Source organism: Tiliqua scincoides, chromosome 3 (assembly GCF_035046505.1).
Source record: "Tiliqua scincoides isolate rTilSci1 chromosome 3, rTilSci1.hap2, whole genome shotgun sequence".
NCBI lineage: Eukaryota > Metazoa > Chordata > Lepidosauria > Squamata > Scincidae > Tiliqua > Tiliqua scincoides.
The window spans coordinates 232,462,075-232,606,227 of record NC_089823.1 but is presented as its reverse complement, the minus strand read 5'-3'; the positions used below and the strand labels follow the sequence as shown (position 1 = coordinate 232,606,227).

General features: G+C 46.6%; 1 protein-coding gene, 5 non-coding genes and 1 pseudogene across 6 annotated transcripts in view; 5 read left to right on the top strand and 2 right to left on the bottom strand.

Annotated features, from left to right (window-relative positions):
* The window catches only part of LOC136646750 (5S ribosomal RNA), a 119-nt gene extending 29 nt beyond the window's left edge, over positions 1-90 (bottom strand). The window contains exon 1 of the ribosomal RNA XR_010794208.1: positions 1-90. This exon is cut by the window's left edge and continues 29 nt beyond it. This is a non-coding gene — a ribosomal RNA (5S ribosomal RNA).
* Positions 91-464: 374 nt separating this feature from the next.
* On the top strand, positions 465-583 carry LOC136646944 (5S ribosomal RNA). Its single transcript, XR_010794223.1, has one exon. It is a non-coding gene; the product is annotated as a 5S ribosomal RNA (ribosomal RNA).
* Positions 584-1,116: 533 nt separating this feature from the next.
* On the top strand, positions 1,117-1,235 carry LOC136646633 (5S ribosomal RNA). Its single transcript, XR_010794207.1, has one exon. It is a non-coding gene; the product is annotated as a 5S ribosomal RNA (ribosomal RNA).
* Positions 1,236-33,294: 32,059 nt separating this feature from the next.
* Positions 33,295-33,403, top strand: LOC136647250 (5S ribosomal RNA; annotated as a pseudogene).
* A 711-nt stretch (positions 33,404-34,114) lies between these two features.
* LOC136646919 (5S ribosomal RNA) lies at positions 34,115-34,233 on the bottom strand. Its single transcript, XR_010794221.1, has one exon. It is a non-coding gene; the product is annotated as a 5S ribosomal RNA (ribosomal RNA).
* A 374-nt stretch (positions 34,234-34,607) lies between these two features.
* Positions 34,608-34,726, top strand: LOC136646932 (5S ribosomal RNA). Its single transcript, XR_010794222.1, has one exon. It is a non-coding gene; the product is annotated as a 5S ribosomal RNA (ribosomal RNA).
* Positions 34,727-41,823: 7,097 nt separating this feature from the next.
* Positions 41,824-115,916, top strand: LOC136645321 (guanine nucleotide exchange factor DBS-like). Its single transcript, XM_066621555.1, has 10 exons — positions 41,824-41,856; positions 47,943-47,993; positions 49,304-49,396; positions 52,340-52,432; positions 75,409-75,534; positions 76,044-76,265; positions 77,741-77,833; positions 78,835-78,946; positions 114,697-114,815; positions 115,797-115,916. The coding sequence occupies exons 1-10, from the start codon at positions 41,824-41,826 to the stop codon at positions 115,914-115,916; spliced, it is 1,062 nt and encodes a 353-aa protein (XP_066477652.1).
* The last annotated feature ends 28,237 nt before the right edge of the window (positions 115,917-144,153 follow it).

Below are 144,153 nucleotides of genomic sequence, written 5' to 3'. Positions count from 1 at the left end.
TCTCCCATCCAAGTACTAACCAGGCCTGACCCTGCTTAGCTTCCGAGATCAGACGAGATCGGGCGCGTTCAGGGTAGTATGGCCGTAGACACTGAACAGCCTTCGTGTGGCCGTGCCATTTCTGACTTGAAGCAGGGCTCCCAGCCCACCCCGCCCCGCCTGCCTTGCCCCGCACTGACACACACAAGCACCTTTCCCACCCAGGCACCCGCTTCCACTGCTAGCTGACGCACACGCCGCTGCGCTCTCCCTGCCCCTCCCACCGCTCCCTGCAAAACGCTGCTGCCCGCACCTTCCTCCTGGACGGCGTCCCGCAGCTCACCGCCTTCTCCTGCCAAACCCCTCTGCTGACAAACACCCCGACTGCGGGCCCTCCTGTGGCTGCCCACCGTGGCCACAACGCCTCACACACACCCCCTGGCCCCACAGCCCGCTTAAAGGAAGAAGCGGCAGCACCACACAGCGTCTACGGCCATACTACCCTGAACGCGCCCGATTTCGTCTGATCTCGGAAGCTAAGCAGGGTCAGGCCTGGTTAGTACTTGGATGGGAGACCGCCTGGGAATACCGGGTGCTGTAGGCTTTTGCTTCTTTTGCCTGCCCCACGCATTCATCCAATCACATCACAAAAGCGGTTATATTTTCTGAGGTAGCTTGGGAGGTTAAATTTGTCACAGCAGCTGCTTGTGTCTTAGAGTGTCCTAACCTATGATATCTTGGTGTGTTACGGAAATTGCTCTGCAGGGACAAAAAAACTCTGCAGAGAATTATTAAGATTATTAAGAATTATTAATAATCTGCAGAGATTATTAAGATGCGTGGGGCAGGCAAAAGAAGCAAAAGTCGGGGTGTTTGTCAGCAGAGGGGTTTGGCAGGAGAAGGCGGTGAGCTGCGGGACGCCGTCCAGGAGGAAGGTGCGGGCAGCAGCGTTTTGCAGGGAGCGGTGGGAGGGGCAGGGAGAGCGCAGCGGCGTGTGCGTCAGCTAGCAGTGGAAGCGGGTGCCTGGGTGGGAAAGGTGCTTGTGTGTGTCAGTGCGGGGCAAGGCAGGCGGGGCGGGGTGGGCTGGGAGCCCTGCTTCAAGTCAGAAATGGCACGGCCACACGAAGGCTGTTCAGTGTCTACGGCCATACTACCCTGAACGCGCCCGATCTCGTCTGATCTCGGAAGCTAAGCAGGGTCAGGCCTGGTTAGTACTTGGATGGGAGACCGCCTGGGAATACCGGGTGCTGTAGGCTTTTGCTTCTTTGGGGCGCTCCCTCCCACACTTCCCACCAAACGCCTTCTCCCCCCAGGGCACAGCCGGCCCGCGTCCTGCTTCGGTTCTTCTTTTCACTATTCCCCTTCTGTCCTCATGAGTCCGCCCGCTGACAGATACTCTTTCAGGGACAAAACGGGGGACTGCTCAGGGGCGGTGCTGGCCTTAGGGCAACTCGGCAGCTGCCCAGGGCGCAGACCTCACAGGGGTGCAGACCTGACCATTCAAGGGCCCTGTTTTAGACACCTTACTTTTTACCATCCCAAACAAGACAACTGCCTCTCCTACAGGTCCAGCCTTGTCACACTCGGATCTTTTATGCACGTGTTTGACTCAACGTGAGTTCCCACTGCCAATGAGAAGGAATGTGCTCATTCTTCAGAAGGGGAAAGACGCATCCCTTTAACATCACAGCTTAAAAACTGCTTTTCTTCCTGTTGTAGAAGACAGTCATGGAAGGAGTTACAGGTATAGCCTAATTATCCATGGATATTTCTATCTCAACCTGATGAGAATGGCCCTTTAAGTTAAAGGAAAACAGTCCTTTAACAATAGCCTCATTCACCTGAGAGTGGGCAGCTGGCTGACAGTCAGTCAGTCATTCTCCCTCCAGGCACTTAAAAGGGCTTCACTCCCAGGCAAGCGACCCCTCCCTTCCCCTGAGCAGGTGAAAGAAAGATAATTACTCTGGCTCAGAGTGAAGCCTTTCTAAGCGCCTGGGGAGAGACTGATTGATGGACTGTCTGCCTAATGACTCTGTCTCACATCACAAAGCTCAGCAAGGCTGTTTTTAAATCACCTGTAAAGGGACATTGTTCTTGAAATGGATTGCCTTTAATGTGAATTTTGCCATCCAGGTGAGTTCTGAGAATGGGACCCTTGCAGATGATGAGACTCAGCCTGCATCTGTTTCCTGGCACAGAAATACCACAGTTGTGCTAGAGCGCAATACCATAGTCTTTCGAGACTGAAGGTTGCCAACTATGGCTATGCAAGGGCATTAATGATTAAAGAGTAAAAGAAACTAAATGAACATAACTGTCTTTCTTATATATGTCCATGTTTTACTATTGTTTTATAGTGGCCTGCCTGGAGTGCCCTGAGCGGGGTAGAAAGGAGGGGTATGAATTCTAAGTAGCCGCTTTGGGCACCACCTGGGGGATGAGTACAGGACAGGAGAGAAATATCCAAGGTTATTTGCATCCTATAACCCAGCGCTTCTCAAACTCTGCGGGAGTGGCCAGGGCCCTGGGGATCGCGTCGCTAAGGAGGGCAAGGGGAGTGTAATGTAAGAAGGTGATACGGGAGGCCAAGCGAGACTATGAGGAACGCATGGCCAGCAACATTAAGGGGAATAATAAAAGCTTCTTCAAATATGTTAGAAGCAGGAAACCCGCCAGAGAAGCGGTTGGCCCTCTGGATGGTGAGGGAGGGAAAGGGGAGAGAAAAGGAGACTTAGAGATGGCAGAGAAATTAAATGAGTTCTTTGCATCTGTCTTCACGGCAGAAGACCTCGGGCAGATACCGCTGCCCGAACGGCCCCTCCTGACCGAGGAGTTAAGTCAGATAGAGGTTAAAAGAGAAGATGTTTCAGACCTCATTGATAAATTAAAGATCAATAAGTCACCGGGCCCTGATGGCATCCACCCAAGAGTGATTAAGGAATTGAAGAATGAAGTTGCAGATCTCTTGACTAAGGTATGCAACTTGTCCCTCAAAACGGCCACGGTGCCAGAAGATTGGAGGATAGCAAATGTCACGCCTATTTTTAAAAAGGGAAAGAGGGGGGACCCGGGAAACTATAGGCCGGTCAGCCTAACATCCATACCGGGTAAGATGGTGGAATGCCTCATCAAAGATAGGATCTCAAAACACATAGATGAACAGGCCTTGCTGAGGGAGAGTCAGCATGGCTTCTGTAAGGGTAAGTCTTGCCTCACGAACCTTATAGAATTCTTTGAAAAGGTCAATAGGCATGAGGATTTGGGAGAACCCGTGGACATTATACATCTGGACTTTCAGAAGGCGTTTGACACGGTCCCTCACCAAAGGCTACTGAAAAAACTCCACAGTCAGGGAATTAGAGGACAGGTCCTCTCGTGGATTGAGAACTGGTTGGAGGCCAGGAAGCAGAGAGTGGGTGTCAATGGGCAATTTTCACAATGGAGAGAGGTGAAAAGCGGTGTGCCCCAAGGATCTGTCCTGGGACCGGTGCTTTTCAACCTCTTCATAAATGACCTGGAGACAGGGTTGAGCAGTGAGGTGGCTAAGTTTGCAGACGACACCAAACTTTTCCGAGTGGTAAAGACCAGAAGTGATTGTGAGGAGCTCCAGAAGGATCTCTCCAGACTGGCAGAATGGGCAGCAAAATGGCAGATGCGTTTCAATGTCAGTAAGTGTAAAGTCATGCACATTGGGGCAAAAAATCAAAACTTTAGATATAGGCTGATGGGTTCTGAGCTGTCTGTGACAGATAAGCACTATAAATGCTCTTCTGGGAAACAGTGAACTCTGTTTCCACTATTTCTTCTCACCATCCAGATTTCCCTTGTCTGAACAGAGGAGCAAAACCCAACCCAAAGAATCTTGATGAGCTGAACTGTGGGAAGGCCGTGCACTTCTTTTGTAATGGATGAGGTATACTGTGAGCAGGAAAAAGCAAGATTCTAAGCAGGAACAAGTGTCAAGATCAGTGGTTCCTAAACTGTGGGTCAGAACTCACTGGTGGGTCGTGACCTGATTTTTGGTGGGTCCCCAAAGGGCGATGAAAAGATCAGTTAACAAATTGCCTCAAGCCCCAAGGCTATTCAAAAATCAGATACTGTAGCTGCTAATTACCCTGGAAAAAGCTCGGGTCCTGCAGTTTGCAAGATAGCTGCTAACGGCCCTGCGAGGAGTTGAGCTCCTGAAGTTTGCAAGCTTGTGTAAATATAGGGAGAAAATTATTAGAGAGTCTTTTTTCTGGTTATTATTACTTATAAATAAATCAATTAAATAAAATATTTCTTTCTAGTTCTTTTTTTAAAGGCTGGTAAACCTAGCTGGGTCCCAGTGTTGTTTAAAAAGTGGGTCCCAGTGGTAAAAAGTTTGGGAACCACTGGTCAAGATCATGTTGTGTGGTGCAGGCCGTATCATGTCACAGTATTGTGGGTATGAAACTCTATAAAATGTTGGACTGGCATCTAGGATGGAGTGTCACTGTTCGAAGAAGGTCTAAGCTACACCCCTCTCCCCCTGCCCCCTGCACACACAGCAGAAAGGTAGTAGAGTGTTTAATCATGAAACAGGAGTGTAAGCTTAGTGGCTACAGCAAATAGCAGAGAAGACTTTTTTGAATCTATTGTTAAGCATTATGGACTGTAGAACATGAGTTAATGTGTTTTCTGCATTACGTAATATGGGGAAAAGCCTGTGACAAGAGGGGTAAGAGAAATTGGAATGGTTAAGTTCTAAGATAAAAATTTCTTGCCTTTTGCTGAGTGATTGTTGAAAACACCTGGCTCAACTACCCTCAGGAGAGAAGGCTAGAACCTTCTGGCCCCTGGCCAAATGTGGGCATGGACTTCCTATGTACACAAGAGAGAGGCTCAGCCTTGAATTGGGTCAGTCTGCCTTCAGTCCAGGATCCTCGGACCCTCACACACCCAGGCAAGGGAGATCCATACTGTGCCCTTCTAACTACTGCACAGGCTTTCAACTCCAATAAGGGACTAGGGTTGTTAGACACTGATCTTCAACCCCGGATGTCTTGAGGCTGTTGATTATTTGCTTTCCATAACTGTTTTTCTTTTCTCTTGCAAAAAAATCCTTGCTGTGTTCTTTAAAATCTTGTTTGAGTGTGTGTCACCAAGGCCCACCCCGGTTGGCCAGGAGTTCCCTGGGAGCAGGGGTCTCCTCTGGAGTCAGGGCCTACTCAGGAGTAAGCCCCAAGTGTCAGCAGGAATGGAGGCCCGTGCAGGACACCTACATGGGAGTAGGGACAGGGAACAGCTGGGAGCAGGAAGACACGTGGGCAGGAAGGGTGGGGCTAGGCCAACCTGAGGTAAGCCTCATAAGGAAGCTGGAGAGGGAGGAGAGAGGTTACTCCTCTCCGGAGGGGTGGAAGGCCAGAGGGAAAGGGTGACCCCGGCCAAGGGGAAAGGAGAGAGGCCTCCATAGGGAGGGGGCTGTGGTCAGCTCTAGAGAGAGGAGGCTGGGGCAGAGACCTCTCTGACCCAGGGCCTGCCCAGACCCAGAGGGCATACCCTGGAGAGACGTGGTTGTCGAGACGGGCGCTCGACACCAACTACAACCCAGGGGGACTAACTGACAAGGGAGCCAGCACCAAGGTACCATGGGTCCTCTCAAGGCCAGCCAGCCTGACCCCGGCCAGCCGGGGCGGTGACCTCCAGAACGCGGGGCAGGGCTGAGGGACTTGGGCCGGGAGGCCTGGACTACAATCTCCAAAGAGTCGGAAGGACCGGGGCCTGAGCTGCTCCAACGACAATGACACCAGTCAGCCTAGACTGAGGTGGGCCGTGAAGTAGCGAGCCACATGAATGTAATGAGGTTATTATTATTATTATTTTATTAATTTATACCCCGCCTTTTTGCCCAATGGGCACACAAGGCGGCTTACAACATTTTAAAAATACAACATTAAAAACAATCATTAAAAACAATTTACAATAATTAAAAAATCTAAAAACAAACGAACCCCGTGGATTTTCATATAAAAAGCAAGAACGCCAGCCTGTCAACAATTAAAAGCTTTTTGAAATAGAAAGGTCTTCAGTCACGCCAAAACGTTAGCAACGAGGGAGCAGTTCTCAGTTCTAAGGGGAGGGTATTCCACAGTTCGGGGGCCACCCCTTCCCTCTTCCTGGCCGCCACCCCTCTCACATCTCTTAGTGGCGGCACAGTCAAAAGGGCCCCCCCAGATGATCTAAGAGCACGGGCAGGATTGTAGGGAAGGAGGCGGTCCCTCAAATACCCCGGACCTGAGCCGTAAAGGGCTTTAAAAGTCAAAACTAGCACCTTGAATTGGGCCCGGAACAGAACCGGCAGCCAGTGTAGCCGCCGGAGCAACGGCTCGACAGAGTCAAACCGACGTGCCCCAGCAACCACACGAGCAGCCGCGTTCTGTACTAGTTGTAATTTCCGGACCGTCTTCAAAGGCAGCCCCACGTAGAGCGCATTGCAATAATCTAATCTAGATGTCACTAGGGCATGGGTTACTGTGGCCAGGCCCGCGCAGCTCAGGTACGGTCGCAGCTGGCAAATCAGCCGAAGCTGAGCAAAGGCTCCCCTGGCCACCGCTGCCACCTGGGACTCCAGGTGGAGCTGTGGATCCAGGAGAACCCCCAAGCTGCGGACCTGCTCCTTCAGAGGGAGTGCAACCCCATTCAGGGCAGGACGATAGTCCAGCACCCGAGCTGTGGATTTCCGAACGAAGAGCACCTCTGCCTTATCCGGATTTAATTTCAGCTTGTTCGCCCACATCCAGCCCCTAACCGCCTCCAGACAGCGATCCAGGACCCCAACCACCTCCTCAGAATCAGGGGGAAAGGAGAGATAAAGCTGGGTGTCATCAGCATACTGATGGCAACCCACTCCAAACCCCCAGATGACCTCTCCCAGCGGCTTCATGTAGATGTTAAAAAGCATGGGGGATAAGATGGAACCCTGCGGCACCCCAAACCTAAGAGGTCGGGGTGCCGAACAGGCATCCCCCAGCACCACCTTCTGGGATCTGTCAACCAGGAAGGAGTGGAACCACTTCAAAACAGTGCCTCCAAGCCCCAACCCGGCCAGCCAGCCCAGGACACCATGGTCGATGGTGTCGAAAGCCGCCGAGAGGTCCAGCAGGACTAACAGGGTTGCACTCCCCCTGTCCATCCCCTGGCGAAGGTCATCCACCAAGGCGACCAAGGCAGTCTCCATCCCGAACCCCGGCCTGAAGCCAGATTGGAATGGGTCCAGATGATCCGTTTCCTCCAGTACCCTCTGAAGCTGGGACGCCACCATCTGCTCAATCACCTTGTCCAGGAATGGGATATTCGAGACCGGCCGAAAGTTATTTAAATTAGTGGGATCCAGGGAGGGCTTCTTCAGGAGGGGGCGAACCATCGCCTGCTTCAAGGCAGGCGGGAGCACCCCCTCCCACAGAGATGAGTTCACCACCCTCCCTGTCCACTCGGCCAGCCCTTCCCAGGCAGCCCTAATTAACCATGCTGGGCACGGGTCGAGCGGGCAAGCAGCAGGTTGACTCAATTAAACCGTCTGTGTAAAGCTACCATACCTGCTTCCCATCCATTAATTCACTGCCGACCACCGCGCCTCGACCGGGTAAGCCCCTCGCGCTCGGTACTGACCCCAGGGCAGGGGCCTCCTCCCGCCATGGACATTATAGTGTGTTTCCTCCAAACCTCCAAATCATCCACTAAAATTGAGTGTTGGGAAAGTTAGGACAGACAAAAGAAAATATTTCTTTACTCAGCGCGTGGTTGGTCTGTGGAACTCCTTGCCACAGGATGTGGTGATGGCATCTGGCCTAGATGACTTTAAAAGGGGATTGGACAACTTTCTGGAGGAAAAGTCCATCACGGGTTACAAGCCATGATGTGTATGTGCGACCTTCTAATTTTAGAAATGGGCTATGTCAGAATGCCAGATGCAAGGGAGGGCAGCAGGATGAGGTCTCTTGTTATCTGGTGTGCTCCCTGGGGTATTTGGTGGGCCGCTGTGAGATGCAGGAAGCTGGACTAGATGGGCCTATGGCCTGATCCAGTGGGGCTGTTCTTATGTTTGTGGCTAGACCTGGCTCATCAATACAAAGAGTCTAGCACATGAATCCTAGATTGGGCGCAAGCCCCAGATTTATAGCCAAGCCATGAATGAAATCCCCACAATGTCACTGACTGTGGGACATGAACCTGCTCTCATTTAGAGAAGGCCTTTATCACTTTTCCAACATCACAAACTAATGTTAATGTCAGCAACAACTAGGTGTCAGCATTGCCTTATAAATGTGAAAGCTCAACTAAAACACTCTCCAGTGGTGCTGGTTTTCAGTCATTTGGACTGAGCTTTAACCATGATTACTGCAATATACCACAAGAGGATTTCTGAATGGCCAATGGCAGCTCCAGGTTTAGCTCATCATAAATTAACCAGTTATACTGCAAACAGGAAGCATGGGGTGGAATATATGATGCTTTCACAGTTGAACCAATGGAGTGCTGGTGGTGGTGTTGCTTCTCTATCATTAGCTGTGAGTGGAATTTTTGTGCAGTTCCACAAAATATTTGATATAAGCAGCGGCTTTCCCCATGGCAAAAATTCTATAATGTCTACACACAAGTAACTTCCACTCAGTAAGGGTTCTTAGCATGAAATATTTTTGTTTGCAAGTTCAGTCCATTCTGTTGCTTCTGCTAATATTGACTGGGCCTGGATTAATGAGCAACAGCCCCCTGAATAACCCCATGGGATATCACCAGAATTTGCACATATATGCAGACATACCGCAAATGGCGAACAATGACCACATTAACAAGTAGGAAACCATGCATAAAATGTAAAGGCATCTTCAGGCCAGCATCTGGGTCTGGGGAGAAGGTGGTCTTTGCAGGCAGGGATGGAGCAGCCTGTTCTTGTTTTTATTCTAAGGAGAATAAATCAGGAATGTGCAGTGTGTGGGAAGGCAGGTGAGGCGAAACCTCCCTACTGGAGTCCTTCAAAAAGCAGCACCACCGCCATGTGAGGCGCACAAGTACTCACAACCCATGCATAGCACTGGTTTTCAAAGGACTCAGGTAGGGAGTCTCTGCCTCACCACATGTCCACTTCCACATGAAAGCATGTTTAATCATGCTTTCAACTTTCACTGTTTAGAAGCTGTGGGGAACCCTGAAAGCGCTCCGCAGGGCTCCCCACACCCCTGGACCCTGGGAGCACGTAAGGTTAGTTGAAAAATAGCCCCCCCTTCCCCCACAGGAGTGTGATCCTGAAGATCGCTTTGCTGTCCCCGAGTAAATCTCCCAGTTTGAGAAACACTGTTCTAGAACATTCTGCCTGATGCAGCCCAGAATGAATGTCTTGATTCCCTCTTGAAGAGCATAGAAAAAGTATGAATGAGCATGAATCGCAAAACGAAATTATCACAGAGGGAGTCACTACATAATACAATGAGAAGTTATGATATTTAGGAATCTGCAGATAAGCCTTTTCTCCCCCCCCCCCCATGGCAGCCTCTGGGAAATCAGAATTTCTTAGTTGGAAGAGGGGTGGGTGGAATCCAGCCAGCCAATGACCCATAGGAGGTGCAAGAGCTACAAACCCATGATTCCTTAGTCCCAAGACAAAAACTTTTTTGTGGTTCAGTGGATACAGTTTTCACTTTTACACCAGAGAGGTTCAGCTTCCTGGGTAGGGTGAGGGTGGGTGGTGGGAGGCCCTGGGGCAGGCAGGGAGTGGACTAGGATCTGGCAGTTATGCTGGATCCCAACCCCCGTTCCCAGGAAGTACGGAGCAGCTTGAAGCCGCTGCCTCTCCTCTCCTCAGGAGGTGGTGCAAGTCCAAAGACAACCATTGGGGCCAGGGCGCCTTAGCCAGGGGTAAGGGGAAAAGTTTCTGATGTTTCAGGCAGTGAGCACTGCAGTGGCATGTTGACGTTGTTTAGGGAGGGACTCCCCACCATTCACCAAAATGACGGAGAGGAAACGAAGGCTTTTCTCAAGGTTAAAGAAGAAAACCTGCACCTCCACTCATAACACTGAATTAGGGTGCAATCCTATCCAGCGCAGGATAGGGGCCAGAATCAGTTCATGTGCAGAGATTGTAATGCAGGGAGGTGAGTCCACATCGTGAACCATGACCTGTGTTTTCTTCAGGCTGATCGTCAGTCCAAAATCTTGGCAGGCCTTGCTAAAACAATCCATGAGCTGCTGGAGATCTTTGGCAGAGTGGGTATTGACAGCTGCATCGTCAGCAAAGAGAAAGTCACACAGACATTTCAGCTGGACTTTGGATTTTGCTCTCAGTCTGGAGAGGTTGAAGAGCTTTCCGTCTGATCTGGTCCGGAGATAGATGCCTTCTGTTGCAGTTCCAAAGGCATGCTTCAGCAGGACAGCGAAGAGAATCCCAAACAAGGTTGGCGCAAGAACACAGCCCTGCTTCACTCCATTTTGGATGTCAAAGGGGTCTGATGCGGAGCCATCAAAGACAACAGTGCCTTTCATGTCCTTGTTGAAAGATCTGATGATGCTGAGGAGCCTGGGTGGACATCCAGTCTTGGGGAGAATTTTGAAGAGGCCGTCCCTGCTGACCAGGTCGAAAGCCTTTGTGAGATCTATGAAGGCTATAAAGAGTGACTGTCATTGTTCCCTGCATTTCTCCTGCAATTGTCTAAGGGAGAATACCATATCAGTGGTGGACCTGTTGGCTTGGAATCTGCACTGCGATTCTGGATAGACGCTCTCTGTAAGTACCTGGAGCCTCTTTAGTGCAACTCGGGAAAGCAGCTTTCCTACAACGCTAAGGAGAGAGATGCCTCTTGTTATCATGTGAGCTCCCAAAGGCATTTGGTGGGCCACTATGAGATACAGGAAGCTAGACTGGATGGGCCTTTGGCCTGAATCAGGGGGGCTCTTCAAATGTTCTTATATTCATCACCCAGTGGGTTGTATCCAAAGAAGGTCATGGCTATGAACCATTCAGTAAGTTAATCATTTGACCGTAACCACAAGTAACTTTGTTTGGAAACAACCCACTGTAATTTGCAATGTGTTGACCACCACATAGGGTGCATTCGTTGAAAACATGATTAGGACCACCCTGATTAGCATGTGTATCTTCATGCACTGACTGTCACCAATGCACATTGTTTTTCCATGTGCTGTTGTAATCATAATTCTAATCACAGACACATACTTGTTGCACATGGCTGTCCTACCCACTCACCTAACAAAGCTTGGATGCTCTCATATCTGTTCCCCTGGTGTCCTCTCTCACTGCATCTTCCACTAGATTTTGAATAGGTGCATACCTATATCTTTGAGAAGATAAAGGTACTTACAGGATCTGAGCTGTACTCTCACTCTTGCCAGCTACCATGTCCAACAGCACAAGAGGTTTCTTTGAGTCGATATTTCACCAGCAGATTTGTGCCAGGGCCTGCCTGGAGAAAATATGATGTAAAATGAAGCAACACATTTTTGGAAGAACAAATTTCTGAATGATGTGTTATGGGGCATTTCACATTATTATTTTTTTTCAAATGAGGCCTGTTTCCCCACCATAACAACAGAATAGGGCCCAACCAGGAATTTTTCTGTGTTAGAAGCACATGAAAAAAATGTGCAAGACACACTCAAAGGTTTTGGCACTCAGCATTTTCATGGTTTTCTTATTCAGGCAGCCTGGGTGGCGATTTAACTTGTCTGTACAGGATCTTATTTTGGGCACCAGTTAAATTGTATAGCCACACTACGCACACTACGCACTACGCATAACCATGTCCTTGGGCTATGGGGTACAGGCTACAACATCTCTTAGGGGCAGTAGATGTTCTGCACAACTGGTTGGTAATAGGAGAACTGGGTGGGAGTAAAATAGTTTAAGGTTAATCCAGGGGAGACTGGAGTTGCTGTGGTCTGAGCAGGGCCTAGGAGGGGGGGGGGCAAAGCGGGTAATTTTTACTCGGGCCCAGGGTCAAAAGTGGGGCCCAGGAGCCAAAGGAGGGGGCCCAGAAATTTCCTGGGATCCTACATTTTCCTACCCATTCAGACTTGTTGCCTGCAAGGGATGCTGGGAGCACTACCACAAGTGTGGGGCTGCAGCTACAAGCCATATATGCTGGGCCAAGGAATGCATACATGACACTCCTTAACACCATGTCAAAGCTGGGAGGAAACTGACCTCTTTGGAAGCAGCTCTTTGGCTTGTGGATCTGCTTGCCATGAAGGAGTTCCTCCACCCTGTTTTGCCCTCCCGCCCCCATTCTGCTTGCCCGCCACCACCCTCCCCATCTCTGTTTCACCCTCCCCCTTTGCAAAGGGGCCCAAAAGAAACTTTGTACCCCCTGACAAAATTCCTCTCATAGGCCCTGGGTCTGGGAGCTTGGCTGACTTAGGAAGAGATGCCTCTGCAGTTGGCACAGCTTGCCCTGGCTGCCCGCCTCCTTCCAAGCCCAATTCCAAGTGCCTTAATGGCTTGGGACCTGGGTACTTCAAGGCTCACCTTGTTCCATAGACACTGAGAAACGCTGTTCTAGAATGTGCAGAACCCCATCTAGAACTGGCAGTCTGCCTTTTGTAGTCAGCCTCGCATTTCTCTGGAAATCTGAACTGCAGGTGGACAAACTTAGAGTTGTAATGGTGTAGCTTTAAAAAAATCAGATGTTTGCATAAATTCAAGGATATTGGCACTGTGGACAGGGTGTGACAAGAGTCCATATCGTTCTCCTGCCCACGTTCTGTTTTAGCTTGATTTTGAACAGGCTGCTCCATCCCTGCCAGCAAAGATCACCTTCTCTCTGGGGAGAAGGTGGTTCTCTCTTTGCTTGGAGAACTCTTTGCTCAACTATGGAACTCTTCATTCTGTTAGTTCTCAGCTTCTGCTGTTGCCGAGCCGGAGCCCTTGAAGGCCAAGAGATAGACTGTGATGACCCCAAAGTCTTCAGTGCTGTGGATGTAGCTCTGCAGGCGTATAATGACAGAAAGGACGGCAAACAGTTCGCTCTCGTTCAGGTCCTTGAAGCCAGAGAAACAGTAAGTAAACTTTGAATCTGCTTAGTGACTATTTCTAGTGCTTTAGTAATACACACTGCAGAGCACTCAGATTGGATGTGCCGACAATGTTCATCAGAAGAAATCAGTTTTTCACCTACTTCTTCCAAATATGTGATCTGCCTGAAATGATATTATCCTGTACAAAGGACCACAGTCACGTGGCACCTTAAGGACTAAGCAGAGGCAAAGCTTCCTGAGGTGGGGCCGGGGGTACTGTGCTCCCGGGTGGCACTTCGATCAACTGTGGAGCTTGACTTGCCTGCCAAGAGAATCTGCGTCCCCTGGCAGCCGCTCTCAGAGAGATGAGCACTACCCTGAGTGGCTGCCTGCTTCCTCCGCTTTTTCTTTCCAAGTGAAGAAGTGGGTGGCCACTCAGAGCAGCGTGCGACCAGAAATAATTGTGGTGCTGTCATCATGACACCACAATTACTTCCAGGTTAGGGGGTGGCATTTGAAGGGGCAGCCCCTGGCGCCACAAGAGCCAGGTAAGGGCACAATCCTAACCTGGTCTGCTCAGAAGTAAGTCCTATTTAGTTCAATGGGGCTTCCTCTCAGTAAAGTGCGGTTAGGATTGCAGCCTGAGTCCCTGATCCTGATAGGGATGGTGGAGGAGAGGAGCTTGTAGAGAATCCCAGGACTCTTGAGAGTTGGGCAGCAGAGCAAGCGGGAGCCTCACTAGAAGCTGCCTCTGTTGGGCTACTAAGCATAATATAATGTAGCACATATAATTTTAACGGACAATGGCTTCATGGGGTGGAACTCCTGTGTTAGAGGTGGGATATGACCCCAAGCCTCCAAAGTCTATTTCATCATCAGATGTTAGTTACTTAAGCTTGTGCACCACAAGCTCTTCCAAGGTGGTTCACAATAAAATCACAGCAATAATAAATGAAATACTTACAACAAACAAACATTAAGAATAAACTAGCAGTTTAATTAAAATTATTACAAACTGGAAAAAAAAACTTCTGGGATCTCACCTGTCATCCAAAGATGGCTGGAAGGAGTAGGTTTTTTTTACAGCACATCTGAAAGTACACAATTTGGGGGGGGGGGAGGTTTCACAGTGTGTATTCTTGTCTGATCTCACAGGGAGGGCATTCCAGGGGGTTGGTGCTGCTATTAAGCAGGCCTTGCTACTTGTGGAGGCTGCCAAACTTCAAAGAGGTCAGACACCTGAGCCTGTGCAGTATTTGTTCCTTGTCTATGGAACAAGGTGAGCCTTGAAGTACCCAGGTTCCAAGCCATTTAGGCACTTAGAATCGGGCTTGGAAGGAGGTGGGCAGCCAGGGCAAGTGGTGCCAACTGGATAGACATTTCTTCCTAAGTCAGCCAAGCTCTCAGCCCAAGCAACTCCAGACTCCCCTGGATTAACCTTAAACTATTTTACTCCCACCCAGTTCTCCTATTACCAACCAGTTGTGCAGAATATCTACTGCCCCCAAGAGATGTTGTAGCCTGTACCCCATAGCCCAAGGACATGGTTATGCGTTGTGCGTAGTGTGCGTAGTGTGGCTCTACTATTTAACTGGTGCCCCAAATAAGATCCTATACAAAAACATTAAACAGCCACCCAGACTGCCTGAATAAGAAAACCATCAAAATGCTGAGTGCCCAAACCTTTGAGTGTGCCCTGCACATTTTTTTCATGTGCTTCTAACACAGAAAAATTCCTGGCTGGGCCCTATTCTGTTGTTATGGTAGGGAACAGGACTCATTTGAAAAAAAAAAAAAGTGAAATGCTTCATAATACATCATTCAGAAATTGTTCTTCCTTCCAAAAATGTGTTGCTTCATTTTACATCATATTTTCTCCAGGCAGGCCCTGGCACAAATCTGCTGGTGAAATATCGACTCAAAGAAACCTCTTGTGCTGTCGGACGTGGTAGCTGACAAGAGTGCGAGTACAGCTCAGACCCTGTAAGTACCTTTATCTTCTCATTAAAACAGATGTATGTATGTACCTATGCAAATTCTGGTGGCAGATGCATCGAGAGAGGGCACCAGGGGAACAGATATGAGAGCATCCAAGCTTTGTTAGGTGAGTGGGCCGGACAGCCACATACAACAAGTCTGTGTCTGTGATTAGAGATATGATTACAACAGAATGGCACATAGAAAACAATGTGCATTAGTGCCAGTCATACCCATGTGAGTATGCACATGCTAATCAGGGTGGTCCTAATCATGTTTGCAATGAATGCACCCTGTGTGGTTGTCAACACATTGCAAATTATAGTGGGTTGTTTCCAAACAAAGTTACTTGTGGTTATGGTCAAATGATTAACTTATTGAATGGTCCTTAGCCATGACCTTCTTTGGATACAACCCACTGAGTGATGAATATAAGAACATCTGAAGAGCCCCCCTGGATCAGGCCAAAGGCCTATCTAGTCCAGCTTTCTATATCTCACAGTGGCCCACCAGATGTCTTTGGGAGCTCACAAGATAGCAAGAGTCCTGCATTCTTAGTATGGACACTTCAAGTTTTTAAGCATTAGTTTTATGGGCTTGTGTTCTTTTGAATGTTTGCTGGTTCTTCTGCTCTTGGCTTTTAATTGAATCTTAGATTATATACTTTTTTAGGAATTGTTAATACGTATATTTTTATATTGTATATTATGTTTTTATGGATTTTTTGCAAGTCGCTTGGGAGATCAAGTGGGAGATAATAAATAAATAAATAAAATCCTGGTGCCCTCCCTTGCATCTGCCATTCTGAAGTAACCTACTTTTAAAATCAGAAGGTTGCACATACCCATTACAACTGCAGATTCTCATCCTCCTGAAGTAGGAGACTGCAATAAGAAGTTCTTACTCCAAAGTACGGCTCCTACAGCACGTTTGTGACCCTCTTGGGATGGTGCAAGGGACTTGCGCCAGCCCAGGGCACTCCTAGGATTGCGCCCTTAGTTACATGAGGAGTTCTCAATACTTAGCAAACCAGGAGCCCTGGACAGCTGTTCCTGGATGCATGTGAGTACAATAAAATAGCAACGAAAAGCAGGGATGGAGAAACCTGCTTCTACACAAAGAGGAGTTAGAAAGCAGAGAACATATACTTGAAAAGGAAGAGGAAATCAGCAAAGAACACAACCTGGACAAGAACCATTAAAAGGGACCAGGTGCAGTATCGCTTCAGAGGATTAGGTGTTGCTCTCTTCTGGTACATGCAACTCAGTGTTGCTATTCCCTGACAACCACAACTTTCAATGCAACGCGGGTGGTGCATGAGACAGACAGTGTAACTAGATTTCAACAAGAGTTAGATAAAAGCCAACGATTGCCTTTTAACATATTGTTTCTTCTTGTAGGACTCGGGCTTCTGTGAAGCCCAAGTTCATAGTACTGGTAGTGCTTCCAGTGTTTCACAGACATGCACCATTCTCCGAAGTATGTAAAGCTTCAGGTGAGCGCTCAGCCAGACAGGATGGCCAAATCATATTGATTAAGGTCACAAAACAAGCCCCAGGAAGAATCAACTGTCATGAGAGCATCATGCCCAAGTTTGCGAGGTGTGAACGGCAGTGTAGCCGGAAGGGGTGCAAAGCACTAGGTTTTGCAGGATGCCTCACCGTACTTAGCATGCAATGCCTCTCGCCTTCGGAGCCATTATGAGTGGTGGGTGCAGAGCTCACCTCTGTTGTGCTCCCCCTGTCCAGAATGCCTTCAGGGGGAGGGGCCGCTTGCACACAAAGTAAGGGGAGTCTCCCCACAGAAAACTGCGTGAATTTAGTATGAACAGGGAAAGGTTCAAACGGAGAGGTGAGTCACTGAGAAATGTTCAGTGAAGATGACACAGAGGCTGGAATGAAAGTGCCTTTACCTTTTAAAAAATGCATTTCATGCACGGTTTCCCACTGGGTAATGTGGTTGATGTTTGCCACCAGCAATACTTCTGCCTGTATGCGGATCCCCAAGTGGTATTCCAGGGGCTTCTTCAAGCGGCAATTGCTCATTGATCCAGGCCAAGGCGGTTTTCGCAGAAGCAAGAAAATGGACTGAGCTTGAAAACAACAAACTTCTCTTTAAATTTGCTAGGGACCCTTCCTGAATGGAAGAAACGGTCTGACTCCACATGAGGCATGTGCCTCATGTGCTTCCTGAAGTGGACAGCATGTGCTTTTCTTTGTTTTTCAGCTCCAGAGAGGGTGTTCACCCCTGTGGCTCCATGTCCAGGCTGTTGGTACCTTATACCCAGTGACAGTAACGAGCTGCTGCCCATTGTGAGACACACCATACGGCAATTTAACAACCAAAGTGAACACCCCTCTTTTTTTGAGGCTGGAGAAATTTCTGATGCCCAAAGTCAGGTTTGTCTGTGATAATAATTATTCATCTCAGTTTCAAGAATCAGATATTTTGGATCTGTTCATGGTCAGGCCTGTAAAAGGCAGGTGTCCTGAGAGGCAGAGAGGGAAAGAAGAAAAGTCACTGCTATCTCTGCCCTACATTTTACATTTAAAAAAAACACTAAACACAACCATGTTGAACAATACTGATTCTTTGTGGCATTACTGAAAGGTATGTCAGGTAAATATTGCTGATGACGGCAGCGCAGTCATATTTACAGCGCAATCCCATACATGTCTACGTAGAACTAAGTCTCACTGAATTCAATGGGGCTTCCACTTAGGTGTGTTTAGGACTGACGCCTTAATCTGGGGCTTTTCTTCTCCCCAGTGTGGTACTTTAGTGAACCAATTACAACCTCTCCTAAACATTTCTTCCAGGTGGTCAGTGGACGGAATTACAAGTTTGTATATTCTATAAAAGAGACTAATTGCTCCAAGGCAGAATTTTCAGATCTGACGCCAGCATGTAAGCCCATCCCTAGAGGTGTAAGTGACTCTCTTTATATATATTGTCTTTGTGGAATATGTAACGATTCAATTTCTGTGCAAATGAGACCCTGTGCAGAAGATACCTAAGTATTGGGATGACTGAACATACTTTAGACAAACGGGACGGGCATACAGGAAATAATTCTGCTCACTCGGAAACAGGGCAGAGAGATGTGGGCTTGTGACCACAAAGTAGTGAGCATCAAATGAGATTTAAATTTGAGAACTTGTAGAATTTGCTGTTCACACACCTGCACTGTGAACCCGAAAAAAAATCCTGTCCATTTGATGAACTCATAAGGGGGTACCAGGCAAGCATAGCGGGAGCCCTGCTGGACCAGGTCCAGGGCCCATCTACTCCAGTTTCCTGTATCTCACAGCAGCCCACTGGATGCCTCAGGGAGCATGCAAGACAAGATACTTGCATACTTGCAGTCTCTTGCAAGAGATACTTGCGCTCAGCCCCCTATGTGCTACATACAGACAAAAATGCTGGAAAAAGTCTGGCAGATGCAGGAGACTAATTTATTGACACCCCCTGTATAAATCCCATGCACTTTGAGTCAAGAACTCCTCAACAGGCTTTGATGTGCAGAGGAGATCTGGGAAGCCAAGGACCTCTGAACCCACAGAGAGGGGTTGGGCTTCACATGTTGATTGTGATTTACTTACTGATGGCTGCAGTGGTCACATTACCTGTTTTTTTTTTCTTGCTTTCTTCCTCTGTAGCGTTTAGGTAACTGCCAAGTCACTGCCTATGTAAGCATTTCAAACACCCTTGTGCATGCTACACAGGACTGCAAACACCAAGGTTTGTGAGACTTGCTTCCTTGATTCAGAAACACTTGGGATTTCGCAACACTGACACACTTACCATACATCTGACTGTTTCATTCTGTGGACATCTCTGGTGCATGTTAGGGACGCAAGAGGCAGGGGGATGAAAAAGAGGCTGACCGAGTTGTCAAAGTCGGGAGAGAGGTTGCCTGGTGGCTCAGTTATAGGTCCTCCTTAAGATGAGGTTACAGGGAAATTTCACAGCCCCTACTTACAAAAGACTCTCCCAGCGGACAGATGTTGGAGTGCCCAAAAGCGCCCCAGACCAATTCCAGGGACTTCATATTTGAATTCCAATGATCCCAAACTTGAGCTATCCAACCAGGGAAAGAAGGAACCCATTTTGAGAGCCCCAGTGAAGGAACTCATGTCTCACCCAAAGCGCTGGAAGGAGAATGGGCAGATCAGGTATACAGGTTCACGTGTACAAAACCTGCAGCTCAACACCCAATAAAAGGGTGGGATTGTGGTGCTCTTTGCATCCTCTGGTCTAACAGGTGCAAAACCCTGGCCCACAGGCCAGATCCTGCATCTGGAAAAAGCTGTCCCATGTAGCACCTGGTTGGTCATTTATAGGTCCTCCTTAAGATGTTCTCATCCTTTGACTTCCGGTGACTAGAGGTCGTCCACCTGTGACCTATCCATCCTTCACTGCAGCCTTGTTTTGTTGAGCCCTGTCTTCCCCCACCTTTGCACCAGCCAGCCACTTCTGTCTCCTGTTGCCGCAGACACCTCGGTGCCCCAAGTTCCCAGGGGCGTGACTGGCTGGAGTACAGTGCCATGAGCATTTTTAACTAAAAGGCAGTTTGGAATGTGTATAATAAAGTATATCTAACAATAGCATGAGACAGAAACGTTTATAGGAAACATTGCTGTAAAAGTTCTTACTGTACCGGACTTACATTCAAGCAAAGAGTCATGCATATGTTATCTGAAGAATGTGACTAAAAGACACATGACATGAAAACAACACGTGAACACAGAGAGGCTGCAGGTCTTGTGATCTGTGATTTTTAAATGTCATATTGCACTTCTACAGATGATTTTCTTCTGCGCTGTGTTGGTTGTCTGCAGCCAGTTCCACTTGATAGCGAGGCTCTGCCAATGGCAGTGAACTCTGCCGTGTGGGAATATAACCAGAAGATCAACGATAGCTTCTATTATAAAATTGAACAGATAACGTCAGCTACATTCCAGGTTTGAACTCTGGTTGCTACTGTTCTTTTAAGTGAGAATCAAATATGTACATATCTCCTCTAGTCAGGGGCAGTTCCAGGTTTCAGGGAGCCCCTTTCCGGTTTGGTTGGTGTTCCGGTCTTGTGCCCAACCCAGGGTGCATCTACTGGAGGCTTTCTCCCCTTTCAGGTAACTCAAGCCAAGAAAAAGATAGCTAGACGAGGGCAAAGAGCACTCAGTTCCTTCACAACCAATATAATTGAGTTTGTTAGGGCAGGAGGTCTGCCTGAAGCTATGTGGGAGCAGCTCGTTCATGTCTGGAGGGTCTGGGAATGGAACTCCCACTGACAAAGAGGCTCCACATGAATATAACATGATGGTATTCTTCGAAAAACCAACATTAAAAAATTTTTGACCAGTAGTGGTGTCACCCCCTGTGTGTGTCACCCAGTGTGGCCTGTACCCCCCACACTCTCCTAGTGACACCACTGACAGTCACAATTTTAAAACCCAAAGGGGGAAAGAAGCACCAAAAAGCTAACTCCTCAAGCTTACTCACTCATCCAGATGACCAGAAGCAATATGAAGCTCCCCTCGCCCAGCTCCAGAATTCCTTTATATCATCCACCTCCAGACAAACCTACTGACCAGTCTTTCCCCTCTCACTGATCAATTCTCCCCAGTTGGTACAAGGGGACATTACAGCCTTACAATGAGAGGATCAAGCTGAAGCCTTAAAGGGATTAGTACTTATCTTAGTTATCTTATCTTGCTGGTGGATGTGGCAGCCAGGCTGGCCCATCTGTGAGGCCAACTGAAGTGGTCCCCTCAGGCAGCACATTTGGTGGGCACCCGTCTCTATTAGCATCCTGGCCTCCACTGCTCCTCCTCCTCCTTCCACTCCCTGGGTTGAAAAGGGAGAGGAAGAGGAAGTGCTGAGAGGGGAAGACTGCTGAGCTAGAGTGTTGGAGAGAGGGGGAGCAGAGACTAGAACATCATTGGGTAAAGGGAGCAGCAATTGAAGTGCCACCTCAGACGTAAGAAGGTCACAGTCTGGCCCTGGTGGCAGCAGACATGGATATCTCTTTTTCTCCTGTGTCTGCTGCCAGACTCACCAGCCTGGCTGGTGTCTACAGGTGTATGACTGGGCTCAGCTGTCTGCTAGCCAGGGCAAGCATCAGTATAGTGCAGTGGCCCCAAACATTTGAGCACTGGGACCTACCTCACGCTCTGCCATCTGCGTCTGAGGTGGGTCATGATGCAAATACTCAGTGCTGCCCCCAAAAGCTTTACATGGAATCCCTGGAGGCTACTTCCACGTTGTGCCAGCCGGTGACCTACTTGTTTGGCCTCCACAGGCCTCAGAATGCCTCCTGGATCCGACAGAAAGTTGTAGAAGTAAACGAGAAGTAGCTTCCTGTGGCACCAGGAGTCATTCTGAGGCCCACAGAGGCCAATGGAGTGGGCCGCAGGCAGCACAACCTGGAAGCAGAATCTTCCAGAATCAGAGCCCAATCTTTAGCCGGTCCTGAACACGCCATGCAAGTGGCCCTTCCCCCTCCTCTTCAGAGCCCATAAGCCTTTGTAGTAGAATAGAGGATAAAAACGATCTTCTAAATAGTTGTGTTTTTGTCTGCATTTCAGGTGGTGTCTGGAATAATCTACCGAGTCAACTTCACACTTATCAGAACCAACTGCTCTAAGGACAATTTCCCTGAATTGAACAAAAACTGTTCAGCTGCTGAACCCACTGTAAGTTTCCAGCGGTAGCTCTGAAAATGTCTAATTTTTTATTGTCAGATGAGTTAATATAAATGTGAAATGGAGATTTGCGGAAAGAATATTACAATTCCATGTCAATATTTATACCTTTCCCTTTGAGAAGATCATTCTTGATCCCTATACCTGTTAATATTTTTGAACCCTAAGCTCCTAATTAGAGTTCTGATGGTAATTACAATAAGAGATTTGCAGTATGGTCCTTCATACCATTTTCATATCCCAGAGTGGCCCTTGGGACAAGTGTCTGCCCTCTCCTGCCGAAACCCAAGAACTGTTCCCTTCTGAAGAACCACCGCGGGCACCCTTCTGCCCATAAGTCGATCCCACAGATAAGTCGAGGGCAGCTCTTGAGCCAAAAGTCATGGAATTTTCTATGATCCTTGGTTAAGTCAGGGATTAAACTCAGGGGGGTGTCTGACTATAGTTTTGTCTGATTTTACCCAAGGCCAGATCCTGAAAAATAACCTACCACTAATTGTTATCTAAGAACTGTTGTCTCTAATTTATTAAATACATAGTAAAAGATCATAAGATACATTTTTATTTTTTTTAAATTCTTGTCTTCACCAGCTTTTTGTAAACACTATTAGAGTAAGAGCACTGTAAGCAATGTACCAGTAAAGCGGTGGTTCCCAACCTGGTATTCATGTACTCCCAGGGGCACTCAACAGAACCTTTAGGGGTACTTGAAAAAGAATGGAATAATGGCAGAAAAAGGCAGGTCCTGCTCCAGAATGTCTTGCAAGGCATGAATGGCTTGCAAGGACCAGCAAGGCAGGAAGGAAGGTAGGTAGCTGTGAAAGTCCCACTAATAGCTAGTTTTTGATCATCAATTCATGTATGAACCAGTGATTGAAAACCAGCCACTAAGAAAGCTGAGACATAATAGTGGTCAATCACCCAGAATTTCTCAGCACACTTCTGGTGCAAAACAGTGCAAAGGTAGAGTCTTCTGTTCTTTAAACAGATGAAAAGAGAAAGTATGTGATGAATACATGAAGTCTGAGCTTTCATATTGAGGAAATGAGGGCTTGTATTATTAATTACAAACATTTTGCAAATGGATATGCCAAGGGATATGCAAGTGAAAAAGGATGGGAACCACTTCAGGAGAAGCATGAATCAAATCCACTTTTAAGGTGTCTGGTGTGTTAAGCCAGAAGCGCTACATGCAACGTATAACACACAACTAGGAGTGTGTAATTCAATTGACAGCAGAGAGATGCAGTTGCATATATTTGCAACCCTTTTTACTCAGAAGTAGACCCACTGCTTTCCATTGGAGTTACTGTTAAATAATGGTGCACTGAATTGTAGCCTGGGATTTTAATTCAAATGGAAAGGAGGATCCCATCCTGGTGTTGAAAAAAAAAAAAAAAGACCTCTGCCAAATGCCTGCATTTGCAAAAAGGAACCAGGTTGCAGCAGCATTTGCAAAAGGAAAGGGAGGAGAAGAAAAGGTTAACTTTGGCTGGAATTTCCCAGGAAAGTTACAATAGAAGCAAATGAGCTCTGCATTGCTTCTGATGACCTGCCTGAGCAAGAAAGGAAACTTTTCAGAATTGAAAGGCTCTGATTGACCCTCTGATTGACCCAGAGATAAGGCGAAGTGAGAACTGGAGCTTGATTCTTGGCAAAAATTTTACATAGTATTGGTTACGGTATCTACAGTATTTAGTTGTAACAGTTAATTCAATTAACATTGTTACTTCAATTTATGTATCCTGCTTTAACTTGCTGAATTCACTTGATTCCTCTTCACACACAAACACCCAGCTTCACTCATTCATGAGGGTTGGTCTCAGTTTTGTCCCTGTACAGGCAGGTCAACGCAGAGTTCCTAATGTAATCATTACTTGTGGTATTTTGTGCATATGGTGACTTTGACTGCAAATGACTCTTTGCTTGGTTTTGTCTTGACAACAGAAACTTCTGGACTGCAGGAGCACTATTTACGTGATACCCTGGCAAAATGTAATCAAGCCTAACGTGATGTGCGTGAAAATTATGCAAACGAAGGTACGAACTCTGAATGTCAGTTTAGGGTACGGCTTCTCAAACTGGGGCATCACGATGCTGCCATCCCTGCTCCCCCGCAAGGACTTACTGCAGTCCTCAAACTCCCCTGGGAGTTTGAGAACCGCAGGTTTAGGGATAGAGTTACCGTGTTTACAGTAACTCTATGCACTGTAAAATTCATGCACTGAAAAGCACAGAAATTGTAAATTCAAGTGCCAACTCTGTGCACCCATGTGTTCCCTTGGTCTTCCAGCCCTAAACCTCTTCCCCTGTAAGTGGGAGGGTCCCTAATTCAGTAGTAGCAGAGCAGAGCAGTTGTTCTCCATGCAGAAGGTCTTTGGTTCAATCTGTGTGTCTCCAGGAAGGGATGAGAGATGCTGTCTGAGACACTGGAGAGCCACTGCAGGAAGTATGAACCTAGTCCTAGACAAACCGGTGGTCTGCTTTGGTCAGGGTGACCAGGCACAATGGAGGACAGAGTGCCTATACCCTTAACCATTGCACAGCGAAGGGAATTTGGGCAGATGCAGCTTTTTAAACCCTTCCATGTTGAGCTGCACCTCTATTGTGCCTGGACATCCTGGCTTGTTTTGTATTGTTCCATAATAAGGCTGTTTTGTATTGTTCCAAATGACCCCCACGTCCCCAGGTGATGAAACATTCCCAGGCAGTGCTGATCAGATTTTGGCTTCCTTGGGAGGAGAATTCACTGGCATTGGTTGTCTTTCTAATATTTTATCTACAAATATATGAGCATTGAATGGAGGTAGAGCAGTGCTGCATCCCAGTGCTTCAACCCTGTTGGTCTCCCAACTTCTCCAGTCCAGTCTGTCCCTATCCCTGTTAAGGTGCTTGTTCACCTGTGGGGAAAGGTTCCTCCGAGACAAGTGCACCAGCCCCACTTCCTGCCTGAGATGGGCACGTTTGCCCTGCCAGCCCTTCTTCCTACGTTCAAGTGCTTGTCCGACTGCAGAGTCTCTTCCCAAGATTGCAAGGCAGACACATTCTGAATACGTGGAGGGGGGCTCCATATGTCATAAGCAGGAGGCAGCACTTCCCCTTGCATTCAGCACTCCTTGGGAGAGGATTTATTTCTCCATGAGATAAATGATTTAACAGCATCTCTCTCCGTCTCTGATCAACTCTGCCAGTCCTACTCAGAAGCTTGCAGAAACTCTGCCTATTTTCTCTATGTGTTTTCTCTCTGTGCTTTCATCTAAAAAAGAGAGAACTGCATATGACTCCTTGGTCTCCCTCATCCTACCCTCGGTAGCTGCTTGTAGTTTCTTCTCCCTTTCCCCAACCCTGGGGTCTGCTCCTGACTGTGTTTGCCCCTTCCTCCTCCTCTCCCTCTTTCACTCCACCTGCTCTTTCTTTCACATGGTTTCTTCAGTCTTCTCTTTCTTTCCACCCCTGCCCCCCTGTTCCATCTCCCTCTTTATACCTGGTCCAGAACTCCTTGTGGGCTGGTACCAGTGACTTAGCTAGCTGCAGCACAATCAGAATTTTTGGGATTGACAGTGCCACTGATAACATCACTGTCAGTTGTGGTTGCACTCCATTGCTGCCAACCCCTTTACCAATTGGGGATGCTTGGATCCTTTTATTAAAGAAGCAGAGCATTGGACTGGTGATGAGACAAGCTCTGCATGTAGATAAATTGCTAGATCAGTAGCCCAATAGCTAGATTAATAGCCCAATCCTAACCAACTTTCCTGTGCCTTGAGAAGGCCTCTGTGACTCCTCCCCCTCTTGCAGACTGGATGCTGTGCAACCAGTCAGCATAGCTCTATCGGTACTGGAAAGTTAGTCAGGATTGGGCTATAGAAATGGTTTTATCCTGATTAAAAGAATACACTGTTTAATACACTGTTTTTGTTAAAAATGCACAGAATTGCAATATGCAACTTAAGATAAACGATGTAGGTAACAAATTTAAAAGCATGTATTCTATTGTTCTTATATTGATCCCATGTTTCATGGTTGCACCCTGTGCTCAGGAAGAGAAGCTGGAAGTGTGGGTTTGTGGAGGCTGTGGAACATGTTTACTGCTTACATGGTGTGCAAGAGAGGTGCCTTAATTTACAATTTCCATGTTTTTTGGTGCATGACTGGATTTGTGAAATCATCCCTTTAAACCAGAGCTTCACAAACCAGCCAGGGGAGCCACAGAACCTTCGCACAAAACTCACTGCGCTATACATTGCCCTGTACAGGATTTTAACCCTAACGGGGAGACGTGGTCAGTGGCCCAGTAGATCAAGGAAGCTGCTAGTTGAATAGTCTGAAAACCACTACTTTAAACTGAAGGGTTTTTGTTTGGTTTTTTATCTTAGAACGTATTTGTGTTTTGAAAAGGAAATTCACCAGATTACCCCCAAATTACAAATTAGGGGTGGGGGGTGGATTAGCTTCAATGTGGCTTTTTATGTGCTTGGAAGCACATGTTCACCCATATTCTCTCAGTAATTCTCAGTAATTGACTAATCTGTGACATAGGCTATTTGACTTATTGTCCCCATAATATTTATGCTTCAATATACAGGAGTTCCAGCTTTCTGACAGTTTGTTTTCTGACGATCTGCTCTTTCAGCACACTTCAGTTATACCCAGAACGTATTCATTCAACGCATGTTCCACTATGTCAACCTCTCTCTGTTGTTCTAAAGGCTAAAATTGCCTTATCCTATGTTTATTTGCATATGCTTTGGTGATTCAAACTGTTGTGTGTGTGTGTGTGTGTGTGTGTGTGTGTGTGTGAGAGAGAGAGAGAGAGAGAGAGAGAGAGAGAGAGAGAGAGCATGTGCCAACTTTAGCTCCAGGTCTATTCCCATTCCAGAAGATGTTAATGAGAGTTCATTTTGTCACAGCAGGAATTTGCAGGATGAAAAAGGCATTTGCAATTTGCTAACTCAAAAAGCATTGGGAGCAACATTTGTAAACTGAAAAAGACTGGGTTCCACTTTCCAACCTTTTCTGCTTTTCAATGCTGCTCCAGTCCCTAACATATCAAATGAATGGGGAACACATGTAGTTTGTCCAGAATTAAAAAAACAAAACTGCAATAGTGGTATAATTTAGTTAACTCCTCTTTAGATCCAGAGGAGGAGAAAATGAAGTGAGACGGACTGGCCACTGTTGGGTGGCACTCACAGAGGCCTCCTCAAAGTAAGGGAATGTTTATTCCTTACCTTGGAGCTGCATTGCCATTATGTCCATGCTGGAAAGTGGGTTGGGATTGCACTCTTACAGCCCAATCCTGAGCTGCCTGGAGCTGTGGGACCCAGCGGCTCCACAAAAGGCTTCTGCCGGATCCAGAGCTTCCCGCGCTACCGCGGGAGGTTCCTCGGGAGAAGCGGAAGTTTGTCCCCTTCCCCCGGGTAAGGGAAGCAGCCCCGCAATGGGACTACTCACTTTAGCGGTGACTATTTGGTTGCCACTAAAGTGATGGTGCTCATGTAGGGCGCGCAGCCCTGCCCAAGCGCCCTGGATCCTGCGGAGCTCGGCTCCACGGATCCGCCTCTCCCCCACCCCCGACACACCTCCCCCACGCCCCCAGCCATGCCTCCCCCTTCCCTGGAATGCCTCCCCCATGCCCCCGGGCACGCCCCCATTTCCCGTTCCGTAGCCCGGCAGTCACAGACACCACTGAGCCGCGGAACGCGTGCACCCACCATGTGCGCTGGCTCAGAGCCAGCCTTATGGCACATTTCCGACTGTGCTCCATGCCACAGAGGAGCAGCGCAGACCACAGGATCGGGCTCTCAATCTGTTAGCCAATATAGCTGTAAACATTTTCCCACCTTGATTTATTAACAAGATTATAAGATTCCATATTTGTTGAATCTTTACCTGGTTTTAATATTAGTACAATCATTGATTGTTTCCAAGATGGGAGTATCTCTTCCCCTGCTAATATTTTATTAAATAAAATCTTTAACTTAGGTGTAAGCATTTTTTTTAACGCTTTGGAATACTCTACACCTAATCCATCTATTCCTGGTGTTTTAACTACCTTTAATTTATTTACAGTTTCTTCAATCTCCTCTTCTGTAATATTCTGTCCCATCCTTTCTCTATCCCTATCCAATAACCTCACAGCTATATTCTCCCTTATACAGAACTCTATCTTTACTTAAGAGGTATTATTACTAGTATATAATTTTTTGAAAAGCCTCAATTTTATCTTTCGATCTATTACAGCGTCTCTTGCACAAAAAATTCAAATTTTCCTTTATTTACCCGATTCTGCACTCCAACTCTTTTCATTGCCGATCCTACGCCTCTAACATTCCATGTCATTATCTTCAGCCTTCTAACATTTTTTAAAATCTCTCAGTCTCAGCTTCTCTGTTCCCGATTGTGAATCACATAAACCCAGCTCCCAACCATTCCATAAACTCTAATCAAGCCCCAAACTACCCCAACATACGAACACCATAATACAATTCCCGACACCCAACATTCACCTTTCTTCTCACCCCCCTTCCTGTCACTGAACTTCTCCATTCAGTCCTACGTCTTTCAGCTTTGGGGGGAGGGAGGAATCGGCCTCCACCGTTTGTTGGGCCCCCCCTTTCCTCCTAGTCCTTATAATTTTTACTCATACCTAACCCAGTGTTATTCTACTCCATCTATCCTATATTACCTTTCCTACTTATTACATATTTATATCCATATTTTACTTACCTATCTATCTATTTACCTATCCTCCATCCGTCATATCTATATAACTTCAATATCATTATGGAAAAGATTGTAATATATATAATATCATCTAATATAACAACCTGTAAAGAAAGACTCCTTCGCCCCTACCCTATATCTAGTACGTATTGCATTCTGTGTCAGATCTCATCTCTCTTTGACTGCTTATGTTTCTATATATATAGACATATATATATCTATATATCTACATATACATACATATATACTACACACATACACATACATATATGTACACATACATACACATATAGACATACCCTATACATACCCTTACATATGTATAAAATACAAAAACACACACATATATAATACATCTACTTGTACATACACACATACCTGTATATATAGTTGCTTTTTCCAGTTTTGTTTAACTCTTATAGGTACATTATTCTTATTTATAATTTACATACTATATTGAATCCCACTTTTTTTAACTTTATCATGTGATTTTATCAATACTCCATCCTTAAATATTATTCCCCCGTGTCTTTCTCTTGCTTATACAACCTTTTCCAAATATGCTACCCAGTTATCTCATTAATAATCACCACTTCTCCCAATGGGTCTCGCCTCCAGTTTTTACTCTTTTAATATAGTCATTACCATTATTCTATTCTTTAACGACTCCATACTATTACAATTACTTATATTTTAAAATTCAACTTCCTTTCCTTACATTTTTATTTGTCCTCCCTCTTCCGCAGAGTTCAATATTTCCCCTTCCTCTTCTTCTTATCCTCATTCTGCTTCTCCACTCTTCAGAGGTCATCTGCTTCTGACCCTGAACTAGAACCCATTGATTCATCCTTTTTTTTTTTTTAACTCCTCATCTGTCAAATATCTGAGAGCCCAGTCCTATGTGTGTCTACTCAGAAGTAAGTCCCATTAGAATCAATGGGACTTACTCTCAGGAAAGTGTGGATAGGATTGGGCTGTAAATCCCTTATCCATATGTGGCCCAGTTCACAAGAATGAATACGATTCCACCTACCATTATAATAAGAATACTGGGTGTCACCAGCTATATCTTATACCTTTCTTTTTAATGTATTGACCACTGGAGACATCATTCTTTTCCAGGCAAGAGTTTCAGAGCACAAATAATTATAAACCATTACTGACTCTCCATTTATTTTCAATGCTTCTGGATTAGCCCTAATAGCCTTCATTCATTCCAGCTTCTCTGAGTAGTTAGGAAATCTAATCAAAAAATCTCCAGGAAGTGTTCCTGAGCCCCTCTTCATACCAACACGATGCCACCTTTCAAAATCCCACTTTGTTAGTTCAATTTTGGGGCACAGTCTTCTCATCCATTCCACGACCACATCAATAATTTTTCTTTCTTCCACTGCAGTCTTCTCCTTCACTCCCCGAATCCTCGAATTCATTTTTACTTGAGGCAGTCTTCTAATCAATTGCACAACCACATCCACAACCACAACCACATCAATAATTTTTCTTTTATCCTCTGAAGTCTTCTCCTTCACTCCTTGAAGCCTCACATTCTGTCTTCTGAAGTTGGCTTTAATCATGATTGCTGTAATGCCAAATCTCTGGTCACATGATATTGGTCAAATACTCTCCTTGAATTCATTTTTACTTGACCTTCAATTTCCTGCACTTCTGTTCCAGACTTTTAAGCTGTTCTCTAAGGCAGGGGTCTCCAAACCACAGCCTGGGGGCCAGATGCCGCCCGTAGCAAGCTTCTGTCTGGCCCGCAGCCAGTCTCTTGTCCCCTGACAGCCTCTGGCCCACTTGACTGAACATGACCAGAGCTGTGCTCTGATTGCATCTGGAAGGTGTTCTGAGGGTCAGAAAGGCTGAGTGAATAAGCCCACTCATTCATTTATTCATTCATCTAAGTTCCATCTCTAATTTATTTATCTGAATTTTATATTTAAATTTTTTTCCAGCACTCAGCACTGCATTAGATATTTCATGCAGCCCACTGGCCAAAAATTTTGGAGACCGCTGCTCTAAGGGATGCAAAAATCTTTTTAGTATCTTGTTGCGATATAGTTATTGTCTGATCAACCTTCTGCAGATCACTAGTCCACGGGAGGAAAATCCAACCATAAATTCCACTGGAGCTGCTGCTGGATTCTCTGATCTTCCTTCACCATATGGCACTGTGGAGTCTTCCTGACAGTCCTCAACTTATTGCCAGATCTGCCAGAACCACCTGTTTCCACCTGTCCAGGAAAACTATGGAAACCTCCTCCAGTTCCCACAACACCTGCTGAAGAAATGGTTTCCCCAGCTGTGAAGTCCATCCCCGGGGCGCGGCCCGGAGGAAGAGCCTTGGAGGTTATGTTACCAGAAGTTGGAGCCCAGCCCATGTGACGAGGAACACACTGAGCCACTACTGATGTTCTGCAAGCCCTGTTTAATTGAGTTAGGGCTTTTACATTCATGTAGGGTCCTGTTACAGCACAGGGCTCCACGAAGTATGGTTGTCAGTAAAGTCATTTTAAAGTATGGCCAAATGGCTTCCTGAGTTTTTGTGTCTTCTCAGGCCTCAGAGTTTGGCCTCAATAGGAACTGTGCAGGTGCCGGGTGGCTCCCAACCCCTGTGGGGTCAGGTGTGGGGTGTCACACCTCTTTGCCCAGTCCGCTGGGTTGGTGGCCCAAGATGCATCCCCTTCAGTTCCCGTCACTCTGGCTGTAGTCCACGGGTCCCCCTCCGGCTGATGCCCTACAGATTCCCTGACATTTACCCAGTTCGGAGGGGTCAGTCTGGATGTGCTCCTAGGGTCCCGCTAGGGTTGTAATGGGGTTGTTACTTGCCCTAGTCCGCCTGCCCCAGGTGAGGTTGGGGCGTTCCTTCTCCAGTCCCAATAGGAGGAGTGGCTGGAGGGGAGGAGGTCCTGTCTGGCAGGTTCCCCCACTTCAGGCCAAGGGTTAGGCTGCAGTCCTTCTCGCCCCTCTCCCTTTCCCTTGCCAGGGAGACCAGGGAGATGCGACTTCCTGCCTTGGCTGCCAGGCTTCTTATGAGCCTGGCGCTCTCCCTGCCAAGCTCCGCCCCTTCCGCTGTGTGGCAGGCCCAAGATCTTGCACTTCCCCCATATCCAGCCACTCGCTCCTGCCGCATTATGCAGGTGCGGCTCGGCCGGGAGGCTGCTCCCGTGGCCAGCTCCCCACCCTATGGGCAATTGCGCCATGGCTGTGACTGTGGCCTTGGCCGCTGCTGGCTGCCTCCAGCATCCCCAGCCCTGCCAGCTCCCGCCTTCCTGCTCTGCGGGTTGCCTCCAGCTCCCTTCTGCCCATGGGGTCTTGGGGCTTCTCCCCCCACTGGACTTTCATCCCCTTCCCCTGGGTAAAGTGAGTAGTCCTGCAATGGGGCTACTCAATTCACCACCAACCAAACGGTCAGAGGTGAATCAAGAACGTCAGTGTTGGGCCATGATCCCACCTTCCCGCTCCCCTCCCCTTTCACGCCTCCTCCCCACCCTCCGCCCACCTTCCTATGCCTTCTCACCACCTCTCACCACACCCCCACTTACCTCTCCAGTGCTTGATGGTTCACTTAATTGACAAGTGGCGGAGTTCCAGTGGCTGTTCAGTGGTAGCGGAGCACCAGAAAATGCTAGGCTACCACCAGCATTGTTTTTGTCTTATTTAGGGCGCAATCCTAACCGGCAGTTATGCTGGTATAGGTGGCCATGGAGGATCGCCATAAGGCACGTTTGCACCTCCTTAGGCGGGAGCTGCGTCGGTGCATTGAGATGAGCCAATACGCGGATGGAGGCAGAATCCTCCGCTAAGGCTCCAGCACTGCTGCTTGTGTCGGTGCGAGCACGCCGACATAAGCGGCAAAGGTAGGCATGGGGGGCATATGGAGTTGGCAGGAGGGGGCGTTACTTGGCAGGGGGAGGGTGGGCTTGGGGGCGGCCGCATAGGGAGCTGGGGGCATGGCTGGGACCCGACGGTTATGCCAGATCCCAACCCCTGTCCTCTGGAGGTGGCGCAGGTCCGAGAAGATCCATTGGGGCGTGCAGCCCTTACGCACGGGTAAGGGGAAGAGCTTCCCCTTGCCCGTGGCTGAGCCGCTGCTCACTGCAATCCTGCGTTGGATGCAGCACAAGCCTCCTGGCTTGCCTGCTCCAGCACGGGTTAGGATTGCGCCCTCAGTTAAACTTTTCATTGAAGCTTGAGGTCTCATTGAATTAAGCATTCGTTCATCACGACACCTTTTGCTCCACATAAATACGTTTTAAAAGAATTAGACAACTGCTTTGCGGATGAAAGAGGAGGAGTTTGCAATGGTCCATTTGTACAGAACCTGGAGAGGGCCCTAAAGGAATGGCCCCACCACTCAAACAGTATTGTGCTTGTCTGCAGCCCACAGCCTTTGGCTACCCAGAAATTGTGGGAGAGCTTTTCAAGTGTGAGCCAGCTTTCTGTACCGTATTGTTTTTCCAGAGAAGGCTGAAGCAGTGGCGTCCTTAGGGGTAGTGTTTTGCCCTGGTCCTGCCCCCACCGTGCACAGGCATCCTTTGAGGTCAGAAAGGGCCAGTCCTCAAGGCGGTCTCTCCGCTTGCCAAGGATGGCTCACTTCCACAAAACACCATCCCAGTTCTCTCCGTTCAGCCTGCAAACTTCCACACTCACCCGGCTGTAAACAAGTGCTGGTGCAAGGGGGAGGGAAACACCACTCAAGATGGCCATACTCCCCTCCCACTGCTCCCTGCAAAACGCTGCTACCCGCACCTTCCTTCTGGACGGCGTCCCACAGCTCACCGCCTTCTGCGTCCAAACCCCTCTGCTGACAAACACCCCAACTGCGGGCCCTCCTGTGGCTTCCCACCGTGGCCACAACGCCTCACACACACCCCCTGGCCCCACAGCCCGCTTAAAGGAAGAAGCAGCAGCACCATGCAGTGTCTATGGCCATACTACCCTGAAAGCGCCTGATCTCGGAAGCTACGCAGGGTCAGGCCTGGTTAGTACCTGGATGGGAGACCGCCTGGGAATACCGGGTGCTGTAGGCTTTTGCTTCTTTTGCGCCCCCCCACGCGTCCATCCAATCACATCCATGCCGTCTCCTTGAAAGGCGCCTCTAGTAGTAGTAGTAACCTTATTGTCATTGTGCTACAGCACAACAAAATTTATGCACCTTTGAGATACAAGCATAAATATATACTACAATTCCAACCATCACACTCTACACACTCACCCACACATTCTATACGACATGCATCTTAATATAAAAACAGTATAACAGACCATAATGCCCAGGAGCATGGTAACAACTATGTTGCCTTATTCAACGTATTTATGGCTGTGGGATAAAAACTGTTCAGGAGTCGTGTGGTGTCTGCTCTAATAGTTCTGCATCGTCTGCCGAAGGCAACAGTTCAAAGAACTTATGAGCCGGATGGAAGGGGTCTCTCAGAATACTATGTGACTTCTGCAGACAGCAAGATGTATAGATGTCCTCCAAAGCCGGTAGATGAAGGTTGATGACGTGCTGCGTGATCTTAATAATTCTCTGCAGAGTTTTTTTGTCCCCTGCAGAGCAATTTCCGTAACACACCAAGATATCATAGGTTAGGACACTCTAAGACACAAGCAGCTGCTGTGACAAATTTAACCTCCCAAGCTACCTCAGAAAATATAACCGCTTTTGTGCCTTCCTCAGAAAATATAACCGCTTTTGTGATGTGATTGGATGAATGCGTGGGGCAGGCAAAAGAAGCAAAAGCCTACAGCACCCGGTATTCCCAGGCGGTCTCCCATCCAAGTACTAACCAGGCCTGACCCTGCTTAGCTTCCGAGATCAGACGAGATCAGGCGCGTTCAGGGTAGTATGGCCGTAGACGCTGTGTGGTGCTGCCGCTTCTTCCTTTAAGCGGGCTGTGGGGCCAGGGGGTGTGTGTGAGGCGTTGTGGCCACGGTGGGCAGCCACAGGAGGGCCCGCAGTCGGGGTGTTTGTCAGCAGAGGGGTTTGGCAGGAGAAGGCGGTGAGCTGCGGGATGCCGTCCAGGAGGAAGGTGCGGGTAGCAGCGTTTTGCAGGGAGCGGTGGGAGGGGCAGGGAGAGCGCAGCGGCGTGTGCGTCAGCTAGCAGTGGAAGCGGGTGCCTGGGTGGGAAAGGTGCTTGTGTGTGTCAGTGCGGGGCAAGGCAGGCGGGGCGGGGTGGGCTGGGAGCCCTGCTTCAAGGCAGAAATGGCACGGCCACACGAAGGCTGTTCAGTGTCTACGGCCATACTACCCTGAACGCGCCCGATCTCGTCTGGTCTCGGAAGCTAAGCAGGGTCAGGCCTGGTTAGTACTTGGATGGGAGACCGCCTGGGAATACCGGGTGCTGTAGGCTTTTGCTTCTTTGGGGCGCTCCCTCCCACACTTCCCACCAAACGCCTTCTCCCCCCAGGGCACAGCCGGCCCGCGTCCTGCTTCGGTTCTTCTTTTCACTATGCTCTCCTCAGGAGTCTGCCCGCTCAGGGATACCCTCAGCGAGAAAACCGGGCACTGGTCGGGGCGCTGCTAGCCTTAGGCCATCTCCGCTGCTGCCCAGGCGCAGACCTCCCGGGGTGCGGTGCTGACCGTCCAGGGGCGCAGTTGGAGGCCACGCCTCACTTTTCCCAAGCCATCCAAAACAAGGCAACTGACTCTCTTGGTTTCCTGGCAGAGAAACACCACAGCGGTGCTGTGCAAGAGAATTAATGATTCATTACTTGCTTTTAATTGTCTTTCTTGTATCTATCATTGTCTTTGATTGTTGTCATTGTAAGCCGCCTTCCTTAAGTGCCCTTAGCGGGGTGGAGGGAATTCTATTACTATTACTAAGTAAATAAATAAATAAATAAATAAATAAATAAACAAATAAATAAGTTTGACGTTCACAACAGTTGCCGCTTTGGCCCCATCTGGGGAGCAAAGATAGGACAGAATTAACACAGACAAACAAAGTAAACAAATAAATAAGGCGACATCATCTTCTTTGGTACTGCAGAACCATCATCAAAGATGCTTGTAGAACTAAGCCTTGCAATTCAAAATGGGTTTCTCACTTTCCAGATTTGTGCTTTTCATTTTTTCTTCTGCAGGATGTTTGTTTTGGAAAACTCTCACTGGGAAGTTGGGGGGGGGGGTGTTTGGACCTAGTCAGCCTTGCCTAGGGTGCAAAATAGCCTGGCTCCAGCCCTGGGAACACGCATCAGCAAAGCATTCCCCAACACACCTCAAGCGTCAGCAAGACAGCAGCAGCACTTTGGCAACCTCAGAGGCTCTCCCACCATGATTCCATGAAACTGGTCTCCAGAAGGAAGGAAGGAAGGAAGGAAGGAAGGAAGGAAAAAAGGTCTTTCATTACCATGTCTGCTGGGGCTCTGTGGCCAAGGCTTTGGACAAGCGTGGGGACGCCACAGGAAAGGCCCTGTGCCTGTTGTCTGGTCCTGTCCGGTGGAAGCCAAAATCTGGGAGTAGAAAATGTGTGTCTGATTGGAAAAGGTAACATAGAATGTATGAAGCTAGTAAAACCAATGTGGGGGGGATTTGTAAGGAGAACATATGTAAAGAGGAGTATATGGCTGGAAAGGATTTAATTTCTCCTTCCAGTGTGTCCCCCCCCCATGACAGTTACTGACAGTTCTCTAAATACAGCAGGCAGCCTGAGATCTCATTGGCTGCAGAGGTGGAAGTTCTAAGAGCGCGTCACATAAAACGGCAGAGCGAGCAGTGAGAACGGCTCTTTCTTTCTGCTGGCTGACAGCAAAGGGTGTTAGTCAACTGGGCTGGTGCTCAGGGAGGCCGACCAGGGCGCCAGCCTGCTGTGGGTCAGTCCCACCACATCCACTCCCTCCCTTCCCTTGGACCTTTGGTAACCTGAGGCCACCGGGACAGTCTCTCTTGGGCTCCCGAGGCTGCTCGCCTCCCTCCCATGGCGTGGTCCTGGGCTCCTGTTGTGCTTCCCTTCTGTGGTGCCTCCTCCTAAGATCCTTGTTTTCCTTGGAGAGAACTGTTGTTTGAGTGTCTCTGGATCACCCTGCCAAGCCCGGTCATCCATGAAACAGTTGGAGAAGATGAAGTTCGTTCTCTTGGGCCCCCCATTTGGCTTGCAGGTGAAGCAGGGAGTGAGGCCTGAGGGGTCCATGTGGAAGGCCAGGCAAGTTGGCTTCAGTGGTCCATAGGAGTTCCTGATCCCAGGTGCTGGCCTTAGGTCAACTCGGCAGCTGCCCAGGGCGCAGACCTCACGGGGTGCAGACCTGATCATCCAAGGGCCCTGTTTTAGACACCTTACTTCTTACCATCCCAAACAAGACAACTGCCTCTCCTACAGGTCCAGCCTTGTTATACTTCGATCTTTTATGCACGTGTTTGACTCAACGCGAGTTCCCAGTGCCAATGAGAAGGAATGTGCTGATTCTTCAGAAGGGGAGAGATGCATCCAGAGTGTTGTTGCGCACCAGTGTTTGCTGCATCCTCCTCCTGATTAAAAAAGAAAAACTCCTCCATTGCAGCTCCAGTGTGGACAGCCAAGCACTATAAAGGCTCTTCTGGGAAACAGTGAACTCTGTTTCCACTGTTTCTTCTCACCATCCAGATTTCCCTTGTTTGAACTGAGGAGCAAAACCCAAACCCAAAGAATCTCGATGAGCTGAACTGTGGGAAGGCCGTGCACTTCTTTTGTAATGGATGAGGTATACTGTGAGCAGGAAAAAGCAAGATTCTAAGCAGGAACAAGTGTGAAGATCAGTGGTTCCTAAACTGTGGGTCAGAACTCACTGGTGGGTTGTGACCTGATTTTTGGTGGGTCGCCAAAGGGCGATGAAAAGATCAGTTAACAAATTGCCTCAAGTCCTATTCAAAAATCAGATACTGTAGCTGGTAATTACCCTGGAAAAAGGTCAGCTCCTGCAGTTTGCAAGATAGCTGCTAACTGCCCTGCGAGGAGTTGAGCTCCTGAAGTTTGCAAGCATGTGTGAATATAGGGAGAAAAATATTTGAGAGTCTTTTTTCTGGTTATTATTACTTATAAATAAATCAATTAAATAAAATATTTCCTTCTAGTTCTTTTTTTAAAGGCTGGTAAACCTAGGTGGGTCCCAGTAGACCGTTTTTAAAAAGTGGGTCCCAGTGTTAAAAAGTTTGGGAACCACTGGTCAAGATCATGGTGTGTGGTGCAGGCCGTATCATGTCACAATATTGTGGGTATGAAACTCCACAAAATGTTGGACTGGCATCTAGGATGGAGTGTCACTGTTTAAAGAAGTTACACCCCTCTCCCCCCGCATACACACACAGCAGAAAGGTAGTGAAGATACTAGAGTGTTTAATCATGAAACAGGAGTGTAAGCTTAGTGGCTACAACAAATAGCAGAGAAGACCTTTTGGATCTATTGTTAAGCATTATGGACTGTAGAACACGAGTTAATGTGTTGTCTGCATTACGTAACATGGGGAAAAGCCTGTGACAAGAGGGGTAAGAGAAATTGGAATGGTTAAGTTCTGAGATAAAAATTTCTTGCCTTTTGCTGAGTGATTGTTGGAAACACCTGGCTCAACAACCCTCAGGAGAGAAGGCTAGAACCTTCTGGCCCCTGACCAAATGTGGGCATGGGCTTCCTATGTACACAAGAGAGAGGCTCAGCCTTGAATTGGGTCAGTCTGCCTTCAGTCCAGGATCCTCAGACCATCACACACCCAGGCAAGGGAGATCCATAATGTGCCCTTCTAACTACTGCACAGGCTTTCAACTCCAATAAGGGACTAGGGTTGTTAGACACTGATCTTCAGCCTTGGATGTCACGAGGCTGTTGATTATTTGCTTTCCATAACTGTTTCTCTTTTCTCTTGCAAAAAAATCCTTGCTGTGTTCTTTAAAATCCTGTTTGAGTGTGTTTCCTCCAAACCTCCAAACCATCCACTAAAATTGAGTGTTGGGAGAGTTAGGACAGACAAAGGAAAATACTTCTTTACTCAGCTTGTGGTTGGTCTGTGGAACTCCTTGCCACAGGATGTGGTGATGGCATCTGGCCTAGATGACTTTAAAAGGGGATTGGACAAGTTTCTGGAGGAAAAGTCCACCACGGGTTACAAGCCATGATGTGTATGTGCGACCTTCTGATTTTAGAAATGGGCTATGCCAGAATGCCAGATGCAAGGGAGGGCACCAGGATGAGGTCTCTTGTTATCTGACGTGCTCCCTGGGGCATTTGGTGGGCCATGTGAGATACAGGAAGCTGGACTAGATGGGCCTATGGCTTGATGCAGCAGGGCTGTTCTTATGTTTGTGGCTAGACCTGGCTCATCAATACAAAGAGTTTAGCACATGAATCCTAGATTGGGCGCAAGCCCCAGATTTGGTTAACATCACCATGGGTTTTTATAGCCAAGTCATGAATGAAAACCCCACGATGTCACTGACTGTGGGGCATGAACTTGCTTTCATTTAGAGAAGGCCTTTATCACTTTTTCAACATCACAAACTAATGTTAATATCAGCAACAACTAGGTGTCAGCGTTGCCTTATAAATGTGAAAGCTCAACTAAAACACTCTCCAGTGGTGCTGGTTTTCAGTCATTTGGACTGAGCTTTAACCATAATTACTGCAATACACCACAAGAGGATTTGTGAATGGCCAATGACAGCTCCAGGTTTTGCTCATCATAAATTAACCACTTATACTGCAAACAGGAAGCATGGGGTGGAATATATGATGCTTTCACAGTTGAACTGATGGAGTGCTGGCGGTGGTGTTGCTTCTCTATCATTAGCTGCAGGCAGAATTTTTGTGCAGTTCCACAAAATATTTGATATAAGCACCCTAATTCAGTGTTATGAGTGGAGGTGCAGGTTTTCTTCTTTAACCTTGACAAAACCTGTGTTTCCTCTCCGTCATTTTGTTGAATGGTGGGGAGTCCCTTCCTAAACAACGTCAACATGCCACTGCAGTGCTCACTGCCTCTGCCTTTGGCTTGGACTGGGCCTGCCAGTGGTCTGACTTAGTAGAAGGCAGCTTCCCAGGTAACCTGTGTAGAGATCAGTGGAGATGTGGCGCCTTTGTTAACAGTAAGCAAGGCACCTAGTACCTGGTGTGTGTCTGCGCCAAGGGACTGCAGGGTAGGAGCAACAGACCAGGAAGACCCCCTTCCCTTAGAGAACCACTGGTTGACGTGGCTCCCTGCTCCACACTGTGGTGTGTGTTGTCTCGGAGTATAGTACAGGACCATGTCAACGGAATACTCATCTAGTACCATCTACGTATGTTTGGTGCTCCTCTCCAGAGCAAGAGGAAATGCGTGTGCAGCATCATCCCCTCTGCTCAACAGGAAATTTGGATTGGTCAGGACTGGTGTAAATGTTCGGCGCCTGGCATTCTGCCCACAGAGACCAAAGGGCCAAACGAAACCATAATGGATGACAGCTGAGGCCATGGGGTACAGGCAGACCCCACAAGTCTTTGGTCCACATGTCTTCTTCTCCCCGTTCCCTGCAAATAAAAGAGATCAGAGAGCAGCATTTTCTGTATGTGGATATTTTATTTTTCTGAGTTTCCGCTCAAGGGACTGAAGACAACAGAGCTCTGTATTTATGTCATTACGAAGGCTTTCGTTTAAGGAAAATGCATTTGCTGTGTAGGCAGAGGTGGGTAGAAAGCTAAAGCATCTAGTGCAGGCGGTTCCAAACTATGTGGTGCAGTGCCCATTCCAGTGACGATCCTGGCCCAGTACTGCCTGGGGCCACAACCACAAGCTGTTTCCCCCCCCCCCACTGGCTGGGCTGCGACTCCCTGCCTTCCTTCTGGAGGCCCAGGAGGTAATGCACAGCCTCTCCAACCCCCCTCTTCTTTGTCCTAGTGACTTTCCCGTGTCAGTCCGCTATTCTGCAAGCAGCACGCCATTTGGCACGGTCCAGGGCGTCTTCTGGGTCGATGTCGAGTGCCCACATGTCTTCTTTCAACTGGTCGAGCCACCGCTTCTTCGGTCTTCCTCGTGGATGGTGTCCAGTTGCAGACAGCCAATATGCCGCTTTCACCACGCTCACCTCATTGCTTCTAATAACATGACTGTACCAGCTGAGTCTTTCCTCGTGCATCTTGTTTGCATTGGCGTAACCCCCATTCGTCGCCATACGTCCTCGTTCAAGACTCGGTCCCGCTGTGTTAGACTGAGGGACCAGCACAGCATCTTCATTTCCATAACGTGGAGGGCCTGTTTGTGTTTGGCAGACACTGGCCAACCCTCAGAGCTGTACAAGGCAACTGGGCGGACAACGGTTTTGTAGATCTTCCCCTTGAGTCCTGCGGGCATTCGCCGATTGCAGAGGCCACCCAAAACTTGCCTCCACCCGAAACAGGCTCCACATGCAGCCTGGGCTCCTGCTCAGGCATCAGGGAGGGAGTCACTGTCGCTGCAAAGGACTGAGCCGAGGTGCTGGAATTTGGTGACCTCGTTCAGAGGCTGTCCGCTGATGGTGATCCAGCCATCCATTTGGGGCCCGCCTCCATGTAATTGGTATTCTTGATGTTGAGTCGCATCCTGTATGCAGCCAGCCAGTTGTTCCATTCTTAGGTTTGGTCTTGGAGATCTTGGGTGGGCTTGGTCCATGAGGCACACATCACCGGCGTGCAGGAGCATCCATGGGTGCAGGTATTGGATAACACTGGTGACTGTGTCCATGCATTGAATGAAAAGGAGCAGTGACAGGGCGGATCCTTGGTGTACTCCGACAGTGATCAGGAAAGGGTCGGAAAGTTTGGCCGGGCATTGGACGACGCTAGTGGTGTTGGCGTAGAGGAGCTTGATCCAGCACACATACTCTTTGGGCATGCTGTGAGATCGAAGCGCATGCCAGATGAGGTAGTGCAGGACGTGGTCGAAGGCCTCCTCCAGAGAATCTCCAGGTGCACGGGCCGGTTCCAGGAGGAGGCAGACAGTGTGGATGGCATCAGTCGTCCAACTCCCTTTCACGAATCTGCAACGGTTGGGGTTATGTTGACGAGTTCTCGCAGTCTTGCATCGATCACCTGCTCAAATATCTTCACAGAATGGCACAATAGGCATATTGGCTGGTAGTTGCCGCACTCACTGTTGTTCCCTTTGCCCATCCAGACTGGGACGGTCACGCTGGTTGAGCAGGCTTGCGGAGCTGCATTGTTGCTGATGATTTGGTTGAACAGGGTTGCCGGTGTCTCGGTGCCCAAGTAGCTTCCAGCCTTCGGCCGGAATGTCGTCAGGTCCGGCGACTTTGCGGTTTTTCATTTTCTTGATCACTTGGGTGACTTCAGCAGGGCTGATCGGCCAGACGGGCCCCTGGACAGGATCGGTGTTCATTCAAGCACTTTGCTGCACCATCACGGTCCTACAGCACCCACACCAGTGTCATCTGCTGACAGCAACATTCTCACTGTGTTAGCCAATGTGGCAAAGTCTTGCCCAGCAAACTTCACTATGTCCCCTAAGCGCAGGATGGGGCAGAAAGGTTGCACATTGGCTAACACAGTGAGAATGTTGCTGTCAGCAGATGACACTGGTGTGGGTGCTGTAGGACCGTGATGCTGCAGCAAAGTGCTTGACCTGGACACCCCGCTTAGCTAGGAAGCTGTCCTGGTGGACTTGAAAAGTCCCTATTGCTTCACTCAGCCTTCCTTGCAGGGCTGTGATTCCTAAATGCTGCTCTGAGCTCTGTAAGGAAACAGAAGGGATAGGAATGTAACAAGTGTGGAAATAAATAGTTATGCTGTTTTCTGTACCAGTTTTTGCCTCCAAGGGTGATGCCAGGATAGCAGTATTTGCAGGTGGAGATGGGTGGGGATTCGGGGGGAGAACCTTCTTAGTGACAGACTAGTGCATGTACAAGATTACAACAACTGGGGTTGGATCTGTATTAGAGCATATTTGATGGAGATCTGATCCTTCAGCAGTTGACTCTGGTTCAACATATATGCTGAACATATATAACATACGTTTTATCTTGATAAGCCACAACTGCTGCTGCAGCACAGCTATTGTTGGTCTGTGCCACAGTTTCCTTCTCTTGACACACAGGGCCTCCAACAATCCCCAGGGAATAAGTCACATCAGCCATGGGGCATTTCTGTGGCAGATGACTTTTTGGCAGGTTGTTTTTAACCAAAGTTCACCAAAAAATCTACTAAATGCAATGTGAGCTTGAGTTTCTTACTCTAGAGTCACTCTAGTGACTCACTTCTCAAAATTGAAGAGTGGAAAGCGGATGCTGTTCTTAATGAAGAGGGTGAAGTTTTCTGCCTCCAGCATGACGGGTCTGTTGGGAGAAAAATTGTTGGATTCAACTTCTTGGAGCAGTGGATTTGGGGAGTTCTGGTGATGGGGGGGAACATACGAAACAAACTAGTACTGAATCACATCCCCCACACCCTCAGAGGAACTGCCCTCTGTTCCTTAGCCTTGGGAAGCCCATTTTGATCTGGATAAAGTATGCATACATTGTAGAAGGTACCACTAAATGTCTCTCTTGATCAAGTGCATTTGATCTGAGCTCTTGACCAAGAGTCAACTGTTGCCAAAGAAAGTAATCATTCCTCCCTTTGTTATCAGTTTGCACCTTAATATAATAGGATAATATAATAATGTAGGCCACCCACACAAGAGAATTCTCAGCTTCAAGGAATATTTGCCCACAAACAAAAAACTCTGTGGGTGAATGGGACAGTATGATTCCACTGACCACTTTTCCAACTCTGTTTGAAGGTATACAGTGTGAGCAATAGTATCTTACTTTGAACGAATCAGGGATTGGGCTCTCCAACCACTTACACAGGTACAGAGTCCATCTCTGCAGGGCACCAACCCTGGATCTCACAGGTCTGGGAAGTGGCACTGTAATTAACACAGCGGCCAGTCAGTATCCCTGTAGAAGGAAACAACAGCCTGTCATGCCAACATTACAGTAAAAACCAAAGTTCAGTGTAATATGAAGCTACCTCTTTTCTCAGATCCTTTCAATGAATTTTGTGTCTCAAATACGGACACTATTTGCAATTCTTCAGTTCATGTTAATATGCCTAATATAGCCCTTAGCACTGAACACATTTGCTCACCCACAAATTAGACCACACTTAAGACCAAACCATCAGAGATCTGATCCACATAGCTTTCTGAGAAGTGTGTTGCCATCATCGGGTTGATTGGTTGTTGAGATGTTTTTTGTCAACTCATTTGAAGTTACCTACTAGCTGCTATCATCTGCAGCGTTACTAAAAATCTTTGTGGCATCCCCCTAACAACCCTTCCAGGTAGGTCAATATTTTTCCCACTTTACAGATCAAGTCCAGACAATAAGCAGGCAGAGATATGCTTGAGTGTACTGGCCACTTGTAAAGTGTAAAGGCCCACAGGCCCACATTGAATAAGAGAGGCCTCTGCTGACAGCCCCACCCCACCCACACACACACACACATACACACACACAGCCATTGTCCTAGCTGGATAATGATCAAAATTCAAGTCATACAGGTGAAAAGGAACATTCCAAAAAAAACTGTGCAGCCTGACCATCTCCCCGTCATGGATAAAGGCAGCATTTTTTTATTTCTAACAGATTCACACAGGAACACAGAACACATGAAAAAGCATATTTCCTGAATAAGCCATCATATGGAAGTTTTACTCAGACCATGAATGCTCCAGAGCACATGCAGAGTGAACAAAACAGACCCTGAATTAAAGACAGCCTATTAGGCCTCTGACACACACACACACACACACACACAGAGGCAAGTTTCACAGAGTCACACACAGACATGCTGGCTGGCATAGTACAATCATACAAAATTGTGCAGCCAGTGATATAGGTGTAAGATTTTCTCAGACCAAGAATGCCCCAGAGCACATGCAGAGTGGAAAATACAAACCTTGAATAAAAGCAGTCTGACATACAGATTCTGACATAAAAGACATACAGACATAAAAGATTCTGACATACAGATAGATAGAGAGAAGCAATATTTAATTCTATCAGATTCACATACACACCCCAACACATACAAATTTCAAGGCAAAGGAGAGAGAGCAATATGCTTACCAAAAAGAACTGCACCCTTCTTCTTTTTTTTGGAAGATGTTCTGACACACACAATAAGGTGTCCCCTTTTATAGGAAAAATCTCTGTACTCCTCACTTCTGGACATTCCAATTAGTTTTTTCTTCCCAGGCCCATACAATAAACAAAAATGTTAGTAAGTTAGTATGTTTTTATTTTCACACCATAAATCTTAAAAGAAGTCACGTAAAAAACAGACCCCAAATTCTGTTTCACATGTCAAAAAGTTTGAAAAATTTCCAAGTTATTGGAATGCAATCCTTCAGGATTAACCCCCAGTTGTTGACCTGTGTCTGGCTGAGAGAAGACTGCATTTCCAGAAACGTGAAGAAATTCAGATAAGCAATCCATTCAAACTCTGGTGTTGAAGATTCTGTTATTTGCTTTGGGGGAAAAACATAAATAGTACTGAATATGTTAGCACAGTAGCTGTACTTTATAATCCTAGTATTGTATAACACTAAATAAAAAGCAAGGGAATAAGAAAACATCCGTTTTGTTGCCATTAACATTTCTTTTTCATTTTCTTACAGTGATTAGAGCAAAAAATTTCAAGTGAAAAGGTGGTTCCAGCAAGTGATGATCCACTTGACACTCACAAAATGATCCGGTATGAAATCAAACAAATAAAGGTACATGGACTCCGTTGCCTATTTTATGAATTAAATGTCAACAAATAATATACTGGAACAAATATTTCCACAATATTATTTATTATTATATAGTAAATATATTACTTTTAGTATATTAATATTAGAGCAGCCATTTTCAACCACTATGCCATGGCACATTGGTGTGCTGCGAGTGGTCCACAGGTGTGCCACAGAAATTTGTGGGAAGGTCATTTATTAGTAGGGCCAATGGGGGATGTGAGCCCCCCTCTGGTAACATGGTGTACCTTCTAAATGGTCAAAAATCTGATGGGTGTGGCTTGACAATTTTAAAGCCATGAGATGAAAAAGGATGAAAATCACTGTATTAGAGGAACAAAACAAGTTCCCAGCCATTCTAGTGTCAGCTTTATATACATCAGTATTTGTTTATACAAATATTGATATGAACATAAACTAGAAGATAACCACAAATATTTAATCATGTAGATGAATAAATAATCATGTCTGATCATGTTTCTATATCAAATCAGAAGCTTTAAACCTCCCTGCTAGCCAAGCAGAAGGGAAGAGGGAGCCTCTGAGTCCAAGGTTTGCATCTAATCAAGCATATAACCATGTTTTAACATTGTGTGTTCTATTTATGGGCTTCTGTGTTGCATCCGAATCTGTGTCACATTTTGTAATATGAAGCCCTGCTATTAATTTGTCAGAAGGCACAGTCAAATCACATGTAATCAACATGTGTGTCATGGCATGGGAGACAAGTTCAGGCGAGGGGAAGTTATTGCTTTGTTTCATATTTATGCTCTCATTAGATACGGAGAGATACAAAGAGAATAGTGAGCCACAGGTGAACTTCAGCAAATACTTAGTTCAAGTCAGTTTGGGATTGCTTTCCACACTGTAATCTTAAGTACAGGGTGGCCAACCCGCAGCACAAGATGTGCCACTTTTTATGTAGAAAATCTTGAACATGTCACTCCACTTTAATGTCTTTTTTTAGTGATTATCAAGCTAGCTAAATAGAGCCTCCAAGTTCAAGAGCAGTATGTCTCCAAGTACCAGATGGTACGGAGCAAAAAACATGAGAATGCTGTTGCTTATTTGGGGCTTTCCAAAGACACCTGGCTGACTGCTGATGAGGCCAGAAAGACAGCTTGCATGGACCTTTAGTCTGGCCTTGTGGAACCCATTCCAAAGTCTATATAACATGTATTCACTCCCCTTCTGCACAGCCCAGCCCCCCTCTGCTTGCTTACTTTCTTGTTATCAAAGATGATAACTTAGCCAGGACCTCTTTGTGACTGATTTTCTCAAAGATAGTATCTCCACACAGCTGGGCCATCTGGCCTTTGCTGATCTCATTGGTCATCTCTGCGCTGTCCCGCTTGTCCCCTGCTGCCTTCCACAGCCCACCCCAAGACTTCTTGGGTAAGCAAGTGACATGCCTGTTAGTGAAATGCAGCTCTCTAGCATTTGCCCTATTGACTTTCTCTCCTATTCAAAATTCTTTTCTTACCTTACTGCCTGTTTTTCAGTCAAAGCAAGTCAAGCACAGTAGGTGTGGCCACCCTTAGTGTGCACACTGCAGCATTAGAAACTTGAAGGTTTGTTGTGTAAGAAGTAGCAAAGAAAGCAAGCAAACTGTAAACTGCAGTTTTCTTTCTTTGCTATTTTTTGTAATAATTCTTTGTTATCATTTAAAAGTTTTTCAAAAATATATGGCAACTTCATGCATGCCAATCAGAAAGAGTCAGTGTGCCACTAGTAGCATTTGTGCTGCAGGTTGGCCACCCTTGCTTTAGAACATTATTTTTTCCCACCTGGGGGTCAAATTCTAACCTGTAACTACTGCCACAATTTCCATTAGTTTCAAAGCTGAAGAAAACATCATGCATACTAAAATAATATTTATAAGGTTGAGACTACCACAATATCTGCCCCTTACAAGTAATAATAAAATATTCAGGTAAACCTGATCAACATACATTGCAATTATTTCATTTGCCTGGATAAATCTGAAGTGTTGTGATGATGGGAGGAGGGGCCACAGCTCAGCAGTACAGTACAAGGTTCATCCCTGTCCATACCAGTCAGGACTGAGAACCCTGAGGACTGAAACCCTAGAAAGCCAAAGCAAGCCACAGTGGACAATACTGGACTAATGGTCTGACTGAGTATAAGACAGTTTAATATGTTGGATGGGGACACATTATTTATTAGCTGCTGCTATTACTTTACAACACCTTGCCATTTAGTATTTTAACAGAATATTATACACCCATTTTCCAGTTATACTTAATGCTGCTTTGAACTTCAGATGATGTAATCATGAGAGCACCTTTATGGTTAGATTTCAGTTGGGTCATGGCAATTGATGACATTTAGAAGGTGTTCCACATTCTGTGGTTTACTTTCAGACATAGGTTTCGTAATGTTTTGAAAGCGTCCTTCTTTGGAATAGCCTACAGGAAAAAAAAACACAAATAAGTATTTTTTTGATTTTTACATTTCAGGCAACACACTCACGTATGCACTCAAGCACAATAATTTACCTCTCCTTCAGGTTCTCTAGGTACAGGTGGTTCTTCCATTGCAAATTGGTAAACCAGGTTCAAAGATGGAAACGGTAACACGTCATCCTCCTCCTCCTCCTCCTCCTCCTCCTCATAACGCCTACATTTTTGCTTCTTCTTCATAGGTGCCTGCGGTAGGCTTTGAGAATCAGTGGGTCTGTCTGGGGTCTCCGGCTCATCGCAGCTCTCCATCTTGAACAGCTTGCGAACGTAGTTTTGAGAATCCGCGGGTCTGACCGGGGTCTCCCCCCCCCTCAGAAGGCAGCACGTTCTCCTTCTCTTCTTCAGGGCTCTCCATCTTGGTCAATTCCCTAGCAGGGGATTCGCACTCCAACTGGGGAGTCTCGGTCCCAGAAGGCAAAGCGGGTGAGCTTTTCAGAGGGGAGGACATGGCTGCATCAGGCTGATCGGCTTTCTCCCTCCCCCTGAAGGCCAGGGCCTTAAAATACAGAGGGCATGCCCAGGCCTGTTCCCATTCCCTATTGGTCCCTGCGGTGGTCCGAGAACTACAAATTCCATTCCTATTAGTCAACAGTGATGGGACGAGCTGTTTGAGGGGTCACATGAACCCCTTTCCAACACTTTATTGGGGGGCTCCTTTTCCCACCAAACCAAATGTCAGGGTGCTACAAAACCCTTCCCTAGTGGTCGGCGGTAATGGGCCGTGTTGTTTGAGGGGTCACATGAACCCCTTTCCAACACTTTATTGGGGGGCTCCTTTTCCCACCAAACCAAATGTCAGGGTGCTACAAAACCCTTCCCTAGTGGTCGGTGGTAATGGGCCAAGTTGTTTGAGGGGTCACATGAACCCCTTTCCCACACTTCATTGGGGGGCTCCTTTTCCCACCAAACCAAATGTCGGGGTGCTACAAAACCCTTCCCTAGTGGTCGGTGGTAATGGGGAAAGTTGTTTGAGGGGTCACATGAACCCCTTTCCAACACTTTTTGGGGGGCTCCTTTTCCCACCAAACCAAATGTCGAGGTGCTACAAAACCCCTCTCTAGTGGTCGGTGGTAATGGGAGAAGTTGTTTGAGGGGTCACATGAACCCCTTTCCAACACTTTTTGGGGGGCTCCTTTTCCCACCAAACCAAATGTCGGGGTGCTACAAAACCCCTCCCTAGTGGTCGACGGTCTTAGGGAAAGTTGTTTGAGGGGTCACTTGAACCCCTTAGGGGGCGGGATTTCTGGTAAAAAGGGGCGGGACTTTCAGCTGTCAAAATAGTTTGACATAAGGTATGTACTTCCTACTACTGCTACCTTTTCATAGGCTGCCTTTTTTTCATTTCCTGGACCAAATTCTCTCTTTCCCACTTAACTGCAGTGAAGTCATTGGTAAGGTGTAGAAATTAACCATGATTACGTCTAACCAGAATATCCCTTCAACTAGCATCTGAAACTGTGGTGTAAAATGAGGTTCATGCCCTTATTTAAGGGAAACCTGGTTAACACCAACCATGGTTAACACCAGACTACTTAACTGCAATTTGGAAAGTGGGAATTTGATTCGGGGAAGGAAGGGGCTTTGGGGAGGAAGTACAGCATCTTAAGGCTGACTCCTGGTTTGTTAGCCATGGTTAGAAGGAAGATGATGATATTCATTTGGATATTTTGTCTTCTTAAACCTGTATTTTTTTAATTTCTTTTTTTTTTTTGTATTTCTTTTTTTTGTTGTAGAAGGAAGATCTCCAAATATATGAAAAATACTGTCAAAACAAGCCAAGGTCAGAAGCTCTGTGGAGACAGTGTGGAGACAGTCTCTTCTTTCAGGTAGGAATTAGTTGGGCCCAGCAGTCAAGCTATCCAAGAGCTTCTCCTGCCCAAGATTCATTAAAGGTGCAATCCTATCTTGTAGTGGAACAGGCAAGCCAAGAGGTTTGTGCTGGATCCAGTGTAGGATAGGTGCCCAAAGTGGCTCAGCCAGAGGCAAGGGGAAACTCTTCCCCTTACCTCCAGGTAAGCCACTGCAACCCTATGGGTCTCCTCAAACTTGTGCCAAGTCCAAGGAGAGCGGAGCGGCTTGAAGCCGCTCTACGCTGTTTTGGATCCGGCAGAACAGCCAGATCCCAGCCCTGCCTCCCACTTCCCCCTGCCCGCCCTGGGAGCACCCTCCGCCTGCCCTCCCCCCACCCCAGAAAGCTGCCCTCTTGTCTCCTCCCCCCCCCAACCTAAAATGAACGGTGCAATACATCTTGGGAAGGAAATAAGAGTGCAATACAGTGCAATACATCTTGGGAAGGAACTGAGCCAGCCATTTTGCTGGCATAAGTCCAAATGGCCCTAGAAAGGCAGACTGAGGCTGGGAAGGGGGGTAGGATATTGGTGGCATTGCTGCCACTGATACCGCCTCCTTCCCAGCCTCAATCTGCCCTCCTCGGCTCCCTGGTCTCTGCCCCGTTCCTCCCCCTAACTGCCTTGTTCTGCCTTCCTCCCACCCCTCGCACTGACTTATCAGCACCTGGGGTTGCTGGTTGGCTGCTGCTGGCGCACAGCCATGGCCACTCGCCATTTGTGGCAATGGCCCAGCTGCACAGAATGGTGTGATGATGTTTGCAACAGCTGTAGAGGACCTTGTGCTGCAAAGTACTGGAGGAAGGTTAAAGGCCCCAAGAGGACTGGGCCATAATTTGTAAAGATGCCACAAGATGCATCCCAATTCTCTGAGATTAATTTTAATCATCGTTGATCTGCTTTTGTTTTGTTTGATTGCTATAATGATGATAATGGTTGCAACAATAAATATTTTAAACAATGCATCGTGTATAGGGAGAGATATTTTTTCCCCTTGGAATTATTGATTGATGAAGCATGTTTCATCATGCAGATAACTGACGTGGGCTGCAGTTTCTGAACACACTTACTTGGGAGTAAGTCCCATTGAACTCAATGGAGTTTGCTTCTGAACAGACCTTTATGTGGTTTGTGCTATTAGATTATGTTTGGTTTGCAAGGAGCCTTGATCTGCTGAGGTTCTCGACCTTACTAGAGGGAGGTTTTCCCCAGGTTTTCTGTCTGGCATCCCAGTTTGGGGTGGTAGCAGCAGCCTCCATTTCTCAGTTTTTTCCAGCTTGTGCAGTTAAAAGGGTCAAGGTTTTTTCTGAAGCGGTTGCAAGTCGCTAACCACTAGGTACTATGACTGGTTTGTCCTCTCTTTTCCCTTACACGAGCCAGTGCAGATCAGTAGCGGAGGGCGTTGAATGGGGTGGGGGAGGCTCAGCTATTGCCTGAAGCCTGAGGTCCCTGCTACCCCTTCATTCTGTGGAATGCACAGGCAATGCCCATTTGTAGGGGTGTTTGAAAATGGTTTTATTTTTTGCAGATTTTGTGATTTGAAAAAAAATGAAAAGGGCAGAAAGCCGTGTTACGTGTTTTTATTTCAAGTTCTCTTCCAAGTTATCAGTTTTATTAATTTTAAACTGAAAGTTTACTAGGTAGGCTGATATAGGTGATTTAGGGCGCAATCCTAACTATCAATTAGGTCCAGGAGGGTCGCAATCGTGCCGTAAAGCACATTTGCACCTCCTTGTGTGTCAGCTGGGCCGGCACAAGGAAGTGTACTGGCCCACAGAGGTTGCATTCAGTCTCCGTGCCGACGCAGAGAGGGAAGGCTGCACCGACTGAACTTGGCTGTCACAGGGGTCTAGGGGTGGCGGGAAGGAGGTGGGAGGGAGGCGTTCTGGGGCGGGGGGAGGGTGAGTGGAGGTTGTTCCAGGGGGTGGGTAGGCAGGGGGCAGGAGGCAGGGGTGGGACCCGGCAGTTATGCTGGATCCTAACCCCGCTCCCCGAGCAGTGCGGTGCAGCTCCGAGCCGCTCTGTTCTCCTTGGACTTGCGTTACCTCCTGAGGTGGCACAGGTCCGAGGAGCCCCAGTAGGGCTGCGGTGGCTTACCTGGGAGTAAGGGGAAGAGTGTCCTGTTACCTCTGGCTGAGTCAGTTCTGGCCCCAATCTTGTACTGGATGCAGCGCAGGCCTCCTGGCCTGCCTGTTCCAGCATAAGATAGGAATGCGTTGTTAGTGTGATGCTGATAAACAAAATTGTGGGCAGAGGGAGTGTCTTGCTGGTTTTTTCCTAAGAGCAGTATGGTCAGTCTTGCACTTGTGCAGTACAGCAAGGGACTGCTGAACCAGCCCTGACCTTGTAAAGATCACAACGAATTATAGGTGTGTGAGGAAGAAAGCTGCATCCCTTTGGTGATGCCCGATAGATGCCTGTGACGTCCAGGCAGCAGATTTTCATATGGGAATCACAAGAACAATGGATGTGTTCAGAGGGGGGAAAACAGCTGCTATTATTTCCTGGCAAGAACATATTGTGGCTTGGGTGCTGCCAACGCTGTTTCCCCACCATAGGGGTGCTAGCCTGAGGCTTGAGGTGTACTTGTTACTAATTTGCTGTGAGGAATGGTGCTAAAGCGGACTGAGCAGCCAGTATTGACGAGATTGCAGGAGAGGCTAATGTAGAAATAAATCAAATTTATAGTTCTGCTTCAAAGGCCCAGGAACATATTTGAACTGTATTATTGCATTAGGGAACACCCTTTCTAAACTGTCAGAGGTTACCTTTGTTTGTGGATCTGAAAGGATATTTGCCTTGTGAAAGCAACCAGCCTTTGAGCTTCAAAAATGATATTGATTCTGTTCTTTGTGTTCCTGTGGTAGTCATTTTGGAGAGTATTAACTTTTCTTTTCCCCCTTTCCCTTTTGTCTTTTCCAGGAATGTCAGCGGAAATTGGACCATAAACTCTCACTAGATGCCTATCTTTTGAAGCCAGTCCAGAGGATCACCAAGTACCAGTTGCTTTTAAAGGTAACTGAATCCTTTTGTGGGTCCCCAGTGAGTTTTGCTGGACTTAGTTTAGTGTAAGAAGAGGTACCATATTCAAGCTTGCTGGAAGATCCAGCCCCATCACCCCAGCTATGCAGTGCCTGTTCTTCAAGGATGAAGGAAAACCTTTTGCATATATTCAAAGCAACTGTCCTCAGCATACACAGAAGATAAAATATGACACAGCAAGGATTTTAACTCATACCTGCCCACACGTCCTACAGGCAGCACCCACAGGCATAGATTTAATTAAACAAGCAACACCACAGCAGTTTAGAATGTTTTGAATCCCAGAATCAATGTTTAGAATCAATGTTTAGAATCAATGTTTAGAATGTTTAGAATCCCAGTTACATTTGACATTGTATCAAGTCTTTGCTAAGTAGGCAAGCAGAAACATGAATGTTAATCTAGATTTATAAAGAAACCTCCCCTGGTTATCTGTGCGGTAGATAAAATGGCCTCTAGATCCTAACTTCTGTGTCATAAATTCTAATGCTGAGAAACTAGCAGATTCAGATTGCGCTGTGAATCAGGTGCATTGGTACATTGCGCATGACATTCACAAACTACTCACAGATTGTGATGCAAGAGTTGCCCTGGCCTGATTCAGACTGTGCCAAGGCGAAACATAAAAGATTGGAGCCTGATTTGAATCGGGCCCAGATTGGCTCATTAAAGCTTGACACTAGTCTAGATCAGACTGAGTTGCCACCAACTTGTACTACCTTTCTCCTCTCCCACATTCCCTTCTCAGGCATAGTGCAGGGAGAAGGGACTGTGCAACAGAGCAATAGAGCTTGTAGCAACCTAAGCCTCAGGCTGAAGTCCTGAGAAGTGTCATAAATGTGTGTCAGGCCTATGGTGACAGCTATGCCCGCTCCTTTCCACCAATTTGAAAAAGATGGGATGGCATCCAAAAAAGGCCCATTCCAGATCAACCTCAGATTTCAGGGGGTTCTGGATCCAGAACTTGAATCAGGGGTTCAAGTCTAGCCTGAGGAGTTAATGGCCTTGTATGTACACTAAGAGCCTGGTTTCTCACTTTGCTGCCTGGTCTGTAGATAGAGCACCAGTTTTGCCTGCTGCACGTCCGGTTCCAGCTTGAGCCACAGACTTCAGAGATTCCAAGCTGGAGATCATATCATCCACCATAAAGAACTTAACCAGGAAGTTCATTTCTGTTTGTTATAAACCTGTTCTGATTGTATGTTAAAGAAAGGGAAAGCAGCTCCTTGAGCAACAAACATGCAGGACACAAATGAGATCTGGATAGAAAATGCAATTAAGAATTTATTAAAAAACAATAAAAAAAATCTTTGACTTAGACAAGATGCACTTTGCGCTTTGGAAATGCTAATGCTATACAGTGATGCATAAAATATATCAGACATAACTTTGACATAGATTGTACGTTATCCAATTGGACAGTTGCCTCTGTCAAAGCTGCTGTCAAAGCTGAAATTAAAATCTGTGCCAGGCACATTTTGAGTCCATGGTCTTCATCAGAGGCTTAGATAGTACATTATATATACATCAACGACACTGGACAAATATTCTTCCTTCCGTACACTTAAACGCTGTAAAATATCATAAATCTATAAACCTTTTCCGGTAACCCCTGCTACCTGAACCCCATTGCAAATTCATGAATCCATCATGGACCTTTCTGGATTATTTATTTATTTTCCACATTTTTGTACTGCCCTTCCTCCAAAGAGCTCAGGGTGGTGTACACAGCTGATCCCCTCCATTTGTTCTCACAACAACCCTGTGAGGTAGGTGAGGCTGAGCGAAAGTGACTGGCCCAAGGTCACCCAGGAAGCTTCGTGGCTGAGGGGGGATTTGAACCTGGATCTTCCAGATCTAAGACCACCTCCCAAACCACTCCACCACCCTGGATCTCGGGATAAGGATAAGTCTCAAGGATAAGTTATTCCTTGAAGGATATCACTGGCTCAGGTTCAAGGAGACTCATAAGGAAAGTGGAGACTTTCCCCAGGACAAGGGAACAAAAGTTCCCTTATGCTGAGGGACCCTTGAGGCCCTTCCCACCCTAGGCTGCAGCTCCATTGCTGTACTGCATGCGGGGGTGGGGGGAATTAGGTAGCTTTGGGTTTTTAAAGGACTGTTCCTCCAGAAGATGGTACTGAGAACAACTGATGCAGCCCTACCTAGAGGTTGTCACACATTGGCTTAAGTACCTGTGAATAACCTCCCGGCTGTCATTAATGCCGTATTGCAGGATCCTCACAATCTTTTATAAAGGGGTTTGTTTCCTTAGATTATGGAAGAGCCAGACAACAATGTACAGGTAACTTGGAAAGTGCTGGAACAAAGAGTGTAACCTCTCAGTCCAGTCCTCTCCTTTTACAGGGTTCAGAGGAGTCAAAAATTATCCTTTTCCTATTGGCTCCTCCAACAGTGGGAATCTTGGCCCACAAAGGGTGCAGTCCTAACCCCTTATGTCAGTGCTTTCCAACACTGGCATAGTGCTGCCAGCGGGACATGTGCTGCATCCTGCAGTTGGGTGTCACTCACGGAGGCCTCCTCAAAGTAAGGGAAGGTTTGTTCCCTTACCTCGGAGCTACATTGCCCTTATGTCAGTGCTGGAAAGCACTGCTGGAAAGCACTGACATAAGGGGTTAGGATTGCGCCCTAAGTGTTACAAGCATAGCTCTGTTTCCATCTGTGTAATGTTGGTGGGTATGGTTTTTATTTTTTCTGAATCTATTAAAGCAGATTAAGGTTGCTGCCACTCTGGAATTCTTCCTTCCATGTGTCCAATATAGCATTAAACTGTGCAACCAGCAGCACAAAAAACATTGTCTATACACAGACCCAGTATTGTATTGTATTGGCAACCTTCAGTCTCGAAAGACTATGGTAACGCGCTCTGAAAGGTGGTTCTGGCACAGCATCTAGTCACAGACCGTCACAGACCCAGACGGGGTGGTGTTTTGGGGAGAATTCACCCAGTATCACTGTTAGGAGGGAAGGAGTGGGAAGGCATCTCCCAAAACAGAAGAGAAATTCCCTATTGGAGGCAGTTTCACATTACTGTCATGTTTTAGGAGTGATGATCACTTTCCTTCCCCATCCACATGGATTCACAGCTGTTAGAATAAGGGTTATTCCTGAAGCGTGGTTTGCGGGTCACCAGTGGTTTGCAGGTCTGAATCTCTCATCACTACATCATGACATGTGGACGCAACTTGGGTTTCAAGCTTTACTAACAGCCATGTTAAATTTTATGGGTTTTCTATCTACTGGTGATTTTAAAAATACCAGTAAACAAATGTAGGATTAGATGCCAGACTAGTAAGATGTTTCCAACAGGACCAGTAAAGCTATTGGGACGTAGTCAGGTTAGACCAGTTCTGCAAACATCAGTTTTTGGTGGACCAGGATGTTGGAATGGATTTGAAACAACTTGGGAACCATCAGAGCAGGAATGGGGAGGGGAGAGTATACATACTGTGCAGGAAGTACTGGTATTTTGAGGTGATGGGATGTGAATATTTGGCATCTATAGGCTGAACCCAGTGCTCCCCTGGACCGCCATGCTGGCACTTTTCTGTCCGTGGCAATTGGTCACAAGATAGCTCGTCCTTTAAAAACTGATTTGTTGGGGCAGTCTAAAATGGTTTTATTTTTTCGTGAATTTCAATGTTATCCTCAACCAAAAAAAAACACACAAAAACTGCTAAAAGTGGTTTTATGTATTTTTATTCCAAATCAACATTTTAATCAATTTTAAAGCATTTTAAGTGCAATCACTGCCATATAGGTGGTATATATGTGTTTAATGCCTGTGTCTGTCAGCAGACATAGGGTTAGGAGAAGACAGCAGAGCTGTGTGTGGAGTTTGGGGCTTAGAAATACTGTCAGAAGCACTCAGAATGGTTCACAGACGCTCTGCGGTCACTTGAATAGATAAATTTCATTGTTATTTAGTTAATCAAACAGGATATCAAGTTTTATCATTTTATAAGCCCAATTTTGCATTATTTCATGATATTTCATTTCTGCAATTTTAGACTGCCCCTGCTGGTTGGTCCTTGCTGACCCTGGGCTGTTACAGATTCCCCCAGGGCTGTTACGCCATTCGTATTGTGGGAATGTACTCCTGAATTTCTGTGTCCTTTACTGCTCCCGCTGAAGCCTTTGGTTCTTGATCTCCATCTGCCTCTCAATTTTGATTCCCATTTTATCACTGGTATTTTGATAAAATAGTATTTTGTGTGCATTCTGCATTAACAAACTTGGTTGGAGCCAGCCTAAATCTTTGCACCATACCTGAGCCTGGAAGTCAGATGGTACATGTATATACCTTGTCTCCATTACTGTTTGCTTTTTGAATGAAAAGCAGCTGTGGAAAGCTGCCTGTTTGAAAGGAGGAGCAGTTCATGTGCACTTAATTCTTCCTCCTCCTGACATTTGTCTACCAAAAATCAACCAGTGAATATGCACTGAATTTTTTTTTGGGGGGGGGGGGGTGATTTCCTTTCCATCCTGTATTGAAAACATATTGTTATTCCATCCATTAGGAGTTGAAAGGTGGGATATTAATATTTTAATAATTTTTTAGCAAAAGTTTTTGGGACTTGTATTTGTGAGAAACCAATCCTTGTCCACTATGGGCACAATCCTAACCAACTTTCCAGCACTGCTGTGCCAATGTGGTGTGCACTGCATCCTGCAGTGGGGAGGTAGTCAAGAGGGCCTCCTCAAGCTAAGGACATGTTTGTTGCCTTACCTTGGGGGCTGCATTTCGACTAAGTCAGTGCTGGAAAGTTGTTAGGATTGCACCCTATATCATGTAACTGCAACCCTAGATTGACTTGCATGCTTAGTTGCGATAAGAAAATATTCTTCCTACCCATCCCACACAAGTATCTTTTCCTGTTTATTAAAGATGGCGCAATTTGTAATGATGTTCTCTCTTAACAGTTCATTGAGGTTTTATATCTTGACTTCTTTTGATTAGGTTTAGTTGTTTTGTACACCTGAAAAAGGAATAAATAAGCAGTGTTCCTCTGTTGGGGTGGTGAGGTAGAGGTTCCAGTTTGGTGGGTATCTATGGAATTCTCTTGGAGCAGAATACCTGCAGTAAGAATTCTGAGAAGACAAGTGTTAACACATTAACTTGCCATACATGTAGTGAGGGACAAGAAATTGTGCAAGTGCTCACTTTGTGTGCCAATTGCTCTTTCATTGTGTTTCCGATCACCCAAATTACCCTTTGAGGGACCAGCGAGGAATAGCTCTGTGCTGTGTGTTTACTCAGTGTGTAGTTGGTCTGTGGAACTCCTTGCCACAGGATGTGGTGATGGCATCTGGCCTAGACGCCTTTAAAAGGGGATTGGACAAATTTCTGGAAGACATATCCATTATGGGTTACAAGCCATGATGTGTATGTGCAACCTCCTGATTTTAGAAATGGGCTATGTCAGAATGCCAGATGCAAGGGAGGGCACCAGGATGCAGGTCTGTTGTTGTCTTGTGTGCTCCCTGGGGCATTTAGTGGGTTGCTGTGAGCTACAGGAAGCTGGAATAGATGGGCCTATAGCCTGATCGAGCAGAGCTGTTCTTATGTTCTCATCTGAGCTGTAGTCTCCCTGGAAGGCATTTATATACTGGAGTCAATGTGCTGTGGTTGGCTGTCAAAGGTAACCTGTATCCTATGTTCCTTTGTAGGAAAGTGGGAGGCACAGGGGAGTAGTGGGAGATGAGATGTTCTGGAGGTTTTCCCTTCCCCCCTGTTCCCTATGGGGTTAGTTCTTCCTATGCCAGCTCTGTCAACACAGTTTTCTGGCATTGAGGGCATGTCTGTGGGACACTTAGGATATGGCTACATGGTCCCCTCCTCGTCGCACCGTCATCCCTTCCACTTTATGCCCTGATATCCTCCCCATTTTGTCCTCCCTATTGGTAAAGGTGTGCTGGCATCCAAGCTACATTGGTGTGGCATTTTTTTCAGCATTGTGCTAGCAGCCATGGTGTGGGGCAGATGCAAGGGAGTGCCCAGATGCAAGGGAGGGCACCAGGATGAGGTCTCTTGTTATCAGGTGTGCTCCCTGGGGAACTTGGTGGGCCGCTGTGAGATACAGGAAGCTGGACTAGATGGGCCTATGGCCTGATCCAGTGGGGCTGTTCTTATGTTCTTAACTACAATTCCCAGAATGCCTTGCAGGTCTCTTGTTATCAGGTGTGCTCCCTGGGGCACTTGGTGGGCCGCTGTGAGATACAGGAAGCTGGACTAGATGGGCCTATGGCCTGATCCAGTGGGGCTGTTCTTATGTTCTTAACTACAATTCCCAGAATGCCTTGCAGGTCTCTTGTTATCTGGTGTGCTCCCTGGGGCACTTGGTGGGCCGCTGTGAGATACAGGAAGCTGGACTAGATGGGCCTATGGCCTGATCCAGTGGGGCTGTTCTTATGTTCTTAACTACAATTCCCAGAATGCCTTGCAGGTCTCTTGTTATCAGGTGTGCTCCCTGGGGCACTTGGTGGGCCGCTGTGAGATACAGGAAGCTGGACGAGATGGGCCTATGGCCTGATCCAGTGGGGCTGTTCTTATGTTCTTAACTACAATTCCCAGAATGCCTTGCAGGTCTCTTGTTATCTGGTGTGCTCCCTGGGGCACTTGGTGGGCCGCTGTGAGATACAGGAAGCTGGACTAGATGGGCCTATGGCCTGATCCAGTGGGGCTGTTCTTATGTTCTTAACTACAATTTCCAGAATGCCTTGCAGGTCTCTTGTTATCTGGTGTGCTCGCTGGGGCACTTGGTGGGCCGCTGTGAGATACAGGAAGCTGGACTAGATGGGCCTATGGCCTGATCCAGTGGGGCTGTTCTTATGTTCTTAACTACAATTTCCAGAATGCCTTGCAGGTCTCTTGTTATCTGGTGTGCTCGCTGGGGCACTTGGTGGGCCGCTGTGAGATACAGGAAGCTGGACTAGATGGGCCTATGGCCTGATCCAGTGGGGCTGTTCTTATGTTCTTATGGCAGTCCAGTCCTAAGCTCCCTGGTGCTGCCGGGTGCAGCAGCACCAAAATGGCTACTGCTGCATCCAGGGAGGTCAGCAGACTTGAGAAGCCCCATGTCACGCTTTGTAGCCAGTGGCATCACTAGGATTCACCCGGTGCGGGAGGTCTGCGCGTCACCCCATGCAGTGGATGGGGCAACGCCCCAGGTGGTGGGCAGGGTGATGTACCATCACCCCACCCCCACTGGTTTTTTGGCTGTACCTTTTGTTAGAACACAGATATTTCAATGTGGTTTGTTTCATTGCATTCTGCATGAAATTACGCATTGATTGATATATAACATGATGGGATTATTCCTCCAAACTCTGATTTTAGTAATTTTGAAAACTTGTAGAGTCTCACTCACACCCCCCGTGTCAACTTACTAACACCTTATTGCAGCAGTTCTCAAACTTTTAGCACTGGGACCCACTTTTTAGAATGAAAGTCTGTCCAGGACCCATTGGAAGTGATGTCATGGCCAGAAGTGACATCATCAAGCAAATTAAAATAAATAATTAAATTAAAATAAAAGAAATAATTAAATAAGGGGGAGCCAGTCCTGTTCCACCAAGTGAATCAAGTGGTCAATGGGGCTTACTCTCAGGAAAGTGTGGGTAGGATTGCAGCCTGTGAGCCCAAGCCTATGCATGTCTACTCTGAAGTAAGTCCCATAGTGGACAGTGGAGCTTACTCTGTAGTTTGCCTGCAATAACCCCCCCCCCCAAAAAGAAGAATCAGTGAAATTTCCAGCCCTCCCCAGTGCCCAGTTTAAAGTTCTTTTATTTCAAGCACATCAATACAAAGACCCACCTGGCTTTGCAAGTGCAAAATAGAAAACTTTCCCCTTACCAGTTCAAGCCTCTTTTTCACCCTTTTTAGTGGGGGGGGGGGGGAGGCTGCCTTCTGGAGCATTTGTTGCACTCCAGCTCCTTCGGATCGGGACCCTTCTGGTGGCCTCACATTCCCCTTTGCCTGGCCTGACTACAAGCCAAGGCACGTCTACCTACTCACGAGTAAACGCGACCATGTGGTTGTTTGCTTTCCCTAGAGCTCCATAGACTGCAGCTGGGAGGGAGGGAGGGAGGAACCTCCTTCTCAGGTGTTTTGGGGGCTGCATTCATTGGATGAGGAACATTCTGACCTTGTTGGAGTCCTCTCAGCCTGCCCTTTCCGACGGACTATGGCAAGTACAACTACTCGTGAGTAAACGCATAGGCTCACTTTCACTTTCCATAGGGCTCCATGCTTTTTTTCTTTCCGGTTTTTTGGCTATAACTTTTGAACGAAAGGAGCGATTTCAGTTTGGTTTTTTGCACTGCATTCGCTGGACATTCAGCATCCAAAGGTGTATGGCATGATGGGATAGCTCCTAATGCCGCGATTTTAGCGTGTCACCCCCCGGGCGTGTCACCCAGTGCAGCCCGCAGCCCCCGCATCCCCCTAGCGATGCCACTGTTTGTAGCCCAAAGTGTGGCATAGGATCCCACCCCTTCCTGAGCCTGTCCTTCCCCTCCCCTGCCTTGGAACACTTCTCCCTGCCCCCTAAAGCTGCACTGCTGCCTGGAGGTGCTACTTACCACTGGCAGCTCGTCATGGGTATCCTCCTGGTGCTGAGACCCAGCACTGACTGGTGCTGCCCAAGCGCCAGCACTCCCTCCTTGTGGGAGCTGCAAACATGCTTTATGGCACCTTTGTGGCACCCAGCACTGGAGGTACAAATGTGCCACTGTACCTTAGGATTGGGCTCTCAGTCAGCAGGCAGACTTCTATGCCGGCAGGGTTGTCATTGCACTGGGGCATGTGGAGGTTTGATATTTGCCTTTATATTGGACTTTATATACTGCCTTTCTATCAATGCAGTCAAGGTAGTCTGCAGAGTTCAATAATGATACAAAAGGTCTGCATGCAACTGAAACAGATTCAAATTTCTCGACTATGTAGAAGGGATTGTTGTTTGTTCCAGGCAACAATTTTGAATCAACACTTCAAAAATATATTTAAATATTATGCAATATATTGTCCCATTATGAGATCAAAGCTAACTATGGATAATATGAAAAGGCACTTAGTATTATTGGGCATAAATCAATGAGGCATCAAATTAAAACAAAGATTTGCAGAAATATAGGGGCTTTGCCAATCTGCTCTGAAAATCGGATAACAAGAGAAAAAGTTTAACACAGATTTCAGACTTTAATATGTCCAAACCTATTGGTGATTGGAGATCTGGCCTCAGGAAATTGAAACAAGCCTGCCTCTGCAGCAGTGGTGTCACTAGGGGATGTGGGAGGTGTGGACCGCACTGGGTGACACCCTCTGGGGAGATGACACCACTAGTGGCCAAAATGTTGGGCACTTTTTGGAAAATTGAATTTATTAATAATACCATCATTATATATCATTGGAAACGTAATTTCATGCAGAATGTAATGAAACAAATCGATCTGTTTGATAGAACAGATAGAACTAAATCTGTCTGATAGAACAGATAATTCAACAAAGGTTATGGGCAATTAACTAGAAAAAGAAAACACAAGCAGCCTTCTGTAAGATATGCTGGCGTCTAGTGACGCTCTGCGTGTGTTCCCAGTGATCTGTCCTAACAAAAAGATGGGCTGCAGTAGTCTGTACCAACTGGTTCAGTGTCCTTTGAGAGCAGGTGCATGAGAAACAGTAACAAAGGAGCACCAGATCAAGGGGCACCCCTAGTTTGTGATCTTTTGTGATGCATGGTTGAGGAAGATCCAAGGGGCCCCTTCTGTCACAACCAGTTTGGCCCTGAGTTTACAAAACCCTGATTTTATCAGCACTTCTTTCTTTCATGTCACCCCCCTCGAGTTGCTCCTTGTACGTGTAATCAAATAACATGTTTAGCTAGTCCAAATGCTGTTATTGTAGGATAACCGTCTACAAGCCCTAACAGAAGGTTCACCTTATTTGCTCCAACAGTGTTGGGTAAAAAACATTATTTGTTGTTTCCCCTTAGGCAATTGGTGCTTCTGTAGTGAAGTGGGCATTGCGGGGTCTCTCTCCACTATGGGTTATTCTGGGGGCTACAATAGATTCATACCACAGCAACCAGTGAGCAAGTTGAAGAGAAATGGATTTATTGAACCGGCCAAAGATGACACATGAATGTCTTTGTCTTTTCTCCTGGCAACAAGCAATTATGGTGTTTCAGTAAACAGGTGAGCAGGTGAATGCCTTCAGCTGGAAACAGAAGTGTTTCCATTCAGTTTTAACAGCCTGCCCGAAATTGACTTGTTGACCTCTTTCTGTTGATATTTCATTTCTTTGCAAATCTGGCAACTTGGACTCATTTGCATTTCGTAGTAGGGGTAGGGGCCTTGAAGAACCAGCCTGCTGGATCACGGGTCCACACTTTCCTGAGAGTAAGCCCCATTGACTATAATGGGGCTTACTTCTGAGTAGACATGCCTAGGATTGGGCTCTAAGGCCACACTGTCCTGGGAGTAAGCCCCATTGACTGTAATGGGGCTAACCTGAGCAGACACGCACAGGACTGGGCTCTGAGACGCTCAGCTTCTGTATGCACTTCATCCCCCTGCTGCTCATTGCCAGCAAGTTTGGTCGCCTGCCCCTCCATCACCACATGTAGGAAAAAAGGAAGGAGGCGCAGAGACTTGTCTTGGCCTCACATGATGTCACTGCTCCAGACTCTGCATCTGAAAACCAGGCTGGAGAACAAATAGCAGGGGACAACTGTGGTGGAGGAGAGGGTGCTTGTCGTGGCCGCTTTCTATGCTCCATTCCTTCTCCATGGAGGCTAGGAGACTCCAGAAGTGAAGGAACAGGATGCATGAAGCCACCAGCACTCCTCCTCTGGGGAGAGCACAGAAGTGACTGAGCGGTGCAAGGCAGTCACTTCTGGGAGTAGAAGGAACTGGGTGTACTTCCTTCGGAAAGAACAATGAGGTGTACGAAGTTGGATCCTCTGTAAATAGGGTGGAACCTGGGGGCGGGCATGCACCCCCGCAAAATGGAGCACCCCTCCATTATGTGCCCCTCAGGCTCCACCCTAGTCATGGCTCAGTTCAGATGTACATTGCTTTTGAATAGGAAGATTCTTGGGTCATGTTCTAGGATCAAGCGCATCTCTTGAATCTTTGTTTTTGTATTTTAAATTCTTAATTATGCTCCAGCCAATGCATATCAAAGCCATAAGCAAGAGACAAACATTTACAGTGTCTTAGAAGAGGTGATAGAATAATGAAAAGCAGCCTTCTATATGATTCACTATGATTTCTAAATTATACAGTGACGGTAGGAGAGATCATTGCATCTCACTGGGCAGCTACTGACTGCCTTAAGCTGGGCAGTCCCTAGCTAGTAAGGTGCTGCCTCACCACAGTCCGTTAACCTCATGGGGTGCATGGGGCTTAGGGTGAAAACTGACAAGCGGATCGACAACTCTGCACCATGCAACAGAAAACAGAAAACTCCTGCCCTAAAGCTGGGCACCTGGAACGTAAAGACAATGACACCTGGCTTCTCTGACAACCTGCAAGAAATAGACGACGCACGCAAAACAGCTGCCATCGACATGGACCTGAGCAGACTGCAGATGGACATGGTCGCCCTTCAAGAAAGTCCAAAGTCCAGCTGAAATGTCTGTGTGACTTCCTCTTTGCTGACGATGCAGCTGTCACCGCCCACTCTGCCAAAGATCTCCAGCAGCTCATGAATCGTTTTAGCAAGGCCTGACAAGACTTTGGACTGATGGTCAGCCTGAAGAAAACACAGGTCATGGTTCAGGATGTGGACTCACCTCCCTGCATTACAATCTCTGCACATGAACTGGAGGTTGTCCATGACTTTGTGTACCTTGGCTCAACTGTCTCCAACACTCTTTCTCTTGATACCGAGCTAAACAAACGCATCGGTAAAGCAGCCACCACGTTTTCCAGACTCACAAAGAGAGTTTGGTCCAACAAGAAGCTGACGGAACATACCAAGGTCTAGGTCTACAGAGCTTGCGTCCTGAGTACACTTCTGTACTGCAGCGAGTCATGGACTCTTCGCACCCAACAGGAGAGGAAGCTGAATGCTTTCCACATGCGCTGCCTCCAACACATCCTCAGCATCACCTGGCAGGACAAAGTTCCAAACAACACTGGAATCCCTAGCATGTATGAACTGCTGAAACAGAGACGCCTGCATTGGCTTGGTCATGTTGTGAGAATGGATGATGGCCGGATCCCAAAGGATCCTCTATGGATCCTCTATGGAGAACTTGTGCAGGGAAAGCGCCCTACAGGTAGACCACAGCTGCGATACAAGGACATCGGCAAGAGGGATCTGAAGGCCTTAGGAGTGGACCTCAACAGATGGGAAACCCTGGCCTCTGAGCGGCCCGCTTGGAGGCAGGCTGTGCAGCATGGCCTTTCCCAGTTTGATGAGACACTTGGCCAACAGTCTGAGGCAAAGAGGCAAAGAAGGAAGGCCCATAGCCAAGGAGACAGACCAGGGACAGACTGCACTTGCTCCCAGTGTGGAAGGGATTCTCACTCCCCAATCGGCCTTTTCAGCCACACTAAACGCTGTTCCAGAACCACCATTCAGAGCAAGATACCATAGTCTTTTGAGACTGAAGGTTGCCAACAGCTGGTGGTGTGTCAATAGTTTCAATAACTTTGATGTGTTAAAAAAATTACCATCTATATACAGTATATTTTGTTTCTTTTAGAGAAATCCCATAACTTCTATGGTCCTATACATGCTTAAGTGGGAGGAAGCCTCATTTAACACAGTAGGACCCTTCTGCATAGGATTGCACTGCTAAGGTTTTTTCACTAGAATTAGCTGCTAAGCATTGCTCATCTAGAGTGGCATAGTTAGAGGGTGCGAAGTGGTAAGTTTTGCAGGGAGCCTCATCACAGCATGCAAGCAGCCCCACTCCCTCCACTTTGAAACCATTCTGGGTGGGGAGAGCATATGCTAAAATGGCTCCAAAGGGGAGGGGGAGGGGTCCCTTGCACGCTGCGGTGAGGCTCCCTGCAAAACTTAGTGCTTTGCACCCCTCTAGCTACCCCACCGCTCATCTACATCCAGGTCTCAGCCAACTTCAGTGAGTGCTAGGGATCTGTTTACACAAAACTTTCCAGGATACCTCTGTGCTATTTTTGAATAATGTAACTGGCACAAGTCCATATTGGGGTCTTCCAGGATGCAAGCTTACCTGCTACTAAGAGTTCATTATCTCTTTTTTCCCACTGAAAACAATTGTAATACAAATCATATGAACTAAACTTTCTATCCTGAATGGAAATGTACAATAAATGCAGATTAAGGACCATACCACGTCATGTCATGTTGTTCTCACTTATTCAGACCTATCATTTAATCATTAACCAGTAAAACATGTCAGATGCTGAACTGAAAGATAGTACTTGCACGTGTAAGTTTTCCTGCACGTACTCTTTGTTCCAATATGTCAGGAATTTGCTCCCAAAATATTAGCAAAATATGCATACACTCTACATTGTCATTTCTTACTTTAATTAATGCATTCAATTTCCACATGATCATCATCCTTTCGGTTTCCCTGAGCTATCCCTCTCTTGTAGGAATTTCATTGATGTCCAGCACTTTGCAAGCAGTAACATAGCTGTGGCTAATAAACCGTTCACTAAATCAATGTTTTCTTTACCAGCAGATATCCTTAACTTATGCGCAGCACAATTGTGTGTATGTCTACTTAGAAGTAGCCCAATTCAGTTCAATAGCACTTACTTCTACAAAGGTGAATAGGATTGTAGCCTTACAGCACAATCGTATGCATAGTTAACCAGAAGTAAAACCTACTGAATTCAATGAAATGGGCAGCCCAATTCTATCCTTTACGGTGCCCAGAGGAGGAGTGGTGCCAAAATGGCGACCACTTTATCCCATGGGTGCCAGGAAGCCGCTGGAGGTCTCCTCAGGAGAAGGGAACTTTTGTTCCCTTCCCCTGAGGAATGCCTCAGGTCCCACAATGGGGTGTCTCACATCTGCATTGGCTATTTTGCCAGCTCAGATGAGGGAACCTCCATGTTGGGCTTTTTAGCCAAATGAGGAGTATAGGATCTGGTGGAGTATGCCAATCCCAACCCCTTCCTGGGTCAGGTCCTCCCCCACCCTCCCCTCCCCTGCCCCAGAACACCTGCCCCTGCTCCAAAAGACTGCACCACCACCCTGAGCTCTTATCTTCCTCTGGGTGGCTTCCTTCTGGTGCTTGTCCCAGCACTGAGAGGTGCTGGCTCCTTCCCCCGGGAGTGTTGTAAATGTGCTTTTCAGCATGTTTATGATACCCAGTTTATGATATGATGTTTATGATACTGGAGCTCAGCGCCAGTGCTGTGTCTCATTAGGATTGAGTCCTTAATCCCAAGAAAGAAAGTATAGTATTACAGTCTTGTAATGTAGCCTCTGGTGTAGGTTAATTTCATGAAGTGCTATCAATGGTCCATACAAATTTCATCCAAATTCACATCCTTGCATAAAAATCAGTCTCCACCCTATTTTTTGCCTATTGTTCACATGAACAATTTGAAATTTTCTATCACATCATGGGCTTCTGAGTCATCCAGATATAGCCATTGTTCTTTTATCATTTGGTTGACCTTCTCTTCCTTCCCCAATTAGCAGCTAAACAAAGGATTAGACCATGAGCTCACCTGATTTCCAGGAGCAGGAAATGTCAGTGGCTCAGATAACTCCGTATCCATCTCACTGGTACAACTAATTTATCATCTGCAGGTTATAAAAAGTGAGGTCATCATGTCCATTTACACATTTGCCTGAGTCCTTGATTGAGAGCATCTGATGCTTCAAGGAGATCTCTCCTGCCCATCTTGTGCAAGAAGGCAAGGGCCAAGGTCCTGGAATAGCATGAACATGTAGGATAAAGAAACTACCCAGAGAGGTCACATCAGGTTTTATTTTATTTGCTGCTTGCATCTTAACATCCTTCCATCAATTCTGCCACTGCTTTCCCAAAAAACCTGCAGAAGGTGGAAATCCATCTGACCCCTGTGTCCCCAGCTTGCTCCTTCCTTGTGTGGTCTCTTTTAACAAACAGAAAGTGCGGGATATGCCAGGAGTCAAGTCCTGCACCTCCTGTTTTGTTTAAAGAGGCCGTTCAAGGAAGGAGCAGTGTGAGGGGGTAGGGGACTGCTGTTTTTCCAATCACTCCCGGCGCATTTTTAGCAAGTGGGAAGTTGATTGGAGCAGCTCTGCCCCTGGTGGGCTGGAGGGAGTCAATGGCAGACTCGAGATCAAAGACATCCTGAGTGTTTGCTACTCCCCACAACTTCTCACTCAATGTGGGTCACATAGCCCATGTCATGCACAGGCCAGACATGTCCTTGTCAACCATTTACCCCTCTTATCTTTTCCCCTTATCAGTACCTTTTTCATCATTGCATTTTCTTCTTTATTGCTTTTGATATCATTTGCAGCCTGTAGCTTTATTGTTTTAACTGCTTGATCTCTGTTTACTTTGGCAAGAGCAGGTTGCAACATCTCTCAGACCAGCTGTTCTGCTACTGTTTGAATTTAAGGATGCTCACCGTTAACTGAGATTTTCTCAGGATGGTCTCCTATCTGGACTCTCTAGCTTTGGGTGGTTGTAGTAAGAGTGACCTTTTCCCACTTCATGCCCAATTTACTCAGTCAGAAGGGCAGTGGTATAGCTACAAGGGGGGGCAGCATGGTAAATTCTTCAAGCACTGCAATGTGCTGTGTAACCTGCCTTCCCACTCACCATCAAAGCCATTCTGTGCAGTTGCAGGAGCACTTGCACGTTCCCATCACTGCTCAGAATGACTCCAATGGCACCCTTCCTGTAGCTACACCATTGCAGAAAGGTGAAGTGGTGAGTAGGTAGGTAAGTGCTGGTCATTAACTTCTAGATGCTGCTTCTGTCTTGTTCTCTGCGAATCCTTACAACGCTTTTCAATAGGAGCCAGTAGCTATGCATCAGTTTAATTCTTGCTGGAGTATTAAACTGCACACTGAGCCACCTATGTTCATGCCAAAGGTCTGGGCCCCTGATCTGAGGATTCTCAGGTAACCTTCTCCTGCATCTCCATGCCTCCTCCCATTACCGTAAAATGACATATAAATCCAAGGACTTGCTTGTCAAGCAGGGGTATGTCTTCACTTCCCTGGGACAACTTACTGATGAGATAGATCTATGAACAGCACGGGAGCTACGTCTCCAACTTCCTGACCCCCATTTGTGGTGCCATTCTCCTTAAGGCAAGGTTCGTGCAAAAGTATGCGCTGGCCTGGGCTGTAGAAGTCCAGAAAATGGTGAACCTATCTTCTGGGCCATTTATTCCAAGTGACACCTGCAGTGTTTTCAACACCCTTTGTATAAACACCCAACTATTCATACGGTGCCAGAAAAAAAATATGCAAGAATAATTTTTAAACTGCGTGTGCTTTCTGTGATGTTTTAAGTACATGGGAAATGGAGACCTATGAGATTTAAGCATAGCATGAGACAACAGACGGCTAAGGCTATGCGCTCTGCCTCAACAGCCACCGTTTCCAATATTTCGCAGATGAAAACAGGAGTGTGCTGCTTGTGACACTCCTATGCCAAGGACCACAATGCAAGTCCTGCCATCTCACATGACAGAAAGGTTTTCACCACCTGCTGTATGCTTTTGCTTGTTTACTGTAGAATAGTCTGTTATCTGCTGATTGAAAACTTGCGAGGCCAACGCTTCTTTTGGTAAAATATATTAGAAAAAAACCATTGTTCAGTACTGTATTACCAACAATTCAACAGACCTTCAGCAACTGCTGTGTGTGAATTAGAAGACTATGCAGGCCATAATACTGCAGGGCCAGACCAGTAGCATAGCTAGAGGGGGCTCAAAGTACTAAGTTTTGCAGGCGTCTGGATGTGCCGTGCAGGGGGCCCCTCCACTTCCCCTTTGGAGCAGCAGGAGCAAAATGTTAGCCTCCGTTTTTCTCTTGCCTGGGCTGACCAGGCATCCTCTTTTTCCAGGACATGTCCTCTTTTGTAGCCTCATGTACTGGAAAAGAACTGAAATATCCTCCTTTTCCCTGTGAACAGGCAGCGCATGGCTTTCTTGTAATTAATAATACTATAATATTACATTTAAAACTGTATTACATATAATTTATATTATCAGGGTCAACATAGCCCCTCCTTACTCTTGTAATATCCCCGATTCTTACCATATATTACTATGGTGGAATTTACCATCGGACATAACAAAATAAAATACTGAGAGAGATTCAAGATGGCTTCTGGCTAACAGCTCTTCTGTTGGAGTGCTCCTAAAACAACTTCTGTGTGCCAGTTTTTGGTCCACTTTCTCAGCATATCTAATTTTCTTTTATTGACAAGGATCCCTCTTGTGGCTCTGCTATTTTTTACTTGATTTTATAATCGACAAGCTGTGGATTGCTTTGGATTGGATTCTGACTGCTGGGGAATTCAACAGATAAAGAATCATGGGGAGGAAAAAGAAACGCCAAAGAGTTTCCCCGGGTCGGGGCTCTCCAACGAAAGCTGCCAAGCAACTCTGCTTAGAGGATTTATCAGGCTGGACTGAGACAGCAATTGAGACTTGCATCCCTGCTTCTACAAACAAATTCTCTGTATTGGAATCATCACCTTCTGCTGTTGGAAAGGAAAATGGGGAGTGCTGTGAGAATGCCTCCGAACCTGTTTATGAAAGATCTCTGCAAGCTGGGAGACACAACACAGCTTCTACACCCTCCTCTCCAACAAAGGAAAATACTATTCTTAATGACTGCCTCCTGGAAGATATCACTGACGCGGACAAACTTCAGAACTCAAAGGAGGGTAAGGAGGGTATGTTTCCACCTAACAGTCCCTTGTTGCCTCTTATGGCAGAGCAGTGTGTGATATCAGGGAGGACCGCCTTGATTTTCTTTCAAGAAATAAAATGTATAGCATCCCGTGTTAGCACCCTCCAGGAGTCAGTTAACTCCCTCCGAGAATTGTTTTGTAAACATTTTGTTGACCCCCAGCCACCGCAACAGCAGACACATGGGAGGCATAAAAGCTTCACTCCTAAACCTGAGAGGCATAAAAGGCAAAAAAGCTTAACTCCCAAGTCTAAGAGTGGGGGAAGAGAAAGGGAGAACATGGAGAAGATAGAGAATCCAACTGTATCTCGGCATCTTCTAGTGAAACAGGTGACCCTTGCACTCAAAAAGAATGTGTATAATGTTGGTAAATGGCTAAATAAATTTAAAATTGTGGATTCGCTGGCTAGACTACTTAGATTGGAACCCAGATGTATTGATTTAAAATATTACCAGAGATTGGCTGCCCCTCCAGATAGAACAAAATTGAGGCTGGAATTTGCAAGCCCGACCATTCCCCTGATGCTTTTCAGAATGCGGGGTTTTCTGAACTCCTATGAAATAAGAGCAATGAGAGTTTTTACAGATATAAGCCGGCCACCAATGCTGCCTTCTAAACGCTTATCTGCAGCTCCTCCAGCTGTTATCATTCCAAGGTCAAGGTTTGAGAGGCTTGGCATGGAGCCTACGATTGCTGCTGCTAATGACCCGCTGGAGAGCTATGTAGTTAACTCTCAAAATACTTTGAAAAATCTGCCCTGGACTTGTGCTGCTAATGATTCACAGAGGAGCAGTGCTAAAAATCCACAAGATATTTTGGAAAACCCTCTGAATACAGCCATAAATGAATTGGAAGAGATGACAGCCTCCCTCGAGGAATCCTTGGCAAAGCTAACGCCCAGAACGCCTAGGGTACTTCCCACAGTGGCAGCAGAGGCTATGGTCCATTCAAGTCAGGTTTGCCGTGTGGAGGACATGGATACAGCTCCCCCCTCTGAGAGAGAATTGGCAGAGCTGGATGACTCTCAGGACTTGGTACTTCTACTGGCCTCTACACAAGAAGGTGGAGGAGAAACAGCTGAACAAACACCCCCTCCTGCTGAACTCTTTGGGGAGCCAATAAATACTGCTGGTAAGGCACCCAACATAGAACAACCAACAGCTTATTTACAATCATCTGGCGTTAGCGCTGCTCTCCAGAAATCCAGCGTGGTCAATGGAAGTAATATGAGACTGGAAACTATATGCACCCAAGACAACACTGGGGAAGAAGACCTAGATTTTAGAGAACTTTTGTTCCAACTGGAGGCTGAGGAGGGATCTCTTTCCTCAGAGGTTTTGGAGGCCTTTAAAAATTTGTCTGCTGGAGAGCAAGCCAAAGTTATTGATAATTTGGATAAGATTAGAGTCCAACTTAAAGACTCTATGGCTGGACAGATGACCGTGACCTCAACTGCTATTGGAACAAGGACTGCTCAGTTGAACTCTAACGTTCCCCACCGACCATCTGCTGTTCAACCGTCTAAAACACAGAAGCTTATTTCTTTGGGACGTGGAGAGGAAGACATTCAAGCTCTCCCATCAGATTGACTTACATCTGCAACACCTGATCTCACATCAAGGACATATTTGAAACTTCTTTCTTGGAATATTGCGGGATGGCGTAGCAAGGTTAATGATGAGACTTTCCAGAGATATTTATGTGATTTTCACATAATCCTTTTGCAGGAAACCTGGTCTCAAATTCCTTTACACCTTCAAGGTTTTAATTCCTACAACATTCCAGCTTATAGAATAAGCTCCAAGGGGCGTTTGCAAGCGGGGATGACAATTTTTGTCTCTTCCCAGCTAAATTCAGAACTGGTGGTCACCAAGACAACTAGCAAATTATGTCATGCAGTCAAGCTTATTCTTAACAATCTCCAGTTAATAATTGTAAATGTTTATCTTCCTCCTGGCTTGAACAACCAATTATTATCCCAGAATTGGAGCACCTTCTCTAAAATTGTCACGGAGTTAGACATGGAATTTCCTTCATGGCATTGTCTTATTGGTGCGGATTTCAATGCCAGGGTTGGAAATTCAGAGCCGTTGCTCAGTACTGCCGCAAACTTAGATCCTGATTCATCTCTCCTTGATTTATTTTCTTTAGAAAGATTTTCCAAAGATAATAAAACGAATGCAGCTGGCCTCTATTTGGCCAGATTCTGTGTCAATTTTAATACAATATGGTTAAATGGCCTTTTAGATTTCCCCAATTCAGGTGAATTCACTTATGCTTCAGCCATTGGTTCCAGTGTTATAGATTATTTCTTGGTTCCACTTCACCTCAAGGTCAATGTTATTGATTTTTTGGTTGATGATCTCGGAATGAGTGACCATTTTCCTTTAATACTCAAGCTAGATTTAGGTTCTTTCCAGTACTCCACCCCTGATGTAGAGCTTGAAAATGAATATGAAATTAGGCCTAAAATCATGTGGAATACTACAATTAATCAGAAAATGAGCGAACTGCTCTACACAGAGCCGTACAAGAGCTATAGAATCCAACTTTTAAATGAGTCAGATCCGATAGAACTAATTAAGATATATGAGTTATTAATCTCTAGGGTTTCATCCACTTTAGTCTCTGTCACGGGCTGAACCCCAGCCTGACTGATAATTTACTGGCTGCACAGTATCAGGCCTGAAGCCTTGGCCAAACCAGGAGTGCACAGCATCCTGGGAGTCTCAAGCTGATGCAACATCGGGTGATGTGCATCAGGAGATCTCAAGTGAGTGCGTGTGTGTGTGGCAGCAGTAGCATAGTCAGCATGACTGTGCAGTAATCCTCAATGATGTGATTGGCTGTAAGATATATAAATATCCAGCAGAGGCAAGCAAGTGCGTGGGAGAAGCAGAGCATTGTGAGCCGGAGGCTACGTTAGTTGAAAGTGTGGATCGTGCACTGTTTGTACTACTTCGGACGTACATAAGTAAAGGAGGAGTGTGGAGGAGAACGTCTGCCTCTGAGTCTTCCTTGTCATCGGGGGTGCAAGAGGTTGGGCTGTGAGGCACAGAAACGACAAACAACAGCTGCACAGCGTTCCCGTGCCAAGCCGTTGGCGGAGCTCCAGCAGGGGACCGGTCTCGGAGCAGCTTGGATGGGGAGAGGCAGCTCGCCACAGGTTATGGGCCCTGCACGCAACAGGTCATAATCTGTGCCAAGTTTTACCCTAGCCTAAACACCCCGAAGAGTCTGCTGAGCGTCATTTATCTCAGAGACCTGTGTACAGAACTGCATGATGGTGGCAGTCCAAGGATATCCACTGACAAGGCTAAATGAGCACAATTATAGGGGCTGGGCTGTGAAGATGAAAGCCCTGCTCATAAAACAATCTCTGTGGGCAGTTGTGGAAACTGCAGAACTTGATGAGGACAGCGAGGAAATGACCAATGCAAACGAGCAAGCCCTGGCCACGATCGTATTGGGTCTGAAAGACTCACAGCTTCTCCACATCCGCGGCTTGGAGTCAGCACACCAGTGCTGGAATGCACTTCGTGCGGTGTACATTTCTGACTCAGCCGTGTCAAAGGTAAGCCTAACAAGAAGGCTGTACCGCAAGCGCCTGGAACCTGGCACGAGCATGACTGACCATTTACGTGCCATGAGGCAGCTGTGCGCCAGCCTTGAGGAACGAGGATTTCAAATTCCTGAGCTACACCAAGTATTTATAATATTGTCTTCTCTCGATGAGTCGTATGACACAATGGCTACGACCTTGGAAGCCCTCCCAGAGCGGCAGCTCACCCTATCCTACCTGACCGGCAGGCTGATGGAGGAAGAACTGAAGAGAGCTGATAACCGCCGGGAGCGTGGGCAAACTGCCAAGGCATCATCAGCGAGGGAGCATGTTCCTGATAAAACAGCTGTCCAGGGAGATGGTGAGAGCCCTGGAATATTTGTTGTGCGGCGTTGCTATGCCTGCGGATCCACTCGGCATTTGCGCCGAGAGTGTCCCTCCCTGAAGGAGCGTTTTGCCGGGAGGAAAGATACCAGGCGGAGGAGGGACGGCAGGAGCCCCGACGTGTCTGTCGTTCAACTGGTGGAGCAGGAGAGCGAACACGTGTGGCTGTTTGATAGCGGAGCCAGCCAGCACGTGGCCTGCGAGAAGGAACTGTTTACATTCCTTGAACCCACATCAAAAGCTACGGTGAACTTAGCTAACGGACTCAACTCCCCAGCGGAGGGGGAGGGCACAGTTACAGTGCCGGGATTCCATGGGTCTGTATGCAATGTCTTGTATGTGCCCGAACTCAGACATAATTTATTGAGTGTTGCTGTGTTAAACAGAGAGGGGTACCGTGTAACATTTGATGAAGGGAAATGCATAATTAAGCGTGGCGATAAGACTTGTGCGCAAGGCACGGAAAGGGGTGGCCTTTAGGTACTAGACAGTACACCATTTAAAGGAGCCACAAACCTCTGCAAGAATGAGGCAGAGCATGACGGTTGCTGTCATATTTGGCACCGGAGACTGGGACACCCGTCCTATAATGTGTTAGAAAAAACGGTGCAGAACGCCAGAGGCATAAAGTTAAAGGAATGCCAACAATACCTTGATTGCCAAACTTGTAAGAAGGTAAAATCAAAGTCAAAGTCACTTACATGACTCCACTTCTCGGCAAAATGAATGGGCTTTCGGATGAGGCAAAACTGAAGTGTCTCCTAAATGACTGCTCACCAGATGTGCTAGAGGGAATTTCTAAATTTTTACTTTTGGTGATTTCCAAGCCTTCTTAATGTAATTTGTCAAAAATGTTGATATTTTATGTTGAACTGTAAATGTTTTATCAGTAATTTAGTATCTTAACTCCGTTTTTGATAAACAGGATTAGGACTAATTATGTTTGCTTTTATGATTTCTCTATGCCTAATAAAGGTTCATTCATTCATTCAATAAAATACTTATAAGACAAATTTCCATAATTTCTACACGAGGCATAAATGCAGGTCTTCTGATTCATAATTCACATCTTATGTCCATTTAAAAAAAACAAAAAACAGGAGATGTTGAAATGCAGCAAGAATTCAGAAGGCACTGCTGAACTCGAAGAAGCTCTTGCCACAGTGCTGGACATCATCAAGTCAGCCAATGACTCCATGCACCAGATTGCAATTACAGGCTATGAGGTATGTGTTTAGCCAATCACATAGCATTCTACTTTGGTCAAAGTGCTTTGGGCACCTAGAAGACAACAGCATCTCAGATCAGTGCAATGTTCACATTTGCTGGATGGCAAAACAGTAAGAGGAATCAGTTACTGTCAAAAGTGCAACTCTGAAAATTGACAAGAAAATTGACAAGAGCCAGTAACCACCTAAGAAGAAAAAAAATCACTTTTCAATATAAGCACTAAGGAAAGAATTGCAATTAAAATTAATGCGATCAGTGCTGGTACTGTGAGCCAGCCACGTTAGGTAGTGCTAACCTCTGACTGCTTTGTACCAATGCCAGTGATAGTGCCCAATGCATCATCATGAGGGGTTTGGGGGCATTATGGGGAGTCCAATGCAGGACTTTATCCCCAGGGCCCCCAAATAACTGATGTTGACACTGAATGAGATGTAACGGGAAGTATAATGGGATCAGTAAGGGCTAGGACTTTGCTTTTATTTGTTTCTCTTTTTTCTTTCTCTAGGGAGATGTTCATGAGCTTGGTAAATTGCTGCTACAAGGCTCCTTCAATGTTTGGACAGATCACAAGAAGGGACACAATAAAGTTAAAGATTTGGCCAGGTTCAAGCCAATGCAAAGGCATCTCTTTCTTTATGCGAAAATTCTGCTCTTCTGCAAGAAGCGGGAAGAAAATGCCGATAGTCATGAAAAATCTCCTTCATACAGCTTTAAAAACTCTTTAAAGGTAAGTGTCTTGTTGTAGTTGAAGAAAAGAGACATAGAAATCCATAGACTACCAAGAACCTTAAAGCAGATGCAAAATATTTCACAGCAAAATTGAATAAGTGTATATTCATTTCATAAGGGCAATGCAGCTCTGAGGTAAGGGAACGAACATTCCCTTACTTTGAGGAGGCCTCCATGAGTGACACCCAACTGCAGGATTCAGCACACGTGCCATTGGCACTGCTATGCCAGTGCTGGAAAGTTACTTTGGCCCCAATCCTGTCCATAACAGCTTCCCCCAGTGCACATGCACCCAAAAGGTGCATGCAGCATTCTGTGGTGGTGGGGTGATCAGATAGCTTGAAGGAGGAAAGTACGAACATTTTGTACTTAAAATCCTGGCCCAAGTGCCAATGGGTCTCCTTTGCCACCTATTTTGGTGGTGGCGTATGTCCGGGGAGAGAAAAGGGGCAAAGAGATTTGAAAGGGAGGGGATAAGATCCGGCATGTGACATTGATGAGAGTGAAGATGATAAGAATTAAATGAAACACACACAATGAATACAATATCTATGAAAACTAAACTCATGTTAAAACCAGTAAATAATTACAGAATTGGCAAGAGTTGCAAATGGAAAAGTTCTGTCCTCCTGGATCCCTAACAGATACAGTCATCTCACATCCAGTTCTCAGACCAGGAGCATTGCTGCCTACAATGGGCAGATCACATGCTCTGAGTGTATGTGGTTTAAATTCAATTTCTGTTGTCGCTAGTTCAAAGGGTTTCAGGATTCAGAATTGAGTGAATGCAATCGAGGAAGAATTTGCTGGGGGAAGGAGCTGGAACTGGCTGTGACTCCTTGTCTGGTGTATGCCGCTTTGAGACCCTGGCCAGTTTTTGCCACACGGAGTGGACAGTGCTGGGCTAGATGGATCTGACTCCATAGAAAACAGTTTCTTATACTGACTTCCACCAATCCTTGCGAAAACAGGATTGCAGTGGGTACTTCTGAATGTGCAGCAGTTTTCATCCCCCTTGCCCAAACTTTAGGTATTATGGTTGAGAGACTGCTAGGAAGCAGGAAATCACCACAGGTCTCCAGCCCTCTTCACACGCACTGCCTGTTCAACTGCCTGCTTCTTGAGTAGCTTCCTAACAATTGCACACAATTCCTCCTGTCTCATGGGCCTATATGAACATTTTCTTGAATCCAAACCGACCCTTCACTATCCTGATGAAACCTGTGTTGTTTGTGAATGTTTCATAGCATCACAGCAGCTGAGTCAATGACAAGGACTGCATGATTGGGACATGGTAGGATTGGGAACATATGGTTACTAGAGCAACAAGCATGTGTGTCATGTGGGTTGAAGGCTTTATAAAAGCGGTCTGTGTTGTAGTGGATTTATGTTCTATGAAGTGAACTAAAAGAAGTGGGATACATTGTGAAGAAGACATAATATCATATTTACATTAACCCTCTTTTTTAACAGATGAGCACTGTTGGGATAACTGAAAATGTCAAAGGCGATAACAAGAAATTTGAGATTTGGTACAATGGCAGAGAAGAAGTATATATTATCCAGGTACTTATAGACCCCTATTTTTTACATTCCTGCTGGCTTACTTCTTTTTTCCTTTTGGAATCTATAAATTAAAAATGTATTTAATTATGTGTATGTTACTGTACTGAGTTGTGAAAGGGAGACTCCATGAAAAATTGTGCTTTGCTTGTCCCTGTCTTGGGGTAAATTTTATTTATTACACTCATGTGCTGCCTTCTTCCGAGGAGTTCATGGCAGAAGACATACTTCTCCCCATCACAGCAGTCCTTTGAGGTGGGTTAATCTGACAGTTAGTGACTGGCCTCAGGCCAACCAGTGACCATCATAGTACAGTGGGGATGACTTTCCAGTTATAGTCCAACATGCTGACCATTATATCACGCTGCCTCAGTGCATAGGGGTGTGAGCTGGGAGCTAAGAAGTTCCTGGTTCAACAATTGCCTAAGCCACCAACTTGCTTGATGGCCAAACAATTATCTTTTCAGAATAGAACTACATGTTGACACCCCTGGCAGCACTTCTGATCTCAGGGGGAGTGTTGGGAGGGAATGATTTACATTGGAGAGGCAGCAGGTGGAAAGAGGAAGTGCTTAGTCCTTCCCCCACCTGCCACTCCCCTTCCCCAACTCTGAGCCTAGCTGCTCAGATCTGGGATTCCACATTTGAGATGTAGAAGTTAATATTTATACTCCATTTCTTGACTGCTTCACAAACATTGTGATGCATGCACCTGTATCTACTTGCAGGAGATAGTGTGTGTGTGTGTGTGTGTGTGTGTGTGTGCGTGCGTGTGTGCGCGCGTGTGTGTTTTCTTCTGTTGCTAGGCAAGCTGTGCTTTTCTTTGCCTTTGTTCCTTGTCTGACAGCAAATATACTTTGCTCAGGATCCAGCAGGAGAGAATGATATCTACAGTGCAATAGGCTCATGGCAGCAAAAATAATTCCACATGGACATCTGAATGTTCAGGGTGACTCCCTGGATCTCTGCCTGATTTGCAATTTGCATCCACACTGTTTTTACAGGCTGCTTCTGTGGAGCTGAAAAACACCTGGGTTTCCGAATTTAGGAAAGTCCTGACGGGACAACTGGAAGCTTGCAGAGGTAGGACGCTGCAGGAGGAACTGGTGCGCATTGGTAAATTACAGCCGTTTTCCCCATCCCCATTTTGCTAAGCACTGATTACAATAGTTCTGAATCCATGTGTCACAAGAGAACTGGCTAAACGCACAAACAGCCCAGTCCTACCTAACCCCTCCCTGCCACTGTAGCTGCACCACCAGAGCATACACTACATCCTGCAGGAGCAGGCAGTCCCAGAAGTCTTTTACAGAAAAAGGAACACTTGTTCCCTTGTGCAGGGAACAAACCTCTACTGCCCCAATGGGTCTGCTCAGACGTACGGTGGCAATTTTGGATGCAGGAAGGTGGACTGAGGCCAGGAAGGGGGATAGGAGTTCTGATGCTAAGAGGAACTGATAACTAGTAATTTTGGCTGACTGAGGGAAGGGCTACAGCTCTGTGGGGCAGCAGCAGTTCTGAAATTGCCAAATGTTTCTGCTGCAATGCAGACACCGGATGCAACCTCAAGCAGTTCAAAAGTGGGAAATCATGTCAATCTATTGTATGTTCTCACCCTTCCCAAAAGGCGGAACTCTATGCCAGACCTTGTGTGTTGTTGGAAAGGTTTGTGCAATAAACGAGTAGATTTGATCTCCTAAATTGTACAAGCAAGCAGTAGCACCTGCCAGCAAAAGAGAAGTCTTTTTGCTGTCAGTGGCTTGTCTGTCATGCCTGCAAGGCCTTGGCTGAGGGATGGCGCATAGGCCTACCATGTAGACCCCAGGTAGGGTAAAGAAGATCCTGACAAGTTGCTGCCAGTCCAAGTTGACCTGGATGGACCACAGGTTTGACTTGAGGTAGGGCTCCTTGTTGCTCTCCTCTGTCTGTGCAGCCCCACGGGGCAGGCATCCCTTGTAAGGAAATTGAAATGTATGGTGTCCTGGAGCTTCCAAACCGGGGGGCCAGGCAAGTGTGCTCATCCTTCCTTTAGGCTTTCTGTACAGGTGGTACAGCAGTGGCTGGATTTCCTTCCTTATCAAGCTGTGAAAGTCCATGCCAGGTTCGCATTATTGCACACCATATTCATTGGGGTGGGAAGCTGTGGAAATAAAAAGAAAAAAAATTAAGATTGGCAGGTAGCTAGATAACAAATGGCTTCCCTCCCTTCCCTTAGCGGGAATCTTTTTCCTTGGAAGAATCTTTTTCCTTTGCTTTTCCTCCTGTGTCTTTCCTCTGAGTCAGAAACACAACATATGTAGCTATGTTTATCACTCTCCCTGCTTGCCAGGCCAGGCTCCCTCTATCAAATCTCTGCCTCTCTCTCACACACACACATGCATACACAGCTGTTAAAACAAACCTTTGTAATTTATGACCCACCAAATCAAATCTGGTCATCTGCTGCCACCCACCATTGGGACCCACCAGTGAATTCTGAATGTTTTTATTTATTGGTTTTATTTCTCACGTTTTTATACCGCCCTTCCTCCAAGGATCTCAGGGTGGCGTAAAAGCTTATTATTTCACAGAGGCAGATTGCAACAGCAAAACAACAGCCATTCCAACATAATAGCATTTATTAGTACCCTGTCCCTCTCTATACATGAACTCCCAGAGGGGTAGCAGCTTGACCGAGAACACATCCACAGATCTCCAAATCCTGTACCATTTGAAGGTAATCACTTACAGGCCTTCATAATTAAATGTCTGCAGTATGCTATCAAGAAGGACATCCTCAAATGAGCATGAGACAAAAATTACCTGTTTTGAGGTAAAGTCAACAATCGGGTGATGCTATGCCATGATTATTCCAAGGATGAGGTGGAACCCGATAGACCTTCTTGGGGGAAAGTTATGTGATTGGAGACCAAAACGTAACTTTCCGTCTTTGCTGTCCAATGGTTTTCTGTAATGTAATCCACAGTGGTCAGCCATGTATTCAAGGACCCCACAGAGGCAGACAGTAGCATAGCCAGAGGGGTGGTGGTGTGTTAAGTACAGCAGGCGCCACAATGTGCCATGTAAGCACACCATCACTCACCATCCAAGCCATTCCCAAAGCCAGTGCTGGCAATGCATAGGCATCACCTGCTGTACTTACTGTGCCGTCCCTCCTCTGGGCTCTGACTCAGTGGTGGCACAGAATCTCCCGCTGGCTCTGGACCCTCTGATAGTTTCAGATTGAGAAATGAAGCACACGTGCATACTCTCAGAGAGATGTTTAGGTAAGGGCATATACCCAACTGGGCTAGCTTCAGTGCAGTGCTTTTTCCAAGGCAATGCTGCAAGGGTGGGAGGAATATTCTAGCACTGCTACACTTCCCCAGTGATGCAGGATGTGGTTTGCTATACTAGGATATTGCCTAGCAAGTTCGTTTACTTTCTAAGTTTGCTGTTCATTGTTTCTGTATTATCTGTTGTTCCCTCCTAGCCTTTGGAGCACTCCCCTTAGAAATAATTTGGTATCTAGGCCAAACCTAGCTGCCAAGGTATTCATCATTCAATGGAGTTGTGTTGTTGTTTTTTTTTCAAAGTTTTTGTTAGATCATCATGTATGGAATTAAAATGGGTTCTGTATTGATTTCCTGCTTTTCTCCCCAAATCACCCAAAGCAACTTACAACTTTATTAAAAACACAGACAAAATCAGGCTATAAAATGCAAATATATGTATGTTTAAAACATATAACTATTAAAAATATATAAATAGCAATTAAAAATGGCCAGCGGATGACAGAGCACCCAAAACACCATAATCAGTGTTATTTTTAGAATAATTATAAACCATTTCTCCACATTAAAAATAAAGTTCTCAAGGTGGCAAAACGAATGAGCAACTGGTTGATTCTGCAAAGAAATGGACAGTCTTAACAAGGCACAAGAGGAGACTCACAGCATCCACTTGGATGGTGTTACCAAAAAGGGCTGTTAGGTTTTAAGGGGAATTATTATATTACCCCTTTTGGAAACTTTATAGGATCGCAGGCTGGATAACAAAACAGCGTAATACAGAGAAAATCCCTTGTATAGCTTAAAGAGGAGACTGGGAGAAAGATAACGTTCAATCAACGATTATATTTTTATTACAAAAACACATAGGTAAACATAATACATTTCTTGGTTCTAGTACTTGAAAAATGTACCTAGCTTTTATGGTGGTTGCATGTGCTATGTATTTGGTGCATCCGAGAAGGAATCAGAAACGGATAGGTTGTAGGGAAGGATTTTAGGAGTCCCTTAATCTGCTAAACCCAGTTTGCTAACTAAAGATGGGGAAAGAAGGGAGGAATAGATGGGGAAGAAGGGAAAGAGTTTCAGAAACGCAAGATAGTTACCTGTCCTGGGGAGCAGTTGGGGAGGGGAGAGTCCCGTGGAGGACCTTTTGCCTTGGAGGGGGCAGCCAGAGAGAGAGCCATGTGGCGGAGTTCTCTCTTAAAAGGGGCTTGGCTGACCTGGAAGCTGGATGTGAATGACCCGGATGTGACCTAGAGCTGTCCTAGATGTGCATGCTCATTACACACAGTAGGACAGGTGGAGCATGCAAGAACATGAAGACTGGGTATCAGCCATGACTGGGGGAGGGAGGCAGTTTGCATGAGGAGTTTAAGAGTGATAAAGCTACAACAATAGAACAATAGACTTCTTCCTCCGGAGGTGCATGCTTGTTTTGCATAACAGTGATTGAATCAGGAGGCATCCCTGCATTGCTAGAGGTTGTGCAAACTTGTGACTTCTACCAGGGCCTTGGAAAAGTGTACTGGGGGAAGGGTGTCCTGTATTCTGAGGTTTGACTTGCATGCGTTTTAGTCCATAATACATACAAAATCACAACTTGGAAGGGAAAAGGAGATTTTCACGTAACAGTGGGGCGCTACTGTTCTTCCTCTGCTCAATATAAGGGATTCACAATTTAAAGAGGTGCCTCTGCCCAGTTAGAGGAGCAAACCCATCGCACAAATAAGATTAATGGCCCACTCTCATCCACAGTAGTCTCTTTGCCAGTCTGCAGAGCACTGCCACCAATGCAGGGCCCAGAAGGCTGTGTGCTGCCAACAGCACCCCACAAATTGACTGCTAGCATGGTTTTACTGGCAGCAGGGCCTTCAAGAGGAATTCTATCAGGGGGTACAAAGTTTCTTAAGGGCCGTTTCCCAAAGAGGGGAAACAGAGTGGGGGGGCAATGGGGTGGGCACCACGTCTGCAGCAGCTGTAGCCCTGCAGCTGTGTCCCCGAGCTCTCATCCACTCCTTCATTTGTAAGCAGATCCACAAGCCAAAGAGCTCCTGGAGCAAGCCAGCTTCCTCCCAGACGTGACACTGTTAAGGAATGTATGCATTCCTGGCCCTGCTGCATGTGGCTTCTGGCAGTAGTTGCTGCCATGTGCCATGTGCACCCCATGTGGGCAGTGAGTCTGGATGAGATAGGAAAATGTAAGATCCCGGGAAATTTTTGGGCCCCCACCTTTGGCTCCTGGGCCCCCTTTCTGACCTTGGACCTGGGTACAAATTACCCCCTTTACCCCCCTCTCCTAGGCCCTGACTGGCAGAGTGGTGGTAGATTAGAGTGGGGATCGGACTGGGACAGGGGCAGATCAGAAGCAGGTTGGAGGGCAGATCTTGGTGGTAGTGTCACCCGACATATCTGAATGACCTGGATCAGAACCCCTGCTCCCAGAAGGCTCCTCAAGGCTCCACCAATAAATGAGCTGGCACAAGTTTAAGAAAAACACGGGGTTTTTACACTGTGGTTTGGAAATGTTAAGAAGTAGAGGGAAATACTCCTGTTGTGTTTTTTATCTCCTTTAGTCCTCAGTGCAAATGAAAGCTCTGGGGTGGCGATGTGAACCAGATTTGTGGTTTGCCTGGCCAGAGTCACAAGTATGGTTGGATATAATAATAATAATAATAATAATAATTCAGGTAATCATTTCTCCCTTACCTATAATTTCTAAAGCACTGAGGATTGTAGTCACCACATGGAAGGAATCAAGTGAAACAACCACATTTAAAGGCTTTTAACAGAATGGCCTTCCCAGTCACCACTCATTAGATTGTCACTGACCTGTCCTGTCTTGGTGCTGGCTACTGTGTATACCTCCTGCTTTGCACCCCAGACAAATGAATCTATGCAAGCTTCTGTGTACGAGGAATGTACCTCATAGGTTCCAAGTACTTGAGTGCAGAGTGTCCTGAACTTACACTGTTCTTGGCACCCTTAGAGTAGTTCCTTCACAGAGGCCCTACAGTTCTGTTTCTGTACAGCCTGCAATCTTAGAGACGCAGCAGGAACTTCCTGCAAAATATCCTGTGGCATCCCTTTGAGTTCACTGCAGTGTCATAAGAACATAAGAACAGCCCCACTGGATCAGGCCATAGGCCCAACTATTCCAGCTTCCTGTATCTCACAGCGGCCCACCAAATGCCCCAGGGAGCACACCAGATAACAAGAGACCTCATCCTGGTGCCCTCCCTTGCATCTGGCATTCTGACATAACCCATTTCTAAAATCAGGAGGTTGCGCATACACATCATGGCTTGAACCCCGTAATGGATTTTTCCTCCAGAAACTTGTCCAATCCCCTTTTAAAGGCGTCCAGGCTAGACGCCATCCTGTGGCAAGGAGTTCCACAGACCGACCACATGCTGAGTAAAGAAATATTTTCTCTTGTCTGTTCTAACTCTCCCAACACTCAATTTTAGTGGATGTCCCCTGGTTCTGGTGTTATGTGAGAGTGTAAAGAGCATCTCCCTATCCACTCTGTCCATCCCCTGTATAATTTTGTATGTCTCAATGCAGGGGAGTGTCCCAGGATGTTGCAGCACAAAATTTGGGAACTGCTGGTCTACATTATTATCTCATGCACCTGCCCAAATGCTAATACAGATGCCACCTTTTCTTGTTTTCTTCAACAGAGGCAAGCCAGCTGCACCAAAGAATCACTGAGAGTGTTTATCATGCACCTATGAATTCATCCAACTCCTCCAGGTAATTGCTCCTTCAATGGCTACTTTTCCCAGGACACTGTTGTAGGGAGTGTTGTGATAGAACACAGGTGATGCGAAATGAACTTCACCACAAGGTCTATCAGAGATTGCTGTGACAAGAGACAAGCCAGTGACTGAGATTGGGTCAACTGAATGTTCAGCTGGAAGTCAGGAAGGTATTTTCCTATAGAACCCATTGTGGGATCCTGTCTTGATAGTTTTGCTGAGGTTCCTTACACTGTGTAAGGAACACTATCCCATCTTTATTTGGGACTCTGGGTAACTACCATGCTTTGGTTCTAACCACAGACTTCTTAGTGTAGGACTTCATGTAAGATCTGTGGCAAGGAAGGGCTATGTGTCGTGGCAGGGGAGGTACAGGCTTGGGATGTTATGGGGCTGAGGAGCCCAGGAGTCACAGAGGCAGTTCACATCAGTCTGCAAAGTCTCACCCTTCACTAACTCAGTGACTTCTGAGCTGCAAGTTGGTAGTTTTCAACAAAGCAGGCAGGCTCATGTGAAAGTAAACAAGTGGATCGGACTAATCTTGTAGTGACTCATCCTAATGCCACTATTTACATTGTCCAAATAAATCCTGACACACCCCTAAGAAATTATGAAACATCCATTCTAATAAGATATACTAGATATGATCAGGGCCAATGCTGAGTGAGAAGAGAAAAAGGACTATATTACTGATTTGCCTCTGCTGAGGGGCAGGAAAGGTCTTTATATCTCTGCAAGTTAGCACTCAGTCTCCTTCATCTCCTCTACCTATAAGGCAGAAACCCAAAGGTATGTAGGGATAATGCCTTAAGTCTGGAAAGATAACAGAAAAGGGAGTGTGATGCAATGCTTTTAGCATGTCTCTGAAACAGGGAAAGAGGAACACATTTGTTCAAGCACATGAAATTCAGTAAATGCAGAACACGTAAATCTAGTATATCCATAAGAACATAAGAAGAGCCCTGCTGGATCAGGCCAAAGGCCTTTCTAGTCCAGCTTCCTGTGAGCAGTGGCCCACCAGATGCTTCAGGGAGCACACAAGACAACAAGAGACCTACACTACCTGCTCTCCCTTGCATCTGCATTCTGAGCTAGCCTACTTCTAAAACCAGGTTGCACATATCCATCATGGCTTGTAACCCATGATGGACTTTTCCTCCAAAAATGTGTCCAATCCCCTTTGAAAGATGCCTAGGCCAGGTGCCATCACCACATGCTGTGGCAAGGCATTCCATAGACTAATTACAAGCTGGGTAAAGAAATGCTTTCTTTGGTCTGTCCTAACTGTCCAACACTCATTTTTAGTGGATATCCCCTGGTTCTGGTATTGTGTGAGTGGGAAATTGTTGTGTGAGAGTGTTGTGTGAGACGGAAATCTCACACAGTGAGAGAGTGTTGTGTGAGATGGAAATCCGTCTGCTAAAATTACTAAGGCAAAATGAAGCCCATTCAGAGTGAAGACAGACAATGCCTCCTATGCACACAGTCACATGAGAATACCTAGCCTCACAAAAATAACAGACTATCAGAACTCACAAAACTAGTCGTTCATCCAGTCCAGTCATTGGTTCTTCACTGGATTAAAAAAATAATCTATAAGCAGAGTTCTCTCCCAGACACACACACAAGCACCCCTCAATTCAATAACACAAATGCTTGACTGTGTGTATACCCTGATGATGCACTTCAGCAGTTAGCACTGGCAATTGAATTCAGTTTCCTAAGTATCTTATCTTTCATTTTAAATAAAAAGGCAACTCCCTAGTACTTCTGATTGCAAAGATATGCTTGAAAGGTACGTGCAGTGCCTGGTGAATCTGAGGAGCCAAGAGAGTAGCTGAATGAGATTTTGAGTTGTCAGCTGATAAGGGTGGCAGGGCTCTGAGTGGCTCCACGAATCTTCCTATGACTAGCAATACTTAGTATTTAAAATTTGTTCTTTCTGAGTGTGCAAAGTGCTACAAATCTATTATCTTGACGTGGTCCTTACAATGAGCTTGTAAGCAGTGCCGGTCCATCCATTATCCACTGATAATGCAGCTCACATCAAGTGGGCGAGTGACCAGGGGAGCAGCTCACAGACTCTGGATGCCCTTCACCTTGTGCAACAGGGACTCTGTGGGCCTGGGTGGGTAGCTTTGCCATTCTCTGTCCAGCACATGGCAAATTGGGCAGGAAGCAAGCCACCCAGGCTGCGCTTGCACAGGCAGATGACCTTGGTGGTGGGCCAGATTCAGCCCACTGATCGTAGGTTGCCAAACCCTGCTTGAATAAAAAACGAAGTGCAGGACATGCTGGGAGCTTCTGTTTTGTTGACAAAGAGTGTGCAAGAAGGAGTAAGCTGAAGAGATAAAGGGTTGGACTGCTATCTTCTGCATAGGTTGGCGGAGGGCACCTGTGCAGCTTTGGATGAGTTGTGAAACTCATGACTTTAAACTGGGCACTGGGGAGGACTTGAAATTTCACTTTCTTGGGGGGGGGGTTATTGCAGGCAGACTACAGAGTATGCTCCATTGACCACTATGGGACTTACTTCAGAGTAGACATGCATAGGATTGGGCTCACAGGATGCAGTCCTACCCACACTTTCCTGAGAGTGAGCCCCATTAACCACTATGGAACTTACTTCAGAGTAGACATGCATAGGATTGGGCTCACAGGCTGCAATTCTACCCACACTTTCCCGAGAGTAAGTCCCATTGACCACTATGGGACTTACTTCAGAGTAGATTCACTTGGTGGAACAGGACTGGCTCCCCCTTATTTAATTATTTCTTTTATTTTAATTTAATTATTTCTTTTATTTTGCTTGATGATGTCACTTCTGGCCATGACATCACTTCCAATGGGTCCTGGACAGATTGTCATTCTAAAAAGTGGGTCCCGGTGCTAAATGTTTGAGAACTGCTGCAATAAGTTGTTAGTAAGTTGACACGGTGTGTGTGTGTGTGTGAGACTCTACAAGTTTTCAAAATCACTAAAATCAGAATTTGGAGGAATAATCCCATCATGTTATATATCAATCCATGCGTAATTTCATGCAGAATGCAATGAAACAAACCACATTGAAATATCTGTGTTCTAACAAAAGGTACAGTCAAAAAACCAGTGGGGTTGGGGCGATGGTACATCACCACACCCACCACCTGGGGCATTGCCCCGCCCACTACATGGGGTGAAGCACAGGCCATGTGTTGGGCCTTGGAGAGAGAGAGAGAGAGCAGGATTGTGAGAGGGCCAAGACCTCTCCTATAAGAGGTTGGGAGATAGACCGAGCTGGAAGGTAGCTTGATCCGAACACAATGCTGGGTGCTTAGAGTAATGCTTATACATTTGAATGGGGATCAGGATGTACTTATCACTTATCAACAGAATTTCAACACCAAAAGCTGGAAGGCATTTCAAGTTTGCATACAGTAATGTAGGAGATGCTTAAACAGTGATTGGATTAGACACAAGACTTCCTCCCATAATGTGTGACTATGGGGGGTGGTGGTGGTTGTGTAACCATGAGCTTGTGGCTTGACCAGAGTCCTGGAAATGTGCCCTGTATGCTGGGAGAACAGTTTAGCTTGTATGATATTATAATCCATAATAGCATAACCAGATATATATAGAGAAAATCACAGCTAAAAGGCAAAAAGGGGGATTTTCACGTAACAAAATGTCCATTTGCGTGGATGATGTACTTTTGTTTATTTAGGAAATGTGTGCAAAGAAACTGAGGCCCGGAGCAATGTGTAATTGGTTTTCTAAATATGAGTAGCGGAAGATCAGGTTTACTATAAAGGACTCCACCTAAGCAATATTTGCAAGGGACTGGAATTTTTAATGCTTCACCATACACAATCACGGCTCCCCTATGTCTTCTTTATCTTGGCAGTGTTATAGAAGGGGTCTGCATAATTTGTGACCCACCAAGCTGAACACAGACTTCCTGCCCTGGATTATGGTTGCCAGATGTTTGATGCACCACTGTTTTTACAAACCCAGGCAGTCAATCAAAACAGGAAACTTGAGCCCATTGTGGGCCTCCAGTGTGAAAGGCCTTGAGAAACCGCCTTCAGTGGGCACCTTTTTCCAAAGGCATGCCCCAACAGAGTCACTCTGCCACAACTTCGCAACGGCTTTAGGCACAGAGGTGGTCTCAGGGATCAGCAGCAGGGCCTTGGTAGCTGCCCAGTGATGCAAGCTCATGATTCACCCTGGCTCCATATATATACACAGCAGCTGTGGCCATGTCTAGCTTGGTGAGTCACAAGACATACAGGCCTGTCATTGAATGTTGACACCTGTGTCAGTTTCCTACAAAAGAAAAGTGTGGGTAGCTGCAGAATGTTCCTGTTTAGCGCCTTGCAACTGCCAACCACTGTTCTCTACCCACTTATTCAAGGGAACTTCCTCCCTAGCACATGGTCTGATCCAGCAGGGCTTTCTTCTTGTATGCTGAAGGGTGAAACTAGACACCTGCCTTTGTTGTCTACACATCTGTCCAATCTGCTTATAAAGCAGCAGAATGAAAGGGGTCTCATTTTTACCACAGAAGATATGTACAGACAATGGGAGCTGAAATGTCTCTTCTTTCATGGTGTCACTAAAGGCGCTTTCTTTCTAGCCCAGCGATTTTTCAACCAGTGTGTCACTGATGTGCCATGAAAGATCCCCGAGTGTGTCTTGGAAGTTTGGAGTTGGAAATCACTGAAAAAACTCTTTTGGGTTCTGTGGCTCAGTTTTTAGGGCAACTGTCCATAGTCCAGAATAGTCTGCCCCTTTTCCAGCAGAGGAAGAGGGACAAACAATTTGTTACTATGGACAATTGCCCTCGAAACTGAGTTGCAGAACCTGGAAGAATCTCCCCAAAGCTGGAAGTAACATCACAATAGGTGAAGACCATAGAGATCAGTGTGCTGTGAGGGGAAAATAAAAAACTTCAAAAATCATTATTCTAGCCCAGGGGTGCCCAAACCCCAGCCCTGGGGCCACTTGCGACCCTCAAGGACTCCCAGTCCAGCCCGCAGGGGGCCCCCAGTCTCCAATAAGCCTCTGGCCCTCCGGAGACTTGCTGGAACCCACACTGGCCCAACACAACTGCTCTCAGAATGACGGCCAACAGTTCAACCTCTTGTGTGAGCTGTGGGACGAGAGCTCCCTCCACTGCTTGCTGTTTACGTCTGTGATGCAGCAGTGGCAGAGAAGGAAAGGCCAGTCTTGCTTTGTGCAAGGCCTTTTATAGGCCTTGAGTTATTGCAAGACCTTCATTCATTCATATAAGTTCCCTCTCTAATATATTCATTTACCTAATTTTATTCAAATTTGAAATGTAAATTAATTATTTTTCCCCCCAGCCCCCGACGCAGTGTCAGAGAGATGATGTGGCCCTCCTGCCATAAAGTTTGGACATCCCTGTTCTAGCCTGTCTCAAATACTGGAATGGAACTAGGCTGGTGAAAAAAAATACATTAAGTAACCAGAGTATGGGCAGGCCAGGATCTGAGCTTGGTTTGCAACTTTATTTATAAGAGATCAGATTCCCCACCCCCTGTTGCTTTATACAGTGTGCCAAAATGGGGCAGTCCTCTAAAAAAACTTCCCCTTCACATGTAGCTTGACCCTTGACCCACTGAGTACAATCCCAAAAGGGCTGAAGGGCTCTCAGAGGAATTTCTGCAAGAATTTTTACTGCTGCTTGCATAAATGCCATGTCTGGGTGAAGTGATAGACTTCAGGCAACCTCTATGCAAACAAGTTGGGTGTGCCTCTGCAAACACTCAGTAGGTAAATTGGGAGGAGAAGGTTTGCCCATGCTGGGAGGGCATTGTGTTTAATAATGTGTGATGATCCAAAACTGAAAAGGGGTCTGGCTCACCTCCATGAACCTGACTTGTCCCTCACCTTTGGATTCCCTTCAAGAACACACCACTTGCCAGGACCATGCATGAAATGATAATTCACGGGTTGCTGCTACCAGGAGCATGTAGGGAAAGGAGGGGGGAGAGGATGAAACCAAAGGTGACATTCAATGCATTCCTCCCCGTGCTGCCCTTCGGAGAGGGTCGGGGAAACTTCTGAGGCCAACAGACACTTTTGGCTCCTCTTTCTGACCACGCAAGAAACTGCTGCCTAGGCTGAAGAAGAAGGCAAATTGTTTATTTAAGGCAGTGGTTCCAAACCTTTAGGAGCTCAGGTACCACTAAGGCAAAATTTGGAGAAAGCAGGGACCACATGCAACCCCCGCACCCCCACACACAAAAAATACAATTAAATTTGTAATACATAAGATTATTTCATAATTAACGTGATGGTTGTGCTTGCATTTGCTTCACTAGTTGTGGAATTCTTGGCTTTATACTGCTGCTCAAAGCTACACTCATGTCATCACTAGGGTCCAACCGATTCCTCTGCTTATTTTTCATCATTAGCAGACTAGAAAATCCCTGCTGAAAAAGTTGCTGAAAACACAACAAAGTACCACAAGGCGATTTTCCCAAGCTGAGAATAAGAAACTGCCTTTTTGTACCAGAATTTGTGCCAGATTCAAAAGCTTCCTTGCGGTTGCTGTCAGTTTGTAATTCGATGACTTCTTCCTGAATTTTATCAGGCAGTTCCCCAACTTTGAGGGTGAAAGGGTTTCGAATCACTTTCCAGATCGCTTCCACTTCAACTCTGTAGCATTCTGGGAAGTATCGAATGAATTCATCTTTAAGTGTTTGCAGGTGGCGCAGAATGCTTCCTTGGACTTCTGCTATGATAGAAGTATAACTCTTGTCGTCAACAAGGGTTTTCAGCGTCTGAAAAAAGAAATAGTTTTGCCTTGACTTTATCTATCCATAATTCAATTCTGCAAAAAAATGAGCGAAGTTTGGCTTGAAACATGAAGATGTTTGCAGTGCCTTCCAATGTTTTATTTCCAGAACCTTGCAGCTGCAAATTTAGCTTGTTTAAATGTGGAAAAAATATCCACAAGATAGGCCAGACACATCTGGAATTTTGGATCACAAAACTGCTCCAACTGCTCATGTTTTTCTCAATTAAAATTACCTCCAGCTCCTCCCTGAGCTCATCGTCCCAACATGTTTCCTTTGGAAAGCCAACGAACTTTGGCGTGAAAAAGTAGTATTTTATGCTCAGCGTCTAAATCAGCACACAATTTTTTGAACACACATGTATTAAGTGAACTGCTTTTGACAGTGTTCACCATTGTCATGGCCAGTTTCATTGTATTAGCCAAGTCTTCTGTCAATGTTTTGGAAGCTAACACTTGGCCATAAATGATGCAGTGTGTTGTCAACATCAGGCAGTTCTTCTCTTTCACCAATGTTGCTAGACCCAAGCATGATCCTAGCATAGCAGGAGCTCCATCTGTACAAAAACCAGCAGGCTTTTCCCACATCATCCCATGCTTCTCAAAATAATCACTGATTATTTTCATAACATTGGATCCTTTTGATGTAGTTTCCAGTTCTCGCGGCAGTAGTAATTCTTCTTTGATTGTGTTGTCCTTGTCTAAAAATAGGACAAAGACTAGTAATTGGCAACACTGTTCAATGTCAGTAGTCTCATCGCACTGCAGAGCAAAATAATGTGAATTTTTATTTTTTGCCAGAAGCTGCTCTTCAATATCATGCAACATTTTTTCAATTCGTACCTTCACTGTGTTGTTTGACAATGGAATTTCTTGCATTTTTTTTTTTTTGCTTCCTCACCAAGAACATCTTCAACAGTGGTCAGCAAGCAAGGCTTCACTCTGACTCACTGAGTGTGTGTGGTTTTTTGGTTTTTGCAATTATTTGTGCCATTTTGAATGACGCAGACAGTAATTTTTCATACGCTGTGTATCTTGCACCACCTGTTCCAGGCTTCACTTCCTTCAAATTCTCCAATTTTCCTGCAAAGAATTCTGGTGGTCGATCACTCAAATTAGGATGGGCGGTCTTCAAATGACATTCTAACTTTGTAGGTTGTAGCGCTTCATTGCTGAGAACAATGGCACAGATCACACACTGGGGGTCTTGTTTCTCGATTTACTTCAACCGCAGTGAATCCAAACTTGATGTAACTGCTGTCATGTTTCCTCTTTGGTGCCATTTTCTAAAAGACAACACATAGAAAACTTCACCATTAGCTAGCTGTTGGAACATTTTTACATGAATCCAGAAGAATACATGGAACACAAATAATCCCCCCCCCCAACTCAGAGGTTTTCACACCCACCCACCCAATTCAATTCAGTCTCTTTTTCTCCACACCAGACCACATTACGCACAGCCCTTGCCTCTTTTAAGTGTGGAAAAACATCCCAAAAAGGGAGAGGGTGAGCACAAGGGGATTATAGACAAGTCATGCAAGGTAGTTAAATGAGCCAACAAAAAGCACACACACCCCTCCACAAGTCCTTTTGTTGCACAGCCCTGGCCCTGCTCCCCCCTCTCCACACCACCCAAATTTACTTGTGAGTCCAGAGTCTTTAGGAAAGTGTTTAACACACTTTAGGCAGGTCGGTCCTGAAGGAGAAGAGACATGTGAAGGAAACACCAGCTCAGAGAGATGTCTCAGAATGGCTGCTGCATGTCCCAGGAAGAAAAGTCCTTTTGGTGTGCACTGCAAGGTCTTTAGAGGAAAAAAGAGCCTCTCTTCACTTCCTGTTCTAATTGCTGTCATTCTCTAGCTGTGGACTACTTTGGTTAGGACAAAGAGAGCATGAGCAAGCTGATAGGCTGCAGCCACAAAACAACAACTACCCACTCTGCCATTAGTCTGTGGAACTCCTTGCTCCAGGATGTGGTGAGGGTGTCTAGACTAGATGCCTTTAAAAGGGGATTGGAGAAATTTCTGGAGAAGTTCATCACAGCCACAGTGTGACTAAAAGCCCTATTCTAGGCCTGTCTACTCAGAAGTAAGTCCCATTATAGTCAATGGGTCTTACTCCAAGGTAAGCATACATAGGATTGCAATCTGAGGAGATTGGGGAACTGGCCAAGTGTGGGGTGGGGGAGGGCTTCCCATGGACAAAGTTGCTGCTGCTACTCTTTGAGGAGGAAGAGTCAGGGGTTACACCTGCTGTACTTGGCTATGGTGGTGCCTGTTCTGCAACTTCTGGGATTGCTTCTCCCCAGGTGGGCAGCTTGTAGTAAGACAGCCGAGGTGCTGCCTGTTTCTCTCTCCAAAAAGGGTGCAAAAACCTGGTTGCCTGGATCCCTTGCTCCACCCCTGGGCATTAGAAGAGCACATCCAGGAGCCTAATCCTGCCAACTGGGGGTTGGGGGTTGAGCATACTGTTTCTCCCCTCTCTTGCTGCCACACTGCCTCCAACTCCCTACCCTGGCCTACTGGAGTCCAGACTCCCAGGGAAATCACATCCAGAGAAACCCACTCCCAGAGAAACTCCCCCAGCCAGCCAGCCAGCCAGCCATGCCTTTGGGAGCCTGCTCCTTCTCCTCCTCTCTCATTCCTCCCCCTCCTCAGGACCCCCACCTCCTCCCCTCCCCAGGATCCCCCCTCCCCAGGCCCCCCTAATCTGCGAAACCAGGCTACAAGGGCTCACCTGAACGCACAGGGTCAAGGAATGGAGGCAGTAGGCTGGAGGCAGCGGGCGGCAGGGCACCTCTCCTCTGCATGCAGCTGAGCCACGAGGCTGCACAAACGCGCGCACCTTACAAGGCGCCTGCGCTTCACTTTTTTGCTTGTCTGGGCACTCACAGACAGGTAGGGAAGGGAGGTGGAGGGGGGAGGCAGGAGATGGAGAAAGGCTATGCTCTGATTGGCTCTGAGCTGCTCTGATTGGCTGCTGGCACTGCAGAGGCTTTTTTTCTGCCTGGAAGGGCATTTTTTTTCTTTTTTCACCAGAGACGTTGTGGACCACCTGGGGGGACGCTGCAGACCACCAGTGGTCCACGGACCATGGGCTGGGAACCCTAGATTTAAGAGGATTGTTGCATTAAGACACAAAAGGGAAGACAGAAGACAAATTGGCAGATTCTGTACTTGAGATCAGAGATAACATTGTTTAAAAGAAGAATCAACAAGTTTCTAATCAGACTTCCCTGGTGTGCCAGTCACTTACTACTAAGGCCTCTCACCTTATAACCTACCAAAGCTGGAGAGATTGAGGAGCCCACCTTTCTAGGCTGTCCCCTGCTCAATTCACTCTTTTGTTGAGTGGAGGCTCACCTCACTCCTCTTGTCAGAGGATTAAACTACCTGTGTGCTGCTGCAGGAACTACCTGGAGACTGACTAGGAGAGTTTGGTCATGTATTGTGGCCTCCCTTGTGTCCTACCTTGTCCTTGTAATGTGATATCGGTGCCTCCAGGCACTTTGCTGTCACTGGTGGGAGCACTGGTGATTGTGAGGAGCTCCAGAAGGATCTCTCCAGACTGGCAGAATGGGCAGCAAAATGGCAGATGCGCTTCAATGTCAGTAAGTGTAAAGTCATGCACATTGGGGCAAAAAATCAAAACTTTAGATATAGGCTGATGGGTTCTGAGTTGTCTGTGACAGATCAGGAGAGAGATCTTGGGGTGGTGGTGGACAGGTCGATGAAAGTGTTGACCCAATGTGCGGCGGCAGTGAAGAAGGCCAATTCTATGCTTGGGATCATTAGGAAGGGTATTGAGAACAAAACGGCTAGTATTATAATGCCGTTGTACAAATCGATGGTAAGGCCACACCTGGAGTATTGTGTCCAGTTCTGGTCGCCGCATCTCAAAAAAGACATAGTGGAAATGGAAAAGGTGCAAAAGAGAGCAACTAAGCTGATTACGGGGCTGGGGCACCTTCCTTATGAGTAAAGGCTACGGCGTTTGGGCCTCTTCAGCCTAGAAAAGAGACGCCTGAGGGGGGACATGATTGAGACATACAAAATTATGCAGGGGATGGACAGAGTGGATAGGGAGATGCTCTTTACACTCTCACATAATACCAGAACCAGGGGACATCCACTAAAATTGAGTGTTGGGCGGGTTAGGACAGACAAAAGAAAATATTTCTTTACTCAGCGTGTGGTCGGTCTGTGGAACTCCTTGCCACAGGATGTGGTGCTGGCGTCTATCCTAGACGCCTTTAAAAGGGGATTGGACAAGTTTCTGGAGGAAAAATCCAATACGGGGTACAAGCCATGATGTGTATGTGCATTTTAGAAATGGGTTATGTCAGAATGCCAGATGCAAGGGAGGGCACCAGGATGAGGTCTCTTGTTATCTGGTGTGCTCCCTGGGGCATTTGGTGGGCCGCTGTGAGATACAGGAAGCTGGACTAGATGGACCTATGGCCTGATCCAGTGGGGTTGTTCTTATGTTCTTATGTGGGCTTACTGCCTGGCTCTCTCCTCAGGGCAGTTGCATCTGTGGCTTGCTCACCTGCAGTGCTACCTGCAGTACAGGTAAGTTTCCTTCTGTATCCCGGTTGTTCCTTGTAGAATAGGAATAGTGACGTTTAAAAATCCTTCCCAACTTGTCTTTATTCAGCAGTGGTCCAAAGCACTGGTTTTCAGTTGTACTACACAGGAGCTATGAAATATATTTTTCATGCCTTCTGCTTGCCACCTAATACTTGTTCCGTTCTTTTTGTCTTTAAAGGTACAGCAGAAAGTCTATGAGCTTGTGTGAAAACAAATCTGAATTCTCAAGCCTGGAGGCACCAAGCAATCGGGACAAGAACACCAGTCCCAACGCCAGACAGAAAAGAGGTAGGATGTTGTGATGGTATGGAAGGACAACTCATAGGCAGAGTCTGGGAGAGGGTGGAGGAGATGGTGTGGACATTGCTTTTCTCTCCTGTGAGTATTTCCCTTTTGAACACTGGCAGTTTGGCAAGAGGGAGAAAACCCCTAAAGATCCAAGCAGCTAAAGAACAATGATCTCCCGCAGTGGTGGGAGAGGTACATAGAAACTGCAAGCTGAAACTTCTTCCCCTTGATGAGGAAACACTGGCATTCCTGGAAGGGGGGGGCAAAATGCTAAGTTTTACAGGAGCCCAAATGCCTATGTAAAGTAGTCCCTCCCCCTCATCCTCAGAGCTATTTGTGGCTGCAAAAGCAAAGTGGAAGAGATGCATGCAAAACATGTACTCTGCCACTGATCTATGGCTACTCTTCCTCTCCATGGAGGAGATGCATGGTTCCTCCTCAGTCAAGCCAAGCTATAATTTTGGCTTGTGAGGATTGGCCCTTGCCCATTGCAATGGTACAAAGCTGGAATAGTGAGTATGGACCATCAATGGTCTATATTACCTCGACCAGTATTGTTTCCATTCATTGACAATGACTCTCCAAAATCTCAGGCAGGGATTTTTCCCCAACGCTGCTACCTGAAATCATTTTAATTGGAGGTTTCAGGGAGCAAATTCAACTGACAGCGCATTCCCATGGCAATATGTTCACAACAAGCAAAGCCTTCTCCGACAAGAGCTCCCGTTGTTGAGAAGACTATTATGGGTAGAGCTGGCACAGGATAAACCAAACCCCATATGAAAAAAGCAAAGTTGTCTACATCTTCCATTTGTTCCCCAGTACTGTATTGGCAACCTTCAGTCTCGAAAGACTATGGTATCGCGCTCTGAAAGGTGGTTCTGGCACAGCGTCTAGTGTGGCTGAAAAGGCCAATTCGGGAGTGACAATCCCTTCCACACCAGGAGCAAGTGCAGTCTGTCCCTGGTCTGTCTCCCTGGCTATGGGCCTTCCTTCTTTGCCTCTTAGCCTCAGACTGTTGGCCAAGTGTCTCTTCAAACTGGGAAAGGCCATGCTGCACAGCCTGCCTCCGAGCGGGCCGCTCAGAGGCCAGGGTTTCCCACTTGTTGAGGTCCATCCCTAAGGCCTTCAGATCCCTCTTGCAGATGTCCTTGTATCGCAGCTGTGGTCTACCTGTAGGGCGCTTTCCTTGCACGAGTTCTCCATAGAGGAGATCCTTTGGGATCCGGCCATCATCCATTCTCACGACATGACCAAGCCAACGCAGGCGTCTCTGTTTCAGCAGTGAATACATGCTAGGGATTCCAGCACGTTCCAGGACTGTGTTGTTTGGAACTTTGTCCTGCCAGGTGATGCCAAGGATGCGTCGGAGGCAGCGCATGTGGAAAGCGCTCAGTTTCCTCTCCTGTTGTGAGCGAAGAGTCCATGACTCGCTGCAGTACAGAAGTGTACTCAGGACGAAAGCTCTGTAGACCTGGATCTTGGTATGTTCTGTCAGCTTCTTGTTGGACCAGACTCTCTTTGTGAGTCTGGAAAACATGGTAGCTGCTTTACCGATGCGCTTGTTTAGCTCGGTATCGAGAGAATGAGTGTCGGACATCATTGAGCCAAGGTACACAAAGTCATGGACAACCTCCAGTTCATGCTCAGAGATTGTAATGCAGGGAGGTGAGTCCACATCCTGAACCATGACCTGTGTTTTCTTCAGGCTGATTGTCAGTCCAAAATCTTGGCAGGCCTTGCTAAAACGATCCATGAGCTGCTGGAGATCTTTGGCAGAGTGGGTAGTGACAGCTGCATCGTCGGCAAAGAGGAAGTCACGCAGACATTTCAGCTGGACTTTGGATTTTGCTCTCAGTCTGGAGAGGTTGAAGAGCTTTCCGTCTGATCTGGTCCGGAGATAGATGCCTTCTGTTGCAGTTCCAAAGGCCTGCTTCAGCAGGACAGCGAAGAAAATCCCAAACAAGGTTGGTGCAAGAACACAGCCCTGCTTCACTCCGCTTCGGATGTCAAAAGGGTCTGATGTGGAGCCATCGAAGACAACAGTGCCCTTCATGTCCTTGTGGAAAGATCTGATGATGCTGAGGAGCCTGGGTGGACATCCAATCTTGGGGAGAATCTTGAAGAGGCCGTCTCTGCTGACCAGGTCGAAAGCCTTCGTGAGATCTATGAAGGCTATAAAGAGTGGCTGTCGTTGTTCCCTGCATTTCTCCTGCAGTTGTCTAAGGGAGAATACCATATCAGTGGTGGACCTGTTGGCTCGGAATCCACACTGCGATTCTGGATAGACGCTCTCTGCAAGTACCTGGAGCCTCTTTAGTACAACTCGGGCAAACAGCTTTCCTACAACGCTAAGGAGAGAGATGCAGCGGTAGTTGTTGCAGTCACCCCTGTCACCTTTGTTCTTGTACAGCGTGATGATGTTTGCATCCCTCATGTCTTGAGGTACTCCACCTTCTCTCCAGCAGAGACAGAGGATTTCATGCAGCTCAGTGACGATGATCTCTTTGCAGCATTTTAGGACTTCAGCAGGGATGCTGTCTTTTCCAGGTGCCTTGCCAAAGGCAAGGGAGTCCAGGGCTACGTGAAGTTCTTCTAGGGTTGGTTCACTGTCAAGCTCTTCTAGCACAGGCAGGCACTCAATGTTGTTCAGTGCTTCTTCGGTGACTACATTTTCTCTGGAATATAGCTCAGAGTAGTGCTGCACCCAGCGTTCCATCTGCTGCGCCCGATCCTGGATGACCTCGCCTGTGGCAGACTTCAGAGGGGCAATTTTCTTCTGTGTTGGACCTAGGGCCTGCTTGATACCATCATACATCCCCTTGATGTTGCCCGTGTCGGCTGCTATCTGTATCTCGGAACAGAGCTGGAGCCAGTAGTCGTTAGCACATCTCCTGGCAGTCTGTTGGACTTTGCTGCGAGCAGTTCGGAGGACCTGCAGGTTGCGCTCACTGGGACAGGCCTTGTATGCTGCTTGAGCTCTCCTCTTTTCCTCAATGACTGGTGTCAACTCCTCAGAGTGGGCTTCAAACCAGTCTGCCGCCTTGTTGGTCTTCTTGCCGAATATGGACAAGGCGGTGTTGTAAACGGTATTCTTGAAATGTTCCCATCTGTTGGATGCGTTTGCGTCGGCCGGGCCTGGAAGAGATTCCTCAAGCGCTTGTGCAAATTCCTCCACTTTTCTCTGATCCCGGGTCTTGCTGGTATCAATGCGAGGTCTTCCTTCCTTTTTCGTGTGATACAGTCGCTTTGTTTGCAGTTTCACTCTGCTGCACACCAGGGAGTGGTCAGTGTCGCAGGCAGCACCAGTACACGCACAGTACACGCACAGCAATTTCATCAACCTGGAAAGTTGAAGTATTCAGTATGGCAAAATATTTCAATACTTCTGAAATAGAACTGAAAAGTTCTATTGCAACAAGCCTTTTTTTTTTTTTTAATGTGAGCTGTACATCATGCATTTGGACAACTAGTTGTTTTACTCTATTGAGGTTGGGGTCTCCGAAGACATAGTTCAGAAGTTCGCAGTGGTGGGAGAGGTGTTAACACTGCTGCTTCATGTGCTGTTTCATACTTCCAACTGCTTGCATGGTGCCTCTTTTTCGCCATCTACTGGCCATCATGAGATTTAGGTTTACTTTGAAATGTCAGGGATCCTCAGTGGTGTTTGTGACACACAGTCTCTTGAAGTCAAGAAACAAATGGTTTGCAGAAGAATGACTGAGTTCAAGACGCATCATGAAGACAAACAATATATTTTTAGAGGGTGAAGCGACTTGTTCATGCCTGGATAACCTATTCCTTGTACAAAAGGAGGGAGGACCAGGGAAGCCTTTTTCACACTACACCTGCCAAGTGGAGTCACTCACCAAGATGAGTGCTATCGTAGATTTCAAAAATAAGGGAAAGGGAAAGACATTTCTCTGTATGGGAGATGGAGATCCTTACCAAGGTTTGAAGGCCTATCTGTGAATATATTCAAACTGCAGTGATTTTAAGGACCTTTGTTGTGGTTACTGTTTAATATATCTTTGGCAACATTATCAACACAAGTCAAACCCAAACAGTCAGCCCTGGTTTGTTTTTTTATTTTTCAAGCAAAGAAATGCCTCTGTTGGATGCGTATCTAGGACATGGGCCCATTGAATTCTTCATAATGAAAATCACTCAGTGCATATAAGAATAATGAGTTGGCCAGAAATATATTTGCATTTGAAGAATGATCACATATGGCCTGAAAGGCAACAAGAGCAATGCCCTCCCAGGTGCTACCATAGAGCATGAATTCCAAGAAACTGCGCTATATGCAGTTTATATGTGCACAGCCTCAAGCAGCAGGAAGGTTAAGGTGGCCTCTCTGTGGATAATCTCTCCAGGTCCTGGAGACCTAGCATGGCATAGTGGTTCTGGTGTTGGTTTTAGACCTGGAATACCCAGGTTCAAATCCCCACTTGGCCACAAAGTTGTTTTTTTTTGGGGGGGGGGGCGATCACGAACCTGCCTCACAGGGTTGTTGTGAGGGCAGAAGGTAGGAAGGAACCAGGCAAACCACCCTGAGCTCAGTATATGGATAGAGATTATTGTAGCCCAACAAAATTCAATTCCTTGTTTTCCTTCCACCAGCATGCAAAAAGGAAATGTTCGCATTTTAAAACTTTCCACACTTGATAGAGATGCTGCCGTTGTCTCTCTGTGTGCTTGTGTTTGGTTTTTAAATCTTTAACTGGTATGTTATACATTGTTTAAATTACAGTGTCGTTTGTAATGGTTCTTTTTTAAAAAGAGATTTTTAATATGCTGCTTCTTTTTGAAAGTCACGTTGGGAGCTTTTCTTAATTGAAAAGTGGTCCGTGAAACAAATAAATGTTTTGGAGTGAATGCAGAAGGCTACTAGCCATCATGTAAGGAGGGGTTATTTCTTTCGATGAGGCAGTGGCATAGCTAGAGGGGGTGCAAAACTCAAAGTTTTGCAGGGAGCCTCACTGCAGTGTGTAAGCGACTCTTCCCTTCCCCTTTGGAGCCATTCGGAGTGGTGAGAGCAAAACAGAGGCTAGCTACGCCACTTCTAGGGGGGTTTATTTATCTGAAAGGGTAATGCCTTGAACTACACCTGAGGCTCTACTTAAAACATATTCTGCATACCAACCAGCTCTTGATATTTTTTGAAGAGTGCCATTGAGCTCAATTGCCCACCTTCCCAGCAGCAGGCGTTGGGGCATTTTCTGGGCACATGGCACTAGAACATTAATCTTCCCTTTCTTTGCTGCCAGCTTGTCTTCCTTTCAGAAGAGTTCATTTCCCCTAGCCCTGCCTGGTTCCATTTTGCTCTGAGATGAAACTTAGCGAGTCAGATTCATCCCTTGGATGAGAGAGATCAGTTTGGCTCAGCTAGTTTGATTTTCATGATTTCATGATCCCCTTTCTAACTGGTTACCTGCTGCGTAATGCATGGGCTGCAGCCGCTCGAGTTTTTACCTTTTTAACTGTCTCCCCTCTCCCTTTCCTCCCATTCCCTCACTCTCTGACCTTTGCTTTCTCCATAAGTTGCAAGGTTTGACCCCTCCTGCCTTACTTCTCTCTTCCTCCTAGCTGATTCTGCCACCAGCCTTAATCTTGAGCGCTCAGCTCTTGCTAGAAAGCGGTTTACTTTGCAAGGGCTTTCCAACCGCAGAGCTCCACCCAAAGGTAAAATGATCACCACTTGCAGCATTTGGTTGGCAGCCACCTGTCTCTGAAATGCTGTCCTCATTCCACATCCCGCTATACATTACTTCTCTGCAGGTGTGGCCACATTCCATCACAGCCCCAATCTCCTCCAGTCTTTTTTTTTTTTTTTTTTTTAAAGGAATCGCTTGCAGGCAGTGTTTGACTCGTTGTCCTTAACAGCAGCCAGACACGGACAAATTTATTTCTTTACTGTTCAAAGTTGTTTGAAGCCACCCAGGAGAAATTGCTTCCTTGTATGGAGATAGAAGTGGTGAAAAAAGCTACACCTGCTGGAGCTGTCTGTTTGTGTCATGTCTTCACCCTACTTTTCAGCATCACAGCAACTTGTGCAAATCCAAAACAGTTTAATAATGGCTCCCACAAAGGAGCCCGCAAAGGCTCCCATAAGTGCAGATAGAACCCCTCTTTTTCCACTCAAGTGAAGTCAAAAGCACAGTGAGATAGCTACAACATGTTCACTAAGCGTTGGTAGACCTGGAGAGATGAGACCACATGAATGTCCCAAGGCAAGAAATTCCAGAGTCCGGGCACAGGTACAGAGGGGGGCCTGTTGTGTGTGCTTGCCAGTTGAACTTCCAGCTGTGTTGGCTTGCGTAGAAGAGTCTTACCAAAAGATCTTAACAGGTGAAATTGAGGGTGGTGCAACTTGGGCCATTGGCCTGATGCTGTCTCGGGTCTTCTGCCTCTGCCCTACAAAAAAGGCCAAAACTTTTCCCATGCTCCTCCTGGGCTGTTCTTGTGAAACCGGAAGTCCTCACTTCTGGGTTGCACAGGAGTGTGCAAGAAGCACAATATGAAGGGGAATGGTCTGCTTCTTGCTCAAGCTTGAGGCACTGAGGCTTGCATTGGTGGCAGGTTGGAGGGAGGCAGCAGCAGTGGCAGACTTTGGGTGGCACCCTGAATCCACTGCCACCTCAGACCCCTCACAATCCGCTGCTGACACAACCTGGTCACACAACCAGGTGACCGCCTGGATGGGCTGGCAGTGGATGGACACAATCAGGTGCGAGAAGGTAGTCCTTAGCAACAGAACCAAACCAGCTCTACGGTGGACTGAAGCGACTTCTTCAAACTGCAGGTGGGAGCAGGCAGTGAACTGATGAGGGATGCACTGCCTCCCTCCCTCCATGCCTGCCTGCTGCCTCTTCCAGTCTGCTGCCCAAAGAGCCGTTTCATGGTGCTCTCTGATCCTCTGACCTTGTTTACTGAAAGTGAGCCAGAGGAGGAGTGGGGTAGTGTAGTAGCATAACTTCTGGGGAACAGCAGGGTATGTATTGCAGGCACTGCAATGTGCTGTGTAAGAGGCCCTTCCCTGTCATCAACTGAACCGTTTGGGGCAGTGACAGCAACATGCAGACACTCAGTGTGCACATGCCCATTGCTGTTGATGCCCAAAATGGTTCCAATGGCGAGGGGGAGGGGTTGCTTACACAGTACATTGCAGTGCCTGTAATACTTAGCCTGCCGCCCCTTGTAGCTACGCTACTGGGGTAGTGGCAGCTCACCTTTTCTTCCAGTGCAGCTGCCACAAGCCATCACAGCAGGAGCACTAGAGAAAGAAACAACGAAGGGGCACAGCACTCCAAGAGCAATCAAAACCTGACCCCTCTACCTCCCCTGTCTCCTTCTTGCCCCAGGTATCTGGATTCTTCCAAAGTGAACGAACATGAGTGTGTGGTTCAGTCTTGCAGGGATTCCCTGGACCGACAGGAGCTTTGATGTTAGCAGCACACCAAGCTACTGCTTGCCAAGTTGTTTTTTTGTTTTTTGTTTTGTAAAAAGCCACCTAGATTCAGGACATGTTAATTCATTCGTAGGTAATTGATAGCTGTTTCAAAGTGAACAAGAATGTGTGGCTCAGCTCCAAATCCTAACCAACTTTCCAGCCCTGGCATAGCTGTGCCAATGGGACGTGTGCCGAGTCCTGCAGTTGGGTGGCACTCATGGAGGCCTCCTCAAACTAAGGGAATGTTTGTTCCCTTGCCCTTATGTCAGTGCTGGAAAGTGGGTGAGGATTGCACCCTCAGTATGGCAAGATATGAATCAATGTGTCAAACCACTTCATGTGAACAAAACCATAACACACTTTAATGACCGTTTTTAAAGGGAATGTGCTACTATTTTTTGACTCCTCTCCCAGCTGAAATCTCTCCTGTCTACCCTTCTTTGGTTGCTGGCTTCTAACCCTTCCTTGACCTGCATCTATCTGTCCTCCCAGATCCAGACTCTAAAGAGAGAGATGTTACCCGCCGCTTTTCCCTAGCTTCCTCCATCAGCACCACAACTAACACATCTGCTCTAACCAAAGGTACAGTCACGGTTAACGCTTGAGCTCCTTCCCTTTCTCTACTGACGTTGGTACACTTTCCATGGTGTTTGAGATCTTCTAGCCCAAACTTGTCCTCTTGCAAAGCAAAGAGGAAACAGGGAGAGGTGCAAAGCTGGTTCAAACCTATGAGCTGTGGAGTTGCTCCAGTGCAGCTATAGCTTGAGGCAGTTTGGTCTCAGTTGTGCATACAGAGAGTGCATACACTTTGGTCTCAGTTACGCATTCAGCAGTAAGCCCACTGTGGAAATGCAACTCACAGCTTTTCTGACACAAGAACGGTCTTCTTGCCTGGATTGTTCTCAGGGGAACCTGTCCTTCCGGTTTGGAGTAGATCAGTGGTTCCCAAACTGTGGATTGGGACCCACTGGTGGATTGCAGCCTGATTTTTGGTGGGTCACCTAAGCATGATGGAAAGATCAGATAACTAATTGCTTCAAGTCCTGTGGCTTTTCAAAAATCAGATACTGTAGCTGCTGATTGCCCTGCAAAGAGTTCAGCTCCTACAGTTTGCAAGCATTTGTAAATAGAGGGAGATAAATATTTGAGGTTCTTTTTTTCTGGTTATTATTACTTATAAATAAATAAAAAAATGTCTTTCTAGATCTCCTTTTTTAAAAGTCTAGTAAACCTAGTAAAAGTCTAGTAAACAAATGATAGAGTGTCATTTGAAAAAGTGGGTCTCTACAGTTTGGTGCCACAAACTTATGAAACCTCAGAGAAAGGTACAATGAAATGGCCAGGAGAGAAAGAATGGAAGGGAACAGGGTGGACCTGATGTGCCCCTTTGTGGCCCATGGGCCATCCTGAAGGAATGGACTCCTCAGTGATCTTACGTAATTACGTAGAAATTATTTAGTTTAGCAACTAAATAATTTCACTAATCAGGTGAGTGGTTCTGCAGCTGTGGCAATCTACTACTGAGTAACTTACGATTATTGCAGGAGACTTGACAGCAGTTCTTGGTGGCTTGTTTCATCAAGATATTTTAGTTCAGAAAAGAGTCATCTCACGTGATGTCAAATGAGCATTGTGTAAACCTTGGTTACAAAAAAAATACAGAAAAAAATGAAACATTTGTACAGTAAAAGTGAGTTGTTTCAGTCAAATTGGTAACGGCACAATTGGTCCCAAGTCTGTTCTCAAAAACAAACAAACAAACAAAACTCCATTAAACAAGGTTGGAATTGCTACAATTCCGATCACAATCCTAATAGTGTGCTCAGCTGGCACAAGTCTCTTGCGCGGGCCTGGGAGGGTTGCAGACATGCCATAAAGTATGTTTGTGCCTCCTTGAGTATTGGCCGGGCTGGTGCAAGGATGTGTGCTGGCCCACCGAGGTTGCTTCCAGCCTCCACACTGACAAAACAAGGTAGGTTTGCGCCGGCCTACCTTGGCCGGCATGGGGATCGGGGGGGGGGGGGGCTGAGGGTGTGGAGGTGGGAGGAGGCGTTCTGGGGCAGAAGGAGGGTGGATGGCAGGCGGGCCCCTGGGTGGGCAGTGGGAGAGCAAGGGGTGGGGCCAGGACCTGACCTCATTCCTAGACAGCGTGGCGCGTCTCTGGGCTGCTTGGATCCTGGCGCAGATTCGAGCTGAACCACTGAGGCTGTGGCAGCTCTCCCCAGGGTAAGGGGAAGTATTGCCCCTTGTCCCAGGCTGAGCCGCTTGCAGCCCGAAACTCTCACTGGGTGAGGGGTAGGCCTGCCAGCCTCCCTGTTCCAGCGCAAGTTAGGATTGTGCTGTTAGTTATATATCACAAATTGCTTTCCCTTCCATCTAAGCCGATTTCTGAAAAGGTTAAAATCGCTGTCCGTTGCCTGCCAACCCCATTACCTTCCATGCCTGGCCACGAAGCGTGAACCTCTAACTCTATTTCCAACCTTGTTATCTGCAAACTTCACACAGGTCCCTTTGTTCCTGCAGTTAAAGTCAAGAGACATGAAATAAAAAGTGATCCAACCCCTCTGGGTTTCGAAGGTATATGTATTGTATGTATATGTACATGTATATTGTATGTATATGTATTGACTCACTGCATGGAGTTTCTTCACAACAGTCCTTTGGTTTTGCTCACGGAATGCATGTATTTTCATCATCACCAGCACAGTATATTAATCCATAAGAACTTATGAGTCAGCATATCAAATAATTTTTGGTTTTTGGAAAACTCCTAAGTCATCCTTTCAATGCTTGATCTACATACTTCAGAATTGTCTGCCAGATTCCATTTATGGATGGACTCTGGGCAAGGCTGCGCACATTAGATCTTTTCAGACATTCTGTCCACATGTTCACTGAACGCATAGATGGACGAGTGGGATCATGGCTGCGGGACCGCTCCCCACCCTTCACACACTGAGCAGAAGCGTGAAAATGCTCCGGATGGCACCTACCATTGTACAAGCATTTGGAATTGCAAGGTTCCTGACTGTATGAAATGCCCATGCACATGAAACTGTCTGTACATAAAGCCACTTTTATATGTCCACTGCGTGTTTTGCACACCAGGCACATTCAGTCACGGACACTTTCACGTTCTGTTTAAATGCAGTACTGCAAAGAAGTGACTGAAGTTTCACGCCTGAAAATGGTTCTCGTCAGTAGCATAATCAGGGGACAAGGACAGCATGCTAAGTATGGCAGGTGCCGCGACACGCTGAGTAAGCAGCCCCTCCCCGACCATTGAAGCCGTTTGGAGCAACAGCTGCCCCAGGTGGCTCCCAAGGCGAGTGGGAGGGGCAGCCACATGGTGGCGCCTGGCGTACTTAGCACACCGCCCCCCTGGCTCTGCTTCTGGTTCCAGTCAGAACTCACCTTCCTTAATCCTCAGGCTGCACCATTAAATTAACTGGCTGATTAGACTGAAACGTGGCTGCCTGTTCAATCACACAGCAATTTTTTTTTAAAGTGTTATTCTTATTGTTAATACAAGTACTGATAACTGCAGTAACTGACGTGAGGCAGCCCTCCTTTCTGCCTCATTACATTTGATTTAAAAATGCCCCCGTTCTGCTTTCTGTGCTCCATTTGCCTGGGACATAAGATGACTATAAGGCCTTCATAGCAGCATCATTTGCGAAACTGTATAAGGACCAAACTATTTTGCAATAAAATTATGTGCTGAGCCCTTGGCGTCCGTCCATCCCCCCCTGTGTATTTTTAAACAGTGTGGGCAAATGGTCTGACACTGGCAGGGGGGTGGGACTTTTGCACTTAGCCTTCCCTGCAGCTCCTATCCAGTTTGTGCCTCTCCTCATGTGCTTTTTATAGGGTTCTTTTTTTTGGCTCTTAATGGCATGTTGGGAGGGATGTGAGTGGCCTAGGGGGCTAAATTCTAAAGCTTCCCACTCCATCATGCTTTACATGCACTGCTGGTCAGGGGGGAGGGTAAAACACTGCTGCTGTTTAAAAGGGGGGGTGGGTAAAACACACATGTATTAAAGTGTGTCATTTGGCCCTACACTGTGGGGGTCAAAATTAGGCCCTCTGTTGTTGCGACAGAATTAATCTTAAGGAGACGATATCCCAGTATACTACAGCGCCGTCCACATTCATCTGCAGCTCTTTTGTCATCACTCCGTCCATTTCTTCATTTCAGTTGTTTTATCTCTGTGAATGCATATTATTCCTTCTTCTCTCAAGTTTGCTGATTGCTACTTTTCTATTGCTTCTGTGCATGATTCGTTGCATGCTAATATACTACTGTAGTGTTTCTCAACCAGTGGTATGGGTACCACCAGTAGTACTTGAGGTGGTGTCTGGTGGCACTTACGGGACCCTGGACACCTGCCACCTGGCAGCCAGACCAGGAATGTGACACCACAAACAGCGGTAGGAGCCTCAGCTCGGCAGACAGAGCTCCAAAGCATGCTTTTCCACACTCAGAAAAGCTTTCCCATCCACCCCTCGCCTCTTACTGGTATTTGTCACATCTCATCTGACCTCCCAAACTCAGAAGTAACTGGTGATGATGTCAGTGTTGCATGCTTGTGGGAGGAGGAGGGCATTCTAATAAGCAGAATGGGGAGAGGGAGGTAGTTAATCCAGACAGAGCTGAACCAAGGTTTCAGAGCTGGGGCTGTCTCGTTGCTGTCTCAAAGCTGGCTGCTCCTGTAAGCTGCAAGTGCACCCAGCACCCATTGTCATGTTTTAGAGGTTTCAGGGGTGCACCCTCTATTAGCAGGCGGAGCTGGCCATGTCAAAAGCAGAGGCCAAACCCAGAGTTGCAAGCAGTCCCCAGTATGGCAAGTATCTGTCCAATTATGCCACTTTAGAGAGCTGCTTAGAGTGAAGGCAGATGTAGCATTTTAAGGATGGTGGAGGTTGTTGCATAAGGCTGACCTTGCAGTCCAAACACAAGTACATTTTTACCCCTGTGTACACAGGTACACAGTTACCCCTGCTAACTGAGTAAGAGGCACTTTTTAAGCGGGTGCTCTTTTATTTAGCGGGGGGAGAGTAACTGGCCCGCCTCACCCCAGCACTGTCTTTCTAGTGGCAGTCTGCTGGTATTCTTTTGCATCCTTTTAGATTGTGAGCCCTTTTGGGACAGGCAGCCATTAGTTGTTTGTTTGATTTTCTTTGTAAACCGCTTTGTGAACTTTCCGTTGAAAAGCGGTATATAAGTACTGTTAATAATTATCAATAATAAATTTTTCAATCCTTTGACAAACTCTGAAGAAACTCTTTCAGCTGAACTGAGAAAAAGAAATGTAGCATGGGAAACTTATGTTGGTTAGTGCCTGAGGAATTAGAACAGTTTTTCACACACACACACACACACACACACACACACACACACACACACACACCATTCTGAAGTAATTTTACAGTAGTTAAAAAAAATGTGTGTGTTTTTTCAGAGAGGGGATTATAAATGTATATGATTCACTTTAAATACTTTAAGAAAAAGATGAACAGCATGGTTGACGCTGACACCCTCCCTAGTCTTGGGAAGCAATTCCTTGAGCTAGTGTTCAGCTTGCTAATATGTATGTCCGAAATGCAGGTTTAAAAGCTGAGGTTACCCTGCAGGTAAAGAACCTTTGTGACCACACTTAGAACAGTACATCTGCCTTCACTCTTCATGTGACTATATGAGACAGCCAGTTGGGTCGCTAAGTTAATTAAGCCAGAGTAGGTGGTGGCATGGAAGGTCTCCAGTCCACTTAGTAAGGGAAGGGCGCAATCCTAACCAACTTTGCAGCACTGACATAGCTGTGCCACTGTGGCGTGCGCTGCATCCTGCAGTGGAGAGGAAGTCAAGGAGGCTTCCTCAAGGTAAGGGCATGTTTGTTACCTTACCTTGGGTCTGCATTGCAGCTAAGTCAGTGCTGGAAAGTTGGTTAGGATTGCGCCCGAAGTCACCTTAGAGAGCTCATCGGTTTAGGCAGTTTAAGGTGCATCCCAACTATCAACCCCAAATGTCCTACTTCCTATCACAGATGCTTTTGAAACCAACTTCTTGGCTCAAGCTAAATGCAGCGCTGTTCCTTCTACAAGGTCGGTCCCTAGATCTGCTTCACAGACAGGTAAAAAGAATGAAAATGTCATATTTGAGATGCAGTCCTTATGCTGTTCAAAGTGTCATAGCAGGCAAAGGGGAAAAAGAGCCCCTGTGTCAGTGTAGCTCAAGGGGGTGCAAAGCACTAAGTTTTGTAGGAAGCCTTACCGCAGCGTGCAAGGGGCCCCTCCCCTTCCGAGCCTGGCTTACGCCTCCATTTTGCTCCTACCTCCTGGAATGGCTCCGAGGGGGAGGGGCTCCTTGCATGCTGCAGTGAGGCTCCCTGCAAAACTTAGTGCTTTGCACCCCCTCTAGCTATGCCATTGATCTGTGTGAAATGAAGCTCTGGATGAATGGAATAGGGGCAGATGCCTGTGCGCACCATTCATGTTATTGGGGCTTGTGCAGGAACACTTTCTGGTGGGTTAAAGTCTCAACATTTTACTGGTTTCCAGCTATGAGCAGAATCCTTCTTTCCCCATATTTGAAATATTTTACTTGATTCTGTTTTTATGTTTCCATGTAATCAATTTTAAATTCAAAATCTGTATTGAATTTACCATTGATTACATGGAAACATTAAAACAGAATCAAGTAAAAGCAAGGGATGGGGGGGTACGTTTTAAAATAACTGCCAAATCCTAACTAAACCGCCCTGCTGATGCAGCCGTGCCACCGGAGCGCTTGTTGCACTGGGGGGGGGGAGCCCCAGAGATCTCTGGGAAAGGGAACATTTGTTCCCAGCTATAAGTCTCTACTTCCCAAATGAGTCTACTCAGACCTGTGCTAGTTATTTTTGGGGAGCAAGCCTGAGTGGACCCAGGAAGGTGGATTGGTACAGATGAAAGCTGGGAAGGAGGGTAGGATATTGGTGGTGCTGCTGATGCCAATACCACCCCCTTCCCAACCTCAACACGCCCCCTCTCCACCCCATCCCACCCTATTCCATGCCCACCTGCCCACCTCTACCTAAGCCTGCACTGACTTTCCAGAACTGGGGCTGTTCCTTGATCAACTGGTGGGTGGCTGTGGCTGCTCACTGCTTGCAACAGTGGCCTGGCTGTGCCCTGCGCATGCTGTGCTGCCGTTATGCTAGTTCTGGTGGCACAGAGGCCCCATAGGATTGGGGCCAGTGGTGTAGCTAGGGGGGTGCAAAGCACTACGTTTTGCAGGGAGTCTCACCACCACGTACAAGTGGCCCCTTCCCCTCCCTTTTGGAGCATTCTAGTGTTTTGTACCTGCTGCTTGGAGTGGCTCTGAAGGAGAGGGGGAGGGGCCGCTTGCATGCTGCAGTGAGGCTTCCTGCTGAACTTAGTTCTTTCCACCCCCTCTAGGCACGCCACTGATTGGGCCACAAGTTATTTTAAATACTTGCACTTTTTCAGTAGTGTTCATGAATAAACTTTGATTCTTCAAGGGCCAAATGACACAAGATACTCATGCAATTTGCACATTATGTTTTCCTGTTTGCCAAAATACAGGCTGCAAACAATAGAGGGAAAGTGGTACAGAGAAGGACGGTGTACTTATCCCTTTCAGTTTATTTCATTTTTCTGCTAAAATTGCACTCACATTTCAGGCTGGTTTTTTGCCCTGTAAGGAAAATGCTACAAGTAGCTGTATCTTCTTCCTACAGGGGAAAAAAATGCCGTTTGGGAGTGATTTTCAGTTGGAAAATGGCACAAGGGGAAGCAGGGTGAGAGCCTTCCATGACCATCGACCATTCTAGTTTGCAGATGCTGATGCTGCGTGGCGGGGGGAGGAGAGATCCTGTTCTTGACAAAGTACATACATGTGTAGTTTGTCCCCATGTTACCTGATACGAGGTCTCCTTGGGCTTGTTCACAGCCGCTTGGTTGCCAGTTATGGGGAAGGATCACTTCTAGGAGATTCTTGTACAAACTTGTGTAACTTGGATGACGCTCTTTGTCCGTTTTTCCCCCTCTGAGGCTGTTGTTGTGCTCCACATGGCTAACATGTAAGGGCAGGCAGGCAATAAAATCATTTGTAGGCTAATAAATTCTGTGGCTGAAGATGTTGTGCAGCAAGGCCATCGCAAGCAATCCAAAGGGGGTGATGGCGGCTGAAACACCTGCTGGTCAAGAGCTGGCAAGAGGTTTAGTTGCTGTCCTCCCTTTTCCTTCCAGGTTGCTTTCCAGACTCTTCAAAGGGCCGTGTGGGGGTGGGGGCGGGCGTGGGCGTGGGGTGATGGTGGTAGCTGAAGTCCTCACTGGACTTGCAATTGAAATATGGCTGCAAGCCTAACTCACTTTCCTGGGAGTACACCCCGTTTAACACAATGGGACTTACTTCTGAGTAGACCTGCTTAGGATTGTACCTATGGGACTTCCAAAGATTTGCAAGAATGGGAAACTGTGTACTGCTGGTGGTGGAGACCTCCAAAGGCTAGACATACTCTGGTATTACAGAGCTGTCTCCTTTAATATCCCTTTGGTGAGAAATGCTGCACGACGCGCACTCCTGACAGTCTCCTCTTTGAGGCAGTTATTCTCGGTTATCCCAGAGGCCATAATGGGATAAGCATCAGAGGCAACAACACCTCAACATCATAAGGGTTTTTGGTTTGTTTTTGAAAGCACCTGCTGAGTGCCAAGCACTTGGCATGGGAGGTGGAAATCCTCCTGATGCACGAGTGGAAGCAGAACACGCTGAAAGAAGCACTGCCTGAGAAGGTAGTGATCTGCAGGGACACTTAAAAAATGGAGAGAATATCTGGAAGCGTCTTATGATATCCTGTTGCAGGATTAGAGTTCTATTTTAATTGTTCAGCAATCAGTCTCATCCCCCCCTTCCTTTTCCCTTTGTACTCTTCAACATGACAATGTTATAATTGGGGTTAGGCAGGGAGAGGGGTCAAAAAGAAATGAAGTATGTGTATGGCAAGGAGACCAGTGATTGGTTGTTGTTTTCCCCCCTGTGTTGTTTTCTTGTAAAATAACAGTGTGCCTTAATTAAAAAAAAAAAAAGTTTTAAACATGTGCAGTGCAACTGTGGCCTCAGTCTTCATCCATCATCTGTAAAATGGAAATAACTGAAGTTCCTCCTCATCAGGGTTCTACAGTGTGCCTTGCCAGCTCCCCAAGGGCGGGCACCTCTCTCCCAAGTGATCAGACTCCCTTCACGCTGGCTCCTCAGAATACAGTGGCTAGGCTTGCACTGCTTCATTATTCTCCAACAGCCCCTTTTGGGAACGGAGCAGTGTTAAACCTCTCTCACCGCAACCCTTGCTAGCCCACACAATCTCTTGTGGGGCTTCAGAGCAGGCAAGAGCTGATGGGAGTGCAGCCTCTCTTTCTGCAAAAACTTCAAGGCATTTGAAAAGCAGATAGAGGCTGGCGGGGTGTACCTGCGCATGTTTTCTCCTAAGCCCCACACAGAAAGCTCGGGGAAGCCCAGAGATAACTCCTGGCCTGAAAGATAAGCCAAAAGCCCTGCCCTTAATGTGGGTGTGAGAAGAATAACTTGTTACCTGAGCTAAGCTTTGTAGTTTCTACCTTTTACAAGGCCATATTAAATTATTTTCTGCCTCTTGTTTGGGCATTGACTGAGTATCTGCTGTTGTCATATATGCTACTGTCTGTGTTCTTCCAACCCTGCTCCTCCCAGGGCCCAATCCAATCCAGCTTTCCAGCACTGATGCAACCATGCCAATGTGGTATGCTCTGCATCCTGTGGTGCGGTAGGGCAGTCAAGCAGGCCTACTCAGGGTAAGGGAATGTTTGTTCCCTTACCTTGGGGCTGCATTGCAGTTGCATTGGTGTTGGCAAGTTGGCTAGGATTGGGCCCTGGAGGAGCAGAGGCTGGGATGTCACTAGGTGAGAGGGGGCAACATTTCACATGTCACCTCAGCCCTGGCTAGAGGGCTGGTTTTGGCGGGGGGGGGGTTCTGATTTCCCACTCAGTCATTAAACAGGCAGGTCACTGACTGTCCTTCCACACAAACAGATTTGTGGGGCAACTGGTGCTCTGAATCAAGGCAGTATTTATGAGGTTCCTAAGCAGTCTCCCATTTAGGCACTGACCAGACCTAGACCTGCTTAGTTTCAGCAAAGTCATGATATCATGTGCCTTTGGATCAAAATGGGCTGCTCCATAAGACTGGCCGGGATAAACAGGGGAACAGTTCACTAATACCTCCTTAAGAGGAGCCAACTGTGGGCCCAATCCTATCCAGTTTTCCAGGGCTGGTGCAGTGGTGTCAGTGGAATGCGAGCTGCATCCTTTGGTGGGGAGGCAATCACAGAGGCCTCCTCAAGGTAAGGGAAGGCTGCATTGTGGCTGCACCGGTGCTGGAAAGTTGGATAGGATTGGGCCCTGAGCCCACTACATGGAGGAACAGTGCCTTTCTGAGTCTGAGCAGGGATCCTCCCCTGGCCCCAGCCCTTTGGATCCTCCTGGCATGGTCTCCCTCACTGGGATAGTGTGAAGCTACATTGAGCTCTTTAGTATGAGATACAAATGTAATAAATTAAGCTTGAGGGCAATTGTTTTCAAAAGACGAGTTTTTTCCCCCCACACTGCCATGAAAATATCACTGGTTTGTATTTAAACTCCATAATTTTGCTTCCTTTGCAAAGGTTGGCCAAGCCGGCAGATGCCATCGTTAGATACGTTTGAGGATTTTGAAGTCATCCCATCCAGTGCTGAGGAGCTCTCAAATTCTTCCGATATGGAGGAAGAGAACCAGCCAAACAATGTACGTAACAGCCTTGGAAGCTTCAATCCTGCTCCTTTCGCCATCTCCCTTTCACCAATGCTGCAGCCAGCTGGGCTCGGATATGAAACCGTTTTGCTTTGCTCTTTCTTAAACTGCAGGCATGTTTCAAAACATGGCCCTGAATGGCAGACGGGAGTCACTGGCGAAACTGCATTCTTAAATGTTCTGAATAGTTTCACATGGCAGGGCAGAGGGCAGTCATCTTGGTGATGGTCTCTGTTATTTTAATTGGTAGCTTGCACCATCCCAAAGGCAGCAGTCTGTGTGGTTGCACAGTGCAAGTGCAGAAATTGACACTGAGCGCAGCCTTCAGCATCCTCAGCCCCCATCTCTCTCTCTCTTTCCACACACACATTTTGTATCCATTCGGGCCTGGATCTGGCATCCATCAAAAAGAGCCTTCTCCCATGTGCTCTTCTAAACTCATTACATCACCTTGCTTTGCATCTCAGGGCCTTCTCTGTCATGGCACCCATGCTTCGGAGAGCCCCCAGATCGGCTATGCCCCCTTCCTACTCTGTCTCTATCTTTCATTGCCACTGAGAGGCAGCATGTGCTTCTGTGCTGCCTGAATTGGCTGCTCCATTACCCCACTTGTACATGCCTGTGTGCACCCCTCCTGTGAGGGGAGGGTTGATGAGCAAACAGCTCCCATCCTGCCTTCCCTTTACTTACATAGGACATGTTGCGCAGCCTCCTCTGCCTGCATCTCTTGAAATCAATTGGTGCAGGGAATGCTGAGAACCTCCCATCCCCACCCCCTGCCTGTGCCCGATGTAAACAGAAGGGGGCGGAGTGGGAAGGCTGCACACAGCAATCTTTCCAAGTACGGGGAAGAGGCAGGTATTGGGTGGGCTCCAAATTGCCTATCCCTGTCTTCTTGGTGCTTCAGAAGCAACCAGGAGACTGGGGGGCGGGCTGCGTGATTTGGAGCTGCAGGTTTTTTTCTCCTTCCTCCAGCAGCACTGGATGGAGAAGGAGGCTGCTGCTGCTGCAATTCTTTTCCAACTTGCTCTCAGCAAGTTGGAAGAGAATCGGAGCATCCAGTGGAGTAGCTGGCTGGAGCAGGTGATAGACTGATCGACTGGAGGCTGCCTGACTAATGATGCCCATGGGTGTTGCTCCACACAAACATTTCAGTTGGCTTCATGGATGGGCCAGCCCTGCATTTACTGGAGTCTGTTGCCTGACTCTTGTTTATGCTGCTAAATCCGATTTTAATCCGTTCCACTGGATTTTATTGTGGCTGTTTTTCAATTTTGTGTGTTACATTGAGCACTTAAATTTCTGTAAAGTTAATAAAAAAATCCTTGTGAATAAATATATAAAAACACAAAAATAGACTTGACCCAGTTCAAACATAAGATGAACTGTGGTTTACTGCTCCAAGACTGAGCTTTGCCAAGCTGCAGACTCACATGCTACCTCCCTCCCCTCTCATCTTCTGTACTGTTGGAGGACAGTCAAAAGTTCCCACTTTCACTTTTGAACAAACCGCAGTTTCTTCTCATGTCTAAATTGCTGTTAGATTCTGGTTTGAACTGTATTGTATTGGCAACCTTCAGTCTCGAAAGACTATGGTATCGCGCTCTGAAAGGTGGTTCTGGCACAGCGTCTAGTGTGACTGAAAAGGCCAATCCGGGAGTGACAATCCCTTCCACACCGGGAGCAAGTGCAGTCTGTCCCTGGTCTGTCTCCCTGGCTATGGGCCTTCCTTCTTTGCCTCTTAGCCTCAGACTGTTGGCAAAGTGTCTCTTCAAACTGGGAAAGGCCATGCTGCAAAGCCTGCCTCCAAGCGGGCCGCTCAGAGGCCAGGGTTTCCCACTTGTTGAGGTCCATCCCTAAGGCCTTCAGATCCCTCTTGCAGATGTCCTTGTATCGCAGCTGTGGTCTACCTGTAGGGCGCTTTCCTTGCACGAGTTCTCCATAGAGGAGATCCTTTGGGATCCGGCCATCATCCATTCTCACGACATGACCAAGCCAACGCAGGCGTCTCTGTTTCAGCAGTGAATACATGCTAGGGATTCCAGCACGTTCCAGGACTGTGTTGTTTGGAACTTTGTCCTGCCAGGTGATGCCGAGGATGCGTCAGAGGCAGCGCATGTGGAAAGTGCTCAGTTTCCTCTCCTGTTGTGAGCGAAGAGTCCATGACTCGCTGCAGTACAAAAGTGTACTCAGGATGCAAGCTATGTAGACCTGGATCTTGGTATGTTCCGTCAGCTTCTTGTTGGACCAGACTCTCTTTGTGAGTCTGGAAAACGTGGTAGCTGCTTTACCGATGCGCTTGTTTAGCTCGGTATCGAGAGAAAGAGTGTCGGAGATCGTTGAGCCAAGGTACACAAAGTCATGGACAACCTCCAGTTCATGCTCAGAGACTGTAATGCAGGGAGGTGAGTCCACATCTTGAACCATTACCTGTGTTTTCTCTGTGTCAGCAACACGTTCTTCAACACAAAGCCCCAACATAGAGTCTCTTGGAGACATCCAAGATCAAAGCACTGGCACCAGCTCGACCTGATCCTCACCAGACGCTCCAGCCTTCCCAGCATCAAGATCACACGCAGTTATCATGGTGCTGCCTGCGACACTGACCACTCCCTGGTGTGCAGCAGAGTGAAACTGCAAACAAAGCGACTGTATCACACGAAAAAGGAAGGAAGACCTTGCATTGATACCAGCAAGACCCGGGATCAGAGAAAAGTGGTGGAATTTGCACAAGCGCTTGAGGAATCTCTTCCAGGCCCGGCCAACGCAAACGCATCCAACAGATGGGAACATTTCAAGAATACCGTTTACAACACCGCCTTGTCCATATTCGGCAAGAAGACCAACAAGGCGGCAGACTGGTTTGAAGCCCACTCTGAGGAGTTGACACCAGTCATTGAGGAAAAGAGGAGAGCTCAAGCAGCATACAAGGCCTGTCCCAGTGAGCGCAACCTGCAGGTCCTCTGAACTGCTCGCAGCAAAGTCCAACAGACTGCCAGGAGATGTGCTAACGACTACTGGCTCCAGCTCTGTTCCGAGATACAGATAGCAGCTGACATGGGCAACATCAAGGGGATGTATGACGGTATCAAGCAGGCCCTAGGTCCAACACAGAGGAAAATTGCCCCTCTGAAGTCTGCCACAGGCGAGGTCATCCAGGATCGGGCGCAGCAGATGGAACGCTGGGTGCAGCACTACTCTGAGCTATATTCCAGAGAAAATGTAGTCACCGAAGAAGCACTGAACAACACTGAGTGCCTGCCTGTGCTGGAAGAGCTTGACAGTGAACCAACCCTAGAAGAACTTCATGTGGCCCTGGACTCCCTTGCCTTTGGCAAGGCACCTGGAAAAGACAGCATCCCTGCTGAAGTCCTAAAATGCTGCAAAGAGATCATCGTCACTGAGCTGCATGAAATCCTCTGTCTCTGCTGGAGAGAAGGTGGAGTACCTCAAGACATGAGGGATGCAAACATCATCACGCTGTACAAGAACAAAGGTGACAGGGGTGACTGCAACAACTACCGCTGCATCTCTCTCCTTAGCGTTGTAGGAAAGCTGTTTGCCCGAGTTGCACTAAAGAGGCTCCAGGTACTTGCAGAGAGCGTCTATCCAGAATTGCAGTGTGGATTCCGAGCCAACAGGTCCACCACTGATATGGTATTCTCCCTTAGACAACTGCAGGAGAAATGCAGGGAACAACGACAGCCACTCTTTATAGCCTTCATAGATCTCACAAAGGCTTTCGACCTGGTCAGCAGAGACGGCCAAGATTCTCCCCAAGATCGGATGTCCACCCAGGCTCCTCAGCATCATCAGATCTTTCCACAAGGACATGAAGGGCACTGTTGTCTTCGATGGCTCCACATCAGACCCTTTTGACATCCGAAGCGGAGTGAAGCAGGGCTGTGTTCTTGCACCAACCTTGTTTGGGATTTTCTTCGCTGTCCTGCTGAAGCAGGCCTTTGGAACTGCAACAGAAGGCATCTATCTCCGGACCAGATCAGACGGAAAGCTCTTCAACCTCTCCAGACTGAGAGCAAAATCCAAAGTCCAGCTGAAATGTTTGCGTGACTTCCTCTTTGCCGACGATGCAGCTGTCACTACCCACTCTGCCAAAGATCTCCAGCAGCTCATGGATCGTTTTAGCAAGATTTTGGACTGGTTTGAACTACAGTTAGAACAAACCAAGGTTCCCCAGGCTTGGGCATAACAGTGAACTGGCTTGTTCCAAAGTAAAAGCAGACGCTTTCCATACCCTCTCACACATGAAGGAGCGAGTAGGAACCCATTGCTCCTTCTCCTGATGCAAAAACATGATTTAGAATTATGTCTGAACTGAGCCACTGTAGATGAAAGGCTTGCTTTTTAAGCCTAAGAGGTTGTACATTTGTTGTTTAAGTCACAAAAGTTATTCTCATGATGCAGAATTCTTTGCCCATTATCAAATTCCACACTTACTCTGTAATTGTGCAGTACAGTAGAACGCACATAGCCCTAAACACGGGCCCAAGGAGGATTGGAGGTTTTAGTTTTTAAAAAACACAGTTTTTCTAGGAGTGTAAGCAGCTATACCTCGATATCCGTTCCAGGTCTCCCGTGAATTCCGAAACTCATGGATAAGCAAATCCACGGGTCTGGTCCAAGATGGCATCTGGACACAATTGAAAATGATCTCTGGTGGCCTCTCCAGGCCTCCTAAAGCCTCCTAGATGCAACTAGAGAACACCTCTGATGATGTCCAGGAGCTCAGGTCTGGTCCTCCACCATGGGTTTGGAAGTCACAGTGGGTTATATCCATGGATCCCGAATTCGCGGATAAAAAGGAAGGACCTGTACCATATAATTTTGAATGTCTGAAATGCATCCTTTGGGCCTGCTAGTAGAATGCCCCCCTTCCCCTACCCTACTACCTGCCCTTTCCCTCCAGAATAATTGCACAATAATTGCAATAATAATTGTTTCGTTCATTTTTAGGGATCCAATCTTTACCGGGTGGAAGGCGGTTATGACACCTGTTATCCAGATTCCCTCACTCTAGAAGATGGAGATTTAGTGCAATTTTTACAGGAAGGTGAAGACGGACAATGGTAAGTGTGGCAGCTCATGAGAACAGACACACACATAATCACACTGTAGCTGTATCCAAGAGGTTAATGGTAATTTTTAAAGTATTTGATAACTGTTGAAACAAAGGAGAATAAATTGTGTGGCATGAGAAGAGAAGAACTGAACACTGGGATTTCCCCAGCAATGAGGGGTGGGAATCAACATTCTGTAGCCTCTGATAGTTCAGTTTTTGGCAGGAGGGTCACATCATCGCCCTGACACTGTGTTGGGGGCCAGGGAAAAAAAGAATTAATTTACCTTTTAAATTTGAATAAATTTACATAAGTTTACATAAATGAATATATTAAAGATGAACTTATATGAATGAATGACGGTCTTGCAATAGCTCAAGGTCTATAAAAGGCCTTGCACAAAGCAAGGCTGGCCTTTCCTTTGCTGCCACTGCTGCATCACAGATGTGAAACAGCAAGCAGTGGAGGGATCCCACAGCTCATGCAAGAGGTCAAACAGTCGCCCTCATGCTGAGAGCAGTTGCATCGGGCCAGTGCAGGCTCCAACAAATCTCCGGAGGGCCAGAGGCTCATTGGAGACTGGGGGCTCCCTGAGGGCCGCATTTGGAGGCCTTGAGGGCCGCAAGTGGCCCCCGGGCCGGGGTTTGGGCACCCCTGCTCTAGACAATGTGAACTTTCTCCCTCTTTGAAGGGGAAGAATTGGGTGCCTTTGTCCTTCCACATATGTGATGGTCTATGTCACTCAGTTTATTTATTTATTTAAAATGGTAGAACCATAGAATTGGCAAGGGACCTTCATGGCCATCTAGTCCAACCCCTTGCTAGAAAGAAGAAAATATTTATTCCTTGCCTTACAATCACAGTTCCACGGCAGCGTATGACATGGTGGTACATATCTGAACCGGGTGCCTGAATCAGGGCTGTGTAATCACAAGCTGCAAGTAGCTTCCTGGGACGAAGTGCCAAGATCAACAAGTTAAGCATCTGTGCAAGTTTAGCAGCAGGGCAAGGCAGCGAGTGCCCCAAACACTGCCCTTGAGAAGAAAGGCAGCAAACTACCAAAACAAACAAAGCTATGCAGTCAGGCAGCCGGTAGCAGGGTGGGGACTATTCAGTGTTTTGCACAGAGGGTCATATGTATGACTATATGCCTCTTGGGTATAAGTCATGGGCATGCCCTCATTGAAAGGAGCCCCAGGCCCTCAGGGAATAGATTTGCTGCCTTGAAGCCTTGGTTGAGGAACTGGAGAAGCAGAGGCAGGCATAGAGGGACTGGAGTGGGCTCTGCTGCATCCCACAGTTTCGGCTGCTGGAGATCTCCTCAGGGTAAGGGGACATTTGTCCCATTTCCCCAGGGTAAACCCAAGCAACCGCAATGGGCCAACTCAGACCTCGCCAGTGATATTGCTGGTGCAGGTTCGAGTTCCTCTGTGCCCAGGGAAAGGGATAAGATATGGCTTGTGCTGGCACTGCCAATCCTGCCCCCTTCCTGGGTCCAAACTGCCCGCCCCCTCCCCTGTCACCACCCTCCCTCGCCCCCAAGCACGTGTATCATCCCAGTAGACATCAGTGATCAAGGACTAGCTGTGGCTCCATGATGGATACATTCTATAGCAAACAATTTCACACATTTGCTGCCACATTTTGTGTGAAACAGTGCAGAGGAGGCTGAGTTTACTAGATGGTTCTGGACAGCAACTAGGTTTCCTGATAGGGCGGTTTGATAAGGGAGGAAAGAGTGTTGCATACCAGGGCCAGTCTGAGGACAGGTTGTGCCTGAGGTGTAGAAAATTCACTGTTGCCACCACCTCACCCACCCCATCCCCTTGCCTTCAAGCAGCGGCAGTAGTAAGAAAAAACATACGCAGAGAGCACCCATTGGCTTCCCTACCCATCATTTGTGTATGGTCCCTCTGAATAAACAGGAAGTATGGACCATACTGGGATCTCTCTCAGGGCATCTCACAACTTCTGAATCTCCATCTGTGGTGGATGGGAAGGAGGCAACAGCAGCATACTCAGGGTTAAATGCATCCTGGGTCCATGCGCCACTCCCTGCAATCCGTTGCTTGACAAAATCTGCATCATTCATATCAGCTAAGGGGCGGCCATGGGGCCGCCTCCTTAACCCCAGCCCCGATTGTGGCTTTCCAGCAAAACTTCCGATTCCAGATCTGCCACTTCCTCACATTCTGCTTTTGTCTCTAGGTTGGGAACTGGGGAAAGATAGCCCCTCTCCGGGGTCTGGATTTGGCCAAAGGTCTCCTTAGCTCATCATTACTTAAGATCAATGCAGCAAAATGTAGCATAGGAAAAATCCCTGCTACCTTCTAGACCAGGGGTGCCCAAACCCCAGCCCTGGGGCCACATGCGGCCCTTGAGGCCTCCCAATGCGGCCCTCAGGGAGCCCCCAGTCTCCAATGAGCCTCTGGCCCTCCGGAGATTTGCTGGAGCCCGCACTGGCCCAACACAACTGCTCTCAGCGTGAGGGTGACTGTGACCTCTTGCATGAGCTGTGGGATGAGGGCTCCCTCCACTGCTTGCTGTTTCACGTCTGTGATGCAGCAGTGGCAGAGAAGGAAAGGCCGGCCTTGCTTTGTGCAAGGTCTTTTATAGGCCTTGAGCTATCGCAAGACCTTCATTCATTCGTATAAGTTCATCTTTAATATATTCATTTATGTAAATTTATTCAAATTTTAAATGTAAATTAATTCTTTTTTTCCCCAGCTCCTGACACAGTGTCAGAGAGATGATGTGGCCCTCCTGCCAAAAACTTTGGGCACCCCTGTTCTAGACCAATGATTTTCAATGTTTTTCATCTCACGACACGCTGACCTCTATGGTCTTTATCTAAGGTCTTTGCCACTTTTGATGTCACTTCTGGGTTCAGTGGCTCTGTTTCTAGGACAACTGTCTGGACTAATAAATTGTCAGTCAACAGCAGAGGAAGAGGGACAGACAATTCATTACAACAGACAGAGCCACAGAACCCAGAAGAGTTTTCAGCTATTTTCAATCACTGTGCTCCAGACTCCTGCGTCACACCTGTGGACCATTCGTGGCACACCAACATGCTGCAGTGCACCAATGAAAATGGCTGTCCTAGACAATAAATGTGGACTAAAATTGTGCAAGAAGCCACATTCTCAGATTTGTCCTGGAAAGCTGGAAAAACTGCTGATCAGATCCACACTGTCCTTGCCTACAGTGTATTTATGATGAGTACTTCGGTCTCCTAACCAAGGCATGCTGGCCCTGTGTCCACATGAAGAAATTGGCTTCATTGTGTGAATTTTCTGTACTGTCACTGCCTTTGCTTCAGAAATGGGGAAAAGGCAGTGATGATTTCCTTTCAATGTTCAGGCTAGTGAAGAAACTGGTTTCTGAGAAAACTGACTGGGTCCCTTCCAGTTTGCTGCAGCCAGCAGAAGGGGATACCAACAACATCCACAGAAAAAGCAACACAGGTAACCTAAACAGACACATCTATTCTTAGTGTTGTGTTGTCTCCTTTTTTCAACTTTCCCCCCAAGTAATAGGAAGTTCCAATTCACCTTTGCAGCTGCAGTTTCTTTGCGAGGAGAAAGTACTGAAGACTTGTGGTGTTTTGTGACATTAATGTGCTTACAAATATACAGGTGGAGCCAGAAGGAAGGAAGCAGACACACATAGGGTGGTTTTGGTGGTTCTAGAATAGCAGCAATTCCTGCATGTTGTAGTAGCTCCTTTCCAGTCCCCGTGTCCAAACTACTTCTCCCACAGGCTCTAAAACCTTTCTCTTTGGGCGCAATCCTAACCCACTTTCCAGCACTGACATAAGGGCAATTCAACTCCGAGGTAAGGGAACAAAACATTGCCATACCTTGAGGAGGCCTCCGTGACTGCTCCCCAACTGCAGGATGCAGCACATGCCCCACTGCCACAGCTATGCCAGTGCTGGAAAGTTGGTTAGGATTGCGCCCTTTGTTTCTGAATTTAAACTGGGCAAACCATCCCTTTCAGCACCCACCACCCACCACCCAGATAGATACCCATTGAAATTCCTTCCCCAGAGGCTTATTAGATCAAAATGAGCTTGTTTGGCTATTAAGGGTCCTGATGGAAGCATCTGCTCTTCATGAGAGAGGCTAAGAAGCAAGGGCTCTTTCTTCAGTTGCAAGGAGAGACAACAGTAACAAGACAACAGAATGAGAAGAGTAAAGGGAAAGATGAGGGCAATAAGGGACATTAGTGAGTAAATGCAGTTACATGTATATTAGGCTTGGTTTCAATAGTTAACAAGGTCTGGGGATTGTGTGTGGAAATCTTCATTGCAAGGCTGAAAGGTAAAAGTTACCACCTGGTGAATGGGTGGGTGGGAAATGGTTATGTGGCATAAAACCATATGCAGGCATTTCCCTATATCTTCATCAACAAGACCCACAGTTGGCAAAACATTTCAGTATAAATAAGCATAAAGAGGTTAAAAAAATCCCAACTTCCCGTGCGCACTGAGGGGATCTGAGCTGCTGGTGAGGGAGATTCTAGGGTCATGGTGGATGGCTCAGAGAAAATTTTGACCCACTGTTTGGCAACTGTGAAAAAGGTAAATTCCATGTTAGGGATCATTAGGAAAGGGGTAGAAAATATAACAGCCCAGTCCTGACCAACTTTCCAGCACTGATGCAGCCACAGTGCAGCCCCAAGGTAAGAGAACAAATGTTCCCTTACCTTGTGGAGGCCTCTGTCCAGCCTCAGGAGCTGCAGGGTTCTATTGGAAACATTTTTGGCAGGGCCCTGCATTCCCAGCCATGGTCTGTAGAATCCTAGAGTTCTATAACTAATTAACATATTCTGTAATTCAAGTACAGTGGAAGAAAAAAGTTCAAAGTATAAACAATATAAACAAACGCTACTGACTTTTTAAAAATTCAGAAGAAAATTAAAATTGTTGCTGTAAAACCTGCAATGCGATGTTAGATTTCCATCCCAGTGTGTTGTGTGTATTTGACAAGACTGGATTACCCTCGCACGGGGCCCTGTTAGATGTGGGGCCCAAGTGGGAGCAGTTGGTCCAAATGGCTTAAAGCTGGCCCTGCCCATGACTACCCTCCCACCGGAGGATGCAGCGCATGCCCCTTGGCTTGGCTGCATCCGTGCTGGAAAGTCAAATAGGACTAGGTCCTAAAACTGTTGTTATGATAATGTCCGTTGCAGGGGCCTTCCCCTGGAGGGGCCTGGAGCAGACTTGTTCCTCCCCAGGGAGGCCTCAGATTGGCTGGAGGGGGAGGGGGTTCCAGCACCCTTGTCCTCCTCCCTAGCAGAGCTGCCAAACCCGGCCTAGGAGCAGGGGCTGTTCACCTCACCGCTCCCTGCTTCACACTGACTGCCTCTCATCCCTGGCCTCCCTGTTTTATGGAGCAAGCCCGCCCCCTTTGGCCCCTCCCTTTCCTCCAGGTGGGGCAAAAAAGGCCTTTCCTGTTCCTGGCTTGTTTCCTTGTTTGCCCTGCCAGCCCCCTCTGGCTGGTTGGGGTGAGCCAACCTTCTTTGCACCCCTTCAAGGGCAGGGAAGCCTCCCTACCCTGGGCATGGGGTGCCTGCTCCCAGGTAAGTCGGGGGTCAGGGCATCTGGGAGGGGCCCAGACATCTGTAAACAAATCTGTGTTGTAGCCACTTTTGGAGTACCCACCTAGACCACTGGGCTGCCTCCTAGACTGCATCACAGGATGCAGCAGTAGCCATTTTGGCACCACTGCATCAGCGGGAGGACACACACAGTAGAATTGAGCTCTAAGTCATTAACACAGGTGCCTTCTTCTTTCAGACATCTACAGTGGTTCCCGCAGCACCACATCCACCAACTCCGAAATGAAGGAGAGTGAGCTGGCCAGAAGTTTAACAGCTGAACAGAAAGCTGGGAGCTGAACATACCCTGAAACTTTTCCTCAGGACTCCTTCCTATTTGTGTTTACTGACAGATGCTGGACTGAATCGCCTTTCTTGCAAGCTCTGAACTTCAGAATCCTGTGAAATTTCATCAGCATGGAATACGGTCTTTAAAAAAAACAAATCTTGATGAGGTAGAAAGACTGAAGGACAACGGGAAATGCAAAGGCATTAAAACTGTCTTAGTATTTGACAAATACACCTGCGGTATGCTGCTTCTTTTTTTAACCCGTTTTCTGCCATTGGAAGGGATGTTGACTAAGTGAGACTGACGGCAGTGAAAGGTTACTTTGCCTTCAGCCTTCTGGCAGAACCGGTTGAAAGCTGGATTATTTAAGGACTGATCAATAGAACTTCCAGATGATCGTCGGTGCAGAGACCATCTCAGATTTCACCATTCCTTTAGCTCTGCTGCCCAGCCTCTGTGGCTCTGTCATTGCGGGCTTGATTATCTCCAGACAATCATCAACTGCAAAAGCAGCAAAAACAGGCTGGGTGACAATCGAGAAGATGCAATTCCTGACCCTGAGCCATAGTGAACCATTATGCCTGTGTACAACAGCAAAGGGAGTGACATATTTTTGGCCATGACTTTCTGTCTGCAGACTGTGTTGGAGGGTAACTAGAAACAGATAGGCATCTTTGGGGTGAAAAACAGGATGAGTTAGGCCAAGAAGAGGGGACAACTGCTGTAGTGTGGGGTCAATTTCAGAGGGTTATTTGTGGTATTAGGAGGCTGCCTCTGTCTTCCCCAATTTATGATTGAGTGAACTCATCCCTTTGCATTTGGTGCTGACCATTTTGTCTGATGCTGCTGTTCAATGTTCTGCACTTGACTGAGTGCATGTTAGACACCCATATGCTGGATGGTGAAACAGGATACAGTGTCCCCGCCTGCCCCAAGATTTAACGCATCCCTGTCTGATGTCCCTGATCTGCGTAGGTATTTCCAAATGGATCTACAGTCGACATGATCACCTGTCATGTCAAAGGGTTGCTGCTGTGATATTTTAGGAAAGAGTATACCAATCCCTTACTACAATATTGCAACTTCTGATTTGTGGGATGCAAGACATTTGCAAGTTCCAGAGGGAATGAGAAATATATAAAGGTTTTTTTGCATGATGGAAACGATGGTGAATGGGAAAGTTAGATCCTATAAAGCTGCTAGAAATGTAATGTGCTAAATGAAACTTGATCTAGGAATAGGGCTATGCAGTGAGGAATGCTATATGAAAGGCTGGCAAATGGAGAGAAATCCAAATAAAGCAATCCTCCCCCTGCATTTTGGCATTTTGCCACCCCCAAAGCAACTACGCCACATTATCCCTAGGTGAGCCCCAGAAACCCTAGTGATCATGCAAAGGATGCTGGGATGTCCCTCTCCAGTTGGATGCTGTTTGATTGGCACTCCCAAAAATATTATCACCCCATGGGTTCCTTGCACGGTTGGGCTGGCCCTTGCTGTGCAGTGGACAAAACCCAGAATTTATGCAAGTGTTTCAGTTATGGTAGGGCTTTGCAGAAATGCTCCTTCACACAGCAAGGCTGTAGCTGAAACTAGGGGCTGTTTTCATCAACATCAACTCATCAACATGCTGATTCAAATTCAGAGTGTTTGCTCCCACTTCTGATGTGTCTTGAAGAATCTCTTACAGTCCTTCCTTCCTGCAAAGGAGGCTACCTTACAGAGGGGAAAATTCATTCAAGACCTACACTACATCAGCAGCAGCCTCATGTGATGTACCCGTTGCTAGAGAGTCCTACTTTAAATTTCAGGTGAAGGACTGAAAGCTTGAATATTTTCCTATGTACAGGTTGATCCTATTCATCCACAGTTTTTCCATCCACGGATCTGGCCCAATGGACTCGAGCCACACTTGGCCCAACCTGAGCCCTCTGAAGGCAACCAGAGCTGCACTCCATTTGCTTCCTGAGGGATTTCTGAAGCCTGCAGAGGCTGTGCCTTAAAAACATCACTTCTGGTTTTAACAAAAAAAACAACTGGAAAAGACTTTTTTTTGCCTCTAGAAGGAATTCTGGAGGCCATGAGTGGACATGCACAGCCTCTGCAGGCTTCAGAACAGCTCTGGATGGTTTGCATTTGGAGATCAGGTTGGCTCAGAAAAACCACAGATTTCTTTATCTGTGGTTTGCGCTCTCCACGGGGCTTCTGGGAACGTTGCACATATAAAACATGCACTCATTGCACATATAAAACTTGTTAGGAAGACGGGTGTTTAAAATCCCTACACGCCTAAAATTAACACAGCAAGAAGAAAGCTAGCCAAAAACCCTTTTTCTTAACAAGTTTTGTATGTGCAGTGAGCTTTTGGGCAGCGTTCACACATTCAGTCCCCAACTAGAAGTCCAAAGTGGTAGAGCCCAGCAATGAATTGCTCTGTCAACCTGCGCTCAGGTATCTCAGACATGAGGACTTCCCACAGCTAGTCAATACAGTATATGGGAAGGAATTTGAGTGTAGCTTCTGCCTTTGGAACTGCAACAGAAGGCATCTATCTCCGGACCAGATCAGACAGAAAGCTCTTCAACCTCTCCAGGCTGAGAGCAAAGTCCAAAGTCCAGCTGAAATGTCTGCATGACTTCCGCTTTGCTGATGATGCAGTTGTCACCGCCCACTCTGCCAAAGATCTTCAGCAGATCATGAATAGTTTTAGCAAGACCTGCCAAGACTTTGGACTGACGATCAGCCTGGAGAAAACACAGGTAATGGTTCAGGATGTGGACTCACCTCCCTGCATTACAATCTCTGCGCATGAACTGGAGGTTATCAATGACTTTGTGTACCTTGGCTCAATGATCTCCGACACTTTTTCTCTCGATACCGAGCTAAACAAATGCATCTGTAAAACAGCTACCACGTTTTCCAGACTCTCAAAGAGAGTCTGGTCCAACAAGAAGCTGATGGAACATACCAAGATCCAGGTCTACAGAGCTTGCGTCCTGAGTACACTTCTGTACTGCAGTGAGTCATGGATTCTTCGCTCACAACAGGAGAGGAACTTTCTACACGCGCTGCTTCCGATGCATCCTCGGCATCACCTGGCAGGACAAAGTTCCAAACAACACAGTCCTGGAACGTGCTGGAATCCCTAGCATGTATGCACTGCTGAAACAGACACCCCTGCGCTGGCTTGGTCATGTCATGAGAATGGGTGATGGCTGGATCCCAAAGGATCTCCTCTATGGAGAACTCGTGCAGGGAAAGTGCCCTACAGGTAGACCACAGCTGCAATACAAGGATATCTGCCAGAGGGATCTGCAGGCCTTAGGAATGGACCTCAACAGGTGGGAAACCCTGACCTCTGAGCATCCCACTTGGAGGCAGGCTGTGCAGCATGGCCTCTCCCAGTTTGAAGAGACACTTGCCCAACAGACTGAGGCAAAGAGGCAAAAAAGGAAGGCTCGTAGCCAGGGGGACAGATCAGGGACAGACTATACTTGCTCCCAGTGTGGGAGGGATTGTCACTCCCGAATCGGCCTTTTCAGCCACACTAGACGCTGTTCCAGAACCACTTTTCAGAGCGCGATACCAGAGTCTTCTGAGACTGAATGATGCCAATGATGTCCATATTTGGGAATGGCTTTCCTCCACTTTTCAACATCTCCTGTACAGGATAAACACACCTAAGTACAGGATAAACACACTTCTCAGTTTCACTGACGATAATGAAACTGACAAAATTCCTAAGGCTTATGAAAATTCAACTTACAAACTTTTAAAGATACAGCTGTATTCAAGATTCCTTGCAGCACTACCGGGAATCAACAAGCAAGTCGTATTACACAATTGCTATGATTTCTGTAATATAACACATTGTCCACTAGAGGGCTGCAGATCTCTTGGGAGATAGACCGTAGTACCTGTTTGGTAACATGAATTAACATTTAATATTTATTTATTTAAAACAAGCATATATCTCACTTTCTTAACAATGCAACAAAAAATAGCATACAAACAAATATCTAAAAACAAACATTAAAAGCATAAAAACTAAACCATGGGGGAAATAAGCCGTGAAAAAAATCATTGAAGGATCAGGCCTGCAAGTTTGGGCTGCAAGGTTTTGAGGGCTGGTGTCACCTGTGTGCACAAGAAACAGTGACGGGATCAGGGCTTTGTGCTGGCGGCAGCAGCCCACAGAAGAGTGGGCTGCCACGGCAGCAGAGGTGTATTATAAGTATACAGGAGTGTTCCTGTTCTCCTTTGTGAAACTCTGGAGGTTACACTAATAGGGCGTCTAAGGCATTTTACACCCTGAGATGGTTTGACTCCTCCTTTCTGTCATTTACACCCTTGCAATGGCAAGATGATCCAGAGCACTGTTTCTCAAACTGTGGGTTGGTACTCACTAGGTGGGTCGTGAGCCAATTTCAGGTGGGTCCCCATTCATTTCAATATTTTATTCTTAATATATTAGACTTGATGCTACCATGGTATGGGACTGCATTTGGGGAAATGTTACAGACCTGTACTTTTAACAAGCTACTATGTATAATCTTTCAACAATGATAGTAAAGAAGAGCACAATCCTAACCCACTTTCCAGCACCGACATAAGGGCAATGCAATTCAAAGGTAAGGGATCAAACATTGCCTTACCTTGAGGAGGCCTACGTGACTGCCCCCCCCCCCCCCCACCGCAGGATGCAGCATATGCCCCACTGGCACAGCTATGTCAGTGCAGGAAAGTTGGTTAGGATTGTGCTCTAAGTGTGGGTAGGATTGCAGCCTAGCATTGTGAAAAATTTCCCTGCTTGATGAGGTCACTTCCAGTCATGACATCACTTCTGGTGGGTCCTGACAGATTCTTATTCTAAAAAGTGGGTTCCGGTGCTAAATGTTTGAGAACCACTGGTCCAGAGACTATGGACTGGTCTGTTTTCAAATCCCCATTCCTATGCTAGTCCCAGACTCCTGCCTGCAGGGTTTTGAGGATAACTCCTCAAAGAAAATTAAATGCACTGAGAACTTCAGCAAAGTGTGCTTCCATTCTGAGTACCACTGATTTTTTATTTTCACACCGTGGTGACATATGGTTCAAGACCATTTTCTCCGCCCCCCTGCCTCTTCCTTTCTCTGCATGTGTCTGCTTGCATGGTCCAAAACTTTGCAATTCTTGTACTATGCTTCCTCTTTGCTCAAAGCTCTTCAGAAAGGAGCAGCCGCAAGCTTCTTGTCTCTCTTCACCATGAGTTGGCAGAACCTGCTGGTGGAATTTCTCCTTATCGCAGCTGGTGGTAAGTAGACAGATATCTGACCTTACAGCTGCATGTTAGATCTATGTAGAGAGCCCACCAAATCTTGCAGAAAGCAGGGTTCTGGTGAAATTAAGGGCAGTAGCTGGGTGGAAGAGACAACTTTAGCAGCTATGGCTTGTCATGCCAAGGTGACATACCTCCTGAAAAAAAGGAAGACTTCTGCCTGCATCTGGTCAAAAAGAACTTAATGGGCGTCTCTAGTGACCACATTCAGCTCAAAAATTCTACCCCATCTTTGAGTTTTTGTGATAAATGCCTCTGGCTTTCACCATTGTGGCCCACAGTTTGAGAAACACTGCTGTAGCGCGGTCAGTTACATGGAGAATTGATCTTTTGCAAGGGGGGTGGAAGTCTGTAACTTGGATGTCTGTAACTTGGGGACCCGGTATACATACTTTCCTGGAAGTAGGCCCCATTGAATGCAATTGTACTGGCTTTTGAGTAGACATGCAAAGGATGGTGCTGCAAGTGCATCCTGCGCTTATTTGCAGCAATTTTTTTTTCCTGTAGAAGGGGGGTACTTAGTAGAAGAAGGTAGGCAGAATGGCAAGGATGGATTGGCACCCATCCCTTTCCTCCACACTTCCCCTTCTGCTCTGTCTCCTTCCTTTTCCAATCCAGGAAATGGGAGAATTAAAGACTGGCACATCACCAGGTAAGGAGAAGCAGCATTAGGCACACCCCCTCAGGCACCAGGAGGTCTGGGACCATAACTGAAGAGAACCAGGTGTCCACAGTTATCTCCCGCTTCCAATTACCTAATCCCTGATTTTCTGTACAGTAGGTTAGAATCTTCAGGGTGCCATCCTATCCACACTTTCTTAGGAATAAGCTGCATTGACTATAATGGGACTTACTTCTGAGGATGTGGTGACGGCATCTGGCCTGGACACCTTTAAAGGATTGAACAAGTTTCTGGAGCAAAAATATGTTATGGGTTACAAGCCATGATGCGTATGTACAACCTCCTGATTTTAGAAATGGGCTATGTCAGATGCAAGGGAGGGCACCAGGATGCAGGTCTCTTGTTGTCTTTTGTACTCCCTGGGGCATTTGGTGGGCCGCTGTGAGATACAGGAAGCTGGACTAGATGGGCCTATGGGCTGATCCAGTGGGGCTGTTCTTATGTTCTTAAACTACAATTCCCAGGAGGCCTTGCAGGTCTCTTGTTATCTGGTGTGCTCCCTGGGGCATTTGGTGGGCCGCTGTGAGATACAGGAAGCTGGACTAAATGGGCCTATGGCCTGATCCAGTGGGGCTGTTCTTATGTTCTTAAACTACAATTCTCAGGAGGCCTTGCAGGTCTCTTGTTATCTGGTGTGCTCCCTGGGGCATTTGGTGGGCCACTGTGCGATACAGGAAGCTGGACTAAATGGGCCTATGGCCTGATCCAGTGGGGCTGTTCTTATGTTCTTAACTACAATTCCCAGGAGGCCTTGCAGGTCTCTTGTTATCTGGTGTGCTCCCTGGGGCATTTGGTGGGCCGCTGTGAGATACAGGAAGCTGGACTAGATGGGCCTATGGCCTGATCCAGTGGGGCTGTTCTTATGAGGAGACATGCCTAGGATTGGCATTACCCTCAACCACACAGTTAGGCCACAGAAGCACACAACTGGCTAACCAAACAACTCATTCAATTCTAGTAATCCCAGAGGTGATAACAGCAGAGTCGACACCATCAGCCAATCAAACCACAGGCCATGCACAGGCAGAAATGACAGTCGCTCCTAAGGTCGCACCTGCAAACCTCACACAGACAACTAAACGAGCTGTAATACATGGAGTAGTGAACACCACAATCGCTGCTGGGAGGACACTTGTCACATCTTCTGAACTACCAGCTGATCAAACTGGAATTCCTATGGCCATAAAAACGACTGAGCCTGCACAGAGGACAACTCCTGCTGTGTCTTCGACTACAGAAAATGCAGCTAAGACAACTGATAAGTAAACTGCACACCTGACTACGGCCCGAATGACAAATTCATGGACCCACAGCAACAGAACATCTGTTCATGCACAGAGGAAAACCATGGCTCCCAAGCCAACAGCCCCGGTTGGGCCAGTCCTGGCACCAAAACCATCACCAGCCACAACTGGAACATAATGGAACTGCACAGTGTATTAAAGTGCGGATCGGCTTGACAATGATGGTTAGAAACAGCCAGAGACTGAGGATCAACTTTTCTTTCCCCTCCAGCCCCTCTTAACAGGTCTAAGCAATCGGATTAAACCTGGAATTTTAATTCTGGGTCCTGAAAGCTACTTTAGAAGCACCCCTCAGTTTGGGTTAGTCTGTCAGGATGTACAGGTCAGATACTAAATTGGGAAAAATGGAAAGGGATTTGTGTGTAAAGAGAAAACATGATTCTGTAGTCTGTTCCTGATCCCTTGTTTTATTCATTATGTTTTGATCCTCCTACCCCTCCTTAATGGACCTCAGGATGAAGGTTTACCCTTCTTATAATCACAACAACCCTGTAAAGTAGATTAGGGTGAAAGATGGTGCCTCAGTGTTGAAGTATCCCAACAAGCTCTGTGGCTCAGTGGGGGAGTCGAACCTGGACCTCCCTAGCCCAACTTGATTCTACACACTAGCCATATACCACTACTTAACATTGATTTGGCAGATTCTAGTGATGTTCCTGATCTGTCTTGTCATTTGGGCCTGAAAAGGCCCATTTTGCTTTCCCATTGCCATGTTTTCGAAAGCCAGGAAATCTACGATGTGGTCTGGCTGCCAGCTGATTGCTAGGTGATTAGCTCACACTTTCGTGCTATCCAGGGTGCACCCTGAGGAGGCAAACTAGCAACACATCCCGTATGCTGAATAAAACCACTCACTAATTGTCAACTTCATACTACTCTGCCTGCACCAGCCTCTAACCATGGCAATGTGTGGAGGGAAGTGTCCATGAATTTTTTGGGTCAGCCTTGATCCATGCTACGTGTGGAGTGGCTCCTGAAAGTGCAGCTGGAAGTGAGGCCTTTCATAAGAGTGGGACTCCGAAGCAATCAAAGGGACACCTTTTGTGTTGGTCTGTGTTACAATTCTTGCTCTGATCTTTCTCTTCCATAGCAGAACTCTGAATATCTTAATGTTGATCCCAATGTCACCCACGCAACAGGGGTATGTGGAAACAGGCAGGCATCTATAACAACCTCATTTCAAGGTGGCTTCATGCCTGGGAGCATGAGAAGCGTGAGAAGGGTGGGAGGGAGGCGTTTTAGGGTGGGGGAAGAGCAGATGGCAGGTGAGCCCATGGGTGGGCAGCAGGGAAGTGGGGGTGGGGTCACTTAAGCTGAACCCTATTGTTTCTGCATGACTCAAACAACCCTAGGATCTCAGAGAGGCACCGAACATTGGCAGGAGTTCAATCAGACCCCATTTTATTTCATTTGCAAATGAGGCTCACCCCCCCCCCCCAGCAAAGACTTTTACATGGCATATATAAAGGCATATATAGGCGCTGTGTGTGTGTGTGTGTGTGTGTGTGTGTGTGTGTGTATCAAGGACCATATATGTATATGGACCTCCCTAACCCAACTTGATTCTACACACTAGCCATATACCACTACTAAACATTGATTTGGCAGATTGTAGTGATGTTCCCGATCTGTCTCGTCATTTGGGCCTGAAAAGGCCCATTTTGCTTTCCCATTGCCATGTTTTCGAAAGCCAGGATCAGACCCACTCTGATCACTTGTTGGTAGTGGAGAGGACAGGTGCTATAAAATGCTTTCTCCCCTTCCAATCTTAACAGCTTGGGGGTGATTTAAATTGAAACTTCATGGAGGAAGTGGATTAATCACAACATGCCCCAGCCTAAAGTGAACTCCCCGCTTTTGCTTTTCAGCAGAGACAAAGACATTGGAACAGGGCCTCCGAGAGGAATTTTATCAGGGGATACAAGTTTCTTTTGGACCCCATTGCAAAGGGGGAATGGAAGGGTGGTGACAGGGGTGGGCAAAAAGGGTGGGAGGGAGCAGAACAGAGCAGGGAGAGGATGGGGACAGCCAGAAAAGTCTTTAGGGGCCCAGGTCTACAGGGCTTCCCAATGTCCCACAGCATCGGCAGCTAGATACAGTAATACAGAAAACACACTCTTAAGTCTCTCTAAAATCTATTAAATATACAAAATAGTTGCAGAATCGTATTTTAGGCTCACATTAGAATGGAAAGTGTCCTATGTGTGCCAAAACACACTTCTGCAGCAGCTGTAGTCCCACAGCTGTGTCCCTGAGCTCCTACACACTCCTTCATGGTAAGAAGATCTACAAGCCAATGAGCTATTGTAGCAGGTGAGTTTCCTCCAAGATTTGGCACTGTGTTAACCAGTGTTGTATCTCATTCCTCAGCCCTATATGGAAGCAAGCAAATGCAATTATCAGTTCTTAAATAATGTGACACAATTGTTCTAATGCCCAGATGGAATGTCCACTGAGGATGAAGGTTCTGAGAGAGGGAGGGGTCAAATGACCGCTGGTGGAGTAAGTGTTGCTGTCTGCCTCTCTCTCAGAGGCAGCCAGGTAAGAAGGGCTGCTAAAGAAGACAAGTCTGGAGGGAAGGAGCGAAACTGCCATTGGTTTCAACCAAGCCAATGGAGTGGACCTCAAAAGGTGCAATCCTAACCAACTTTTGAGCACTGACTTAGCCACAATGCAGCCCCAAGGTAAGGTAATAAACATGCCCTTACCTTGAGGAGGCCCCCTTAACTGCCTCCCCACTGCAGGTTGTAGTGCATGCCACATTGGCACAGCTATGTCAGTGCTAGAAAGTTGGTTAGGATTGCGCCCAAAGTGTCGCTTCTTCCTCAGATGGGTCAAACGTTCATAGCTACAGGACTCAGGCTCTAAAAGCTTCTGAGTGAACTGAGCCATCATGGGATAAGAGGAAAGGTCTTCATCAGGAAGCAGGAGGTAGGAGAAAAGGGACAGTAGTGGGGATCCCCAAGGATCTGTATGTAGGGAGACCAGATGTCCTCATTTTCCAGGACATGTTTTTAGCTTCATGTCCTGGAAAAGAACTTAAATGTCCTCCTTTTCCTTGTGAATGACCCTTGCAGGTAGCACATAGCCTTCTTGTGATTAATAAATTATATGTCATAAGTTGTATGTAATAGAGTTTTAAATAATAAGCAATATAGTGTTTAAATTAACCATGCAAAATCAATATACGAGTATTTTTAGCTTTTATTTTGTCATGTCCTTCATTTTTCTTGGATATCCTACATTTTGGGGTCCTCTTTTGCAGTTATGACATCTGATCACCCTGTCTGTGTGGTGACCGGTGACATCACAGTGGGAGTGCAGACTGCACTGGGTGACATATGAAGGGGGTGACATCAAAGAAGGGGAGCTGGACATTTCCTTGCCAGTGCAAAAAGGAGGCCATATCTGCCAGGCAGGTAGATTGGGCTCTGCTTTGGGAAGCCTGGTAGACCAGGGCTCTGGAGCCTCTTCTGCTGCAGTCAACAGAGGAGGAGGGGAGACCTTGGCCATGGGTACAGCTGCCATGCCTGTGGGTGAGCCCCCTAGACAAGCAGACCTGGCCCCTTGGACAAAGGCACACACTGACAGGGAGGCCAGGTCTATATTTATATTTGACACCTGTTCTCACACCAAGGATCAATCTTTAAACAAAAAAAAATGTATTTGTTTTTGTGCAGCTTGAGGCAGGGAAATAAGAGTGAATATAACACAAGCAAACAGTGCAGCAGCCTGCAGGTAAGGACATAAGTAGATTAGCAGATCATTTGCAGGAAGCATATAGGATCTGATGTTAAGTTGAGAGACTGCAAGCTAGTTGAGAGGGCAGGACATCGGGCCAGAATGACTTGGGATATTTGCCACTTGGCCCGTGTGTCTCACCTTGCAGTCACTCTTGGGTTTCTGAAAGGAAGACTGAAGCATACACCTGTTCTGGCTGTCATGGCTATGTCCCGCCCCAGTAGCGGGGACGACGACGACAGTACAGGGGGCAGGTAGATTCACTGCCAGCAGAGATGGGTTAAGACTTCCTCTCATGTCTTTCCACTGGTATGTGAGCAGCCCTTTGACCTATGGATCTCTCAGCACTGAACGTGTTGCTGGGGTGAGAAAGAGGTGCTAATGCCTGTTCTCTGCTCGTGGTCACACTCTGAGATCTTGTAGCATTTGGCCAAAACAGTATTTTGGTAAACAAGGAGGTAAATAGCTCTTGGCTCTTGTCTTTTACCAGATAGGCAAGATGCTTTCAAAATATAGAAAAGATGTATTATAAGATTGAAAGAACGGGCATAGGACGACACCAGCAAAATCAAATATAGTACTTGATTTTACAGGCCAAGTAAAAGAAAAGAAAGCCAGTTTATAACTCAACAGTCCCTGCACTAAGTTCCACTTAGAAGGAACAAGTTCACCTCCTAAACTGGGCAGGCTGCCCAACTCATACAGTTGAACCTCATTTTTCCAACATGCTTACACAAAGTCCCTGCCAACCTTCCCTTTTGACAAGGGTCTTGGAGATTAGGTTTCTGTGATTTCACAGTCCCTTTTCCTGTTGGGCGATGAAAGGTGCTATTGGGGCTTCCTAACTGGAACATGAGGATGGCAGGGGGAATCAAGAGGTCCAGAGGCAGCTGACCTGAGACTTTAAACAAGGCATCCTCCAGTGGTTGGTTGGCTAAGGGCTGGGACCAGAACTGAGCCTTTGTCCCTCTGGACAGTTGCATGTATGTTTAGTCCTCTGCCTAAATATTTCTTAGGGCTGCTGGGAGGATATCATGGAATTGGAACTTGTCACATCTTCAGCTGTTGTTGCGGAGCTGCATTTGATGGGCAAGAGCATTCTGAGGCAGTTAAGGAGTGTCGGGGAAGAGGAGTCGGTTGGAACCAGGTGAGAGACCAAGCAATCTAGAAACATTTGCTTGTATTATCTTGTGATTTACTGTTAAGAGTGTGAGTGAATGGTATTAAACTTATTAACAGGGAATTCAGAGAGGTTATTGTGAGTGACACTTCAGATCGGTGATTCTTAAACTGGTTGGTTGTGACCCACCAGTTTGTGTAACACTTTCCCGTCCATTTAAGAGCTGGGGAAGTGGAGGGAGGCACTAAGGGGGGCGAGGGGGGTGCTTTGCACTTACTTTTGACAATGTAGGGCTGCAGGAGGTGCAAGGAGCCCTGCCCAGCCCTGGCAAGCAGACGCAAAGCACTTCTGTGTCCACTCACATGCTGTCACTTCTCCCACAGAAGTCTCAAGTTGACAGCAGTGAGTTCTGGCAAACCTCTCCAAACTGAGTGAATGATCAACAAAATGGCAAAGGACGTTCATTGTGAGTACATAAAGTGACTTGTATTGGGGCAAGACATCCAACCGCCACATGTGCACTGATGGGGTCCAAAATGGTGATGACTATGGAAGAAGAATAATTTGGGGTCACAGTGGATATCTCAATGACCATTTTGATCATGTATGAGGGATGCTGGGAAGAAGGCACATTCCATGCTAGGGAACTATTGAGAAAAAAAAAATACAAAACTGCCAGTATTGCAATACCTTTTATACAAATTATGGTGTGGTCACATTTAGAATAATGCAGAAAAAGACAAATAAAATAATCAAGGGGCTGGCGCATCTTGCTTCTGAGGAAATTAAAGTCTTTATGATCTCTTAATTGAGAGAGAGAGAGAGAGAGAGAGAGAGAGAGCTGCATGTAGGGGGAACATGAGTGAGGTCTTTAAAACTATACTAACTGTCAAAGAAGAAGATGGGACTCCCCAAGGGACTGCAGGTTGACCCAGGGAAGTAGAGCCTAGTGGTTAGCAGCCTCATTCCCTTCCTGTTTCCTTCTTTTCTATTTTGAACAGTCAGCAGAATATGGTAAAACCTTAGTAGAATATATCTGCTGCCACCAGCCCAATCAGACTAGGCGAAGGGCACCTGACCAATACCCCCCTCCCAGGAGAATACTGAACCTTAGTGATTCTTATCACAATCACTCTCACAGCAGTGCCTGCAGAATGAGGGAATGTGACAATCCACTCTATTTTTCCCATATCCAGGAACCAGGAAGACCATGGGTTAAAATATAACCAGCTTTATTAAAAGATTAAATAAGAGAAGTAAATAAAATTGAAAAAGAACAGGGTGACTACATAAAAATGTGTGATATAAAACATTAATGGAAGGTTACTGCTAATGGCCAGGAGCAGCTCTGGATTCTTTTCCGCTTTACTCATTCAGGAATGTTTTTTAACCTACAGGGAAAACAAAATTGAAATAAATCAGAGCCTAATAGATCTCTGCTAGACTGTGTCCCAATCCCAATTACTTAACTCCCAGACCACTTTCTCTTGCTGCCCCGTGAGTGAGTACTTTTCTCCAAGACCCACAGAGGCAACAGGAATCAAGACCATCCCGTTCCCGGTAGGCTTGCAGTTTTTAACATTTGGCTATCATGATGTCACTGATTTACATGATTAGTCGAAAGGGATTACCAAGTAAGTCCTCCCTTGGAGTCAGATAGTAATGTGAGCCAATTAGCAGGCACATCCCAGTCCCTGACAGGAACGTAACCCAAATGGAAGGTACAGAGCTTTTGGCGCTTACAAAACAAAGGGCCAAAAGCTACCTGCGCTGCTCCCAGAGTTGGAGAAAACAGACCAAAGGGCACAGGAAAGATGTGGGGACCACATATTTTAGTGTGTTGCCAACTGTCCTAATGATTTGTATTAAAGGTCAGTATACAAGGCAATGAAAATAACAGATAAAACAATAAAAAGACAAGGAACAAAATCGACTTCTGGAATTTGCTGCTACACAAAGTGGTGATGGTTAGCAGTTTGATGGCTTTAAAAGGAGAGGAGACAATTTCATGGAGATGTGGCCTATCAATGATTATTAATCAAGACTGCCAAGTGGAACCTTTCAGTTCAGAGGCCACTGAATGCCACTTGCTGTTGTCTTGATACCTTCTGGGCTCCAGATAAGCCTTTGATTAGTCACTGTGCAAAACATGGTGGTAGTCTAATGGACCGACCATGCTGGGATTTAGCAGTGGTTGTCAGGGTAGTGTGATGGTCTTCTTGTGACATCGCACTCTGACATCATAGTCCCTTGGTTCAACTGTCAGTTGGTCAGTTGCTCTCACCAGACAAGAAAGACCAGACCAGACCAGACCAGTAAGTCTTTCTTGGTCTCACCAGACGAGAAAGACCAGACCAGACCAAACCAGTAAGTCCTTCTTGGTTTACCCACATTTCGAAGTTTTCATTTTTACTACGTATTATAAAGAGATTGAGAGGGGAAGAGGGAGGGAGGAAGAGAACATTAGACATCTTATTGGTTATTGTAGCGTAGTAGTAATGATGGTCCTAATGATCAGAAGGGCATTTTGGCAGGGATCTCATTGTTTTCCTTCTATCTATACTGATTGAAATATAATAACATTCAGTGCCAAAGATAGCCAGAGATCGGAGGTGAATTGATGGTAGGAAATTAAGGCCTCAATCATATGAAGAATGGGCTGCTACTCCTTTGCTTAATGTCTGCTGAAATGCACCCTGCTGGCTGCTATGGGGCTGCAAGGCTGTGGCAGAAATATTTCAACTAAACACATAAGGAAGAAATAAAGGGAGGAGGATGGTACGAAATTGAAACAGGACTGCTATAGAGGCAATCTATGGCCAATTTGAACCAGAACATGTGAGAAAGAATAAAAGAGAGGTATGAATGAGCCTGAGCCTGATAATGTAGGGCAAAAAGCTGGAAGAGCTCATTGATGGGAAGAAAAAAATGGAATAAGATATGGGTAGGTAGTGGTGAATTTTGGCCTGGTAATGTAAGAATGAAAGGAAGGAATAAAAGAGAGCTTAATATGCTCGAAGCAAACCTGATAATGCAGGAATGAAACAAGTTCCAGGCAGATCAAGGGTTCAAATGTAACTAGTTGTATTAAAACATTAAATAAGAGGAGTAAACAAAAAAGAACAAGGCAACTAGATAAAAATGTGCAGAAGGAGCTCTGGCTACTATTCTGCTTGCCTCATTTAGGAAAATTTTGTAAACCAGTGGAAAAACAGAACTGAAATGAATCAGAACCTGACAGATCTCTGCTACACTGCTAGTCCCTGTCCTAATTACCTGGAAGATGGAACTTCCAGACCACTTTCTCTTGCTGCCTGTGAGTGGGTACTTCTCTCTGAGACCCACAGTTTGGGTTCTCAGGAAACTGGCATGAAGACCACTCAGTTCCTGGTGGGCTTGCAAGTTTTAAGATTTGGCTATGATGATGTCACTGGTTTACCTGATTAGTGGAAAGATACCTGTCTATTCCCCTTTGGAGTTGGACAAATTGAAAAGTGTGCCAATTAGCAGGTATATCCCAGTCCCTCGCAGGTTCTCTGGTTCAAACAGAAGAGAAAGAGCGTATAAAATGGCACTTATAAAAGAAAGGGCCAAAAGCTAACTGTAATGCTCTCAGCTGCTGAATGTGCAGGAGCTGCTGGTGAGTCCAATTTGCCCAAAATATGAGAAAACAGACCCAAAGGCACAGAAAAGATGTGGGGATCCCAGTGAAAATACCTGGATTCAGCACACATGCTATGGAGAAAGTGGCTGGAGTTTTCCTCCATCTCCCATAATTCCAGGTGACACAATGAAGTTGATTCAGAAGAGAGGAATTAATCACACAACATATAATTTTTTTGGAACGAGTCAAAGATTTTATTATGCTCCCAGACATCTTGTTGGGATAAGAATTTAATGTACAGTATCTTGTTATTAGTGTGTTGCCAACTGTCCTTATGAATAAAACAAATGAAACAAATGCAAAGACAAGGAACAAAATTAACTTCTGGAATTTGCTGCTACAAAAAGTGGCAATGGCTACCAGTTTGATGTCTTTAAACGAGAGGAGACAATTTCATGGAGAGGTGGCCTAATCAAGACTCCCAAGTGGAACCTCTCAGTTCAGAGGCCCTGAATGCCACTTGCTGTTCCTTTGACACCTTGCTTCTGGGCTCCACAGAAGCCTTTAAACTAGTTGTTGTGCAAAACAGGGTGGTAGGCTTTTGGACCCACTATGCTGGGATTTTACAGGGGTTGTCATGGTAGTGTGATGGCCTACTTGAGACATCAAACTTCTTGTGACATCATCCCAGTCCTTTGGTCCAACTGTCAGTTGGTCAGAACATTGCTCTCACCAGACCAGAAAGACTAGATGAGACCAAACCAGTAAGTCCTTCTTGGTTTACCCACATTTCACAGTTTTCATTTTTACTATTATAAAGAGATTGAGGGGGGAGAGGGAGAGATGATTAGAGATCTTATTGGTTATTGTAGCATAGTAGTAGTGGTTTGGGAGGTGGACTTAGACCTGGATGATCCAGGTTCAAATTCCCCCTCAGCCACAAAGCTTCCTGGGTGACCTTGGGCCAGTCACTTTCTCTTAGCCACACCTACCTCACAGGGTTGTTGTGAGGACAAGAAAGAGGGGTGGAGCAGCTGTGTAAACCGCCCTGAGCTCTTTGGAGGAAGGGCGGTATAAAAATGTGAAAAATAAAATAAATAAATAAATAAATAAATAAATAAATAAATAAATAAATAAATAAATAAATAATGATCAGAAGGGCATTTTGACAGGGATCGCATTGTTTTTGTACTGATTGAAATATGATAACATTCAGGGCCAAAGGAAAGGAAGCCAGAGATCGGAGGGGAATTGATAGTAGGAAATTAAGGCCTTGATCATATGAAGAATGGGCTGCCGCTCCTTTGCTTAATATCTGCTGAGAGGCACCCTGCTGGCCCCTATGGGGCTGCAAGGCTATGGTAGAAATATTTCAGCCAAGTAACCACATAAGAAGAAAAAATAAATGGAGATGATTGGTTGGAAATTGAAACAGGATTGCTCCATCTCCCATAATTCCAGGTGACCCAATGATTTTGATGGACATTGATTCTGAAGAGAGGAATTAATCACACAACATATAATTTTTTTTGGAACGAGTCGAAGATTTCATTATGCTCCCAGACATCTTGTTGGGATAAGAATTTAATGTACAGTATCTTGTTATTAGTGTGTTGCCAACTGTCCTTATGAATAGAACAAATGAAACAAATGCAAAGACAAGGAACAAAATTAACTTCTGGAATTTGCTGCTACAAAAAGTGGCAATGGCTACCAGTTTGATGTCTTTAAAATGAGAGGAGACAATTTCATGGAGAGGTGGCCTAATCAAGACTCCCAGGTGGAACCTCTCAGTTCAGAGGCCCTGAATGCCACTTGCTGTTCCTTTGACACCTTGCTTCTGGGCTCCACAGAAGCCTTTAAACTAGTCGTTGTGCAAAACAGGGTGGTAGGCTTTTGGACCCACTATGCTGGGATTTTACAGGGGTTGTCATGGTAGTGTGATGGCCTACTTGTGACATCAAACTTCTTGTGACATCATCCCAGTCCTTTGGTCCAACTGTCAGTTGGTCAGAACATTGCTCTCACCAGACCAGAAAGACTAGACGAGACCAAACCAGTAAGTCCTTCTTGGTTTACCCGCATTTTGCAGTTTTCATTTTTACTATTATAAAGAGATTGAGGGGGGAGAGGAAGAGATGATTAGAGATCTTATTGGTTATTGTAGTGTAGTAGTAATGATGATGGCCCTAATGATCAGAAGGGCATTTTGACAGGGATCACATTGTTTTTGTACTGATTGAAATATGATAACATTCAGGGCCAAAGGAAAGGAAGCCAGAGATCGGAGGGGAATTGATAATAGGAAATTAAGGCCTTGATCATATGAAGAATGGGCTGCCGCTCCTTTGCTTAATATCTGCTGAGAGGCACCCTGCTGGCCCCTATGGGGCTGCAAGGCTATGGTAGAAATATTTCAGCCAAGTAAACACATAAGAAGAAAAAATAAACGGAGATGATTGGTTGGAAATTGAAACAGGATTGCTCCATCTCCCATAATTCCAGGTGACCCAATGATTTTGATGGACATTGATTCTGAAGAGAGGAATTAATCACACAACATAATTTTTTTTGGAACGAGTCAAAGATTTCA

Excerpts from the sequence above, each read along its gene's own strand:
- LOC136645321 (XM_066621555.1), top strand. The coding sequence starts at position 41,824 with ATGGGGCAGAAAGGTTGCACATTGGCTAACACA. Across the intron at positions 41,857-47,942 it reads GTTGCACATTGGCTAACACA|CAGGGGATTCGCACTCCAAC; the intron begins GTGAGAATGTTG and ends TCAATTCCCTAG. Across the intron at positions 52,433-75,408 it reads AGTACCAGTTGCTTTTAAAG|GAGATGTTGAAATGCAGCAA; the intron begins GTAACTGAATCC and ends AACAAAAAACAG.